Source organism: Lepisma saccharinum, chromosome 5 (genome assembly GCF_977018435.1).
Source record: "Lepisma saccharinum chromosome 5, izLepSacc3.1, whole genome shotgun sequence".
Lineage (NCBI taxonomy): Eukaryota > Metazoa > Arthropoda > Insecta > Zygentoma > Lepismatidae > Lepisma > Lepisma saccharinum.
Window position 1 is genome coordinate 52,048,647 of NC_139233.1, and position 121,896 is coordinate 52,170,542.

Consider the following 121,896-nt stretch of genomic DNA (forward strand, 5'->3'; position numbering starts at 1 on the left):
TGCTTGCGGGCAAACTATATTTCAGTTTGATATACTGAGTAATTGCAAGTAGTTACAGTAAAAATTTTGTAGTAAATACTTTAGATAAAGGGTTCATGTTTTGAACTAATAGAAATCTATTGTACTAAGTGGTAATTGAAATTTACCATTTTCTTATTGCAATTTTTGGGTTGTGTTTTGTAGATATTAGGATTAATACATATATTACTGACTTTTATTATATTATGAAGTATGCATTATTTATGCTACAATTGTTTTGATTTTTTTTCCTGTCTCTCCATTAGTCAATATGTGGCAACTCTTTCGTAAAAGCACACCCCCTGATACTGCTATCAGACATTCAATTTCTGTTCAGTTTCCCTTCTCATTTTTACTTTTAACATGTGAAGTGAGTACTTTAATAATATCAATATGTTTATTCATCATTAAGCATTACAATAATGCGATAGATGTTGTCATTGGTACAAATGTAAAACATAATATTTGGTCTAGGAATTAATTCGTCTGGTTGTTACGCACACATTGAAGCTGTAGTTCAAACACAAAATACATACATACCTTAAGAAAAATATTGTCCATCGCGAGCCACCACTTTCGCCCATCTGTCAGGCAAGTTACGGATTCCGTGGCGAAAGAAGTCCTCATCCTTTGAAGCGATCCAGTCGGAGACCCATTTTTCGATATCTTCTGAAGAAGTGAACCGCTGTCCAATTAAATCGTTTTTCATGCAATCGAACAAGTAGTAGTCCGAAGGAGCAACGTCTGGTGAATATGGCGGGTGGGGTAAAACTTCCCATCCGACATTTTCTAAATAGGTTTTGACCGGTTTTGCAACATGTGGGCGAGCATTATCATGTTGAAAAATAAGTTTATCATGTCTGTTCTCCCATTCTGGTCGTTTCCTGGCCAGAGCTTGCTTCAAACGCATTAATTGTCGTCGATAACGTTCTCCATTAATAGTTTCACCCGGTTGCAGCAGCTCATAGTACACCACACCTTTCATATCCCACCATATGCACAGCATAACCTTTGACAGTGAATATCTCGTTTCAGTTGTGATGGACCTGGTTCACCTGGCTTCACCCAGGCCTTTTTTCATTTCGGGTTCTCGTAATGGATCCACTTCTCATCACCAGTAACAATGCGATGCAAAAACCCCTTTCTTTTCTGTCTTTGAAGCAGCAATTTGCAAATGGTTTTTCGTCTTTCAATTCATGTGGAACTCAATGTGACATCTTTTGAATCATTCCCATGGCTTTGAGGCGTTTGGAAACTGTTGTTTGATCAATGCCTAATGCTTCTCTCAAGTTCTTCCTGCGTTTGACACGAATCCTGATCGAGCAATGCTCTCAATTCTTCGTCTTCAAATTTTTTTGGCTGTCCAGGTCGCTCTTGGTCTTCCACGTTGAAATCACCACTTCTAAACCATGCAAACCACTTTTGACATGTTCGCTCAGCTAGCGCATGGTCACCATACACTTCCACCAAAATACGATGACTTTCGGTAGCACTTTTCTGCATGTTAAAGTAATGAAGCAGAACACCCCACGAAAACACTTTATCTGGCACGAACTGCGCCATGTTCAGTTGACTACAAAATGCTGTTGTTGACGTGTCAATCAACTGCCCTATACTACGAACGATGCGTGCTGACAGGAGTTTTCAACGCATGTGTGGATACACGGAACTGTGGGACGATAAGCTCGTTACGCCATCTCTTGTCCAGGTGCACAAATTAATTCCTATACCAAATACAAGAATAGTATCAACATACAAATATAAAACATAATACAAGAATTGTATAAACATACAAATATTAGACATACCTAATACAAGAATAGTACAAACATACAAATATTAGTCATTCCTAATACAAGAATAGTATAAACATACAAATATAAGACATAATACAAGAATAACATATATATATCTAAATATAAAACTCAATACAAGAATAGCATAAACAAGGCTATATAAATAATAAATACATAGGGTGAGTATGGAGAGAATAGTATTGCACATATTAAGTGTGCTGTTTAGCTAAAGTATAATGACCTGTACATATTTAAATACAAGAATTGTCCTAATGATTTAGTCTGGAAGATTTTGATTCTCGCTCTGGAAAACCTGGAAAAGTTCTGGATTTTCTTTTTATGAAATGGTAAACACCCTGTTTAATGCTAAAAGCCCTAAATCTTACCCACCTCACTTAACAACAAATGCATTTAACAACACAATACCTCTTCACACCCGATGCACGTGAAGTAGGTGGTATCAGTTTGTATCCAAGATGACCATAAATGCAAGCAAATAATTATATAGTAGTATGTGGAAGGTAAAAATCTTTCTCCAGAAAATTTGCAGTAAGTAATCACTAAGACACTGAAATGTGTGTTAACAGACATAATAAGAGATCAAACGATGTAGAAAGTGTCTGTGCACCAAATTCGGAATTAAACAATCGGAACTTGGACCCATTAAAGTAATAACAAACAAGGTAAAGAAATCCCACCATGCAATTAAAAGAAAGTAGTGAATTTAGAAGCTATGGAAATATACTATAGTGTAATCTTTCACTTCTACAGAGTGTCCGAAAAGTCACACAACCCGGTGTTTACGACCGTCGAACAGAATAGCAAAACGGAATGAGAAGAAATGCTTTCTGCCAAGAGAATGCCCTGTATATTGGGAAAATTTAGAGAGACAAACATATGTAAGAACATGCATGTTTTAATAACAAATAAGCAAAGTGTTTCCAAAGGCAGATTATTATTATTTTTTTTTTTGCTAATCGTATGTATTGATGCACAGAACTCACTGAGGTAAATTATTGCAACATTTCACAATACTAACAAACAATTTGGATGACCATCTATTGAATTTAACAGAAAAAGAACTTTGACGAAGTTTCAAAAACGTTGCACTAGGGAATAAATGGGCTGTTCCAAAAATTGATGTTTTCACAATATTACGAGGAACACTGGCAAAAGTGTTGGTCATGTGTCACTAACAGACGTTTTTCACCTCAGGCTATCACACAAAGGCACTTTTAACGACAAAGGAGAAAGTTGGTTATTCTCGAACATATGCAATAAATTACATACACCTTGCAACCCTGAAATGTGGGTATCCCTACAAATTAAAGCAAATGTTCGAAGTGTCCACCATTTTCTTGGATACATAAGTTGGTTCACTTGATCATGTTCTCAGATACCTTCCTGAGGGTTGCATTACCGATATTATCAATTTCCTGTGTAATGTTTCGTTTCAGCTCCTCCAATGTTCTGGGTCTTGTTTGGTATACTTTCCCCACAGAAAAAACTCTGCAAATGTTAAATCGGGCGAGGGACTGGGCCATAAATCCTTGGATATAAAGACAATCACCAAAAAATTCTCTCAGCATATGAAGAGATTCATTAGATGTATGGCAAGTTGCTCCATCTTGTTGTAGCCAAGCATCACATTCGTCTTCTTCCATGACAGGAACGAATTGCATTATGAGATCCCCGTACACTGTTGTCTCAAAGAGTAACGGTCCCACAATACGACGTTGCAATATTATTATTATTTATTTATTTGTTCAGCACAGGATACATTTCCCAATTATGTTGAACATAATACACTGTGAATAAATAACAAGATAGAATAGATAAAAAAAGAATACATGAAAGTATGAACGTCTATGTACACAATATTTACATCAATTTATGAACTTATTGTTGTGATTATCTTTTTTTTCAGCACACTACGTGAGTCTGTGAACATATCAAAGTCTACAGTTTTTAATAGTTCATTCACCGTGTCCTGCATGCACACTGCAGGTGAAAACCTATGCGTGTTCACCCTTGACCTCTCCGTGTAAAATAATTTCCGGTTTCTTGCACTGTGTCGGCCTACATTAAAGTTTATACTTTCTAACAATGCAGAACACTCACAGCCGTGATTAATCAGTTTCTGTAAAAAAATGACATCACTGACGACTCTTCTGTTGAACAAAGTTTCCAGACCGAAATGCTTGCATAGAGATGTATAGTTATTTTTGTGATATTCAATGTTCTCCTTGAAGCACAGCCATTTCACAAACTGCCTTTGGACGCTCTCCACTTCCTCTTGCCATGTTTTGTACTGTGGATTCCATATGAGACTGCAGTATTCCAGTACTGGACTGCAGTATTCCACACCATACACCTATTTTTGGAGAGTGCAAGGGTAGTTCATGCAACTGATGTGGGTTTTCTGTCGCCCAATGCCTGGAATTTTGGCTGTTGACATACCCATCCAATTGAAACCAGGCTTTGTTGCAAAAAAAAACAACTTTATTCAGTACATTGAAACAATTTTGTTGAACGAATGATTGAAACCAATGGCAGTAACGCAACCGTGCTGGGGCATCCACCGCTTTCAATTCATGAACAACACGAACTCTATATGGGTAAAATTTCAATTTCCGTATAGCCTTGTGAGCAGTTGACGTGCATAAGTCCAATTCTGAGGCGAGCTTCCGAACAGACTTTTGTGGCGACGTCACCATTCTTTGTTCAGCATGCTGCAGAATATCAGCTCCTAAAGCAGAAGGTCACCCTGAACGTTGCCTGTCATGTACTGACCCAGTTTGGCGAAACCTTTGCACAAGACGAAAAATTGACTACTTTTCTGGGAGAGGGAGTAGTCGGAAACTTGGCACTAAATGCTTCTCTTATGCCAGAATGTGACGATGTTCAGATATATTCCTCGACAATAAACACTCTTTCCTGTGTAGAATATGGCATTTTGAAAACACACACACTGCGTCATCATAAGTAGACACAATCTGGAATGCTGTTCGCGGCAAACAGCAACCACCTAAGGCACAGATAACATAACAATTGATACAAGTTCTTCTGTACCTACATTTCAGGGTTGCAAGGTGTATGTAATTTATTGCATATGTTTGAGAATAACCAACTTTCTCCTTTGTCGTTAAAAGTGCCTTAGTGTGATAGCCTGAGGTGATACATGTCTGTTAGTGACACGTGACCAACAGTGTTGCCGGTGTTCCTCGTAATATTGTGAGAACATCGATTTTTGGAACAGCCCATTTATTCCCTTGTGCAACGTTTTTGAAACTTCGTCAAAGTTCTTTTTCTGTCAAATTCAATAGATGGCCATCCAAATTGTTCGTTGGTATTGTGAAATGTTGCAATAATTTACCTCAGTGAGTTCTGCGCATCAATAGACATGATTTGCAAAAAAAAAAAAAAAATGTCCGCCTTTGGCAACACTTTGCTTATTTGTTTTTAAAACATGCATGTTCTTACATATGTTTGTCTCTCTAAATTTTCCCAATATACAGGTCATTCTCTTGGCAGAAAGCGTTTCTTCTCATTCTGTTTCACTATTCTGTTATGCGGTCGTAAACACCGGGTCGCGTGACTTTTTTTGGACACTCGTGTACTATGGCTGTGTGCAACAGGTGCAAGACTGCACTTGAAGCTAACATGCTTCGAGAATGGTTGCTTGGTCAATCTAGAAGTCTTCTAAGTCTTAGACTGGAAGCGAAAATCTTTCAAATTGCACTTCGACTGCAGCACCTAATACAGTCAGTAGATAAATCTAAGAACATGTTTTTTCCCCCTGCATTGTAAGCACTTGTTTTTCACTATAGAAATCACATAGCATTTCAAAAAGTTCTTATATATACATTTCCACTCAATAATAATAATAATAATAATAATAATAAAATCCTCTTTATTAGAGTAGGCGTGTTTCATCCTCTAGGGCTGTTCTTACAAAATACCCTTGTCTGAAAGATTAATACAATACAATACAATGGAATAAAGAGTATACATTGAAAGAAAAAATAAACGGAAAGGATTACACATCAATACAAATATGAACAATTATATAGCTATATAGGTATATACGCGTCTTATATGTATATAGGTGTGTTTCACAAACTGTTGCATTGTGGGATCGAGCAGCCACGATTTAGGTCAGTTCTTGTAAACATGCCGACTTCTAGTGGCCGGGCAGGAGATTTGAACCTTGTTTACGATGGTTAATTCTGTAGTATTTGGTTGTTAAAACAAACTCACGTTTATCCTCGAATTTTCCAAGGAAGAACAGAAGGTGCGCTTCGAGAGCACGGGACTCTATAATTGTTGATCTATTCAGGGAACTCACAAAGAACCCACAAGCAGTTCCAGCCCAGGCTGGAATTTGAACCCGGACCCCTGACATCGTAAGTGTCTCAAAAATGGCACTTTTCCACTCAACCAATAAAATCGCCAGTCATAAATCCATCAGACATCTAATTATGGCCCTTTGATAATTTCTTATATATTTTTTTTCCACTCCAAAGTGCATTTCTGGAACAATTTTAAGGATACCTTCCGCCAGTTATTAATTTATCTGATTTTCTGTAGGGAGTAAGGTGATAATGTTAAGCATTAAAAATATCTCAATGCATGGTGTTAATGCTGAAAAGTTGATGTAAATATCTCTTACGGTTGTCATGATATAAAGTTTTAAATTTTCGAAGTTTTGGTTGGGCAACTTTTGAAACACTCTGTATAATAAAATTGGTTACATATAGAGACTTTAATACATAACATATCAAGATCACTTTCTAGTGCAACAACATCTGATGGTATTTTATTTTTAACTGCAATAAGAACACCACCACCTTTATGATTACCAGTTTTATCATGACATGCAAGAAAGACACCATGCATTCAATATGTATTTATGTTCACAAAACTGTAAGGGTACCCTTGACCCCCTCTCTCTACATCCTTGAGAATGTGAAATATTTGCATGGTTTATGAAGATTTTGTTGTTTATGAATGTTTTAAGTTATTTTTAGCTCTTTGAAATATGTTGTTGTGAAGTAAAGTACATCTGTTACTTTAACATGTTACTTTACTGTGAAGCAGAACAGCCCGAAAGCTTCACACAAGTGAATATTGATCCCAAAACGACATTGCACAACATCATCTATAATTTTATGTAGTTAGGTTATAATTGCTAGGTTTGGTATTGATAAGTTATTTTCAACATGTTCTTTTGGTATTTTGATGTGAATACAGTTTTTACTAACAAAAAAATGGTGAAAGTACTCCAAAATTGCATATTGTTACTTTCATGGGCAACACTTTGGGATCAAATATCTTTGTTATTTGTGCTTTCCTAAAGCTGGAACCACTTTCATATTACGTAAAACATTGAAATCTGTGTATTAAAAAAAATCTATGTAGTTCACTGTAAGTTTCAGTAAAAAAGTAAAATACTGCTTGAGATTATTAGATTAGAAGATTATTTTATCTGATACTATTTTTACTATATTTTCTACTTTCACAACCAATCTTCTATCGCTATAATCATTAAGAATGAACACAAGCAGTTCCATGGTACATGACATTCTACATGTAATACATGCCCTAACTGTAATTGGATTAATTTTATCCTACATACATCATATGATTATAGATTATCCAAAATTCATTAACCAAAAGCAACTTTTTAGTGTATAATGTACAATTGTGCAGTGCTTATTAATTATTTATTTTCAAACTTTTAGATGGAAGTAGAAAGCAGAGAAGATGAATTCATTATAAGCCCAAGAAACTATCAGGCAAGTGAAATATTAATTTGTCTCATTATTTAAAAAAGTTCACTAAGGAGAAGGATCTTTACCAGATTACTAGTAATTTGTTATTGAAAGCCCTGATTATTATTTTTTATCATGGACATAAAGCTTATCATGCATGTAAAAAATATAATTACTACACATAAGAGATTGGTGTGCAAATATTTGCAAGAATGTATCACTAAGTGTTGTAAAGAACCAGTGATGTTAGATGCAGATAGTAAGGATACATATATACAGTCTTTGAGGACTTGTATATTGACTTCAAATGGAGTGTTGTAAGGAAGATTTAGACAATGCATACTCTGCCTGGAATTTGATTAGCTGATTCACATTGTGGGATTCGTATAGGAAATTGACTTTATCAGGAATGTCTACTTATCAGAAGCTAATTGTAAATGGCAACATGTAAGTTGTCTGCATTTGTATTAGATAACAGTTTTCCCGTTAAATACAATAAATTTTGACACTGGAAGTGCATTTGTTAATATGTATTGTTTTGTGATTAATGTCATTGCCTCATATGTGTACAAATAAACAATTAAGACAGAACTGAAATAACTTGTGAAGTTTGATTTTGAAGAGAAGTGACACATTAATTACTGCCATGGGCCTGTGGTGTGTGTACACACACACACACACCATGCAGCCATTGCACAATACATGTGATGGTCTAGATTGAGACCACTCATCCTCTGAAGGTTATTAATGTATTGTACTTTGTTGTATAGTGCTTTTTTCTTCTTGCACTTCTGGCTAATAGCAACAATGACGATGAATGATAATTCAATGAAATGAATGAAGGGTACTTGAACATGGGGACTTTATGGTGTGTTTGGTGGTGAGATCGAAAGTCATCACTTCACGTGCTAGGCTTCTGAATTTTAAGCATATTGATAACAATTAACAAAGTAACTGCACAATTTCTATATTTATTTTTCATATTTTAGTTGTAGGCCTCTTTTATGTTAATTTTTTTTTCATTTTTTTCCCCAGGAAGAGCTCCTGAAAAAGGCAAAGGAACAGAATACAATTCTGTTTTTGCCTACTGGTTCTGGTAAAACTTTCGTTGCTGTGATGTTGATCAAAGCTATGTCTGATTCTGTGAAAGAGTGAGTACCATTGCAAACCAATTGAATTGATTTGTATATTTATTTTTATTTATTTACACTTGCTTTTACATAATGGGCATTTTCATTATCTGCATTGTTTCATGATGATAGTTGACAGTACAAGGCTCATTCAATATATAACCGGAAGTATGTTGTAACAAATGTTATTACAAACACCAAAAGAACTACAGTACTATGTTTCAACATAGCCCCCCCCCCCCAATCCCTCTAGTTCAATGCACCTACACCAACGCTTGATAAGGGTGCTGATTCTCTTGGACATGTGCGTAACCACTCATGCACTGCTGACTGGACTTTATTGTCATTCTGGAACCTCGATCCACTTAGTGCATCTTTCAGTGGGCCAAAGGTGTGGAAATCGGAAGGTGCTAGATTGGGCAAATATGGAGGGTGGAGTAAGCACTCAAACTTTAGGTCCTCGATGGTAGACAATGTGACATTGACAGTGAGTGGTCTTGCATTGTCATGGAGCAAAAGCACACCAGTGGACATCAGACCACGTTGTTTGTGCAGAATGACTGATTTCAGTTTTTCATGAAAAAGGTTGAAATAGGTGGTACTGTTTACATTATGATCTCTGGAAATTTAATGTTCAAGAATTGGCCCCTTGTTGTCCCAAAACAAAGTTAACATGACCTTTCCGGCAATCCTTCGGTCTGGGAGACGAAGGATGTCGCCATTCCATTGTTGTCCTCTTACGTTATGTTTAATAGAAATGAACCCAACTTCCATCTCCAGTGACAATACGATGAAGAAAATCCTCACCGTCAGTTTCATAACGGCGCAAAAGCTTCCTGCACACATCAACACGTATCTCCTTATTTTCCGGTGTCAAACATTTCAGAACCCACCTCACACACACTTTCCTGAACCTCAGTATATTGTGACTGATATGGTGGGCTGATCCTACACTTACTTCCATCTGGGAAGCAATATCACTAACAGTAATATGACGGTTTTCCTGTACCATCCTCTACTTGAGCAATGTTGCTTTCCGTGACTGCAGTGACAGAGCGACCTGGATGCAGAGAATCTTCAACACTGGTTATGCCCTGTTTGAACTTCTCAGCCCACTCATACATTTGTGATTGACTCATACAGTTGTCACTGTCCTGAACTGTCATGCGGCAGTGAATTTCTATCGGTTTCACGCCTTCACTCAACAAAAATTTCATGACATTTCACTACTCCAGCTTGGAGCATTCCTGTTAGGGTGCCGCCATCTTGTGTAACTGTTTCCCAGCGTCCCGTGTACAAGGCAGGTGTCCTAGCCCCAGCTATGAATAGCTTACAGATGCCTTCACAAAATAACAAATATATAACATTCAGGGTCGTATTTTAGATTTTTTATACTACTTTTCCGGTTATTTGTTGAATGCACCTTGTATATTTTTACCTGAGCAATCTATAATTGAACATATATTGATACGTTATATGTGCCTGATATGCAAGGTGTATCCAGAGAGTAAGTTTCATGCTGTAGGGAATTCTCAGATTAGTTTGGTGTTGAATTAAGAGAAAATTCATTACAGATCTTTCTGGAATAACCATATTAGACCTACCTTGCAACAGGTTACGTGGTAACAGCAGATGAAGGTTCAAGTTTGAACTTTCTGAAGGAAGGATATTACAGATGAATGAAGGTGAAAGGATTTCACTTAGTTGCTGGTCATAGACCAGGGTTCTCACACACCTGGAAAGATCTGGAAATCTCAGGGAATTTGAAAATATTAAAATTCTCGGGGAAAATCATCTAATTGCTCAAATTCTCTCAATGAAGTACATCTGATAGACTAGAATATGCTCCTGCCTTTTGATAATAACAATTACAATAGTACCAATTGTTAAAACTTCAGAAATTTACTTTACACAAGCTGCTTTGAAGACATAGGTTTTAGATATATGTTAATTTTGCATTGCAGATGAGTTACTTAATTTAATATTATGTCCATTTGTAAACTTCCGTTTCTCAAAGGTGTGAAAATATTTAACTCAAAGTTCAGATTGTTTAATTCAGAATTAATCATGGTACACAAGCATATTTTACCAGGTGCGTCAAAAAAATGTACACACACTTTGAACTGTCATAGAACATTTATTTTCCAACCTACAAGGTTAAATTTATGGGAAAAGAAAGGCTACAGTCCAATTTGAAAAATAAGTGTACTTTCTGGTCAAACTGAATGTATGTTCCAAATGGTAGTTAAAGTAAATGTTCAAAATGTTGCCCTTCAGCTTCGATACATTTCTGAGTAAGAGTCATGACTGTGCACCAAAGTGTCCAATGGGATTTCTGCACACACCGCTTGAAACTCATCCCAAAGTGTGTCCAGGTTACGTGGTTTACAACGGTACACCTCATTTACTGTGCCCCATAACAAAAAATCGAGCGGCATAAGGTCTGGAGAGCATGCAAGAAACTTGAATGGTCCCCTGCATACTATCTACTGGCCTGGTACATTTTGATCCAGGTATGCTCGCACATACCTATGATAGTGCGGCGGGGCACCATCTTGTTGGTAATAAAACCTGTCATTACTGTACATTGCACGAATGGCAGGGAAAATGGAATCCGCAAGCATTGTTAGGTACTTTTCTCCAGTTACAGTACCTTCAAAACGGAAAGGACCAATGAGTCCCCTAGGAGACAAACCACACCACACATTTACACCAGGCAAATTCACAGCCTTTTTATCAGTAATGTGGGGATTTTCTTCAGCCCAGTACACACAATTATGCCTATTGACAGTTCCATTAAGTTTGAATTGTGCTTCATCTGACCAAACAATGCTACCCATATATCCCGGTTCACGTGTAACCATCTCCTGAACCCATTCACAAAATTGTACCCTGCGATCTGGGTCATCGTCACTTAGCTGTTGCACCAGTCTTGGAATGTACACACGCAACTTGCCTTTCTTCAGAATGCGTAGCACACTACTAGCACTTACACCACTCACGTGACCCTTGCTCAGAAATGTATCGAAGCTGAAGGCCAACATTTTGAACATTTACTTTAACCAACATTTGGAACATTCAGTTTGACCAGAAAGTACACTTATTTTTCAAATTGGACTGTAGCCTTTCTTTTCCCAGAAATTTAACCTATGACAGTTCAAAGTGTGTGTGTACATTTTTTTGACATACTCTGTATTATGTCTGTTATCACACACTTCAGAGTTTTTGTGATTACTTACTGCATCTTGTCTTGACAATTATTTTTTCCTTCAATACACTCGTATATAATTTTTTGTTCTCGAGCAACCATTCATTCACTTTCGTCTTGGGTACGGGCTATTGCTGCCATTTACTTCATGTGCGTGGGATGCAAAAAGTATTATGTTACTAAATGCTTTTGATGTTAGGCTAGGCAGGCATTAACAAAAGATCCATAAATGTTAGGTGGGTCAGGTTTAGTGCTCTTAGCATCAAAATAATATACCTAAATGCTTCCAACACCTGATCATGTAATAAATCTGGTCCCAAGCCTAAAACCCCCTTCAAATCTCCCATAACATCCATTAAAACTCTGTGTCTGAGACAACTGGACACCAAGAGTGGCTGCTCAATGCAAAACGTGAATGCTCACATAAGCTACTTTTCAAATCATAATTTCTCCAGTACATACTACTTAGTGAAACTTTAACTGTGCTAATTAGCTTGTCCAACCTTGAAACTTCTCCCACAACTGTTTCTGGTATTCTAAAGTACTTCCAAATACTATGATGGTACTTTATTTTTTAAGTATCTGCAAAGCTGTTCATGATTTTGTTAATTTCTCATTCACCTTTATACTTTTGTCCACAATTATTTTTACTTAACATTCTTGGAAATACAAAATGTAGGGGTCCGAAGTGTCGCATCTGCAAGTTGATTTTCAAAAATTATTTTGCATTAAACTTTTTCTTTGCAAAAAATGATGCTTTCTTAATATTTGAATTGTAACGTATTTTTAAAATTATCAATTACATTTTAAATTGAAATTACAATTAAAAGGCATTACCTCCCTCTGTAATTAATTTTTATAATTCTTGATTTTCCTTGTATCAGTGGCCTCCCTGATGGCACAGTAGTAGTGTCGTCACCTTGTAATCAACGGGTCCAGGCTTCTATACCCGGTGGAGGCACATAGTGGTTCGAATCCCACTTTAAACATAGGTCCAGTCCCGATTAGCCTTACTGTGCATAAAGTGGACTTAAAACACCAAATCAATCAGTCAATCAAATCCTTGTATCGGCATTCAGACCTCCCCAATCATTATTGAATCATTGACTGATTTTGTTTATTTAGCATTGCTTTTCTTCCACATGTGACTAATTGTGACAAGGACAATCACAAACACATATGAACTCCACATAAGACAAACTACTCCAGAGGATTATACTGGCTGAGAGTCCTCGTTAGCCTAGTGCCTGGACCCGCAGCACTAAAAACAACATTAAGAAACTCCCGTAGATTGTAGGAGTAAAATATTCATAGTCACTATCCCCTCCTAAAATTGATGATGCCATCCCCAACAGCATGCGACAATTGCAACCTATCGGGATGGTAGCTCAGCATAGACTTTCTACGAAAATTTTGAAGGATCAAGAAAGGGCAGCGTGCAGGAAACTATGCTTTCTTTTAAACAGCAAGTTCTGACAATTGAGCTTGTAAAAATTGCAATGGGTTAGTGCTCTAGAGTTAATGAAGAACTGTGTCTTTAGAAATGTACTTTGGAAAACTGTTACATGCGAATTGTATGATAAGAAAATGGCAGAATATGAAAATGGCAGAATATTAATCTAAATTACAGACTACTTATAAATATATCATATTTGTAAAATCTTTGTAGTATTAGTGATACACTGATATGCCAATACATAGAGGCACATATTTTTGGTAAATAAAAAAGCAAAATTTTTGTACAAAAACAGAGTAGATTTCGGGTTCAAAAGCGGTAATAAAATAAAATTTCGGTGTTATAGTGGTGAATAATCACATCAAAAGTTCTATATAAAATGACATTTTGGTTTCAAAATTGTGAATAAAGGTAAAAAAAGTAAAGTGTTCCCCTGTGCATAGCACCACGCCATGAAGGCGTATAGGGGGTGTGGGGGTAACGCCCCACACTTTCTTGATCCGGTCGTGAGTGGGGGTGATGTGATCAGCATCACGCCCCTGACCGCCTTTACCCCCCAGGGTTTCCCCCAGGTACCCATGTTGTTCGACGCTGGGTAGGCGCCGGGGCCGCTTCCACCGTTAGAAAAGTTCCCGGATTTGAACCGGCCGGGGATCGAACCCGGGACCTTGAGCATGGTAGTCAGACGCGTTACCGACTGAGCCAATAATCCTAAATTTGATTTAAAAACTGCACTTATTACAGAAAGTAAACTTACCCCTTCTAATAGCACATTTATGTAGTTACCAGAGTATTAAGTTTATTCCTGTGTAAAGGGGTCCATTTTTGCTTCTCAAATATTTACAGCAGAATTAATCAATTTTCCGTGAATTGCATAACTCACAGGATACTTCAGAAAGTGTCGCGTCTGTATATAAACGGTAGATTTCGTGTTTAAGAGTAAATTTCGCATTTTGCAGTTCATTTCGCATTATTTCGTGACAAAACAGGGTAGAAAAATGCACCTCAGACCTTTCAGAAACATGAAAGATGAACATTACAGCATGTTATTTCATATTTTGTGTTTTCGTCAAAAACTAAATTTGCATGCCTCTACCAATACCATTATAGTAAAAATCTGGCCCATCTCTAATAATAATAGGCAGGAGTTTGAAACCTCACCTGGGTATGGGTGTTCTTTGTGAGTGTCACATCTCTTCATCAATTGCATCATATCATATCATTCGTCATCATCGTTGTGATTAGCCAAATGTGGCAGAAAATGGTGCTAAATAACAAATATTAAATGAAATTTAATAATAATAGAAGAAGGTGAGAGTGGAATGACTATGAGGGGAAATGGAAGCTATTGTAAAATAGTTTTTCTTGTATGTACGCATTGCTTGCATTGTAGAATTATTTTCCTGTAGTTTATGTTTATTACAAGCACAGTTAAGTTGCTATATTACAACAATGTAACATTGACAACATCCATTATATAACGGATTATTTGCGTTTAAAAAATTGCGAACCATCGTTATAACTGTATCTTTAGTCGAAATGAAAATAAAAATGTCTGATGAAAGGAGCGTGTGTTCTCCTGAAACGTCACAAAAAAAACTGTTTTCTTATGCTTGTAATAACCGTAAACTACTGGAAAGAAATGTAAAATATATTTAAAATAGTATTGCGCTGTATATAGACTACTCTGGAAAAAAAGATTCTGGAAAACTCAGTGAAAATACATTTCAAGTTCACGTGGGAACCCTGTAGACTGTGACATTGTTAAGATGTAATTTTTCATAAGACGATATATAGGGCATATAGTAAGTATTGTGGTCATGAGAAAGACTCACACAATATACCAGTGATATAATCCATCTCTGCCAGATTTATACAAAATCTGTGGTAGCAACATATGAATTTCTAATGTATTCCTGATGTCATAGTGAAATCCTCAAATTAATTAGAAAATTTATAGTTAGCATATCCAACGTGCTTTGACAATGTTGATATTAAGTGCAGGCTCAACCAGGACTCAAATCCAGGTCTTCTGCCATATCATGTCAGTGGCCCACCAACTGAGCTACTAAGCCAGCCCTGGTTTTGCCTGACTTTTTGCTTCTGCTGTTTTTTCTGTGCGGGATTGTCTCTTAAAATACTACAATGGATTCTGTTAAATCTGATGGCATTGATAGTGACTAGTATCTCACAGTGTGCATCTGTGGAACTGAAACCAGGGCTGGCATGGTATGTCAGGAGACCCAGGTTTGATCGCTGGTTAAGCTTGCATTTTCCGCCTAAATACAGTGGAACTTCGATTTTACGTTTTTCAGGGGATCAAGCTGGAAAAACTTAAAATGTAAAATTGATCTCGTAAATTTCATAAGATTGCTGTGTTGGGACCATCAAGATTGAATGTATTATGTGGGAAAATGTTAACCCAGCGATGTAAAATCGGGTTTCCACAGTATGTATGTAGTACATCTCCTATGTGTGCCAAATTATAATGCTTGTGCAATGTTTCTAAATACCATGATTATTTTTTTTGGCAAAATTTCATATTTCTTGAGGTGATTCCATTAGAAATGCAAATTTAAATCTGTAAAATGTATTTACTATTATAGTTTTGTTGTTATATGCCATGTAATGTTCTGGCATTGTATTCCAGAAAATTCAGTAATGGGGGTAAAAGGACATTTTTCCTGGTAAACACTATTCCTCTCGTGCATCAGAATGCAAGTTACATTCGTAACAATACATACCTCTCGGTTGGTCACTACAGTGGGGATATGAATGTTGATCTTTGGAATGAAAGCCGGTGGAGAGCTGAATTGGATGATCATCAGGTAAATATAACAAGAGGTACAAATTACTTTCTTAATGATGGTGTACTTACTGTGAGTATATCTGTTCTTCACCTAGAATGTTTTCAAGTTGACCTCTATTTTCTTTGCTCTCTAATTTTTCAGTTTGTATTACAGAAATTATAAATAGCATAATTTATTATAGATTGCGATTCAAGTGTGTTTTAAATAGAGTTGTAAATTGCAGTGTTAGTTACTAGTTTGGAGGTTCATAACGTCAAATTAAATAACTAATTTTACATGGTGTAGTAGCTAAAATACACATATTTGCCATTTCTTCTACAGTGTGTCCAAACAGTCATGCAACAGAGACTTTGAACATATCAGGCGCGGCTCGTGCATTATTTACCCGGGGGTTCACTGAAGTCATGTGACATATATTCAGTTTCCGCAAAATAGACTTCCTTCGCCTAACAAAAGGATGGGGGGAGGGCTTAAAAGATTTGTCCAGAATTTTTTTACCTGGGAGTATAAGGTTTTGTATTAGAGTTGTGCGAGTAAATTTAGGGCTGAAACTACAATAAATTGTGCCTTTATGAAAAAAGTTGAGTTTTCTTGGAATGTCATGGACGTCCTCAAGTAGGGGCAGGTAATATATTTTTTTCCCCCAGGAGGAGCAAAAAACACTCTTTCAGTCTGAAGTTGCTGCAACGCTTTTATAATAATTACCAAAAATTACTGTGACTGAAATTAAATTATATGCGTGTAATATATAATTTTTTGTTTACTTTCGATTTCCATGGGGGGTGGCCCCCTTTTCCCCTTCCGGACGTCCATGCCGATTAATCAGAACTGGTCCTACATTTATTAAAGGGAAATGGCAACTAATGGCATGTGCATTATAGAAATCAAACCTGAGACCCTTTTCATTGATACGCGACAGGTTTGTTCAAATTTGGGGCTGGTCGACCAGCACACGCTTTTTTTCAGTGGACAAGGAAGTTTATTTTAAGTTAATTATGTGCATTTCTATCGGTCATTTCTTACCTGCGCGGATAGCAACGCCTACAATGCATCAAATGACATAACCTAGGTAAAGTCCATCCCTCGCTTCACTCGCAGCATCACTTAATACTTTCCAACAAGTATCCAAGCACTTCAAAAACTAACAAACTTGAGACGATTGACACCGACCGACAACGAGTCACGTCTTCGCGCCATTCTTTCTCTTTCGCGAACCCGAAGTGTTTCCACCTTTAAGGAAAAACCTCTGAATGCATGCACGAGCTATTTTGGTAATGTATCTCCTTTATTTTAATTCATCGCATCTAATTCCAGCTTTTATTTGTTTCCACTCATCCATCTCTGCCACAATCTTGCATTTATTCCAAGAAGTTCGGTGCAAAAATGATACAAAGAGAATATTGAATATGTAATGTGTGCGCTTCAAACTTGAACCGCACACAGCAACACTGGAAGGGAGGAAGCAGCGAGATCGGAGCCTTGTCCCGCGCCTTCTGCGAGAGAACGAACTGCGCATGACCGTTGGGTGTCGACATAGGTTCTGCAATCTCATCTTCCATGTATTTTGTCCTATACCCTCCTCGAGCTTCTGCTCCTGCGCGAAGCTTTCACAATGGCAAGAGCTGTCCTGTGGGGGTTCAACTGAGGGTCTGTATCAGGGCGGCCGATTCGCGGTTTCTTCTTCTCAGCAAGAGAGTTCGCCGTATTACGGGCACAAATACATGACTTATTGTGTAGAATTTTTAGCGAAATAATGTGGAAATGTAAAGACATTGTTTATTGTTCATTCTCAAGGTGATTATCGTATATTACTGGGGGTTCACTGATCCTGTGCGCTATAGGGCCAACCGCGCCTGGAACATATATAACTTTTGTACAAAAAGTGATAGACATGAATTTTTCTCAGAGTATTAACTTTGTCCATGTGGATATTTTGTAAATAAACACGCTTCCAAAAGTTAAGCACGCGATGGTAAAATGAACAAAAATGGAAAAGTAAAGCTTTGATTAACACAAAATTGCACATGAAGGTAGCAAATATGTGTATGCATCAAAGAAAACAAGAATTGTGTACAAAGATGAAAAAAATATTTACTTTTCGTAAGTTATATGATGACGTCACATTTGGCTCATGAACATAATGATGTTTAAAGGCAAACAAACCAAACAAAAACTTACAGTAATATGGTATGTGACCAAAACAAAACTTAAATTAATATGTTATGTGACCACTCCGGACCTTCACACCAGCTTTACAACAATTTCCCATGCTTTCAATGAGGTGATCCACCATCGCAGATGCGTGCAATGGCCATTACTCCATTTGGGCAGTTTTCAATGGGATTAAGGTCGGAGGAATATGCTGGCCACTCCATACGAGAAATGCCCTCACTTTCCAGGTACTCGTCAACGATGTTGTTTCGACGGGGATGGACATTATCATCCATAAAGAGGAAATCAGGACCAACTGCAGGAGCATAATCTCACAATGGGATCTAGGACTTACCCCGATACTGCGCAGCTGTCACAGAACTGCCTTTTAAGATGTACAAGCTCGGTGCGATATCCCATTGAAATTCCAGGCCAGTTATGAATTCCATGTTGATGGAAGAAAGTTTGTATTTTCAATTTAGATAAGAGTGTCTTCACAGTAGAGAGATAAATGAAAGCTTTGGAACAAGAAGAAGGCAGTCAAGTAATGTATTTTCATTGAACACTTTGGTCAAAAATGACAAAATAAAGCTCAACCAAAAAAGCCACGGTAAAAACTTGTTTTAGAGGCTTCTCTTCTATGTAAATGTCGGTGGTTACGCCAAATTTTAACGAAGTTACACTGCCATTACTTAAGCTAGCCATTACCATAAGTTATGTTGTGTGCCAGTTGTAAAGTTTTACAGTGTTTCTTTGTCTTGTTTCAGGTTTTGGTGATGACAACACAGATTTTATTAAATATGATTCTTCATGACTACATACATCTGCCTCAGATCAATTTGCTGATTCTTGATGAGTGTCATCAAGCTGTCAAGAAGACTGCAATGAAACAAGTAAGTCCAGCAGCTCTGTAATTGTTGTGGTGGGATTGGTGTGTTTGCTCAAAATAAGGGAAGGGAGAGATTCTTTCATTAATTTACCTTTATTTCTGAAGTTGGAGTTTCACTATAAACATTTTAGATATCAACGTAATGTTGTCGGATTGTCAGTGGCAGTGGATATTCATCAGCATGCAATCTTGATTGAACACTGTGGGCCAAAGTCTTATTAATATACTATTTATAGTGCAAGAATGTATTATTCTCAAGTGAAATTGACATCAAGACTTGTCGTAGATTGAGAGGAATGTTTATCCTCCTCACATACGTTGTGTGATAATTCATTTGTTTTCTGATATCCGTGAATCACAATGCTAATAATGTGGTTAGGAGTCAATTTTTTCAATAGGTCTCTTGTAATGTTGTAGCTAAAGGTCACGTTGGGGCAGCATGTTTGGTTTTCCACCTTGTGTTTCCTAGGTGACTGTTTTGTGTGTTATAAACAATGGCTGATATAAGCTGATTCACTATTGAAGAATGTCTCGGTGCTTGTGTGCATGAAACATTGAAGAAATGAAAGAAAACTTTTTACATTGCTTCAATAAACCAGCTTCAACTGATGCAAATTTACAGGAACTTGAGAGGAACTGGTTCTGTGTTAGGTGCATAACTCAGTGGAAGACTGCAAAAATATGATGATGATGAAGTCTGTGGCTGCTTGCATGAATCCTTGATTTGTTCACCAATGAAATTTACAAGAAAGTGCTTGGTGGAAATAATAATATAACATAAATCAATATCCAATGATAATTTTTAGCCCACCCTGTACAGTCATGGAAAGAAATACTTTCCCCATAAGACCATTGATATTGATGGTGTATGGGGGAAGTACTTTTTTCCATGACTGTACATTATTGGTTCTAATGGAAGATGGAAAAACTTAAAATGCAGGAAATATATAACATCTCTGAAAATTTTATGACATAATGGACATTGAGGATTGCATGTATAATGCAGGAAAATGTAAAGTTTAGCGAATGTGCATTTGACTGCCATGTGGCAGAACCAGGCTCGATTCCCAGTGTGTGTGATCTAAAGGGGGAATTTTTCCAACCTTGACCCTGCATAAAATGCTCTTTGGTACACCCACACTGTAATAATGTGCATACCTTGGTGTTTGTTCGGGGGAGGGGGTGTGTGAAAGCAGGTGAGCTGATCCCATCCACTTCCAAAATGGTGGAGATTAAATGTGCAGCTCCCTATTCCACATATTATTCTCTATGTGTCTTCAACAAGCACAGCGTAACTTTCCCTTACCTTCATTGAACTGTAAGGATCCGCCCTAGATCGTACTTGGTTCGATGGGTCTATAGAGCCTCGGCTTCACACTCAGTATCGCTTCGGGGCTTGAGTCTCCTCGGCTCAAGGTTCGGGTTAATCCAGCTTCTTCAATCCTCGACGTAAGGTCCCTCGTAATTCTAGGTCAAAGGTTCTCAATGTACTTATAGATCTTGACCAAGATTCTATAAGCAATCGACAATCCTTTTCCCCACTAGGTTCTGTCGATATTCAGTTAAGCACCCAACTTCCTTTTCTCTTTTCAGTCTCTGACCAGAGAACTGAAAATTAATCCGTGACCACAGAATAAGAAAAGGTGTTCCCTGACCAGGGACACAAACGTTGACTACTAACAGTCTATCGACCGATCCCGAATTCTGGTGTATCCTACGACAATCACAATCCTCTCAATTATATCTCCTGACCAGAAGCGTAGAACCGAGAGAACATAAGCCTTCTGACCAGAAGAGCTAAGTAATTGTCCTAACGATAATCCAGAATAAACTAATTCCTAGTAGCGACGTGGAAGTAAGCGCAGAAATACGGGTGTGAAAAGAAAAGACTGTAATACGAGTTCCGTATTTATCTGGAGTTCGAATACAAAAGGCCACGGGCCACCGAGCTTTGCTGCTTATATAGGAATTCTCGGTGCCGTGAAGGATTTACCAACTTTTATCTTTACCTCAATTTTACATTACAATAAAATACATATTAATAAAATATCAAAGAGGAACATAATTAGCTACATACAGAAATTACTATTTTTAACCTTTTGTGAATATTAAATATGCAAGATAATTTTAATTGTTACACTCAGCATTTAACTTGACTAGGGAGTATTGCTTCTTCCAACTCCCCTCTCTCCCTGCAACGGCCACGCGAAAAGACAACAAAGAAAAGAAAGAAAGTTTACAACGTTGAAGTGTTAAGCAAAATTTCTTTAAATACAGGTTTTGTCTTGCGCGGGCATAACTTTCGTTTACCTTAACATAACTAAATTCTGATTACACCGTCTTGCAGTAAAAGAATCAGGGATTAATATGATATTAGTTAACTTATTGTCCGCCAAGGGACACGACAGATATAGCGTTGGGAAGACAGCCTAATCTTTCGTCTTTTCCCCGGTTTCAACGTTTACTTAAAGTTGAGTCTGCCTGGCTTCTACACAATAGCGATTGTTTTCTCGCATTGTTGTCACCGATAAAAAAAATTCCCAGCTCAGCTTGCTGGCAGAAAGAAACAAAATCTTTGAACTTTTATTTAACATCTGGATGTATAGTCTATATACGAGGTGGTTCCACTTTTCTTGGTAATTAACCATTACCACCCAAAAATTATAAATACCAAACAAAGGAAAATAATAAGTTTATATACTTCCTTGTAACGTGAACACTGCTACACGTTACAGAACATTGCTGGCATCAACTAAAAAGCTCATGTAGTAAGCTGACAAGAAGTGGACAAACAGCCCACTGGAAATTAATAACAACCCACTTCCTTTGCTATCGTGCAACTTTGAGGGCTTCATTTTGCATTTGTCAGTTTATTTAATCATTATTTACTTTTTAGGTTCTGGACTTGTTTACAGTGTGTGATCCACAACAAACTCCAAGAGTACTGGGCTTAACAGCAACATTGTTAAACAATGACTGTAAGCCCCAAGATGTAAAACAGGAAGTACAATTATTGGAAGAGGGCATGCACAGTAAAGTGGCCACAATCGAAGACCTAGTGAATGTTTTTTGGTGAGTAACTAAAGTTGTTTGGCTGTAGTCTGTGTTACCTATTCTCTCACAATAATAACATTTGCAAAACATACTTTTGGTGGTTATAAAATGTAAAAAGAATGTGCATTTCAACCTAGACCAAAGTTCAGGAAAGGTGAGGCAAGGTGATAATGCAAGCAGTATTTGAAGAAATGCGTAAACAATAGAGGTCTGCAAACTTGATCCATTGCCTGCCCATGACCTGCCCGGTCTAATGGTAAGAAATACCCTCCCACTCCCACCTTGCGCAACTGTTGTCTTAAATCAGTCCGACCGCCCTGCATAGAGGAGAGAGTTTACACGTCGGTCAGTACCCAGTCTGGTTCAAGAACTGGTGGGTTGTCGAAGACCCAATACAGTTCTTTACAAGAACATCTGCAATTGGAGTAAAGACAGTGTTTATGATGATGCTATTGATTGTTTTGGTCATTCAGTCTTATCACCTGTGAATGATCCAAGATGTAGCTCCTGCAAAAGGCAAGGTGTCGGTAAGATTGACTACGGGTTTTTGAAATGTATAACCCCAGAAATTCAACATGTAGTGTTGAATATATGGAAATTTTGATTTGAAATGAGTTATTATTTGTTTACATGTAAGGAGCATGTTAAAAATTAATTACTAGTGTAGAAGTCAGTTACTCCATTTTACTCGCCTGTTTGTGTTCTGGGTGGAAGAAGCTGAACAGGATGTGTATACTCCCTTCCTCATTTGGTGATGTTGCCGCTTATTTACATTACTGTAATCCGGTGTTTGAAAAGTTAGTTTTTTAAAAAAAATAATTGACTTACACATATTTCGCTAAACAGTAACTAAATTATATTTACAGTTACTCATATGAGAAAGTAACTCGCCATTAAGTTAGTATACAATAAGATGTAGATACTTAAAGGTACTTACGATAGTGAGTATTGATTTTAACGAAAACTACGTTTCAGGATTCCACTGATCCCTTCATCAGGTTACCAAACTAGGCCAGTGTAACTACACCTTAGCCACCTCAGATATGACAAGCACTTAGGATTTTATGGTGAGGTTGGGTAGAAAAGAATAAAAAGGAACGTATGGTCATCTGACTCCACGTACGTAAAACTGACATGTTCCCAACTGTAAAACACTGATCTAAAGAGCCATTTGAGCACAAGGCTTAACACACAAACACTTTAAAAGACTGATCTAAAAGGCCGTGTGAACACAGGTCTTGACACACAAACATGTTAAAAGTCTCATTTAGATGCGCACGATGGTGAGTTGTGCAACGAACTGGTGTGGCCTCTGGTAGAATGCCGGAAGTCCTTCAGTTGATGTCGCCGCCCCCTTCCTTTCCTCCTCTGTATTCGGTGAGCTACGTCATATCAAGTTCAAATTCTTTAATCTCTTGGGCCACACTAATCACGGTCGGAGTGACCCGGAAACCGACCTTTTCTTTAGTTTATCCCCATTGCTTAAGCATCTTGATCCACAGGTCGTCGACGTTCCCTTCTCTATTTAGCTTATTACTCCTATCTTTGCAGATAGTTGCTGCTTTGTAAACATTCCAACTTATCGGTTTGTTATCGATCCTGACAATCTCTAGTTTCTTAATTTCATGTTCTTCTTCAATTATATGTTCCGATAACCCAGTTCTTGGTATCCCTTCCTGAATGTCTTTATCGTGTTCACCCCATCGGGTTTTCATGCTTCTGCCGGTTTGCCCTATGTACTCTTTATTACTTTATTACAAACACACTTGATAATATAAACCCCTTTTTTATCCTCTTCTTCATTCTCCTTTTCCATACCATCTTTGTTATATTCCGTAAAATACTTCTGTACTGTACGTGGGGTACACCATTGCAGTTACCTCAAAAAATCACCACAATACTTTGCAGTTAATTTATTTTTATTAATTGAAGGGCTCAAGTGTAAAACATGGTGACATTTTCGTCATTTCTGGGTTCATTAAGAAAAAAAGGTTATTAGATGCTATACTGTAGATAAATTGTTTTTGTGTTGTGTTTACCAATTTCAGAAGGTTCACTGAGTCCAATGCAAATTGTACGACATGGAAATTTCACTCTAAAATTGAAGGATGGCACATTTTACTTTGTAACTCAAAAATGACCAAAATGTCACTTACAATGTTATACACACAAGCACTTCAATTAATTGCACTAAGGACCATAAAAATTAATTACTTTTCATTAAATTTCAATTATTCTTGTTAATTTTTAAACATTACATATAGAGTTAATAAAATTCAAATTATACTCCAAATATTAAAATTAAGGTTAGCAAAGATTGTCACATTTTGAGAAAAGACTGTCGCAAGCATGTAAACCTATTACAAATGGCAGGTCTGTGTACAGTGAACTGATTGTGTGCCCAAGGATGCCCACATTACAGATCCCCAATACACCACAAATACCTGCTCCTGCATGGACTTGCGATGCACGTGGATCCCGCCCAGCAAGCAACCATAGTGTGATGATGTTAGTCCGGTTTTATCCAAGCTGCGCTGGTGGCGATTGAATGGATCCTGGTTTACGGAGTGAGTCATGCCCACCCACGCAGAACTCTAGTAAGCAAGAGTACTTACTGCTGTGTGCCATTGATGAAATTTTCATACTGCCCTTGGGAGTTCTTTGTCAGCAGACTGAAAGAGTTCCTGGGGTTTAACTAAGCCTTGTGACGCCAATGCCTGCCAAGCAACGTTGGGAAGTTGCGACTGGCCATTCAGAACAAGCGGCGTGGGATGCTCAGTGCAGGTGTTGTCATGCTGCACGATAATGCTTGGCCATATTTGGCTCAGCGCAAAACAGATCATCTGCAGGAATTCTGCCTGGAGGTGTTTTCCATCTTTCCTTACACCTCAAGAAATTCCTGTCTGGTCAGAATTTACAAAATGACGAGGAGGTGAAGACGGCTGTCACACATTGGTTCCGATCCCAGGCAGCAGACTTCTACGACACAGGGTTACAAACATTGATCCCACGGTACGACAAATGTCTCAATTCCGGTGGGGAGTATGTTGAGAAAATAGCTGAACAATTGCTGTATCTGTTCCAATAAAAATTTCCATTGCAATTGTGTTTCTTTCTGTAGACGGCCCCAGGGAAACTTACTTTCTGGATGGGCCTCGTACTATTCGAAGTGGGTCTTCAAATATGCTCAAGGTACTGGGTCAACAATGAAATTTTGGAGCCCCAACCTGAGTTGAAACCTGGGACCACTACATTAAAGGCAAAAGTGCTAACCATTAAGCTGGGATAAGTGATAGACACATGCATACTAAGTTTTTGATGGATATCAGAGCTTTGAAATAACACACTGTAATTCTCATTTTTCATGTTTTTGAAAGGCATGATCTTAGTTTTCCTACCATGTTTTGTCACAAGACGATGAGAAATGAAATGCAAAATGTGAAATTAACTCTTAAACATGAAATTTAGAGTTTATTTATTAACACATCACTTTCTGAAATATCCTGTTAGTTATGAAAATCATGAAATATTTATTAATTGTACCGTAAATATGGGACAACCACAAATACAAAATACGCCCCTTTACACAGGATACATTCATACTTTGCTAACTACATAAATGCTGTTAGAAAGGAAACGCTTAGTATGTGCATTTTAGCACTGAAATGCCACTTTATATACCACTTTTGATCTCAAAATGTGCTTAATTTTTGTGTATCAAAATCTTGCAATAAATATTTGGCCCTAGTGATGCAGTGTTATCCATGATATGGAGTGTCTTATTATGAAGCATGAGTTTGCTGAAAATTTCTGCAATTCATGTACTACATAAATCAAACCCTGTAAATTTTGCTGATGAATTCACCTGACATCCTTCAGAGGGCAGTATAATGCCATTTCACTCTGGTGGTTTACCTGCTTCTTCAGGTGCTGCTTTCATTGTCACCTCCCCCCCCCCCCTTATGTATGCTGTCAGTTGAAGTTAAGCAGCAGTTCAATTTTGCACTTACGCACCAAACTGAAAACTGATTTCATTTCCCAACGGCTCAACATGTAGACCACTTGGTGAGACTGGTCTTATTTCAGTATTGTGGATTAAGTTAAGTGATTATGAAGCAGGAGGTCTTGTCCATTGAACCAATCAAGGAAGGTGCTTTTCCATGGCAGTATTCAATTTTTTATTCTCCATTGTATTGCCCCTGACTCAATGGGGAAGTGGGTTTCTGGAATACCTCTGCTCTTCCTGACTACCTTGGCGAGGGGAGAGTGGATATTGAGTAGTGAGTCATTAGACTGTAGGCAAAATAACAAAAAATGTTGAGTAAGACATTGGTGAACAGCCTTAAATCTTTTCTCCATCGTATGCATCCAGTTGGCAAAAGTGGCAGCTTGAAGAATCTACCTAGGTGCAAATCAAAAAATCATGTTGCATTTTGTGACTTTTGACTGCTCATTTCTTACTGTTTTGCACACTTCAAGCTGACTTTTGTCACTCCGAGTGAATCATTGAGTGAATTTCTTTCAAGTAAATGAGATAATACACACAAAAAATGTGAAGAAAGAAAATTGTACCAACAAGTGGTCAAACTCCAAACCTTTGAGTGTTTCGGAACTGTTCCCAGTGAGATTTTTTTTTTTAAAAAAAAAGAGGTTAAAAGGATATAACGAGAAGACAGGATTGTGGTGCCGAATGTAAAGGTCTGGCTTATGCACGAGTTGAAGTGCTTATCAATACTGTTTGGGTATCCTGCTGGAAAAGAAATGGTAACCTTTTTTTCATGCTGGTGATTCCTAAAGAAAGAACCGGAAACTCTTCAAAACATTGGAAGCAAGATTTGGAGTTCAACCACTTGTAAATACAACAGTTGTTTTTTTTTTTTTTGTGAGGGGGGAGGGGGAAGGTTTTAAACTATTTAACAGTACATTCAGTGGTAATACAAGAAACTCAAGGAAATGTATGTTATAAAATAGAAACAAATTGAAAAAGTTTGTCCGTAGTTCAAGAATGATTCAAACCACTCTCTTACATGTATGTTCCAATCTATATAAGATGTACTCTTCATTCCAGCTATTCGGCAAATCCAACAGAGAAGATTGTAACATATGAATCAGATGTACATGACCTTAGGGTTATTTTCTGCGGCAATGTTATTAGATACATAACTAGTATGATTGATAAAACTGTGCAAATCATTGATATTTGTCATTTGGAGAGTGAAATTCTGGACAATTCAGAAAGTCCACCAAATACTAAGCCACTCAATTCAAAGGGGCCCAAGTGGAAAAAGAAGTTAAAAAATGCTCTTGCAGATTTTGATGTTCATCTGCATATGTTAGGTTAGTACATTTCTTTTTAATTTTGTAATCAAAATAAAATATATTTGCTAGGGCCGAATCTTAGTTTCAACTATTGGTTAGTTTTGAGTCAGAATGGCTTTAGTGTCTTAGCATGTAATGAAGAACTTGAAATCTCACCTTCAAATGTTTCAAACCTAAGTGTGGACATTGGTGTTTATTTGTGGGTGTCATTTCATCAATTTCAACTTATCATTATAGTTAACCAAAAGAGATAGGAAAACAACATTAAATTGGCAAAATACAAATACAGTGATACTAGTACTGGTATGGTCATAAGGCTTGTATTATCACTAGGGAGCGGAAGTTGATGAAATGTTATCTTTTTCTGACATCTCGGACACGATGCCCATTAAATATACACAATATTACACTACTTATTTGGTTACTTCTTTTATTTTGGTAATCTTCTTGAGTCTTTTCACCAAGGTGAACATAGGCCTATATATATCTCGCAGGATTGCAGTTTACGAGCAAAAGAAATGCTGAAATGGTGACAGTCTTTGTTGTGTCTGGAGAAACCACCAGGTGCTCATCTGGGGCAAACTCTGATATTTCAAACAATTTCTGATGTTAAAAATTACTTTTTTTTCCGACGCACTTTTCTCTTGGGAAGGAAGGGGGTGCATGTCTATAAACCCTTTCCCGGATTCGTCCCTGATTTTGGTTTCCCTATTTTTTATACAATTTGTTAAATTTCTAAACAAAAATTGTCTTATGTGGATCGTGATAATTTATTTTCTTTATAGTGCCACAAAAACACACCACACTACATCACCAGGCAAAGATGCGGGAAATTAATGCATTTTACACCAATTCATTCGGCGTATACGACTCTTTCATTAAATTGTTTTTTACACCAATTCATTCGGTGTATACGACTCTTTCATTAAATTGTTTTAAAATTATTCAGTTGATTCCATTGGAAATCCTCGTTGCATATGTTAATTGAATTTGCATGTGGTATCATTTGGTGCCTTTTTTTAAAAGCAAGATTGCATTTTGTTTAATTTCCTTTTCATTTCAATTTTTAACCTGAAGCTAACAAATTTAATGGTCATTTTTTACGTCATTTTTCCCCATTTTTTTAGGACATTCTATAGGTCATATACCTATATTTTTTAGGTCATCAACTTCCGCTCCCTAATTACCACCAATAGCAGAGAGAGATGCTGCAAGAATTCTTCATTACATGAAATGTTGTCTGGTCACTACAAAGGTGCTAAACTTCCCTTGATGTAATATTGCTGGATCAGAATTTTTACCAGTCTGGAAATACTGGAAAAGTCAGGGAATTCACTTTTTCTGGAAAAGTCTGGAGAATTTACTTCCTTTCTGAAAAATCAATGGGTCATTCCATGTCAAATCAACCAATTTTTAAAAAAATGGTTGCATGACCATTTTAGAAAAATTTCATTTTTAGTACATAGGTTTCTACATGTTTCTAGATATCAAAACCAGTGTTCAAAAAAAAATATTGTCTTTAGTTCTCCTGGGGCAGCCATTTTTCCAACATGGCGCATGGCCTTTTTTGCTCATGTAGCAGTATACAGAAACCTTAATATCTCAAAAACCATTAAAGCTAGAGACCTGAAACAAAATTCATTTTGTAGCTAATGAAGTATACTTCCTATGATATTCAGGTATGTTTTGCTTGAAATTGCATCGTAAGTACGGAAATTATGGTGGAAAATGGGGTAACAATAGTTAAAAAATTGCATTTTTAAGCCCGATTTTTTTTGATGAAGGGGTTTAGTCTAAGGCTTGATTTTTTTTCATGTGTAGACCTACCTGCAGGGTGTCTGTAAATAAAATATCAGTGCTTAGAAATGCACCCCTTTTTTACAGCATGGGCTCAAACATGGCTGTTCATTGAATTTTGACAGTTTTCGGGGTTAAATATCTCAGATGGGTCCCCTTTAAAAATTCTGAAATTTGGCACATAGGAAGCCCTTCATGAACCTAACACAGTAAAAATCTCAACTTTTAGATTCAACTCATTTTGGTCAATATGAGGTAACGTATGTCACCTAATTTCTGATGTTGCAAAGTAAGGTTAAACTACATTCCATACTTAGAATAATGAAGTCTTTTCTTTTTCTTTTTAAATGTGGGTTAAATAAAGGCTCAGAAAATATAGTAACATAAGGTTTTAATACTTGACTTACCAGAAATTGAAATTTCTACTACTACTACTACTACTACTACTACTACTACTGGTAATAACAACAATTTGGTCCCGGCAGGCATGGATGTTTGTGACTGTTCATTCATCAATTTCATCATATCACTCATCCCCATCTTCGCAAATTAACCAAGCGTGGCACAAGAAGCGAAGTAAAATAAAACAAATCAATAATAATAATAATAATGTTATAATAACAACACTATTATTATTACGTTTATCCTGGCACTTGCACCTCAAGACAAAAATTCATTGTTGCGCCTCTGATTGTAAATAGAAACTCAGCACCTTAAATTAAATATTTTTTTTAAATTGTATTACGTATACAGTTTAGTTGAATTATAATTTTTGGGATGTTGGAATCACATAGACACTTTATATTATTAAGATATTTGTGTGTGGATGTTGAGAGCAGTAATACGTAAGGTTGAAATAGAGAAAACATCTACTTGAATTTTTGGAAAGTTCTCCTTGAAAACCAGGAATTACAGAAGGTCGTTCGGGATCTCTGAGGACAATGTTGGAAGGCTGATAAGTTCATGAAAACCCATGTCGCCACCAACGATCATGCTCAATTGGAAAACCAGCATTCCGCGCTATAGCCCGACAACGTAATTTCCATTACAACAGACTTTTCCGAAGAGTTATCATGTCAAACATTTCCCACTCCTCCTGACAGGCTTTCCAGAGGCCATTGAGAGTGCGTGGACGTCTCTTTCCTAAGGCCCGTTTTAGGAGTCCAAATGCACAGAAGTCCATGGGTGACCCATCTGGCACCTTGACTGGAATGTCGCTGTAAGGAATTGCACGGATGCCAGTTTCCACCTCCATTCGCTGTAAGAACAGACGAGTCGAACGGGAGGTATGGCTGGATTCTTTATCTTGGTGCACCCAGACCTGGTTTTTGCCCCCCCCCTTCCCCATGGCGAATTGCTAGCTTGCCATTATAGCAGTATCCAGCGATGATCATGAAACCCCGTGGAAAACTTTCCTGGCATTCTCGATACAATGTTTGATAATTGTTTTTGTTGCGAGGGCGGTAGTAAATCGCGCGGGGTTTGCGACAGTCACTAAGGTAGACATATGTTTCGTCTAATGTCACCACATTTTTCCATCTCTACCCTTCAAGATAGGTCTCATAGAGCTTTCTAGCGTTCGTGTGACGTTCCGCAATGTGACGAGGCAACAGCTTGTGAACTCGCCGCTTATGCCGCATTTCTAGTTGCAGGTCCTTCTTGATTGGTGTTCACTGTTGACACAGACATTCCCAACTTACGTGCGATACTCCTTTGGGGGGCAGGATTAACGCCTGACACAAGGGCCTTCACTTTTCTCACCATGTCTGGTGTACGACTCGTAGCTGCTCGTTGGTAGCGTCGTCGCCTTGTAATCAAGGGGTCCCGGGTTCGATACCCGGTGGAGGCACAAGTGGTTCGGATCCCACTTTAAACTGTAGGTCCAGTCCCGATTAGCCTTACTGTGCATAAAAGTGGACTTAAAACAGCAACTCAAATCAAATCGTAGCTGCTCGTGGATTTGCCTGTTTCTTTCCCTGTGGAATTAGGCCCAGTCGGCCTTTGCCATTTTTGTTCAATACCGCACCGATCCCGTTCTTCGATATCACAAAACCACACTTCTTGCACATTCCTTTGATTGCCGAATAGCTATATTTAGCATCGGAAAGGGCTGTTATGTAGCCCTTCCAGTATGGTTCAATTTTCTTCGGCATCGTTGTAGGTAAATGGCACAACACTCTGTACACGCGTTCTCGGTACTGACGTGACTCAGCATGCACCGTTTGGACGGACTGACGTTGATAACAGCGCCGCCAGCGGCTTTCAAAATCGTCACCAGAGATCCCGAACAACCTTCTGTATGCTTGAATTTTATCATGGTCCTAGAGTAGCCACCCTGTATCTACTTTTCATTGCCAAGTTGTGAAGAGGCAACCTACAAATAAGCTACATGGGATGCACAAATGTACATACAAGACACTAACCATTGCCATGATAGTTGTACAAAGTGAATTTCTTGAATGATGTAAAAAGAAAATAGAAGTAATAAAGTAGGATGTGGCAGCACCACATGCATAAGCACATCTTCTCTGCTTTCCATTCGCTCCTTGCTGTTCAGCAGACATTTTCCTCTTTTCTGATTGGCACAGAAACTGTTGAGCAATTGCTAGCATTGAGAAGGTAACAGGTTGGAACAAATGTGGTTTAATAACAGTTATATGTATGCCACTCCTCTGCTTACAAGATACCTGCACTACGGGAAAATGGCTAATAAGAATTTGTCAGCTCATCTCGACAAGGTGTCTGAAAAGTCCCACACCACAGTTCAAATCAATGTATTTGTTCAATATATCCTTTGAGTTCCAAGTTGTAGGTTGTTGAGCACATGGGGAACCGATCCCAGTCCGAAGGTGAGTCAGATTACAAATCTTCACACCATACATGAGATTTCAGATGCCCTCAGAATGCAGAGATCATTAGATTCAAACCTTGCAAGCCTAGGGCACATTCCATGGGTCCTATCAAATCTAGTGTTAGAACACAGCAACAACTTAACCAGTTGGTATATGGTGCAGGACCTTTTGGACACCAGTAGTTATTTGCACTTGTATATTTTATGTTGGTATTCATAAAAAAAATTTAGTCCATCCTGTGGAATCACAAACTTATGTAGTGTTATTTTGCAGGTTTGTATGGTGCCGATAAAGCAGCATTAGCACACATTATACAGATTGAGCGACTCAAACAGAAGTGTGACCATCCTTTAATTGCAGGCGTTATGTCAGTTGTGACAACAACATTTCTTCAAATCAGGTTATATATATATTTTTTTGGTATATATATATTTTTTTTATGACCTTTGATAAATGGTTGCAGTTTAATTGTGTTATACGAGAGCTATCCAGACATCATTATCCAGTAGGGTGCAAAAGAAAAGAAAAGGAAAAATCTTGTGATAGGTTTCATCTTGACATAGTCCTCTGGTTGTATTGTGAGATGAGTTTCTGTACCTTTTCACCTCAAAAAAAGTAGTCAACTGCTTGGAAGTGAGCCATTCAGGAAATTCATAAAACAAGAAAGCTCATGCCAACATTGTTTTAGAACACACAGGGGACGGTGTTGGTATAGTTTATGGAACTAGGAACTACAATAACAAATACAATATTGTTAAACTTTAGAAATACTGCATGGAAAAATCCAGAAATAAGAGATTACATGGGGAGTTTTGCATAACAAGATTTTTAATTTGTTCGTTTTATTTTATTTGCCAAGAAGCATATGTAGTTGAACTTTTAAAAGTTTAGCTCTCTGTACTACTCTGATCACAGTAGTTTTTTCAATATTTGCATTTTTATTTTGTCAAGTGTTTTTTTATCTTTATTTCTTGAAATTCCTAAAGTTCACTATTTTAGTGCAAATGAATAAATTGTTTTGTATATATTTTTCAACAGGAAATTGATAGATGATGTAATGAAAAGCTATTCTTCAAGTGAGAAGATGTATACATTTAGCTCTCTAAAGGCAATAGCACTATACAACCTTCTGAGAGAATTCAAGCCAGAAAGCTCTGCTAGTGCATTAGGTGATGCCCCTCAGGACAAAAAAATGTGTGGCATTATTTTTGTTGACAGAAGATTCACAGCAAAAATTTTGTACAATATGCTGAAGGTAAAGAACTATAATTTTATTATTAGTTATTGGTAGTAGGGCTGAACTGATATAACTTTGAAGCAGTGCCGACTCATGGCTCTTTTAGGGTGTAGGAAGAAGTTATGGTAGACGTGAAGGCCCATGCACAAGGTAGGGCAAGGGGCCATTGCCCCACTTGAATTATGAAATATTTTCATGTGAACCTATAAAAACGTTTGAAAATAGCATTGAGGATATTTTTGATTTTGTCCCCAGCTGTAGCAGGGTTGCCAACTTAGGGAAAAAGTGAAAAATTGGACACATGGTGCCGAAGAAAAAAAATCATAACTGTTATTGCAGGTAAGCTAGAATCTTCATGTTAGGCTCATTTTAAAACTTAGGCTCATTTTAAAACTAAAGGATAGTCCTTTTAATAAAAAATAAACTTCTTTACCTTCTATCAAATTTTTATGTCAAGGTCATATCATGTGACCTTTGACCTTAAAAATTTTCAAAACTGTCCTTTTGAAATTTTTGAAACTAATACTTATGAAGCATTAAGATGTTGTCTATAAGTGACAGAATATCATCTTGGGGTGTCATTGGGAACAGGAGCTACTGAAATTTATAAACTTAACGAAAAGTGTTACTGTGCATTGACTGAGATACAAACACTGGGAACGATGCACATTGTTAAATTTTATAAACGTACACAATAATAATAACATTACGTATAGTGCAGATTAGTGGCATTTCCTATTCCTCATCTTCTCTTCTGAGGTCTTAGTGTCTGAAGCTGGGTCTTATATGTCCATCCAGTTTCAGTTTTTGGATCTACACTAGTCATGGATGGGCATTCTTCTTATGTCTGGATGTTAGGGATATACATATGATGGAGAAGGACCATGTGGATGAAGAAAACTGATAACCACCTCATAAGAACTTTCACAAACATCGACAACACATTCCAACCATCATGCATGACGAACACACGTCACAAAACCATGAACTTCATCCAAAGGGTGTGGTGTTTTTCACTTTTTATGTCTGTAGAAAACCTTTTCATAACAAGTTCTTTTGGTGTCACAGGTATTCCTGGATTCAAACTTCTCCCAGGTTTACTATTTGGTGATGACATTAATCCACATTCCCTCACTAGCTTTTTTGAAGTTCGTATCGTGATTTGTTGCACTTGGGAATTCATTCTTAATTCGTCCAATAATCCCATCATTAGGTAGTATAGTCAAGATTTGCACTTTAGCACTTCTTTCTGTAATTTTTCAAACTTTTCTTTCAACTGCTCCAATATTTTTCCATCAGTACTTTTGTTCTCTGCAACCTGTTCTTCTGCTGCTGGTATTTGGAATATTTTGTTTTGTACTGCTTCTGTAATCTTCTTTATTTTGCTTTTGCTATAACCTGTTGATTTCATTTTTTTCTGTTTGATGGGTGATTCTCCAACACTTTGTAAGCTTTCATTTAATGCCTGAAGAGAGAGAGAGAGATCCCTATTGAACTTCTCCATTTCATCACTACCATTATCACTTTCTCTTTGTTCTCTTAACCATCGTGTCTTCACCACTCAATCTGTTGCTGGTTCTGATTGGAAATTGTTTTCTACAAGCATCACATATGTATCCAATCTGCAGGTGTGGCAGCTTTTCTACCATCCGTGGGAGAACATTTCTTAATTGTTTTCTGCTACTGGTATGTCCTTCAATTTCAAAGGGGTTACAGCACTGTGTTGGTATATAATAGTTCTTATCCATTGTAATCTACTGCAAACAGATCCACACACACACACACTTACAAGACGAAATGTTAATAAGCACACTGGCACAGGACACCTCTCACTGCTTAAAAGACTGTAGCTGCACTGAGAATAAAAGTGACTGAGCATGTCTGAACTTGCTTCTTGGATACCTTCAGTGCAACAACAGTGCACCAGTGGACAGTAACTATCATAGCTTCTGTTTCCAATGCCATCTTAAGATGTTATTTCTGTCACTTATAGACAACATCTTAATGCACCATATGTATTAGTTTCAAAAATGTCAAAAAGACAGTTTTGAAAATTTTTAAGGTCAAAAGTCATATTATATGACCTTGACATAAAAATTTGATTGAAGGTAAAGAAGTTTATTTTTTATTAAAAGGACTATCATTTAGCTTTAAAATGAGCCCAACATGAAGATTCTAGCTCACCTGCAACAACAGTTATGATATTTTTCTTCAGCACCGTGTGTCAATTGTTTCACTTTTTCCCTAAGTTGGCAACCCTGCTACATGAAAAGTATGCATCACTGTTGGCTGTTATTGTGCAAATATTCTTTGCTCCTCAAATACTACTAAATCTGAGAGTTTCATGAAATTCGGAAATGGTGAGGTCAAAAATTCCATTTTTTTGAGTGATTTGGCATGGAATGACCTGGTTCTAGGTGCCAACAAAGATCAAACTGTGCCAGGTTTAGTTCCATTTTACTTGGGTTGCCATCACTGATTGAGGAAAGGCTCGATGCTTCCTCGCTGGATGCTTTAAAACAGCAACCTAACCCCCTTGCCCCTTTTCCACTCCTCACCCATCTGTTTGTAGTGCTACCAGCGAGGTTCCTCAGGGGACAACAAAGCGTGTGTGTCCATTGTCTTTGGGCTGTGGCTGGAGCGAGCGACAGCAGTCAACTCTTGACAATAGCTAACCTAGTCAATTGTACATACATTACTCCCATAATTTTAAAATGTGCATTATTATTAAACTCCTAGACAGTAGAGAACTGGAAGCAAGTGTAAATGAACTGTAGGAAGTTCCTCACTTCCTACATGGAGGAATCGCTCGTGCTTTGAAGTGGTTTTGTTAACAGCTCTCAACCATAATGACAATATACAATAAAAGGAATGTCTTAATAGATACTGGGAGGATTCACCGTGCTGCTGTGTGTGCTTGTGACTCTGGTATACCTATTGCAATGTTGGTTGCCAACTCCCACATGGCCAACCATGTCTTATTGTTTGTTCCGCATCAAAATTGAAATTCAACTGGAGAAGTCACCTCGTAAAATTTCTTACTTGCTGACAAGGCCTGGTTTTATCTCCATGGACGCATTACTGGTATTGGTACTTCCAAGAAACCACAGGAAATCTATTTTGAAAGGGTGTCAGGTGTGTGGCTAAATGCCATCAAGGGTCATAAAGAATCTACTTTAATATAGGTCAGTCTTAAAGATACGTTCTTTTAACGTAAATGCCTGCGTGACATTGTGTTGGTGGTTGTTGATATAGGATATGCATGTTTGTATTTCAACTTTGTGGACATGCTAGAGGTCCACGAACTAAACGAGTTGTGTGGCTACCATTGGGCTTGCAGTAGCCCAGGCGTATGCATCTTTGGTGTACTTGTGCAGAGACTTGTGCACACTGTGCATTGTGATCTGCCTGTCTGCACAATGTACCTCAATGCTTTCTGCCTCGCTCTTATCTCTCTCCCAGCATTGCCAGGGTACATGTACAGTAAATACACAATATGTGTGTATTATCTGTGCCTGTGTGTAATTCTGTTTATAATGGAATGGTATGTGAATTGTTGAAAAACACTATATTCTTTACAATTTTATGAGCAATATTATTTTTTTATTTTACACATCTAAATGTTTTACACGTAATTTGAAATCTTTGACTAAACCTGTATTTCTTACTTCTCCCTATCTTAAGAGTGGATGTCTTTCTTTCACTTTTAAATAACTGCCTCAGCATGCTTAAAGAAACAGGTGTTGACAGACAGAAACATGGTCAACTTGAACAGGACAGGTGATCAAAAACAACTTGAGATGAAACCGATGTGTAAACTTTGCACAGCTAAACTTCATAACATTTCAGCATCCCAGACTTCAAAACGAACCATTTATCTTACAAAAATGAATAACAACCAATAAATCTAATCCACTCCAGAAAATAAATTTCTTATTGCTATTCCTATTTTTGTTATTTTTACTGTGCTTTTCTACCTCTTAGATTATTTTAAATGGTGAAATAAATGGAGTGTACAGTCATGGAAAAAAGTTCTTCCCCATAAGGCTTTAATAGGAGCAAGTAATGCAGGAGGGTAGGCAACACATATTGCACCCTTCGATGATCGGGGGATTTTACCTGTCTTAACACCGAGAAATGTGTTCCACGCGAAGGTCAACATGACAGGAAAGCAAAGAGGGTCACGTGACTATTGGTTACGTGGAGTGTTGTGCTTCTCCACGTCCCCAGTTTTTGATCCACATTGCAGAAAAAGTAGAGCTGCATGCAATATATGAAAATAGGTTGTTTTCAACTACACGCTTAATTATGATTTTCCCAATTGTAAATCTATCAGACGTGTCTCCCGATTTAGTCGGGACAGTCTTTTACTTTGAATTCCTGTTTGTCATAGGCGTAACTTGACGGGAGCAGAAAGGGCATTTGTAACCCCCCCAAAAAAATCAGGTTTCTTAAAGCTGCTAAAACAGGAATTAAATACTATGATTTGACGCGTCCAAAAAAAGTATTATATTGAAAGATTTTTCCCAAATACGTAGATAGAAATTTAATACTTTGAAAGTGTCTCAGATTTGTTTATTGTCACAACTTAGTGTGGCACAGGTCTACTACAAAAGTGGAATTTCGTAACAGAAATATGAACCCACTCCTTTTATTTCGTAGCCGATTTCATCTTGAAACTGAAATTAAGAATATTAGTTAATAATGTCATTGGTAAACAATAAAAAAATGTGTTAGACCCAATTCTTTAATACCTTATCATAATCTTTATCGCAAGTTGAAATTTTGTTGTAAGTCCACTGTATGCAAAAAAAAAAAAAGGTAAAGTTCTCACCTGTGCTTGGCGCTACGCCATGAAGGCGTATAGGGGGTGTGGGGGTAACGCCCCACACTTTCTTGATTCGTTCGTGAGTGGGGGTGATGTGATCAGCATCACGCCGCCCCACACTTTCTTGATTCGTTCGTGAGTGGGGGTGATGTGATCAGCATCACGCCGCCCCACACTTTCTTGATTCGTTCGTGAGTGGGGGTGATGTGATCAGCATCACACTCCTGACCGCCTTTACCACCAGGGTTTCCCCCAGGTACCCATGTCATTCGACGCTGGGTGGGCGCTGGGGCCGCTTCCAACGTTAGAAAAGTTCCCGGGCTTGAACCGGCCGGGAATCGAACCCGGGACCTATAGCATGGTAGTCAGACGCGTTACCGACTGAGTCACCGGCACAGATAGACTAATCTGAAGTGCATACAGTTTAAAGTGGGATCCGAACCACTATGTGCGATCACCTGGTATCGTACCCCAGACCCCTTGATTACAAGGCCTTACCACTACGCCATCAGTGAGGCGCACACAATCTTTGTATTTTGACCTTTTTAAACCTATATGTATCATATAAGAGGTTGTTTAACGTTGCTATGCCTCTATGGATTATATTTAGCCAGTATTCGAGCACATAGCGTCAGGTTTCATAGAATATAAGCTTCTCTTCCATGTTTATGGTTTCCTGTCTGCAGTAGAAAAACTGGCAGGTTCCCATAGCTTTTCTTTCAATAGTCTTCCAATGGTTGCATATCATATCACTCAAATTTGATTCATTCGTTTCGAACACAATCCCCGATGGCGCAGTGGGATCGTGGGCGCCTTGTAATTAAGGGATCCCGGGTTCGATACTCGGTGGAGGAACATAGTGGTTCGGATCCCCCTTTAAATTATAGGTCCATTCACGATTAGCCTAACAGGACATAAAGTGGACTTAAGACACCAAATCAAGCAACTAACACAATCCCGTTATTGTCCAGATTATCGAATCCAGAACCTTCGTCGCGAATAACATAAGCAGGAAGACAACGTGAAATAACCGAACAGAAACAGAACCTAAAACCTACATCGGATAGATTGGATTAAGTCGACGATACAGCACGGGTTCTGAAATGAAAAAGAATACGAAAGTTGAAGGACCTCTATACGCACCCACTTTTCCTCCACTCAATGGGGAAGATATCCTTCTAGCTGAGAAGCCTTTACGTAGGAGTGCCCTGAGGGAACTTCAAGGCCACGACGATAAAGTGCAATGACGGGACCAAAACATACGACAGATAGCTGTGTTCCTCCTTATTTCGTACGCCATTGATAACTGGAACACGTGACCTCGTCTTTGGTAGAGCAGAAGCCTGCTTGCTTGCCACCAACCTTTAGTTCAGTGACCTTCGCCCGTAGTCAGCAAGAGTGAATGACTCACCATATACTTGTTGTCTGTGAGGCTACACAAGAATAGATATTTCGTTAGTGGCTGTAAGTATTGTTTCATCTGCAGTTATATCAGTTAACATTTCAATAGTTTCCTTCCTAATGGTTACGTTAGTGATAAACATGTAAATTAGTTCTCGAGAGTGAACGTTTTATCTATTTGAACGGGGGATTTTTATACAGCCTGCATGTATTATTTTTTCCTGAAACAAGAAGAAATTCGAAGACGCAAAAAGAGTTGTATAAGAGTAGTTAACAAAAGGAAAAAAGAAGAAGAAATCGAAAATGTAAATGCTGAAATAAATTATGGTAGAGATCGAGTGAATAACATTTTGTCATGGGGCCTCCTCGATGGCGTAGTGATAACGTCGCCGCCTTGTAATCAGTGGATCCCGGGTTTGATACACGGTGGATGCACATAGTGGTTAGTATCCCACTTTAAACTGAAGGTCGAGTCCAGATTAGCATATCTGTGCACCAAACCAAAACTAAGAAAGAAATTGTCACAGTGTAAGAAAATTTCATGTTCAACCACATACGAAACACAAGGGAATAATATATTGCAGTTTGGAGTTCACATCTGTAGCATCTAACCAGCACAATTATGAATCGCAACATATCGTATCAGATCCATTTTTATTATACATGTATGATAATATAAGAGAAGTAGAGGAAAGAGAAAACCAAGCGAAACACGGACGCCTTCTCCAGAATTTCAAATCTCGTTACATAAGGTTCTGGGTTGGAGTCCCGAACAGGCATGACTTTCTTGTTCTTGCCCTTTTATCTGCTTCATTTCATCATAATTCATCGTTATGGTTTACCTGCAGGGGAAGAATACTGGCAATAATTGCCAATACAAAGCCAATGACAAACAGAACAACTCGATTACGGAGGTGCCAAGAAGAAACGAGACTTGACAGTTTCTCCGTCTCTCGGTTTGTCGAATTGAAAATTGCTCTTCCGTTCTCGGTCTCGATTAGTTAAATATAGAAATCGAAAATGTATGTGAATGAATATACATGTATTTTATATATTCCGGTTTTGTAGGAGATTTCGTGAGAGATGAAATAAGTACTTTTCCATCGTATTTATTTTTATAATTTTTATTCCCTGTTCGATGATCGCGACGATAAGGACGAGTGACCATTACATGAAATTGATGACGAAATAGTCAAACACCCCCGACAAGGACGGTACTCAAACCCGGGAAATTTGGCGACGATATCGAATGTCAATCACTTAATGAGCTTGACCACCGAGCCTGCTTAATGTTGTTTCTGTCAGGTAATTCGTAATAATATCCCATTCACTATCATTTGCTTCATAATTTATCTTATTGTTGTGATTAACCTGAATTCAAAGAATTAGTTGAAAGGCAAAAATGCAAGATTGAATGTCTCTGATGTTACTTCGTGCCGAATAATATGACGTGGTATTATGATATGAATTTATTAATCATATAATATGCCTATTCATTCCATTGATTGATCCCAATTGAGCACACAAAATATGCTATAATGTCCACTCCATGGAGGAGTGGTTAGCACAGCGCGCTACGATGCCATGGGTCCCTGGTTAGAATCTCGACTTGGGCTTGGGTGTCCTTGGTAAGTGTCCCTTCATCAATTTCATCATAGCATCACTCATCTTCATCGTCGCTATTTGCCAAAAGTGAAAGAATAGCAAATCTAAATAACAAACATCCAATCAAATCGAACATCTCTACCGATTTAATTCTATACGGTACCGAATTCCCACTTTATTACTGCATCTTAAGTCATTTTACAGCATCTCAATTGTTTTCCCGATTCGAAAACATTTGGAATGTTGTTTTGTGCAGTTGATTGTGCATTGTTTCGTTGTTTGGATTGTTTAATTAACGTCGCATTAGTTAATTTTAGACCAATCGTGACAGGGGGAAGCAAGAGCACAAAGAAAACGAAAAAGACGAGGAAGAGACCACGGCTTTCTTTAAAGATAGCATCCCGTGAATACAACTCAAGTGACTGCAGAATATTATGAATAAAATTTATTTCGCTTTTTCCTTTTATTTCTGTTTCAGTTATTTTACTTCGCTTTTCTTCTACCACTCGCGGTACTCGTGTCGGTGAGGAAGAATTATAAACTCGTGAAATGGACGATGGTACAAAAAAATATATGCCTCTCCCACGGTTCGAAACTGTCAGTACAAAATATTGTCTTATTTTTAAAATTTACGGGCAAATATGGTTTGTCACGTAGCAATTTTCGCTTATCTCTTTCTCAAGGGGTTCCATTGCCTCTCTGATGTCGTAGTGGTAACGTCTTCGCCATGTAATGAAAGGCTTCCGAATTCAATACCAAATAGAGAGGCATTTGGTTCGGATCCCATTTTAATCTGTAGGTCCAGTGCATGAACTGGACTTAAACAATTAACGTGTGGCATGTGGTCTGTGATGAGAACCATCATTTCAGCGAACCTCTTGACAATGACTCTAATATCACTTGAAAGAATAGTATTTCTTTACGAGTAGGTCTTGTCAAGAAACCAGTTCCTGAAATTTTCTTCTGGAGGCATCGTAGCACCCAGCTGTTTGTTGTGGCTGGGGCACGAGTCATGTGACTCATGCTATCAAAGCTCAATCCTTCCCGAGAACTCAGAATCACCAGGCAAACTTAAGCGAATATTTTGTTATTTGGGTTGCATAAACAACAGGCTTTAAGACGTTACGAAATTCTACGTCCCGTGGCCCAGGTATTTTTTTCTAAGACTGTACACAATGATACATCCACTGAGCTGAGTCATTTTAACCCCTTAAGCGGGGAGCCCGAGTTGTGCTCGGGCATTTGAATTTGGCGGCTTTTTGTGCATTTCAGATCCAGTCAATGTTCCCGTAGCGGGGAATTATTTTTCATTAAATGGATATACAGTAGTACATACATAGATTCATTTCGTTTTGTACAGTTTGCTTGAATGTTTGTGTGTTTATTCACTTTTCTCTAATTTACAAGACATGTAATGTTATAATGTTGTCCAGAGCCATGTGCCCTCTATGACAGGGGCGGACTAGGTGCTCGCTGAACTGGGGTCTAAGATTCAACATACAATTTACTTTAAATTCTCTCCTTGACAATGTAGTGAGAAAGTTTACTTTAAATTATGTGTGCAGTAATTTCAATTCCCATTTAGGTTTAAGTTACACACACACTCTCACTCTCTCTCACTCTCACTCTCTCTCACTCTCTCTCTCCTTGACAATGTAGTGAAACAGTTTACTTTAAATTATGTGTGCAGTAGTTTCAATTCCCATTTAGGTTTGAGCTACACACACACACTCTAACTCTTTCACTCTCTGTATCACTCCCTCTCTCTCACTCTAACTCACTCTTTCTCTCTCTATCTCTCTCTCCTTCCTTGACAATGTAGTCAGTCAGTTTACTTTAAATTATGTGTGCGGTAGTTTCAGTTCCCACTCTCACTCTCTCTCCCCCTCACTCTCTCTCTCTCTCTCTCTCTCTCTCTCTCTCTCTCTCTCTCTCTCTCTCCTCTCCCCCCCCCCTTGACAATGTAGTGAGACAGAGAAATTAGCGGACACAAACCAGAAAAAACTTCAAATATTGTTCAACGTTTAGAATAATACCATGGAAAATACATTTTCATTTAGGAATATATGCATATATTTATTCTTTTAACTTATTATTTGACATATTGACATAACAAAACTTCCATTGAATATTGTTCAAAGTTTTCATATTACATATTGGAATATATGTATATATTTATTCCTTTGAGTTATTATTTTATAATAAACAAAACTTCCATTTAATATTGTTCAAAGTTTTCATATTACATATTGGAATATATGTATATATTTATTCCTTTGAGTTATTATTTTATAAATTGACACAACAGAAAGAATTGTTGGAATTTATGTACATAATTATTCCTTTTACTAATTATTTTGCAAATTGACAAAACAGAAATATCATCAAATATTATTCAATATTTTGAATAGTAGCATTGGATAACACAATCTCATCTTGGAATTTATGTATATATTTGTTTCATCATTTAGTTCATCATTTTCAAAAAATCCGAAAAAAATAATGGATCAGAAGGATTAGTAAAGTTTACCTTTATACCAGAGTCACCTGTGAAAGGAATCTGATCTTTGACAATGAGGCATAACGGTCCAAGGTTCATATTCTTCTTCTTGTTGACCTTCAACTTCTTCACTTCCACTCTCCTCTGATGAAATATCATAGTTCGTATCTCCTTCGGTAACGCTAATTTCATCACTTAATCGAACTTTTATCACAACTGGAATCATCAAGAAGTCGAATTTGGTCCGTGCTTTGCATTTGCTCAGCTATTCTCTCACATGAAAGAAACGCAAGCTATTCCCGATCAGTTAATAATACCGTGCTGCCATTTACAAAACTAGAAAAGTACAAAATCAAACTGCGCATCGAATTCCGCATAATGTACACAACAATAACCGAGAACAATTCGCGTTACCTGATCTGAAGTTGTTATAAACTTTCCTGCCCGAACCTAGCTCGGGCAACCCGCTTAACGTTACACATTGCAACCCCAAACACAGCTCGGGTAACCTGCTTGTAACTCAATTTATAAAATCGAAACACCCACTTAAGGGGTTAAATGATAAGTGGAGAAATAAATGGAGTGAACATAATGATACATCCACTGAGCTGCCTCTGTAGGTAAGGGTGTTGAGAGGTTCTTGCCAATGAATATTCTGGAGTGCTAACCTGGCATCTGCTCAGCATTTGATATTGTTGTTAGCCACATGTGACAGAAAAGCAACATAAAATAATATATATACAAATATCCCAAAAATCCCAGAAGTCTTGCCCTGATTACAAACTTTATTCATATCCGCTATATGCAATGTAGAGATGTGAAAGTGGTGCCAGAATGTTGGAAAGCTAACCAAGTTTTTTTATTCCAGGTTTCAGTAACGTGGCTGTAGTGTAGCAGTGTCAGTGCCCAGAAAACCGGAAATGTTCACAAATCAGGAAAAAGCTAAGTTCCCCCCCTGGTATCATTAGGCAACAAAGCCTGTACAATTTGCACTTTGTATGCACGAAACAAACGTTTGTGTAAGATAACTTTTTGGCTGATGTTTTGCATTGTCTATGGTTGATGGTTGGCCACTTCTCGGTAAGTCAGCAACAGATTCTGTGGTTTTGAACTTGTCATACCACGAACTTAATGCTCTCGACATCGAGCAGCATCTTTCCATGCGTTGTTTGAAACTTCCTCTGCACTGTTATTGGTGACCAGGTCTCGTGATACCAGAGGACACACTGATCTTTTTCGTGATTTGTGAACATTTCCGGTTCCCTGGGCACTGACACTGCTATACTACAGCCACGTTACTGAAACCTGGAACAAAAAAACTTGGTTAGCTTTCCAACATTTTGGCACCACTTTCACATCTCTACCTTGCATATAGCGGATATGAATAATAAAGTTTGTAATCATGGAAATACTTCTGGGACACCCGGTATAACAATGCATGTTTTATCAAGGATACGAACTTGGAACCTTTGCGTTTGTAGTGCATTGCACTAACCACCCTGCCAGAGAGCCAAGTGAATATATATTTACAAGACACAGGTGAACTTGGAATTATTGGGAATAGCATCTCCTCTTTACCTTCTAGCCTTGTAAGACTCCCTGTAAAAACAAGGAAGAAGAAGATATGTAATACAAAAATTGTTCTCCAGATTTGAATTATTTTAAAGCCTTACCTTTCTTCTAATTTTAGTATGGGAAATTACTTTCTTTGCTCCTAAATATTATGGCCTGTGTTAACAGCCATCCATTAACCATAGTATGGTTGAACATGTTTAATAGTGTTTGTTTTTTTCCAATTTGAGCATGGGTGTTTGTCTTCATATCAGCTTCCAGGTATTTCTTCTGTAAGTCTCTGGTAATGCTATTCCTCCCTCTCTGCCCTTCTTACAACGCTACTGTAACCTTGCTCGCATACTGTAAAGTTGCATGCTTGCATGCATTCTCTTTTCACAAATAAAACAAGTTGTCCAGGGTTGCATTAGCCAAATGCAGAGCTGTGAGCACAGTCAGCTGCATGGCTAATTATCCTCCCTATAAAAATTGTAATATATAAGTAGAGATACGAACTTTGCGTTTAATGATAATGCAAAAATGTTGAGGAAAGCAAGATTAAGTCTTTAAATATGTTTGGGCAGGTTGAGGAAGCATGTGTTTTAATTGTTATGAAGGTGTAAAGTAATTCAAATTTAGTAATTTTGTCAGAGTAACACCAAATTTTATCATTAACATGAAAATTACGGAAGCGTAAGTCTAAAGACCTTGAAAGGCAGGAATATGTAGAAAATTGCTGTATTGTAGGGATGGAACATTACTTGGTACTCCATTAGTATGGTGACATATACATGTGTTGGTTTATTGGTAAAATTACCAATAATTTTGTAGTTTCATTTGTACATTGCAATTGGAATTGTTTTAACCATAGTTTTTTTTAAAAGTGGAATGCTGAACAGGCTACCTAGTTGGAAGTCTATAGGTATTCATATCAGTATATTGGTTTATCAGTAAAATTACTGATAATTTTACCAGTGTGATATATAATCTGCAAATAGCATGCAGTTTAGTACTAAATTCTACCATTTTGTTATTTTAAGCATAGAGACATATAAATCTTATGCCTTGGTTTTATATATGAGGCAAATGTCTAAATAGGAGTTATTTTTCAAAGGCAAAACTATGCGTACATGCATTGATTAATAGAACATACATGTTCTAATTTTTTTATTGGATTTGTAGAATATCAGTTACCAGCATTGGTAAAGTTTATGTATATGAGCAAAAATTTCATAAGTTCATCCCTAAAACATATACTGATGATAACTAATGTTATTTGTGTTTCGTGGCAGGATCTCAAGAAATATGTGGATGATTTCAAGTTTCTGGAACCTGATTTTATAGTAGGATTTCAGAATAATCCTAGCAATGATACTAGGGAAGGAATATTAGCAAAGAAATGGCAGAAGGAAGCATTGAAAAGGTATGTGTTGTTTGCTTTATTTTAATAAAGAGGCTTGGTTAAATAATTCAGTTCTTTTGCATCTTATAATACTTTGTCGTGTTGTTCTATTTTATTTTAACCTGATGTGCGTTGTTTTTACAATGTTATAGTTTTAGAAATACACAAATCATAATCACTCTTTACTACCTGTTTCTTATGGAAAGTATTAATGTATATTTTGCTTTTAGATTTAATGCACAAGTTAGTAATTTACTTGTTGCCTCTGATGTGATTGAAGAGGGGATTGATGTACCAAAGTGCAATCTAGTCGTGAAATTTGATGTGCCCAAATCATACAGATCATATGTGCAATCAAAAGGACGAGCACGTGACGTTGATGGGAGATTCTACTTGTTTGTTAAAAAGTCTGAAGAAGTTGAATACAGGGAGAAATGTGATTCTTTCAACAGAATTGAGGACATTCTGAAAACTGTGAGTGTATTTTAATGACTTTGTAATTTTTGTATAAGTTAGCGAATTACCCAAACAGGAAATCTTGTTTTGTTGTGGACCCAGATTTTGACCAGGTTTAAGTTATTGCTGAATTGGTTTCAGCCCGACACACTTGCATTCCACCTTTTGCAAAGAGTATATACACTCAACTAGGTTTTATAACGTTCTGGGTATGAAGGTATAAATTAGAAATTTGTAACTATATCTGAATCCCCGATGAACACAATAACATAACTTTTCTTTCAGAGTACACCATAAATATCATCAACATGCATAAGGATAGAAACTGCATTCACCAAAGCCTCAAATAATTCTTATTTGATAGCCTTGTGTTCTACTATGTCTGCGTTAGTTCCAATCATTGGTAGAACTACACATGCTCTAACAGGACAAGTCCAGTGACAGGGTTGATGGCTGAAAGTGCAATGAATATGAGATGCTGGTTCTTTGAAAATCATTTTCTGCTGAAACAGTATTGAAGTTTCACAGATAGTAATGTTACAGGCAAAAAAAATCATAAAGTTCTTATTTGTTGTAACAACCAACACAAATCATGAGCACAACAAAGCAAGAGATAATGAACAAAACAACTGAATGCATAAAAAACTAAATACTGTGCATGTTTCTCTCTACCTCCCTTTTCCCACATAGATTCATTTTCTTGCGTTAGCATCTTTTTCAGTTGAACAGTAGCTTACCTTCCCTAACTTTTCCAATCTTGAGGTCCATTTTTTAAGCATTGTGATGGAATAAATAAAACACTAAAATACAACACACTAGCTAAATAGTTGTTTTAATTGCTTTTCCCTTCACATCCATACCGTATAACAGCAAGAATCAAACTGAAAAAATAAGAAACATTGACAACAATACTGTATTTAAATTGCAACCTTACTATATTTAAAATATTTTCAGACGACCCTAGTGTGGATGTACAGTGTTAGAAATGCCAAACAGGAGCAGGCATCCACTAACAAACTGAAATGGGCACAAACAATGGAAATAAAACAAGTATGGTTGTGTCCAGTTAAAAAAGACTCATTATGGTTAGTAACATGTATGACCTCCTCATGCATTGTGCAGTTCCCTGATACTTTGAGACATCCCTGTGATGAGGGCATTGATGGCATCCTGGGGAATAAGATCCCATTCCATCTGGGCAGTGTGAATGAGGTCCTGCAGAGTTTCTGGATGCTGTGGAAGACTACAAATGGCAGTTTTCAACTTCTTCCACACATGTTCAGTACAGTCATACTGCTGACATAGGGGGCAGTCTATGCGGTGAATATCAGCCATACGTTTAGTACCGGTGCTCCATGATGTGGGTGTGCATGACCATCCACCAACAGAAATCCGTCACCATGCTAGTTGCGAAATGATTGGACAAAGTGCTGAAGGACATCATCCACATACCGTGGGGCTGTTAACCTCCCTCATACAGGTATATAAGCGGTGTCCGACATCCATACATGATGCCCGTTGAAAACAAAGACTCCACTTTCGCCAAATGCATGGACTTCTTGCACATGCTGGTACTTCCCGCCATGTTATTTTCATCGCCAAACCAATTGTTGTCGTGTATCACGCTGCAGTGTTACCCAGGTTTCATCAAAAACATAACATGTCATTCTTGCAAACCCCACCCAATGGCGAGCCTGTAAGGGGACACATCGCACAGGCCTGTAGGACCTAAATCGTACACTATGCAGCTGATTGTGGACTGTTTCGGCCAAGACACGGATGCCAGATGCCTACACCAGGTCACTTCGTAATTCACGAGCAGTTGCCTTGGGTTGCCTATGCAGCATTATGTGGACATACTGGTCTTGACATGGTGTTGTCACTCTTGGGCGACCACCCCTCCATTGGTCATACACACTGTTCGTCTCCCGGAACCATTTCCACGTTTTGGAAACTGCTCCCATACGTAACCCTAACTAGGCACACTACCTCCGTCTGTGTATTTCATCCTTGCAGCAAAGCCATTATTCTCGTTCGATCAAACTGCGAAATCAACATTGTGAACTGTTGTTTGTCATCTGATGCTTGCACTGCTCTGTAGACACCTCTCTTTACCTATTGAGTCAATGGCATGGTTGCAAGAATGTGAGAAACCGATCACAGGCAGGCAGGTAGTGGCATCTTGGAATGCAACAACACAAGGTATCTGTCTGTGTGCTGGACGTTCTCATGCTTTTGCCGATGTGTGCTGGATGTTCTCATGCTTTTGCCGACATATGCTGCCGTGTCAATCACATATCTTGCCTAATATAACAGTATTCCAAACTTTTTGTGAGAAGTGTATAATATGATTAATTTTAGCATTTTTTTTTTATTGTTCCTGTGACGTGTCGTTCAGGTTTCTCGGAACTTTTTTCAAGCTTACACCAAGATAATCACACTATGTTACATATTGATGAATAGCCATGTAAGGTTGTGTATATGTTTATCTTGGTGTAAGCTTGAAAAAGTTCTGTGAAACCAGGACAAGACATCGCAAGAAAAGAAAAAGAAAACCATTAAAAATAATATATTATTTTGCAGTTACAAAAAGGGTTATGCAAACCTTTAAAGAAAAAATTCCCTGATTGGGATCCCATGTAGGCAAATGGTTAGTGCTCTTGCCTTGGGCGCAAGTGATCCCAGATTCAATTTTGATGGTGACCCACCATCATGACAACAATTGGGGAGCTGCTTTGAAAGAAGTAGCAGTCACCAATTTAGAAAGCCAGAAAAGGTACAAGACAAAGAATAAAATAAATAAATGTCTGATGAAGGGAGCATGTGTTCTTCCAAAATGTTACATCAAAAGTATATGCTTGTAAGAACTGTCACACAATACTTGTGAAAAATAAATGAAAAATTTTAACTTTGCATACTTTTCAGGGTAATTACACTGCAAAATACCCAAACTGTGGAAAAATAGTGTTGAATAGGTTCCAATCGATACTTGCCAATACCAATACAAGAGAACCAGTATTGGCCCAGCCCTAATATATCTTTTTTCTTAACTTTAGTTATTGGAGCTCAAAAACACTTTGTTTTGTAACATTTGATTGCATTCATGATGGATGTGGTAAACACGGTTTTAAGAATTACTTAACGTGAAATTTCATATTTCTGCATTGCACAGTGTAATGGTTATTTCCGATTAAATTGTGCAACATGGAAATACAAAATTTCACTTAAGTAATTTGATTGCATGTTTCCTTTACCAGACACAATTGTACTTATTGTTAAATCATTGAGAAGAAAAAATAATATATAAATCTATCCTGTAGACCATTTATGATTCCTTGTATGTATGGTCTAAAATTTTAGTACATTTTCTTTCTAAATTAGTTTCATTATCATCATTGTTATCTTATTGCAGTTTCTCATTGAACCAAATAATTTAGAAAACAATAATGGAAATCGCAGTCCAGAAGCAAAATTTAATATTCCACCATATGCACCATTTGGTGAAAGTGGACCACATGTCACAATGTTATCTGCAATAGCTCTGATCAATAGGTAAGTTTTTACTATATCTAGGCTTGCATGGTATCGCTGTATCTGTGTTGAGATTTGTATCATTGTTGGACAAGTATTGAAAAGACTGTATCGTACCAACATATCAAATCCACTTAAAGCTCTTTTTGGTCCTAACATCAGGCAAATGAAAAATGATATCGATACCCTCAGTGTGGATGCATCCCCCCCTCCTTCTTAACCCTCAAAGGATGGGCCGTGACACAGGTGTCACAGCAGGTATTTCCCTTAAGGACTGCTTGTGACACCGGTGTCGCAAGCAGCCTTAAAACACACTTTTGGCCTTAGAAGTATGACCTTCCGACATTCCTGGTGCCAAAAGCATGGGTGGGGGTGGTGGGAAGGAGAAGGGGAAGGCAGCAGGGAAAGAAAGTCAAAAGCCTGCATGGGGGTCCGATAAATTTCAAATTTCATGTAAAAAAATACTTTCCCTTTTTTTTAAAAATTCTAACTGATTACAGATATTTTTTCCCATTGGGATTATAGCCCAAAGTATACTGACAAAACAAGGTATCATTTTTACCTCAACATTTTTTTTCCCGGAGATATAAAATTTCATTTAAAAGCATTCAGAAATTTCCTGCTGAAAACATGCTCGGCGTTAGAGCATTTACATTTTTTTTTCTCCGAAAGTGTTAGCAATAAGTGCGTAAATTTTTCCACATCAATAGTAAACATAAGAGGCATTATGAAGGTACCTTTTGGAGATTGACATCCTGGCGTAGCCTGCGTAGGGGTCCGATGAATTTTCTGTTAAAAAATAGTTACTTTCCCCTTTTTGCTTCTTCTGATTATGTATTCCCCCCCCCCCATCAGGATTATAGCCCAAAGTATACTGAACAAAACGAGGTATCATTTGTACCTCTAACGTTCTTAGTCCCAGAAATATGAAATTTCGCTTAGAAGCATGTAGAACTGATACTCATGTTTATAAACAGGTCAGGAGTTGAGGTTTCGCCCAGGTAAAAGCGACCACATATCTGGCAGATAAAAATACATATTAAGCAACTTCATGGCAGAGTGGTTAACACAATACACTATGATGCCATTGATCTGGGATTTGAATCCCTGCCTGGGCATAGATGTTCTTTGTGAGTGTCCCTTCATGAATTCAACATATCATCACTCATCCTCATCTTCATGTTGACTATACAGCGAAAAGTGGCAGAAAAGCAAATTTAAATAAATCAAATCAGGTCATTATAAAAATAATGTTGATCAGGTTCAAGGAATGTCTAATGCCTCTTGTTATCTTCCCCCATTGTTTGGCTTCACTGCAGTACTATGTTTCTCCAGTGAACATGAAGTCAAGCAGCAAAATATATTTTGTCTGGTAAGTGTTTACAGTTTCTTTCCATTAATATGTATGTCTTATGAAAAAGTAATTGAAAAGGAACCAAAAGGATGTATAAATCAAAACTGAAGGAAACCATATCCACAGTTACGACATGAAATGAAAGTTTGAAAGGTTTGCAGCCTTTCCGTGTATTCACTTCAGAAACAAAGATGGCATTGGCATCATACTGCAGTGTAGCCAGACCAGGGAAGATAGTAGACAACAGGTGTTGGACAAAAATGTACTTTTTGCAATGTTTGTGTGTTTGCTGGATGGTGGGTGGGTAGGATACAATAATTACTCTGTTATCCTGCTGTGTGCCTTGAAATACCATGTTTAAGAGCAAATAGAGCTTGGCTGATTGCACTAGTACTACTAGAGATAAACTGATACCAGCCAATATCTGGAGTTTAACAATATTCTGAAAAGTATGCAGCTGTTGCCTGACATGTTCGTAGAGTCTGAATACTCTGTGAGAATTATCCAAAATAGAGAATTTTTATTAATCTACGTCAAAAATCATATGTGTGAATTTTGTAATTAAAACTAATTACTTTATCTCTTGGGATAAAGACCACGTCCGTTCTAGGTAGACTTCTTTATCTAGTGAGAGCTGACCTCACTTTCATCTTCTGGGATTAAAAAAAGTGAACCTTGATGCTCTCCAATATCCGAAGAAAATTATATTGCTAGCTCTTCAGTCTCTGAAGAGGAGAGTGGTGCTAGTTCTTGAAAACTATCAGTAACTGAGCTGGCTTTTATCCCAAGTAAATCACTTCATAATTTACCACTAGTAAAGCTTCAAGAAGTATTTTAGTTATTTTACTATTCTGATCAGTATGTAAGCAAATATTGGAACATCTTCAAGCAAAAACTTTGGTATATTGATATGTGATAATTGCAATGTAGTACATTTACGAGGTCTGACAATTATAAGTTTGCGAACTTATCCTAGAAAATATTCTACATACCTTATTGCTGAATAGCGCTATGGTCACCTTGAAAGTACTCCCCTTGGGAAGCTATGCACCTAATGCATGCTCCTACTCCACCCTTCGAAGAGATATTAGAACTCTTGTTTTTGGAATGGCTTTCAGAGCTGCTGTTCTATTAGCTTTAATGTCCTCAATGTCTTCAAAATTTCTTCCTTTCAAAACTTGTTTGATCTTCGGGTAAAGAAAGAAGTCATTGGGTAAAGGTCAGGTGAGTATGGTGGGTGGTCTACCCAAGTTATTTGTTTCCTGGTCAAAAACTCCCATACAGACAGTGCTGTGTGCGCAGGTGCATTGTTGTGATCCACGAGCCATGAGTTGTTCCGCTCGTTTGCGTCTCACATTTTCATGCAACCTTTGCAGCACTCCCAAATACATAGTACACTTGGTTAACGGTTTGTTCTGGTGGTACAAATTCATAGTGAACAATCCCTCAGATATCAAGAAAAGTTATCAACAACTTTTTTATTTTGATCGATGGAACTTTTTCGGTCTTGGAAAATCAGGTGACTTCCATTGGACACTTTGTCGCTTTCTTTCAGAGTCATACGCGAAGACCCAGGTTCCATCACCTGTGATTATTCGGCCCAAAACATTGTCTCTCCAACAGGTCTTTGCACAGGTCAACCCTCCTTTGCTTGTGTTCATCAGTGAGCTCCTTTGGGACCATTTTGGCACATACCAAGGTCTTCAGTTAAAAATTTTCCACACAGTTTTCCTGTCAATGTTCACTTGGTCTGCTATGGATCCCACGATCAGTTGCCGATTTGCACGCACAATTTGACGTCAGTTCAGCTCGTTACATGCACAAACAACAATGCATGCCACTCAGCATAAATCCGCCATTTGTCAACGCGAACACTGCTGTGAGACATTGAAATACGAAGGCTACAAAATTTTAGAGCTGCTTGTATAGTGCTGCCCTCAGCACTAAACTGTGGCAAGTTTGCAGACTTAATTGTCATACCTCGTATAACCATTCTGGTAATTTTAAAATTGCCACAACCACTATTTTTATTTATTTTTTTTTTTTTTTTTGTTTCGCAGGTACTGCTGTACTTTACCTCAGGATAAGTTTACTGAATTAGCACCACATTGGTGGTTGAGTGAACCAAATGATCAAAAGTGCATCAAAGCTTATCTTCAGTTGCCTATCAATGCCGGACTGAAAGACATTATTGAGGTATGTAGTGTATTGTCATAATTGACATCTCTTGTATTGTCTACATGATAAATAAGTCTTAGAATAATTAATGCTTTTTAATTTAGCTGCCTTCTATGGTCTAGGTGTTACATAACATACTATAGTGCTGTAGTTGGTAGGGTCTAATCATGAGTAACAGAGAGGTGAGCCTGCCCCGGCATCTATTTTGTGATTCCTGGAGATGAAGAAAATAAATTTAATATAACTAAAATACGTAGAAATAGTTTAAAAGAAAATCAGTAATCTCAATTATTTGAAGAATAGATCAGTCCAACAGCAGACAATGGAATAAAATTACTTGTAGGTTTGACTGTTTTAATACTGACTGCATGAGGTATGCTGAAAATATTGAGTAATTAACCCTACCTTGGTCAAGTGCTATTGCATAACATTATTGGTTAAGGTCAGTGGCGTAGCAACATATCGTAAGGCCCTAGGCAAGATTAGAATGTGAGGCCTCCATCCGTTCTTTACATTTGAAATCTCAATGTGAATCGATACAATGTCTTCAGTTGTTTAAGGAGAAACGCAGGCTCCAGAAGTCTGCAGTCTGCCACACTGAGTAAGTTTTGTTTTATAACCATTGATGCAAGTCTAAAAGACATCCCCAATATAATCGGACAGTCCATTCTTTCTAATCCCTGTCGCGACTGTTTTCAAATTCCAGTCTTGTTGCGAAAATGTTTCATTTCTTTTGGTTAACTCGCATTTAGACATCCTCTTCATTTTAATAATCATTGTTAATACGTATCATTTAATATTAATATATTATTTTCTAACCGTAGAATTATCATGGCTGTTCAATGGTACTGGCATAAGAATTTATTTAAAAAATGAAAACATTGTTAATTTATGGAACATAATACTTTTTGATTACTGAGAATTGAATGTAAACAATAAACACCAAGCTTTACGCCATGTAACAACCTTTGTCTGTAAGTGACTATTCTTTTGATGGGAAGCTGATGTTGACATCTGCTTAGTGGCATTTTTATTTCAACCCTTTATCATCACAACACTGAAAAACAGAGTGAATGAAAATACAATGGACAAATTACTCTTCCGTTAGGTGTACACTTAGCACTAGCTGCAATACTACCATAATATTGACAGTCACATCTAATACTCGAACAGCATTTCTCCAACCACTGTGACTGAGTGGTTAGCACAGTGTGCTACATCACCATGTGTCGCGGGTTTGAATCCTGGGATGGGCATTCTTTGTTCTTTTGTTTTTTAATTTAATAATATCTCTCATCCACATCTTCGCGATAAGCCAAAAATGTCTGAAAATCGACATAAATTAATCTAACTCAAGCATTTAAGATCTTCCTTTGTTCCACATTTTTTGATATCTCCCCCAACCCACACACACAAAATCCTGGGTATGGGCCTGCTGTAGGAAGGAATGAAACAACGCCAGCATCTAAATGCGTCATACTTTCTTTGTGGCTGTTGGAGGTGGTTTATTGTTCACTTGTTAAAATTGGGAGTGCAAGTTCAAGAGAAAGTAGAAAAGAGAAGATGGAGTGTTTTTATTTTATTTAAAGTTTCGGATACAGTACTGAAAGACAATTTTATACTGAAACTGTAGCAACAAGGAGAAATAAAAATAACAACAACAAAACAAGACAATACAAGATGGCAGACAAGAAAATATCAAAATTTACAGGCAGGTTATTATATAATTGGGAGAGAGAGCCTTGTAGTGGGAATGTGAAAGAGCTTTACGTTGCGGGTTGGCTGTGCGGGTACTCGTAGATAAATTCGGTTGAAAAGGAATTCTGTTTTAATTTTTCCGTTAATGATTTTATGCAAAAATTTCATGTCTGCTAGTTCGTGACGAGTATGTGATGACTGGATGTTCAAAATAGACATATCTGTTTTATGGAGGTGTCTAAGAGAAGGTATTCTATGGCAAGCAATGGCGAGGAAAAAGCTGAGGACAGAATCAAGCCTGGAAACATTAGTTCTAGAAGCCATAGTCCAGATGGAAGATCAGTATTCAAGAATGGGAGAGATAATGGATTTGCAAAATATGTTAATGGCTGATTGGTTTTGGATTTCAAGGAACCTACGAGGTTTGTTCAAAAAAAGACCGAACTTTTTCAAGAGCCTGCCAACGGTTGCAGATGGCGTGATCCGGCTACCGTGCACACCTAGCAGCATACCTTGGTAAGAGATCGCCTTTTACTGGGTTCTGATCTATGCATTAGTTGTCAAGTAGCAGCAAATTGAGTGAGGTCATGCACAAGTGGCTCGTCAGATTAGTGAGAAAGCAACAATGAAAGAGTTGGAGGAACAACGCGCATGTGTGAAATTTTGCGTAAAACTTGGGAAAACTTTTACGGAAACATTTCAAATGCTTAACCAAGCATACTGGGGTGACTGCATGAGCCGAACGAAGTTCTATGATTGGTTCAAGTGCTTTAAGGAGGGCAGGAGTTCGATTCCCGAAGATCCAAGGGCTGGACGACCTTCCATGTCAACAGACGACCAAAATGTTGAGATTGTTCGCACTGTGATTCGTGAAAATCATCGTTCAATTGTCTGTGAGGTTGCTGAAGAAGTTGGCATAAGTGTAGGATCCTGCCATAAAATCCTGACTGAAAAACTTGACATGCATCGCATCAGTGCAAAATTCGTTCCGCGTTTGTTGACAGGTGACAAGAAGCAGAATAGAGTTCAAGTCTGTCAGGAATTGCTTTCAAATGCAAATGAAAACTTTCTCAGGGATGAAAACTTTCTCAAGAACATAGTAACAGGAGATGAGACATGGGTTTACGGATACGATGTGGAAACTAAGAGGCAGTCTTTGCAATGGATTGGGAAAAGGCCTCCTCGACCAAAGAAAGCGTGGATGAGTCAGTCAAAAGTCAAGGTGATGATGGTTGTGTTTTTCGACTGGAAAGGCGTTGTGCACCATGTATTTGTACCACCTGGTCAGACTGTAAAGAAGAAAGTCCACCAGAAAATTCTAACACGATTGAGAGATGCTGTGCGTAGAACGAGGTCTGAAGTGTGGGGGAATCAGTCGGGGATTTTGCATCATGACAACGCTCCACCTCACACATTGCTCCTTGTCACAAGTTATCTGGTAAAAAATCGAACTTCTGTTGTGCCCCAGGACTTGGCCACTGCAGACTTTTTTCTCTTTTCCAAACTGAAAACCACTTTGAAAGGACAGCATTTCCAGACCATCGAGGAAATTCAGGAAAATGCGACGAGACTACTGCGTGCCATCAAATAAAGTGCGTTCCAAAATTTTAAGAAATGATGGCAACAGTGTATTGACAGTGGGAGGGAGTACTTTAAAGGGGATAGTGGTTGAAAGTGTGTATCATGAGCAATAAAGCAAGAACAGCAAAAGTTCATGCCAAGGAGACGCATGGCTCATTTAGAAATATATGTAATGTGGTAATTGAAGTTTAGCTTTTCGTTGATGATAGAAGGTCAGACACCTTTAAACGACATATTTATTCATTGAAAAGAACACCGCTTTTGGCATAGCTGCCACCAAACATGAGCACTTCACTGTACAAGACACAAAAAAGATATACAAAAGATTTTGTACTTACATATCAGCCGTTTCCACACTATATCAATCATACCTGGGGCCTTACACACGCTATTTTACTCTTTATCGCCACATCCCGACACATGGACAAATTTGTGGTACACCACACTAAAAAATTAATATTATGTGCTTCCTTGGTGTAACAAAGGCTTTGGGGGGGGGGTGATGAATGAGTTTTCCTGGCTTTTCTTGGATGGATGGCTAAGAACAACTTGGATATTCTTTGATATCCTATGGATGCTTCTATGGCGTCAGTTCTGCCGACCATGTGGTCTGGATTTCCACATGGGATGAGGGACACAAAACTCGCTATTTTGCTGAATTTTCACTGGGATCCTTAAATGCACTTGTGGACACAATATCCCACTTGGTCACACACACTTAGGCCTGTGTTTACTGTAACAGGACCTTAGATCCCTTTTCCCTTTATGTATCCTTTGTTGCTGGCACAGGTGGCCAACACTGGATTTTACCAGCAACTTCCAAGCTGTCCTGCTCTCAGGTGGTCTGTAATACAAGTGAGCTTGACTAGCAAGCTCAGAACACAATAGGCCATCTGAAAGTCTCCTCTGTGACGTCACAGCATTGACGGCTTCTCATTGGCCAGCTGGAGTCTTTTGAGATCTTTCCTTGTCTTTGGGGGAATTGCCACTTTCTCCCACCAGATGGCAGAGTTATCAATTGCTTAAAAAGCATAAACAAAAGTGTTTTTTCAGCTTTTCTGGCTTAGTTATGCCAGATAATTGCAAATGAGTTTACTTTTAATAAATTAGGCATTATTTTACGTATGGGTGAGTGTTATCTCTGATTTTCAGTAAAGAATAAAAGATTTAGTAAACATGTGATTTGGAGCACATGGATTTTGTTCTCCAAAATGGCTACTGTTAGCCTAACAATGGTTGGTTCTTTATAAATAAAGCATTTCTACCCCTCCCATGAGTGACAACTGGTTGGTAAACATGACCCATGATTCTAATTGGGGGTGGGGGGTATAAGTTTCTGGGAAAATAGCTCTCACAAGCTTTCCCTGATGCCAACCTAATGGCCCTTGTACTTAGGTTGGCCTGTGGTTATTTGTGTGTGGGCATGTATGCCCAATGCTGATTGGTCATACACAAGTATGTAAAAATCATACAAAAACACAAACAGCACTTATACACATTTCACTATGAAGCCAAGGGTGTTATGTTTGAATCATGGGTAAAGACATGGACATTTCAGTTTTTCTCATCAATTCACCATTCATTCTAATCGCAATTCAATTCACAGTTAACCCTGATTTTACCTTTAATTTTCTAGGTTTCAATACAACCAAATATTAGGAAATATTTGCTTGGTTCATTTACAATTCTTTAACCACAGCCCCCCCCCCCCACTCCTGTAGAATGTATATTAGAAAGAAAACAATGGTATCATTAACGTGATTTCTATTCAAGGGTGATGTTGTTTACTTGATGCCTACTTGATTAAGTTAAAGTTAGTGCCACTTTTTTGAAGAAGCACGATAAACTACAATCTCTCGCCGCTACCTACTGTTGTGATTTGGACAGTTTAGAGTTATGGCACACTATGAGGCAGAATTGATCTAAAATAAGGACCCTTCAGCAGCTGCTTGCAATGGTTGAAACATTCAAAATGCATTTTATGAACTTTATAAGCTTCGTGTTATTGAAATGTGCATATCCCCCTCAACAACTGCTTGCCCCAAATCAAGTGTTACCTTTCGAATTGGTAACACAGGGCTGCAAATTAAATTCAATTTAATGTTGTTTTTTGTTTAATATGTGAACTTTATTATTTGTGCCATGCTGATCACGAATATGAAATTCGTTTTTCTCTATCACGCAAGATTTTCTTACAAATCAAATTTCAAAATTTGGGCTTTGTCCAATATTGCATACTGTTTTATTATAATTTTTCTTTTCTTCAATCAGAATAAGTAGCTTATCACACTAAACGCATCAACAAGTTTATTTTAAAATGAATATAAACAGACACAAAATACCCATATAATATAGAAAATGACATATAGCAGTATATAATATACATACAAGAAAATCATTACACAATACATATTTTTCAGTTCTGTTTAGCACGCTTTCTTCTGTAAACTTTCCTAACTTTCTTGTGATTTTCTTCTGGCGTTTCTCTGTACAATGCCCAACAGTAGTCAGCCACCAATCATGCTAACACTCCAATGTCCTTCATACATTTTCTCCATATCCCTCATGTCCTGCAATCAGTTGAAAGACAAGGAAAATTTAACTTAGTCAGCAAACCGGACACATCACAACAAAACACGAGAGAATCTTGTTTCGAGATATAAGGCACAAACTCTTTTTCTCGGTGTCTGTACCAGGAAAATGTTGTTCCACAAGCCAGCAAGTTCTTTTTGTTAAGTCTGGAACCAAGATGCTCGGCTGATTCTTTAGATAAATTTAGGTCTCTAACTAAATCATTGAGTTTGCTTTGAGTGAACGGTATAGGGTCACGAGATCCGTGAGGGAGTCATAAATGTCATATTTCATTTCACTTCCTTCCACTGAATCACTTAGTGAACCAGGATCACTTACACACTCAAGACTTGACACAGTACAGGCAAGTCTGGACAGTGCAACACAGGTCTCATTGCAGAGGGAATATTGGGATACGCTATCCTCTTCTTGTTTCTAATATTTCGACTTACAATTTCACAGGAACAGAAGTAACAATCATTGCTGTGATCCTGAGGCTCTCTCCACACCATGGGTATTGCAAATGGCATAGATGGCCACTTTCCTGTGCTCCAGTTTCATAAAGATTCCACACATGATCTACATCCTGTACCTTGTGTGGGGCCCACGATTTATCTTGATCTCCTAGTTTCATTTTAAAGTATGCGTAATATGCTCTTCTTACAAAATCTGTAATTTCCTGTCTCTGTACCCGGGGAACAAATTCACCGCAGATGTAGCAAAACACATCTGTGCTATTCAGACAACCACGAGATGCCATGGCCACACCACAGTAATGTACCACACTGAACAACCAAATGTTAATGTAGGAGATCAACGTATCATGGAAGCAAATTAGAACTTTTGACAGTTACATATAATACATAATTTCAAATGATATATCAATGTTTTATATAATATTATTTTCAGCAATTAGGCAAGAAACATATTAATTAATTTAAATAAAACAAAACTTCTCTGTATTTAAAGATTATTCGTCTTTATTAATTGTTGAATAATTTTGAAACGTACCAGTGACATCTAGTGACAATCACTTCAATTGCACTGAAACGTGCATACCACAACCCACATATATAAATCGTGAATTGTAAAAAATTCTTGCGTGATGTGAGGAAACTAATGCCAGTTTCAGCATCAGCAAGTTCAAATACATGTAAAACATCCAAAATTATAAAAACAACAGAACCCATGCAGCCCTGTGTAATGAGAGGTTGAGTGCTCTATCTAATCTGCCCTTTGTGAAAGAGCTAGCTTGTCTAGAGCCTCCCCAATGGCACAGTAGTTGCATCACCACCTTGTTATCAAGGGGTCACATAGTGTTTCAGATCCTAGTTTGAACTGTAGGTCCAGTACCGATTAGCCTATATGTGCATAAAGTGCACTTAAAACTCAATATAATAAAAATAACTTGCAAAATCTTTGGATTTAAACAAGGTTGTAAGGCTCATGAAAACAGATGCATCTTATCGTAGAGTTTTTCTTATTTGAACAAAAAATACACACATTTTTACAAAGAAAGAGTGTTACGTGTAGAATTTATACATATATCCAGCGACGTGATAATAAGTGTAATTTTGTGGTGTATTTTGTATACTGTTCATATGAATAGTAAGTCTGTGATATTATTCTCTCAATAATGGCTTACGAAAAGAAAACAATGCAATTATTGCATTTTATTTGACATAAAAGATTCGTTCGTGCCCATGGAACAAAATGCAACATAACATCTCATGGGATTTATCTTTGGATCTGATTGTAAAACATGTCACCATAGTAAAGTATTGCTTAAATACCTCTTAGCCGATATCAGTTAGCCCCCCGAGAATTTGACTCCAAAATCTGTAGCCCTCCACTTATTTTAGGCTGGCGCCATCCCTGATAGGGGGGGAGGGAGGATGTGAGACATGGTGTGATCAGCACCATGCTCTGGCCACCTTTACCCCACATATTCGGTGACATTCTTAGATTTTTGGCAAGTCGACGGTGATGTGATCAGCACCATGCTTGGGCAGCCCCCTTGCCCTTTTTGCCCAAATACGCATTTTAATGACATTTAGATGTGCACTAAATTTGGCTACTCTCAGAAAATTTTGCCACACCCCTCGTTTATTCACTCTTTTTTCCTGGCCCCATCACTTTACAACATATGAGTCACGCAATATGCATAGAGAAAACATTCTCTGCCTCATGTAGAAGAATCGTTTATCCCAACCTCGCCCCTCCCCCACACAATTGATTTGACATGAATATTTTTCAGTCAGTGAGTAAAATATCGCCCTATCTGCCCATAGAAAAAATGATCACTTTAGCTTGTGCGTTTACAGCTTCGTTCTGATAACTAAATGATATAGCGTTCGTGAAAAAACTTCAGATTTAAAATAATCTAACTACATCCAATCATATTTCCTGAGGAATCTAAACAAATTTCCAGTGAAGAAAATGTGCAGTTGTTATCCAGTGTGGCAAATCCTTAATTTTTTCCATTTTCAACGTTGCAAACAAGGAGAAAGGAAACGTTTTTACAAACAAGCCTCCTCTTTTTTTCGTTCCCTTCAACTAGGAAGGATTCAGTAAATGTGTGGGCAAAGAAGCGAATGGTGCTTGAGGCCCGTTGTCAATTTTCCACTTGAGTTTTTGTGGAGGGGAAGGGCGAACATGTGTCCACACTATAGGGTAGGCAGCATTTAGAGAGAATTGGTTTGGCAACAGTGCGCTTGTTGTCTGAATCTGCTGCAGAAGGACCGGCCAATTTCATCTTCACGGGGAATGCAAGAAGTACAGTTTTCCCTTCCTGTCACTCAAGGGAGGTATGACAAATACAAGTTGTAACCTGCTTCTCCCCCTCCCCTGGCCTTCCACTGACCATGCCTCTTCACACCTTCCTCTCGCAGGAAAGCCTAACATCTGGAAGTTCAAGGTCGCGTGGTGAATGAAACAGTGCAAGAACAAGAAAAAGGAGGGAGAAGTCACGTAGTCAACAGAACATGTTTCTGGCAAATTTTAAGACATCGTCATGGCGCGGAAAATTTATAAAGCTGGGAAACTGGAGTTAGAGCGAACGTAAAATCGAGGTGAACGTCCTGTTATTTAACATGGCGTTCTGCTGGGGCCTGACTGGATGAACGTATTAAGCGGGAAATCCGTATAATCCGGGAACGTAAAATCGGGGTTTCGCTGTAATAACCTCCACTGTACCCCATCAAAATCAAAGCCAGGGCACCTCCATTCACCAGCTGTTTTTCCTTTCAAAACATAGAATTTAATTGTAGATTAGGCACACACAGGAGTTGTACTACGTAGAAATTTTCAGTGAAAAATGCAGAGTCGACCAGGACTCGAACACGGGTCTCTGGCAGTGGTTAGAGCAATGGTACGGTATGCCAGAGACCCGTGTTCGAGTCCTGGTCGACTCTGCATTTTTCACTGAAAATTTCTACGTAGTACAACTCCTGTGTGTGCCTAACCTACAATAATTAACATCTCTACGCTGGGAGGAACCCGGCAACGTCGAAGTCTACTGTGTTTCAAAGGCAACAGATCCCGTTGTGGTAGCACTGGCAGAGATGATTCCACGCAGGTGAAACAACGATAGCGAAAGATCAGGTGAGGCCAGGCTGGCTCGGTAGCTCAGTGGTTAGAGCAATGGCACGGTATGCCAGAGACCAGGGTTCGAGTCCTGGTCGAGCCTGCATTTTTCGCTGAAAATTTCTACATAAATGTTAATGCTAGCTTGAGGTTCAATTTTCCCATGTTTGCAAAAATCATGCAGTTGGTACAATACTGATATATTGACATCACTAGCTCTGAAGATACAGAATGTTTTTCTAGTAATTCCATCATGGATTTAAATTGTCGTATCTTGATAAAACTTGCATCCAGGTAACATCATAACTTGTAAACCTCTTAACCTCTGTTAACTGTTTAGATAAATAGCTTCATAATAAATCAAAACAATAAAATAAGAAAATATGGCTGCATAGTGATACAGGGCCTGTTGTCATTATCACTCAGTTGTGTGTGGCTTGGGTGATTGTATTTTCCAAATAGCAAATAACAGACATGGCTGAGGTTATGCCACTTCCCTGTTCGATAAGAAAGCAGAAAGTGTCATGATTATGCTGTTCTTGTTTTTTTAACATTTTAATATTAGTTTTTGTACAATAATAAGAATATTAATGTCTGAGTTTTGGAAAGTTTATTTTTATGTGCTTTTGGTATACAATTATTCGTTTTGATCCAAACTACACCAGCTTGTATTTACAATAAAATTGGAGTCATTACTTTCATATTTGTTCTCAAAGAATATGCTGTAGATTTAAATTAAATGAAAACAATACCGAATGGTCTTGAGATTTATTAGAAAGTACCTGAACAATTCAGGGAATTAGTTTTCATGCTGTGTAGATATTACATGATATTGCTACTCAAATTGATGGAATTTTTAAAATTTTTTAGTGGTTTGCAAACTATCTTATTTCATCAATTATTTAAATATTTTTTTAATTATTATTTCAGGGAGACTATGTGCCCAACAAGAAGCTTGCCAAAAAGTCTGTAGCCCTCAAAGCATGTAAGCTGTTGCATATTGCTAATGAGCTGAATGACAAACTCTTGCCAAAAGGGAAAGAAACTGAAGAAATGACTGATCAAAGTTTGTTCATGCACTGGGAGGAGGAAGAGGCTGACTCTTTGATCATGGCAGGCACAAAAAAGATGAAAAGAACATATGATAAGAAGGTAAATAAGCCACACCAGATGAGCATTTGTGTGGCAGTTTGTGGTTGTACTATCACCATAAATGGATTTAAATATTGTAGACTTAATATTTATTAAGGATAGGACAGATTAATAAATATCCTATGGGTATTGGCAGATATAATCATATTGGTTTATCGGTAAAATTACTGATATTTATTATCATGTATTTCTAAAAATAGCCTGTAATTTAGAACAAAAGTCTACAATTTTGTTATTGATCTTATCGTATATACCTAAATATATTTGCCAGCATTAAGACTTATTTGTACACATTTTTGAGGAAAAAGCTTTATCACTGAATATTACTTGTATAATTACTTTGCAGTATTTCAAATGTAAAGTAATATGTAGGTCTACTTGCAATAAATAACTTACCTAATCTAACTAGGAAAGAATACAGTTTAATCTTTTTTGAAGATTTTTTTTTAGTACACATACATATTCGTCGTCTCATAAATCTTAAACACCAAGATTTTGATCCAGTAAAATCAGCGATATCTCTGTCACTTTTGCTTGATTAATTATCATTTTTGTAGACACTGAAAGTCCTGCTTTTCCGTGGTCAAAAATCCAAGTATTCATGCACTGGGTGATTGTATTTTTCAAATACCAAATAACATACATGGCTGAAGTTATGCCACTTCTGCTGTGCACAGCTCTGTCCCAAGTTCTGGCCATTTTGCAGTTCCACTCCGTAGGTTATGTTTACTGTGAGATGCTCTCTTCTTGATTTTGCCAAGTTCTTATAATTTTCTAATTTGGATATGACCCGAAATGCCTCTATGCAGCCCTGTTCCCATTTTCTTTATCATACTTTATCAGACATAGCTTGTATTCTATGTTGTAGCAATGCTGGCACTGTTTTTGAACCATAACTTGGCCAACACACTTAAAAAATTCATTACCAACAATTCGAAAGTTTAAACAAACACACCTGTGATCGTTCCTGGCAGTCTATCCGCATCCAGCTGCATGAACTCTTCGTGACTGGAATCTTGGACTCACCGCTAGAAAGAAATTGTCTAACTCAGAACAGAGAACATTTCCAGAAATGAAGGTAATAAGAAACTGAGTATTGGTGTATGAAATGCACCTTGTTTTTCAGATCTATTTTTGAAGGAATAAAGTGCATCTTGTATGTCAGCAAATATGGTAATTCATATATTATTTTTAAGTGATCAGTGGTTATTAATTTATACTGTATTACAGTCACTAGTTCTGTCTTATCTTTAGGGATTCGGTGTTAATTAGTTTGCAGTCATCTAGATGTGCATTTCCAATCAACCCATCCTAAAAGCAGTGACAGAATTAGTCTCAGAAACCTAGGAGTTAAGAAAAAAGGCATTGGTTGAAATTCCAAATAATTCATATGTCCTGCTTTTGTAAAGTAGGTTATTTTTTAAAGATTTCCAATTAAAATTACCAAAATGCACCATTTAACTTAACCTGTATGTTTTCATGTTATGGCGTATCAGATTTTTATAGTTTTCATTTTGAAAATAAACTAATGAAATTAGGAGTTTGCTAAAACTGTGGGATAACTTTCAGGCATTTATTCGAAAACTATGGACAACAAAGAAAATAAAAAGATGGTTTGAAATTAAGATACCTATCAAATAAAGCATCAATCCACTTTACCATTTGAGATTTTGATCCCTCCCCAGGTATCTGCTAGAAGTAACAGATACTTACAAACCATAATGATACTAGTGCCAATGATTTCTGAAATGTCTGAAACCTCCCGTGTCATTCTCCCTTTGTTTCCATTTTAAAAAGTAAGGTGTTAAAGGTTGGAAGACAGGCTGGTTCGAGTGAAACAGAGGGAAGTACACAAATATTTGTTTACTTGTCAGATGAAATCTGACACCAATATCATCACAATTATGGATAGCGGACTGATTCAGCAATCTGTCAGTGTTTTAGCAAAAAATGTAATAGCTTAAGGAAGAACCACAATTATGGTATAACTTCCATACAAGATGGTAACCATCGAAGTGAATAATGCATATATGTCAGCACTTCTTCAACTACTTCTGTCATTTTTTTCTACCTGGAGCATAGTTCTTAAATTACACATGACCAGAATCAGTGTTGCAATTAGTTTTCGAGTCTGTCATCAGTGTATCTCCCATTCCGAGTCTCCTTTGTGGGTTTTGTAACAATTCTTTCCCCCTGCAGTGTTGGGTTTTTGACCAGCACAGAACCCTTAACCTGGAGAACCAGATTTGTATACATCCCTAGGTAGGCTGACATTACATTGCCTTCAGGCAGCAGTGGCAGTGCACATTTGATGGTGACACTGTCTCGTCATGTTACAGTTGGTCATAGGGCTTTCCTGGAGTTTTTGCAAGTGTGGCTCTGTCAAATCCACCCTCTTCAGACCATGTTGACAACGCCACCGTGGTCCAGGTGTGCTTATTTGGCATTGTCTTATTTGCAGTAGCCAACATACATAATAGAATGCACTATCTGCCACCTGCAACCCATCAAGTTGCTGAGGGGCTTTCCCCTCCCCAGGGAGGCCGTAACTTGAAAAAGTATGGCACCTAGTAATTCAAATCCTCATAATTTTAAACATTATTATAGATTCAGATGTGCGTGTATTTATTACTGTTGCTTTCCTTTTACTTCTGTTTTTGAAACTGACAATATTGTAAAATTTTAGTTTGCCAAATTACTTCTAGATAACTGTCCATGGTACCCATTCTATTTATACACTGGTCATGATTCATGAAAGGTTAATATCTTATTTAGTGCAAAATGCATTCTTGTATTTTGTATGAAACATGCCAATACAAAAAAATAATGATTTATATAACTTTACACTCATTCATGCAATTTTACATGTCCATAAATTAATCACCTATGTTGTATCATGTACAGTGAACTAATCATATTCTTTAGTGTAAAATATTAATTTCAATTATTATTAATTATTATTTTTATATCTTTATTTTTATAATTATATAAAAAAACTTAATTTAATTAATAAATTTAATTAAAAGTAAAGTGCTCCCGTGTGCTATGCATCACACCATGAAGGCGTATAGGAGGTGTGGGGCCTCACACTTTCTTCATTACTGCCTAAGATGGGGGTGATGTGATCAGCACCACTCCCCTGGCTGCCTTTACCCCCCAGAGTTTCCTCCAGGTACCCACTTTATAAGATGCTGGGTGGGTGCCAGAGCCGCTTGAACAGGTGGAAAAAATCCCAGTTCTCCCCCGTGATTTAATTAACAATTAAAAATATTAAAGATTGATTGTTCTTAGCTTTGAATTTTTTTGGTAATTTTACCTTGAAAATCTGTAATTCTGCTTGAATGTTATCCAGATCTAGAGTAGCTATCCTGTTATTCCTTGACATTTGTGTCTTATGATTTTTTTTTTTTTTAACTTCGCAGGTCCCAGAAGTCCTATGTGAATGCCTTCCTCAACCAGAGCGAACATCTTTTCTGCATGTCATTGTCCAGGTACCAAATTACAAGACTCCTCCTCAGGAGGAAAGCAGGAATTCTGGGCTCTTTCAGGTGCTGTCGGGAAGTGATTCTTATGCAATTTTGTCTTCAAAGGAAATTCCATTGGTAAGTCTTTTGTACTGGATCAGTACATAAACTAGAGCTGAAACTATACCAGATCAGAAAGTATCTGACTGTATAAAAACTTCAATGTCTGATGCCCGGTTCGCTCAACGTGCGTTAAATTTTAAAGAAGCGTTAAATCAAGTTAACACTACATTAGCACATCGAGGCATTTCTCCAACCTTCGTTAAGGCTGACAGACCTCTAATGTCGTCGTTAAATCTAAAGACACTTTTTTGCTTCATTAAAGTGCTTAACAGCATGTTGTGTTGTGTCTGAAATAAGATGGTGAAATTGCGTATGCCAGCTGTTGTGTTGAAAGGTTATCCCAAACTGATTTGAACACATTATTTGCATACCATCGCAAAACGTACACTAGTTCGATATCTTTCTACAGCAAAAATAATTTTCCCATTTCGTATTTCATATTATAAATTCGTACTGCAAATCAGAAATCACATGTAAGTTAAATGAGAAATATTGTATCAATGTACTTTTTAAAGTTTTGTCAATAATGGCTTCGTGATCATCACACATTATTCAAATTTTATTAATTTTGCCTGCTGAGCCAAAAATATATGCTTATAGTTAATTATACGAACTTCATGTTTTTAAAATGCATATTGGGCTTCCACCTTCAATGCACTGTAACCATAAACACAAAATATCGCATGTCTTTTTAAAACAATGTAACCTCCTTTTACATATTTCAATTTGTATAAGGTAAAGTTATTCACCAAAATATTCTGTGTCGTCGTCCTCGCCGTTTTCCAGTGGATCGTACAGAAATTGGAGAAAGTCGTTGTTTCTTGTGTTTATGCTTATGTCTGCTTATAACTAGCATTCCAATTTTATGTTGTTTTTTAAACTGAAAAATGTCAGAAAACGTAAGAGATAGAATTAAAATGAAGCAACTGTCCTAGAAATAGGCAATACACGTCCTGTACTCTCATTTAATGTAAAATAAATCTGACATTACACAATGTAGCCTGCAATCTTTCAAAGTAGTAGGGAATTGTTCTTTTGAACTTTTCAAATTATTATCCACCTACTCCAATTAACATAATCGAAAAAAAAAATGATTTTGCAGTGACGAGAATGCTCGACACAAATGTTCATCATTCTATATTCTGAATCACAAGTGGCTAGGGACAGCTGTAGCAAACTGGAGATGCTAAAAGCAACAAACCTGACCTGCCTAACCTAACAAAGTACAGAAGTAAAGAAAATCTACCTAACCTACTTACTTATTTAGCTCGTAGCTGTACGTAAGTACTTTAGAATAAAACATGTTATTTAATATAACGTGAGTCTTAATATAATCACAAAATCAAAACAATTATTATGCAGTATATTGAAAATGGGCTGACACATAACGGTGCAAATGGAAATTAAATCGTATTCATAACAAACTGAAAGAGCACTTAAAAATTGAAAAAAAAATAATCAACCGTTACATGTACAAGGTACATTTACGAATGACTACCATCTCATCACGTAATATAGATTACGTATGTTGTTTCATTAAGAAAAAAAGCTTGAGGTCCTAAGCAGTTTCAGGTATATAGTTTCGTGCATGGACATTGTAACATTTTGACATTGTGCAGTGACATAAAAAACACTACCATCCATTCGGAAATTATTCCTTGTACATACGTACAAGTGGTAATGATATTGTCTGAGTGCACTTTTTTTACCAGTTGTGATAAATTAAATTGATTGATTGATATGTTGTTTTAAGTCCACTTTATGCACAGTAAGGCTAATCGGGACTGGACCTACAGTTTAAAGTGGGATCCGAACCACTTGTGCCTCCACCGGGTATCGAACCCGGGACCCCTTGATTACAAGGCGACGACGGATAAATTAAATGTAAAATATCATATTAATCAACCGTTCCATGTACAAGGTACATTTTCTGAATGACTACAATGTCATCACATAATGAATAACCAAACATAATGTAAAGAACCATACTACACATGTATGTTTCATTAAGGAAACAGCTTAATCCTAAGCTGTTTCTGGTAGTGTTTCCTGCATGGACATTGTAAAAGTATGCATATTTGTTTGTAAAGCACACTACCACATATTCGGAAATTATTCTTTGCACGGTACGTTTGTACAAGTGGTGAGGATTCTGTCTAACAGTACTTGTCCTTCTTGTTACCATTTATGATAAATCAAATATAAAATATCATATTGTATATATATTTTTTTCTTTAAAAAATATTTGTACGAAACAAAAACACAACCATTCAGAAACGTCCCTTGTACATACGCATGAACGGTAAGCATCCTAGTAAACATTTTACGTGCCTTCTTTTTTTGTCAGTGATTATTTGGAAACAGTAGATTTCTTGTTTGCAATGCCACATTCACATCAGTGCCAAAATAAGTTACTTTATGATAGTTGCGGTAAACGCAGTTTAAAATTACTTATGGAAAATTTAGAAGATTTCGCACTTCCGCATTGCACAATTTAATGGTTAAATCCTATTAATTTCGAAGATCCACTGTCTTCATTCACATTTGAAGCGCCGTACTCTTTTGTGAATGAGGACAGTGGATCTTCGAAATTAATAGAATTTAACCATCAAATTGTGCAATGCGGAAGTGCGAAATCTTCTAAATTTCACGTAAGTAACGTAAGTTAAGTTATGCATGGTATACATTTCGTGAAATGTTCTCTATTGTTGAGGAAAATTATTATAGCAAACACAATTTCATTTCCACCTTTAGGCCTCTTTTTCAATGCCATTTTAATATAATTAAATTTATCAAACTTCAAACAGATTACCCTAACCTAGAGCAGTAGTTTTTATTTATATGTTTATGATCTTGTATTGGTCATAGGCACTCATTTAAATCTAACTTATGAAATTACAATGTAACTGTTAATCCTAATACATAACATTTTCGGTGTGCGGACTTAAATACCTAACTAACATTCATTTCTTAAACATATATTTATGTGTTACACATTACTTTATTTATTGTTGTTCCTGGGATTTCATACAAAAAGTCCAAATCTGCTTACGCACAGTCTACTGTTCACGGTGCAACTAATGAAAACGTTGCATTTCTCGTATCAAAGTATGAGAATATCAAGGCATCAAAGCAAAACGTCTAACATGTCGTTAGTTAACGGGCCTATAAAATCGCTTGAGCGAACATTAAAAGTTTAACAGGCTGCTAAGATTTTAGTGATGCGTTAACTATCAACTCGTTAAGAACGTTTTAAAGATGGTTGAGCGAACCGGGCACAAGTATTCTAAAAATTATGCTAAATGTGCTAAATTTGGATGGGACAAGGGTTACCTGTCTGATGATGATCCCATCTTTTAAATTGCTCTGATTTTTTAATTGTTATTTTGCTCCAAATTTAATTTTAAGAAACTGTTAAATACAAGTATACAATAGTGGAATGTAAAAAAAGTCAGAAATGCTTTTTTTTTGGGTACTGCATATGTTTGCAATACTGGAATACTGCATCCTGTAAGCTGACTGCAAGAGGATTGACTACTGAGACAGCTAAAGACTACTGTACAACTCGTGACAAGTACTGTACAGATGAGTGTTCCATATTGCAGTCATCTGGGTTACTACATGAGGAGGATATTACATTGAAGCTAGGTAGTCTGTGTGTAAAGACTAAAGTAAAAGTCCCATAATGCTCTACCAATTTAAAACTAAAAGCAAACACACCCCAGTTTGCAGTGCTTAATGCTCAATTTCTCAGAATTGCTAAAGTACAAAGAAATCTTGATTCTTACCAATGCTGTCTGGCTATTATATATTATTAAAAAAAAATAGAGATAGAGATGATAGGTCTCCATTTGAATGTGTATACCATTTTATAGGTTTGTCGCGTGTTACTCACAAATCCAGAATATAAAAAAGGAAAGTTAAAAATTGTACTTACGTATGTGAGTATAGTGCTCTTATTGTAGAACGACGTTTCAGAGATTGACTATCTCTTTCCTCAGGTTCATATAAAAACTAAGTACTTGGCATAGTACTGCGTCAAAAATGTAATATGAGGATTGTGGTTAAGGGTTGGTTAGGGTACATAGCTTTAGGGTACATAGCAAGATAGCTTTAAAGGTAACGATTTTGAGAAAATAGAGAAAGACCCTATTAATATGATTAGAAGAGAGATCAAAAAAGGGGTAGAGACAAGCATTACATTGGGCACAAGCGAAAAGAAAATCCTTATTAAGGAAATTAAAGTTGGCAACATACCAATTGCTTTTGGAATACCTAAGACACACAAACAAGGCATACCACTTAGGCCAATTATACCAACATACGAACATCCGGGATATGGACTAGCAAAAATGCTGGTAAAAAGAATAAGGAAGGTAAATGAGAACACCCAATATAGTGTTAGGAATGCCGTAGAAGTTAAAGAATGTATAGAAAATCTGGAAATTGATGACGAGGATACAATAAGTAGTTTTGATGTTGTTAACTTATACCCAAGTGTACCGAGGGGGCGGGCGGGAGATTGTTTACTAAGGTGGCTGTTAGAAAAAGGAATAGACATCCTAACTGCTTGGGAATATGTACGATGGTATAACCTTGTAACGGAATATAACTTTTTCTATGTCAATGACAGTATTTATAGACAAAAAGAAGGCTTGGCGATGGGAAACCCCATTTCGGGTATAGTAGCGAGCATTTTTATGCACTTCATTGAGAAGGCAGCTTTGGAAAAAACAGGAATGGGTATTAAATATTATGGGAGATACGTTGATGATATCTTGATTATAGGAAAGGGGGTAGCACTGAACAAGGTTTCTGAAGAATTAGAAAAACGAGACGAAAGAATAAACTTCACTAGGGAAAACTTAAGCGATGGAAAAATCAATTTCCTGGATCTTAGTATCTTGCAAGAAGGGAATAGGATTAGAACAGGAGTACATCATAAACCCCTATCGGGGAACTTATATATTAACAAGGAATCGGCGCACCCTGAAATAACAAAGAAAAACGTATTCCTTAACTTTTTTATTAGGGCCGGTAGACTATGCAATAATGGAAAACAAAAGGACAACGAAATTCGGTGGATAAGAAAAACAGGATTAAAAAACGGATACACAAATAGAGAAATGGATAAGATAGCGGAGAGAGCACGGAAAATTATTAGGAAAGAAGGGGATCAAAAAGAAGGGGAAAAAATCGAAAATAGGAGGGTAAAGTACGTTGGCATCCCTTACCATCAATCCGTATCGGAAAAAATCGGAAAAATAACGAGAGATTTTGGAATCGTTTGCGGGATGAAAGCACCAAAGAATTTAGAAAAATACTTCACTGATTATAAGAAAGGAAAGACAACTAGGGAAATACCGGAAAAACAGAAGGGGGTTTATCGAATAGAATGCCAATGCGGGAAGGAGTACATAGGACAGACGGGCCGAAATATGGGTAAAAGATGGAGCGAGCATGAAAAGGACATAAGGGAAAAAAGTTCCCAAAACGGGTCTCTTGGAACACATTTTGGAAAGTGGGCATAGAATCGCAAAAAATGAGATAATCAGAAAAGAGGGGAGGAAATTAGGAAGAAACGTGTATGAAACAGGGAGTATTTGTAGGGGGGGGGAGAATAATCTTAATAGGGACGAAGGAAATTTGGAAGAAGAGTGGATCAATTTCCTCAAAAAATGGGATAAAGCCTGGAAGATTGAACCCAATATCGGTTTCCACGTCACTCCGGAAGTTATGCAAGCTGCAAGAGAGGAACGTGAATTCACGTTGGATTTGTGACGTAATAAGGGGAAACGAGAAAATTAAGGGGAGGGGAAATATTCGTTGAGAATTGACCTTCATGTGGATAGATAAGCACAGTTGGGTAGGAAAGGCCAAACCTGCAGGTTGCATTGTGATTTATGCAGGTTTTTTAGATTTTTAACTTTTTTAACTTTTTTACCTGTGAATAGGTCTACTGTACAAGTTTTTTTAGGGAACGGCTTGGTTTTTACGTACTTCTAATAGCAAAAACTTAATATTTTAAATGTACCCTAACCAACCCTTAACCACAATCCTCATATTACATTTTTGACGCAGTACTATGCCAAGTACTTAGTTTTTATATGAACCTGAGGAAAGAGATAGTCAATCTCTGAAACGTCGTTCTACAATAAGAGCACTATACTCACATACGTAAGTACAATTTTTAACTTTCCTTTTTTATATTTTGAATGTGTATTTGATTCCAAATCACCTGCTGGAATTCCATTTTCAATATGATTCTTCTTAATTGCAGAAATCTTCCTTATTTTTGATGTAGGAATTATTCTACTACTCCCAATAACGATCATCATCTTAAATTCTAAAATATTATATTGATCATACATAAGATTTTCCTTATTATTAAACCTTTTACTAGGGCTATATTATGAATGAACCCAAGTTGAATCAATAGTTTGGAATTTCACCATGAAAGTCAAGTATACCTGCTTCAATTGGAATACCTGGCTACCCTGGATGGGACCAATTAATTGATACTCTATTGGTATCAGCCAATATAGATATGTAGGCTTTGTGTGGCATATAGCACAAAAAGCATTTCAAACAACAGCAAACACTCATTAACAAAACAAGCGTAACAAATTTCAATTCCTGGAAAAATGGTGTTCTGCTCACAAATATATGATTTTGTTTTATATCCATGCTATAGGTTAAGTTATGTATGTGAACTTGAAAGTAGTAATAAGGGTTTTTCTTTTTCCTAGTTGTGTTCATTCCCAGTTTTTATGCAAATGGGAGAAATAAGTGTGTCACTGTTGGAAGCTCTAAAAATTAAGTTATCAGAGAAGGAAATAGGGACTCTTACAGGATTCCACAGAATGCTTTTCAGAGATCTTCTGCGCTTCAATAAGGATTTTTTGACTGTTGACAGTGAGAACAAGGAGCATTCATACCTCATTGTTCCAGTCAAGTTAGGTAAGAACCAAAATTACACAATACACATGCTTTGCTTTAGATTAAGGCAGGAAAAACGTGTTAAATTTTCTCTTAAGTATACACCTTCACAACATATAATGTAGCTGTGAAAAACAGTACATTGAACAAACAAAATATGCATAAAAATTCTGTGCAACATTTAGATATTATGTCATGTATCGCTATGTGAGAATCAGAGGAACCTAACTCCAAGAATGTAGTTTTCTTCATGTTTATTAGAAGTGCATCAATTAAATTATGAATATAATAATGTAAGATGTTTTTGTCTTTGCACAAACACATTGTTGTTGTGTATCATCAAAAGTGCTTTGTTGTATTAAACTCTATTTTGGGCTTTCCAAAAAGTGAGTGAAGTTCCAGTTGAATTGACCTTGCCAGACCTTGAAAAAGGCAGGCAAGGATCAACGGATTAGGATGGATGCCTAACAAGAGGTGGAAATTCGTTGAATGTAATTTGGTTGGATTTCAGGTCGACAAATGGTGAATTCGGCCTGAAGTCTTGTGTTCCCTCTGAATGTCGAGAATACATTCAAGTTGTGCATGGTAAAAATCCAACGAGGAAGGTGACTGATATCGAGATATATCAAGGAAAAGTGAGACCCGGTGAATTACCTCATCTTACCTCATCTTCAGTGCATTCCCATATACGTAGGTCAGAAATCAGATTCTACCCATCTAGTGACATGGAACATAGTAACCATCTCCCGTTGTGAATCAGTTTGCAGATTGAATTGCTATTTAAGTTCAAGTGCATTGGATGATAAGTTTTTGTGACTAGAAACAAAATATGGGTTCTTCCTGCGTACGTGTACACTGGGTTGTCGAAGTAACGCCATCTTGCGGACAATGGATTTATGGAACAGATTTGAGCAAAATAAGAATCTTTGAGACTTAAACAAGGCTTAGGAGATAAATGCTTGTATATTTTGCGTCGGCTATAGAATGTAAGAACAGTGTAATAAGAAAGTATAACTTCACATGAACGTTCACCGTAACGCGATACTCAGCCTTGTTTGTTTACTTTTGCACATAGAAAGTGATTTGCCAACCTAAAGTTATGTGATTGTTCTGCAGAAATTTTAACAGTATGAAAGGCACTCTTTTTCTGCGGAAACTTTTTTAACAGTTTGATAGGCACTCCTTTTTTTCTTATTGTTTTGATATTATTCACATTGCCTCAGAAAGAGAAATTTTCGTAAGATTTGTAAAAGAACATTTGTAATAATACAATATCAACATATTATTTATACAGAAAGTTACTGTAGTTTGGCCAGAATGTGTAAGACCTATCTGAGTAAAAAAAACTCAAGAGTAATTGTTTGTTTGTACACTGCAGTACATAAGTTTGATCAAGAATATTGAATGAAAAATCTGTGATTGATAGTTATGTAATGATTATTGGTTCTGACCCAGATTTTGTCAGAAGATATGGTAGTATGGCTGGCAGGTAGTTTACATTTTCAAATGATCATAAATAAGGTGATAACGTGATTGTACAAAGCTATTCCTTTGGGCTAAATATTTCTTTTTTGTCACTTGTTTATCTCTCAGGAATGTTGCTGTGACTTTAAGAGGAATACAATAAAATGTAAATAACGAAGAATCAACTAAGCTGCTCGTCAAGTCAACCTTGCAGCAGGTTTTCGCATATGTAGTTCCAAACGTGCGCGCAAGAACATAGTTCCACTGAGACGGGTTCTATTCCGACACAACTGCATACTTGCAAGAAAACAGTTATTTAATTTGTAATATACAGACAAAATAGTACATCCATTAGCAGGTATGGACTTAATTGGTTGCAATCACTGTGCAGACGAACTTAGAACCGTAGATTCGCCAACTGCAATGTGTAGTGCGTTGAAGAGACACTGAAACTTTAGAGAGAGTCGAGCGAGACTGAATGCGTTGCAGAATGCGTGGAATCGGCGATACCAGTGTTGCACATCCCACTATTTAAACCCTATGTTTATTGTAGAGCGGCGAGAATGGCTGAATCTACTGTTCAGCGTGCGGTTTTACCCGAATGCTATTTTGGACTTCGTCCGAAGGGAAATTTTCTTCAAAGACAAGCAAGTTGTTTTGAATGCATAATCCTCCTTGCGGCAACAAGATCAAAGTAAAACAGGGCGTGAGGTGATTTGCCGTCAATGTGCGCACGAATTGTATCACGGGTGTTGAATGATTTGCTGTTTGAGTTTAGCAAGAGGAAACGATTGTTTGTTTTTTGACGACAAAAGAATCTCCGCGGTATTAAAAGATATCGCAGTGAGAAGAAACATGTTTATTATTTGGACGAGACGTCCTTCAACTCGGTGGGTGGGGGAAGGGGGAATAAAACATGGAAGGATACCAGCATGCAAAACCACGCCAGGGCTGAAGAAACCAACGATGAGGGGAAGGGGGAGGCTTATTGTTTCACCCACTGGCGGCAATGAAAGCTTTGTTGAAGGTGCATATTTACTGTTCCGCGCAAAGAAAGGGAAGGGTGATTATCCGCAAGAAATGGACAGACCAAGATTTGAATCCTGGTTTAGTGAAGTGATTCATAAATTGAAACCAGAGTAATAGCGACAGACAATGCACCTGATTGTATATATCACCAATAACAAATCATGCTTTTTTGGTGGTATAACTTGAATTGCGTGTGTCTTACAGGAACGGATGTATTGCGGACGAAGCAACCACGTTTTTCATAAATGTATTTCTTTCTAAACAAAAAAAAAAAAAAAATTGTCATTAAATTCAAGAGGGCCTATCGTTGTTTACTTTTATCTTTGTTCATTTTTATTTTTGCGTGCTCGAAATATACACACACGCTCTCATGTTTCGAAGATATTTCGCATTTATATTAAGTAATGACACATTTATTAAATAATCTATGCGCAGAAAGTACTTTTAAAATTTTATGGTTCAGGAGAAAAAGAGAAGCAAAAATACATTCCACTTGACATGCATGCGGGTTTTGATGTATTGTGCTGTTGGCAATACTGTGGATTTTCTCAGTGTCTGCGATGTAAGCAGTTCGGCGGTTGAGGAAAGACTGGCACGGAAGATTCTGAGCTCAGTTCTCGCGCGGATTGATACATAAAACCTGCTGCAAGGTTGACTTGACGAGCAGCTTAGTACATTCCTGTTCATAAATAACTTTCCACAAATTCCTGCAAATTCAGTATTCACATTATATATTTATGTATTAATCTTGTTACACTTTTACAGGAAGTGATTTCAGAATGTCTTAGTGTATGATAATTACTTTTGAGAAATAGCATGCTTGCTTATCATGTTGCATAACCTTTGGGAGGAAAGGGGAAATTTAAGAGCAAAGTAAATTGTTGTGTACTCTATCGAGGTGTCAACAAACAATTCACAATGTATGCTATGCAAGCATAATAAGTGACAATGATGAATAATTCTTATCCTTTTGCATAACTCCCAAGGGGATATACAGGGACCGGCTGAAAAAGCGGACTGTTTTGAAATGTGTATATAAATAAAACAATTACTGTAATGCAAGGTTTAATAATCAAAATTGCTACAAAAGTAATTGCCATTTTCAGTGCTAACATTATTATTATTTTTTTTGTGTTCGATAAATGATGACCTCCATTCCTTACACATTCATGCCTTTAAGTTGGACGTCTCCCTCACGAGCATTTCATTCGGAATTGCCGCTATTTTCTTGCAAATACCTAACTTGAGATCACCAATTGTTGTTCAAATGTTTAAAAATGGTGTTTACCTTTGACACAATTGGATTGTTGTGTGAGGTCTTTCAACGGAGTGGGGGGGGAGTGCTCATTGACTTCGTCGCTCAATGCCATTTAAGTTAAGATGGAGCAGTGGACTGGGCGACACCGTGCTTTTGTGTTAGAAGCATATTTTAAAAATAGTGAGTTCGTTGTCCAAACCCAACGATGGTTTCGAAGGGAGTTCCATGTCGATTTTCACGGCTGTGTACCCAGTCGGAATACGATACTGCTTTGGATCAGAACTCTTTGAGACAGGGTCAAGTCTGAAAAAGAATCCCACAGGCTGCCCGCGTACTGTTCGTACACCAGAAAATGTGGATGCTTTGCGTTGGTCAGTTATCAGCAGTCCACGTTGCCCTGCCTCACAACATTCCGCTGCTTTGGGCATGTCAGACCATAGTGTTAGAAGGATGTTGCACTTGGATCGTCATTTCCACCCATACAAAATGATAACGGTGCAAAAGTTGAGTGAACGTGACTTCCAAACACAAAGGGAGTGTGCACAGTCCAATTTGACCATCCTGAATGATGACACAATCATCCTAATGTCCGTCATTTATCAGACACAAATTTTCAAAACAAAGAAAAGTTGATGTAAGCACTGAAAATGGCAATTATTTTTGTAGCAATTTAGATTACTAAACCTTGCATTACATTAATTGTTTTATTTATATACACAAAACAGTCAACTTTTTCTGCCGGTCCCTGTACAAAAGCTTGTTAGCAAGTTGATTTCTATTATGCTCGTCTATTCAGTATCATATTGTAGAACCTTCTCTCATTCGAATTTAATAGAGAGCATGATGCTTTGTGGATCTTTTACTGAAAAATAAGAGAAAAGGGGGAAGAATTTTCGTTGATTTTGAATCTGTCTTCTGTGGCTAAATTTCCCTATGATTGTGATAACTGTGTACTAGAGCACATTTGAAGAGTATTCTGCATATTGCTTTAGTACAGGGTGACCAAAAAAATCAATTGACAAATTTCAAATTAACCTTTTAATGCATTATTATTATTTTTTGTATTGTAATTTTTTAAGGGGTTTATTTTCTTCCGTTAGCAAAATTAGTTTTTACGAGTCTCCAAATTAGCATCCTGCAATGCCGTACGGTGGTTGTATGAAAATTAGTTGGAGTTTGAAAAAGATTTGAGCTTAGGAAGTTTTGTTGATATGGACAGGATTTTCGTATAACCTGAAGGGGTGGGCTCCCACGCTAGGGGCGGACCATTATAAAATCCCATTGTTTTTATACATATTTATTGATGTCATGAGGTAAGTTTTTTCAGTTTAGCTTTTATTTTTATCGAGGAAGGAAAAAAGAGCTGCGTGGAAAATAAAATAGAATTCTCTCATTCTTTGGCAGACAGATGGAAGATTATTGCAAGATATGTTGAAGTTGATTAGGTAAATTTTAAATTCTTATACAATTAATAATTTTTCATAGATTATTATATCCTGTAACATTTGTGACTTGTGTTTGTAGATGTATTTCTATAGTCTGAGTATGTGAAATGGCAAATGTAAACTCCACACCTTAAATTAAATATATAACCGTTCAATTGAATTAGAATTTTTGGATGCATTGGAATCGCACAGACCCTTTATATTCTTAATATATTTGTGCGTGTGCATGTATGGGTGTTGAGAAGCGGTAATATGTAAGATGGAAATAGAGAAAACATCTTCTTGTATCCTTGAATTTTTGGAAAGTTCACCTTGAAAACCGGGAATGATGCTTGAATTTTATCATAGTCCTACAGTGGCCACCCTGTACGACCAGCAAAAATACATTTCTTTACCCGAAGACTGGAAGAGATACTCTCGGAGTGTATATAGTAGGTAAAAAGATAATCAACAACAGTGGCTAATTAAGAATGAATGCTAACATTTTCACTAACATTCACACAAATTTAAATAATGCCAATTGATGTATTTTCTTTACACAGATGGTGATCATAATTATATAATTAACTGGGACATTGCATCTAATCATCAAGAGCTTCCACCAATTGATTATATACCAGATAATCAAAGGACAAACATGGTTATTACTGATGAATACAAGCATGCAATCGTTACACCATGGTATCGTAGCTGGACTGCCGGTTATGAACAGGTAAGAAAGGATAATATGAATTGCCAGTCAGTGTGTTAAGACTGAGGTGTAGGTTTTAGGGATGGGAATGATTAATCAATGTTGTGTTAGTGTTTGCTGATGCAGGCATATTGGCTGATGAGTAAAGTAGTTGATAATTGCACTGATCTGATGTTTCTAGAAATAGCCAGTAATGTTGTTCAAATACTGACATGGGTAACAGTTTGTTATATTGGAGACACATTAAAATCGGATATTTTGTTATATCGGAGACACATTAAAATCGGATATTTTGTGTTTTGCATGGTTCGTACTTACCAATTGTGTATTGCGGAACATAGTTCAAGGTGCCAATATGCTTTATGCACAAAACAAACACAATTTTTTTCTTATTCCTTTTTTCGCTTCCGTAACGCACAATATGGCGAGCAGAGGTTGACTAAGTTTTAGGTATGCAGTGTTTCCAACCTTCTTCACTGAAAAATACCTACTATCGTGTTCGTCATGTGTGCAAATTGTACATTATGCACGGGTAGCTGAAGGATAGCCCCACGAACCATTAACGGAGCCCCACGAACCATTTCCGATAAGGTTAGGTTAGGCAAGCATAGTTTAAAAAAAGGGGTTGGAAACACTGACAGGGGGTTACGTAATCAAACGTATGCAGCATCCGGTTCACGTAGCGAAAGCAATGACACTTGTGCATCGATGAGATATTTCTCTTGAAAAATACATGATTACCCAGTCAAAGAGATTCCACGATGAAAGAAAATACCTCGACGAACATAGGAAACCTTAGAGAAACTCATTTTCATAAGTAGTTTCTCCTGTAAAAATGAAGAAATGTGTCTCCGATATAACGAACTGTTACCCTGACATGGGTATGAGGCATTCCATTGCCACAGCTGGGACATTTTTGATGTTAAAGTAACTATTCTACTGATAATTAAGCAACATCGTATAGTTTTTCTGTGCAATGAAATATGAAACTTAACTCTTGTAGGTTAAACATAACTACCCTCAAAATATTTTCCCAGATAAGTGAACAATTTTGTGTCACGGGTGGGACAGACAAAATAATGCCTCCTCACTTAATAAAATATTTTAATTTCTGTAAATTATTAAAATAAATTATTTAAGACAAAGAGAGAAGGTAATTGACCTTTGAATATAGTAGTGGAGTTGAGGGGGGGGGGGGGAATATAATAGTAAATAGAAAATTTAAGAAAATAAAGTTCTCCCCTGTGCTTTAACACCATGCCATGAAGGCATATAGGGGGTGTGGAGTTAGGGACCCACACTTTCTTGATCACGGCCAAAGGTGGGGGTGATGTGATCAGCACTATGCCCCTGGCTGCCTTTACTCCACAGTGTTTCCTCCAGGTACCCACTTTATACGACACTGGGTGGGTGCCGGAGCTGCTTAAAAGAGGTGGCAAAAATCCCGGTTCTCCCCCACCAAGGATCAAACCTGGGTCTCTCGCATGGTAGTCAGACACCCTAAGACTGAGCTACCGCAGCTTGTCGAAATATAATAGTTAAAGGATAAATTAATTGTTTTTTGATGTCACTGGTGGGACACAATACAAAACAAGCGTAAATCAAAAGTTAAAATAAATTAACAATATGTAAAATACCTTCTAACTTAATTATGTATAATTATGCAAATGACAATTTTAGATTGTTCACTCACAAGATAGGATAAAGTTACAACATTGCATTTAATTGTAAAAATTGAGGCTCAGGGACACTTTCACATGGAGTGACCATATAAATGAGAAGGAAATAGGGAACACTCCCCAGACAATGGAAATATTTAAATTTTTCGCAGCAGCTAAATCTTCAGATGTAGGTAAGAGACTGGAATGGGAGGTAGTGTGTTCTGATGACATTACACACTCCACTCCACTGTGGCCATTATATCGAAAGATTGTGTTATGTGTAAGGGTGACCACCTTCTGGTAAAGCACTCGAATGTCACCCTCTCTTCCACAGAATACATCCTGGAACTTCAGTTTTGCAGGTCAACGAGTCTCTGGCATCTGGATGCACAGTCATGATAATCCTCTGTGGGGTTGTGTTTGTCCTCACATGTGCTCCCGTAGAATCTCAACTTCTATGAAAGGGGGTGGGGGGAGGTAAACTGATTTAATTTTTTCACTGTTTTGTAAGGAGTTCATCCCCATAAGTTTGTTCTTTTAATCCATGACTGCAATGGGTATTAAACTGTGTAGTTACACTAACTTTACAAAACAAGGCATGTGAATTTTATATTTGTATTCAGAAAAATTACAAAATAGAATTTTGTAATTGTACAAAATTACAGGCTTTGTGTAGATATATTGGATCCTTAAAAGTATTCCATACTTTTAATATTGTTGATGCCAATGAAGTTACTTGGCATTTTTTTTATACTTAAGAGAATCATTAAGAGAATCATTAAGAGAACTGTATAATTGATTTGTTCTATATATATATGTTGCCAGCCTTCCATGGCAGTGTGTTTAGCACAGCACTCTATGATGCCAGGGCCTCCAGGTTCAAATCCTGATCTGGGCATGGTTTTTCTTTGTGAATTTAGTATCCCTTCATCAATTTCATCGTATCATCACTTATCCTCATTGTCGTGATTAGCCAAAAGTGGCAGAAAAGCGACATTAATAACAAAATATCTAATTGAATGAAATTATACTTTACTTGTTCCATTTATTGTATCAATTATGCATTATCAGTTTTTTTTCTACAGGATTATGTGGTAACAAGGATTTGCAATGAAATGAGTCCTCAAAGTAAATTTCCAGCAGAGGAAGTAGAGACATTCAAAGACTACTTCAAGAAGAAGTACGACATTGAAATACAAAACACAGATCAACCACTGCTGGAAGTAAAAGCTGTACGCATGTCACTGGACTGCTTGAAACCAAGGTATTTAATTGTTGATAGTTATTATAACTAGCATAGTAAGTATGGCTGTTAGCTGATACTGATTGCAATGTAACGTGTTGGTTAAAATTTAGTCAGCAATACTGACTGATGTACCCAGAGTTCAAGTATCTTGCAGGTTCTGCTGAAATGCCACATAACACTGCAGTGTCTGATTATGCTGGAAATTATGCAAAATTCATACTTCTATTTGATTTTGCAGCAATATTGTGTGACAAAGTGAATTTCGTGGTTGCAGCTGTTGCAATATTTTAATCTTACGTAATTCATCATACATTTAAAAATCAAAATTCTTTTAGATTGATGTGGTATAATTGCTATGGAATTATTATATATGCATATTTATAAATATTATGAACCAAATGTTCAATTGTTGCAATGTAAAGGGTGATCCATAAAGAACGCCGGATTTGAAGTTGCTATAAATGAAATTTATTTTTGGAAAAGAAGCACAAAACACATACCATTCTCTTCAGGAGATATTAAGGTTTAAACATGGAAAACAATATCAGGCATATGACCCCCCTAGTAGCCCTACATGCAATCACTCGGACCATGAAATTCACCATGAGCCGATCACACATTTCCCCATCAAGTGTGTCGAGGACACGTCGAATTTCTTGCTTAAGTTCCAACAAATTTCGGGGTTTGTTCTGGTAAACTAGTGACTTGGTGTACTCCCACAAGAAAAAGTCACATGGTGTCAAGTCACAAGATCGAGGTGGGAAGGTTTGGTCTCCTCGCAAAGAGATTATTCTGTCCGGGAACTTCTCACGCAGCAGATTGATTGTTTCTTCTGAAGTGTTGGAACCATACATTTTCGATGTTCATTTGATCCAAACGAGGCCAAAGAAAATCAGTTAGCATTGCACGGTAATGAATTCCATTCACTGTCAGAGCATTTCCTTCTTCGTCTTCAAAAAAGTAAGGACCGACCAAACCCCCCAATCCAAATCCCACACCAAACCGTAACTCTCTGAGGATGCATTTCCTTTTCCTGAATCACTCTTGGGTTCTCAGATCCCCATATTCGGCTATTCTGCTTGTTTACGAACCCGTTTAAATGGATATGAGCTTCATCGTTGAAAATGATGCGCTTTGCTAAACCCTCGTTCTCTCGTTCCCTTTCAAGGATCCAGTCAACAAATTGCCGTCGTTTTCCATGATCCGCTGGTTTCAGTTCCTGCGTTAACTGCACTTTGTACGCGTGCAAGTGCAGATCTTTAATCAAGATTCTTTGCATTGTTGTTGGCGCCATATGCAGTTCTTGAGCACGACGGCGATACAATTTTGCAGGACTCACAGCAACAGAATCATTCACAACAGCAACGTTTGCTTCACTCCGGCGACTTCGAGGGCATCCAGGGCTTTTGATGTCTTGTGTTGATCCAGTTTCTTCAAATTTCTTGATCAATCTACGAACAGTTGATTCGTTCGGTGCATGAAGATGACCAAGTATCGTACGGAGTATCCGAACAGTCACCGCGAAACTTTCACCATTCTTGTAGTGCGTTTTGACAATCTAAACTCGCTGTTCCTTACTGTACCTTTCCATGGCGTTAGCAACACACACACAAACAGTAGAACAACTGAAACGCTTCTCAACACAAAACCTCAATGATAACTGATAACAACAATCGCACCAACAATGCTGCCAACCAAACAAAAAAAATATGGCATCCTTTTCAAATCCAGCGTTCTTTATGGATCACCCTTTACAAGCATTGGTATTGGTAGGAAACTGTAACTATTGGCATCAGCGTGGGAATCTGTTAAAACTATTTATTAGCACAGGCCTGGTAATGATGTTTTATAGATATATGCTCTTACTTACACAAGGATCCCAATCATTAGAAGTACATGTGTTTATTTGTGTCAGTGGCAGATATACTAGATTCAGATTTAGTCACCAATATGCTAACCAATTCCCAGTGATACTGGTTGATTGATTGATTGATTGAGTTGGTGTTTTAAGATTTAAGTTGGTGTTTTTTTAATGTATGGAATCTTAATAATATTTAAGTTCTGCATTACAACATTAATAATTTGGTTGGTTGATTTGGTGTTTTAAGTTCACTTTATGCACAGAAAGGCTAATCGGGACTGGACCTACAGTTTAAAGTGGGATCTGAACCACTATGTGCCTCCACTGGGAATCAAACCTGGGACACCTTGATTACAAGTCTATGTCACTACTACTGCGCCATCTGGGAGGCCCCAGTGGATAACCAATTCTTGAACACTATAGCAATTTAAAGTTTTTCAAGATACAGTGGAACCTTGATTTTACGTGTTCCAGTGGACCAAGCTGAAAGAACTTAAAATGTGGGGAAACGTAAAATTGAGGAAAATTTTGCAATTTTGCAAATTGAATGTATAATGTGGGAAAATGTAAAATTGAGGAACGTAAAATCGGAGTTCCACTGTAGTTATAAATCTATTAATAAGTACACTATCACATTGCAACTATAAATCTTCATATATTCTACCATATTAATGAATCATGTTAAAACATTTGAAGAGCTTCTCTTGGAATATCAGACAGGTCAGTTCCAGATATGCTTTTGAGAGCTAACATCACTCTCATCTTCAGGTATTGAAGTGCAGAGATGCATATGCAACCAGTTTTTATTTGTTTGGTGTGATTTTTCCCACATTTTACATTTTTTAACCTTCTCCCTTAAAAAGTTAAAACCAAGATGTGTAATTACACCTTAATTGAACGCTGATGTATTGGATTTGCAAAGAGTACAATACAAAGAAATTATATGAATACAGGAAAACCTTGTTAATACGAAGTTCAAGGGACCAAAAAATGTCAACTTCGTATTAAACGACTTCGAGTTATCCAAACTTTTCAAGATGGCGCCTGTTTTTAGGTGTAAATAAAGTAGAGTATAAATTCCCCCACAAAGGATGTTTTATACTTGGTGGTAGCTCATAAAATAAGCTTTATATGTACAATATAATAATGTTGTACGTTTTAAAGAAAGTGTAAAAAATGTTACACAAAATGAGAACACGGAGCTTAACGTGGACACAAGATTCCAAGGAGACCGTTAACACCATTTATCCTGCCTAGTTATACAACCGGTTATGCACGGGATGCATGTTGTGGCAAAAAGTCTTTTAAAAAACGGTATTTTCTTTTAATTGTGCAAAGTCGTTGCTCTTCCACGAAATTCTTACAATTTTAGTTCATAAGAAACCCGTTTGCACGGAGACCTACGGAAAAGAAAACAATCTCGTTTATTGCAAGAAGTGAAACTCGGAAGAATCTTGACGGTAGTCACAGTGGTGAAAGGAAGAGACGGGAGATAATCGGACAGAATGAATATTGGATTTTATGTGAGTTCACTAGAACATCGTCCGTTACAGGATTAACTGGTAAGAGAAGATTCTGTTGGGAGAGAACACAACCTTTCCCTGGCAAAAAACCAAACAAAAAAATCGGGGCTGTAAATTTCGTTCTGGTTCGGCTGTCTAAAACACATCGTAAAAAATGTCACGTATTCTTTGCTTGAGTTAACTTCATATTCGCCCCCCCCCCTCCTCCCCCTTTGCAGGGATCAGTTCAAACTCTTCCTCAACTTGCATTGTAATCCACTCTGAAAGAATAAACACACAACTTGCGATCTGTTTGCACCGAATGACACATTAAACAGTGCCGCACTCGATAATCACTCTGGTTTGGATCCCACTTTAAACTGTATATTTAATCCCGCTTAGCTCATCAGCATAAAATGAACTAAAAACAAGTTTTACGAAACTTGCGTATTTTCAGATTAATAGACAATTTCTTGTAGATTTCAGGAGTATTCTGGAGGTCAAACAATCTCTCCGCCAAAACTTTTCCTCTCGTATTCCTACATTGAGCATTGCGTTTTTTTTTTTCTTCCCCAGCACGCTAATGGTTCTGAAGAAAATTGGGGATTATATGGCTTTGGGAGATTCAAAACAATGAGGCTTATTCCTTCGAACTGGATGAGTCATTGCAGTTACCGGCAAGCGAGAGCTTACCAGACGCTAGACTAAACACTGGCGCCAGCTGCAGCGTAAACACAATGAGACCGGCTGGAAGTTAGAGCAGCAGGTGGCAGAAGGGAAATCATTGGCATTTTAAAGATAACAGACTGAACTTTTATCAGCAGTGAGAAAAAAATTAATCCTTGCATTACCTTTTACCATGCAACAGACAATAATACGGGCAATATTTCCTATCCAGACAGCTGCATTCAAACAAGAAAGAGGGACCTGAAGTCTGCAATTATCGCATTACCATGCTCACCAGTGGCGGATAATGAGCTGTTGTAGGAGAAGGAAGGGGGTCACTTTTCTTTTACTTATCATGCGGTTTTTGTTCGTTTTAAAGAAGGTATTCAGAACTGTTTGCTTTTTTTTAGACGCAAAAGCAAAAGGAAAGGAGCCCGTGTGCCCGAAACAATTAGCAATGGATCCCCCCCGTTTGCTGATAGCAAAAGGGAGAAGTCACTCAGACAAAAAAACACTGTTTTGGCAAATTTTATGACCGGCACAGTTGGGAAACGTATGAAACGGGAAACTGGAGTTGCAACATACAACGTCAACTTTTGCGGGAAACCTAGATGACAACGTATTAAGCAGGTTGACGATCTTTAGTTGGCCTATGCGGCTTTGATTATCTGTAACAGTTTCCCTATTTTTTAATGAAGTTCTACAGGGCACAAAGAACACGCTTTTAATGAAAGTGGTTACCGGAAGTTGTCGGCTACCAGGCCAAAAGTTGCTCGCTCACGGGAAATTGCTTTATCTCGAGCTCAGAGCCAGACAGATGGGTGAGACTTCCAGGCGCCACGCATCTTGTCTTTTGGAACATTCATGCGATCTTATCTCGCATTTCTCATCTAGCACCGGTGAATATTTCCAAGGTGGCGCATTCAGCGGGGAAAGAGCTTGACCTCCCATGCAGATTGACAAAGAATGTCAATGTCCAGCGGGCATTTCCGGCTGCTTCCCTCGAGTTGTCAGCAGCTCTTAGGACAAGGAAACATGTCAAGTTAAAATAACGTCCAAGCTCTCTCCACATTCGATCTTCTCTTGTCAACTTACGCAGGTGTCTACTTCGAATTAAGCGAAACCAGTTTTGGGGAAGGGTCTTGTAAGCAACTTCGTATTAAAAATTATCCGTATTTCAATTTATCCGTACTGAAATACATTATAAATCCTATCTTATCGGCTGGGGAATGGGAAGAACTTCGGATTAAAGGGTACTTCGTATTAACCAATATCGTATTAACGAGGTTTTCCTGTAATCTGAACACCCACTTTACTTGTATATTCTACACATTACTTTGGGGCGATCAGCAAAGAAGCCAATAAGCCATTCAGTTCTGCAGTCTGTGTAGACTAAAATTAAACCAGTTTTGTTTAGTCATTTTCTCACCATGGAAGGCACTGTGTGAAAATACACTTTCAGATCCAAGGTTTTCGGGATGGAGGAAAGAGTCTGTCTCATTTTGATCAACAGGTGTCAAGATCAGTAGGGCCTTGGTCTTTTCTTTTGAAGAACCTTGTGGGTGGCTGTTGATTTGGCTTTGTCCTTTCTACCAAATAGGGCACATTAGAGAAATCAATATATTGTAGGATGACGTCTGGTTTTGGGACTTACTGGCTATCTCTGTCGTGATTAGGTAGGGCCAAGAAGAAAGTTGGGGAATGTTGTTGCCAACGTTAAGTTACTCATCTCTTGCTGTATGTGATCTCTTGCCTCACACTGCAGTGATCGGTGCCTTCTGATGGTAAACTGTTACCTCAGGGTGGGACCTGAAGCTAACTGGAGGCACTGAAGAGATTTGTGTCACTTTGGTGGCAGGCAGTGCATGGCAAGGGAGGCTATGATGAAGTCGACTGGTCTACTCTCTCTGGGACATTGTGCTTCCATAGTGCAAGCTATGTGTGTCCCAACATTTTTATGAACTACTGCTCATTTAAAACTGGTCCCAAAAACAAATCTATATGTCACTTCATATTTGAAGTGTCACCTGACCATAGCAAAATTCTTCCCAAAACAGGCAAGATATATATTGCATTCCTCTTGTTGTCCATTAAGGACTACTTGGTATCCCCAGGTACCACCGTTGCTCCGATATTGGGCACATAAGTAAAAATTGCCATGGAAAGGATGGCAATTTACGTGAAAACTACGATAGAAAAAGCGAACCAAGGAAATGTATTCCCTGTCTGAGGAGAAAAAAAAACTGCGATGTTAAAGACTGTTCAACTTTCAATCTTCAGCTCCAACGTCTCATTGAAAAAAATGACTATGGGCAATAAGGTTGTAACACTGCCCACGAAAAGGAATAAAATAAGAAATACACCTAGCTGTCGATGCTGAAATGCTGGCAGAACGGTGGCCTACAAAGAAGAAATAATGAGTGAAATGAAGTTAAAAATAAAACGGAAAATAATTAAGTTGAGTTTAGTCTAATTATAATAATAATAACAACCCTTAGAGAAAGTGTTCACTAACTTTTATCCAAGAATATCTAAGAGTGATCCTCAATTGACCTTAAATCTTACAGCTCGAAAAAGTAAATAAATAGACCAAATCCCAGGGACTTAACTAACCCCAAAGTAAAATACCGTCAATGGAGGGCAGAATTAAGTTATATTTCAAGTATCTCATATAACTGTTTATTACCCACTGGACTCCAGTGGAATCTCAAGGGGTTAAAGTTCCATATTAAGATACTTTTAATTGCTTGAAAATTTCATTTAAATTTTACTTTTGTTCTATATTTATATAATTGTAACATTAATATTTAAAAGTTAAGAAGTTTCGATTAAACCTCCACTGGTGTTGGTATACATATTAATTACTCTTGTCATCTTGATACTTATTAATTAAACTATTTAATATTAAAGGAATTTTATTGCATCATTCGTGTTGTGCCTTGTAATCAAGGGGTCCCAGGTTCGATTCCCGGTGGAGGCACATAGTGGTTCGGATCCCACTTTAAACTGTAGGTCCAGTCCCGATTAGCCTTACTGTGCATAAAGTAGACTTAAAACACCAAATCATTCGTGTTGTAATGCAGAACTTAAATATTATTAAGATTCCATACATTACATTTTTTCATTACTTTATCTATTCCTTAAACTAGCAAACTAATATTAAATTAATACTAGTATTGCAATTTTAATTTTAATGTTGTTCATATTTTGTTTAAATTCATGCTCGTAACCCCAATGCACTTACTCTGCTAATAACTATATAACCCACAGACCTAACACAACTACCTATTACACATTTTAGTTAATGGTATTAAAATTTAATTAGGAACACAGTTTGTATATGCAATGGCGTCTCAGTAATAAACAGAAAAACGAAAAGCGTGTTTCCATCTCGGCAGGGATATGAAAACTCCAATGGCATTGTACTTAGCTGGGCCTTGCACTTCACTCAGTCAGTGTTCCGACAAAAATGCCAGCCAAGCTATCTTAAAGGCACATGCAAGATAAGCAGATTACATGTCTCGTGGTGGAGGTCGAAGGAAAGCTGTTTTCTTTTCTGCACCTAAGGTAACCGCGAGGAATGAGACATGTACGTTCACCAAGCACCTCCCCTGCATAATACAAGGACCAGGGTATGATTGCAACAAAGTACTGGGGCCACGTTCTGGGATACTGGAACAGACTGAAGATGCTAGCGCAATCGATGCCATTGCACTTCATAAATAATCTAAGGAACACAATTTCTATACCCTGCTGGTTCTGGTTTCCAGAATTGACCTTAATGGGCTCCGGTTTTCCAGCTCTAAATTGAACACACAACAAAATTTGCCGTCACATAAACAGGCTGAACAAATGACAAACAAGTTAATAACTTTGTTTTGGTCCCCAGAATAGTGAGATCAACCACAATTAATTATGTAAAAACTAACAATGTTTGTATTATTCTTTATATATATTTTACCATGTATTGTACTATATTATGTTATATATTGTAAAATTGAACCAATAAATAAGAATTCATGCAACTGACATCCTGGTATATTTTAAGGAACCAGGACAATAAGCACATACCCTCGAATGTATACGGGAGGAGGCAGGCTTACTTGGGGGGTCCCCCACCCCTTTATCAACTCCTCCTCATCCATGTCGAACTGCTGATGCCTAATGGTAACACGATTAAGCCTTGTTTCTATGACAGAAAAAAAACACTACATATGCTGACCAAGGCAGTCTATATTTCAGTAAAAACAATTAACAACATGGCGTTAGGGTCTTCTCAAACTTGAAACCAACTAAAGTCGAACTAATGATGTATTGATATTTCCACATTGCCGTTTTTGTTGATTGCCCAATTAATTTCAAGGAACACTGCAGTGGTCCTTCAGAATTAATTGAACATTGAAAAAAATGGTAACATAGAAATAGGAAACTTTACCCGTACAGAATATGGAGATTGCTTGGTCTGGTACTTCTAAGAACTAAGATTGCAGACCGGAAGTGCCAGTTTTAATAAAGGCACGGTGAGTGAGTGACAGAGTTTTTTTTTTCCGCCTGCAACTCTGTTAAATAAATGCTAATGCAGAGTGAGTATTGGTCATTGTAATTCCTAGGATATCATCCAATCTAACATAGTCTTGATTCTTCTCTGCAATATAACACATAAACAAAAGTAAGGAATGCAATGCCAAGTCATCTAATTCCCTAGTAGGTGCTAATCAGATGGGAAGAAGAAAGCCTAAAATAAGTTTTTGTTTTTCCCGGTAAAAATGCATATTGCACTAGATTTTGTCAAATCATTGTACATACCAAAATTGTTACTTTTTTAAGTGTCTGTGTTTCAGGAACATTGCTCCAGGCACCTCACGGAAGAGCAGGCGTACTGATAATGATTTTGATGAACATCTTGTCCCAGAGCTTTGTACCTTAAGGACTTTGCCAGGCACACTGTGGATGAAAGCCATCACAATTCCATCCATTTTACATAGAATCCACCATCTTCTGAATGCTGAAGAGCTTAGAGTGCGGATACAGAGGGAGACCAATTTGCCTTGTAACCTAGAAGGTATGGAATGGCAACCAGAATGTTGTTTGATTGGAAATGGTTGTTTTTTTTTTAAGTACCTAGGTATAACAACTTTGAAGTAAGTGAATCACCTGTATAATATATCAACTTATTAACAGTCTAGTTAGGGCCTGGATTTCTGACCTGAAACTGAAAAGATAAACTAAAGGTTATTGCTAAAATTTATTTTATTTTCCAGTAAAGTTCAACATATTGTTGAACCTGTACATAGAAAATGTAAACTGAATTATATTTTTGGGGTGAGAAAAAAGGAAGACAAAACATTTTACCCTTTGTTTCACAGAGTGTTCCTGGTAAATTCAGTGATCTCTTCAGGATTGAAAAGTCAATGAAACTTCTTTGCATTACTGGCAAAAGCACAATTTTATGACAAATATCTGATGACAAGTTAAACACCAAAATAGGCCTAAAGATTTATGATCAGTACAGCAGAGTCACCATGTTTATTTTAACCGAGGAACACAAAAATAAGTAAAAAAATGACATTCCATCATTATTTATTAATTCTTGTAAAACAGGGAGAAGGTTTTACAGAGGTTGTTTCCGATCTATGGTGACGATTTCAAACTGATCTTACCTTAAGAGAAACCATGTCACCACCATCGAGAGTGCTCTATTTTGGTGGCCCTGCATCTTGGCAATTGCCCGACAGCGAAGTTTCCACTATAGGAGACTGGCACAAAGTGTAGTCATGTCCAGCCTCAACCACTCCTCCTGACAGGCTTTCCATAGCCCTTCAATTGTACGGGGTCTTCTCTGAGACAAGGCTCGTTTCAGTAGGCTGAAGGTGACTTCCCTGGAATGTCTGTGAAAGGAATGACACGAATTCCAGTTTCTTCTGCCATTTGTTGGAGGAAGAGGCAGGTTGAGCGAGATGTGTGACTTGATGCCTTGTCTTGATGCACCCACACACAATTCTGATCCCTCCCATGGAGATGGGGAATGTCATGGCGATAAACTGGTGTCAGGACGTTAGCCTGATAATAATCGGAATTAACCTTCGTATTTTTGGCAACGCAATGTATGGTCAGCTTGCCATTGTACCAGTATCCAGCAATGATCATGAAACCTGTGCCAAAACTTTCCTTACATTCGGTGAACCATCTTTGAAAGCCCCTCGAACCTGTCGATCGATAAAAAATTGCATGTGGCTTGTGACAGTCATGAAGATAAATATATGCCTCGTCCAATGTCACAAGGAACTTCCATTTTTCACCTGACAGGTGCCGCTCATAAAGCTTTCGACAGTTGGTGCAACGTTCCTGGATGTGTTTTGGCAAGAGCTTATGAACACGCCCCTTGCGTCACTTTTCCAAACCCAAATCGTGGTCAATGATGGTGTGCACACTTCAGTGATGTTTGTAGCCGGTTTGCGATACTTCTCTGTGTAGCTGGATTCTCCCTGGTGACCAGCACCCTGACATCCCGAATTGTAGCTGGTGTGCGGCTAGTGGCAGTCCAGGAGTTGGCCTGTTTCTGCCCCACAGGAATCATCCCACGCCTCATCATACCTGCCCCTTTCAACACCTATGATATGCCATTTCTGGACAGAGTGAATCCACACTCCTTGCTCAGTTTTATAATTGCACCATAACTGTAGTTTACGTCGAAAAGTGCAGTTATGTAACCCCCCCAATATGCACTGATTTTCGGCTGCATTCTTTCCGATACGCAATGACCACACCTGTCATGCACAGTCAATGGTCTAACGTGCCCACACGACTGGCAGCTTCGTTCTCTTCACGCTTGGTGGTGCTGCAAAAGGTGTGCAATTTCGTCACCATAGAGCGGAAACAACCTCTGTATTAGTGCTTAACCAATGCTGATGTACTCGGTGATCAATCTGTATCTGCATTAATAAATACCTACTTCAGTGGTGAGCATGTGTTCATATTTTGATATGAATGGAAAACATGTTCTTAGAAATAGATCACGAGCACACAAGCATGTGTATTTTGTATTATGTTTATTGGGAGATCATAAAATTGTGACAAATATGTGGGAAGTTGCTAGGTAAGAAACTATGTGAGGGAAGGCTTTATTCAGACATAAATGGAGCACATGCTCATGTGTTGAGTACCTACTGCTGTCACTGGAGTCAGTCGCAGCGATTGGGTTCCAAAAACTTGGGGGGGGGGGTGCAAAGACAGTTTATTTCCATTTGTAGATAAGTTTTTGCATAGTACGGGGGCAAAAGTGCAAAAAGTGGGGGGAGGGCAGTTGCCCTCCCTAATCGCTGCCACTGATTGGAGTACTTGGTCATAAATACCTTCTCATATGTATTAATATAGCCCATTATAAATACAGAGAAACTAGTATTCAGTATTTCCGCGAAACTGTTATTTTCATAGTTCTATTAATTTCAGTGGCCCACTGCTACCACCCTCTTTGGAACTTGTTGCACTGTTGCTTGGCGTGCTTCTGTTGTTCTTATTTCTCTGGCTGCTGCTAGGTGCGCTGTTGTGAACTGTCCGTCTGTGTCCGTGTCATCTGCTATTGCCCTGCATAACTGTTGTTAGTAGGGGAATCCAAGTGTTGTCTGCCTGTGTGGTCTGCTAGCAATGTTTAGCTCATGGGGGAAGTGCATTATGGTATGAGTTTCCTTGATTTTGGTGTCTACGGGTGTGTGGGCTGTGCGCTCGACGTGTACTTTTTGGATTGTATGGCTATTGTATTTGATGTGCTTAGCAAGACCAGTAGTGGGTTGGGCTTTTTTTTGTATCCATTAAGGTGTTGTTGAATTCTTTCATTGATAGATCTGATTGACCTGCCAATGTAATGTGCCTTGCACTCGCACAACCCACTATTGGTCTTGCTAAGCACATCAAATACAATAGCCATGAAATCCAAATAGTACGTGTCGAGCACACAGCCCACACACTTGTAGACACCAAAATCAAAGAAACTCATGCCATAATGCACTTCCCGCATGAGCTAATCATCGATAGCAGACAAGTACACCACACTTGGATTCCCCTACTAACAACAGTTAATGTCAGGCAGTAGCACATGACACGGACACAGACGGACAGTTCACAACAGTGCACCTAGCAGCAGCCAGAGAACTAAGAACAATAGAAGCATGCCAAGCAACAGTGCAATAAGTTCCAAAGAGGGTGGTGGCAGTGGGCCACTGAAATTAATAGAACTATGAAAAAAACAGTTTCAAGGAAAAAGTGACTACTAGTTTCTCTATTTATCTACTGTCATGTCTCTTATTTCCAAATTATGAATAATGTTAATAATTATGTTATGTGGTATATGTGGTATAACACAACTGTGCTCAGGAATAGCATATTTATAACTGAATATTTTTTTCTTGTATTAAAAAAGCAGAATATAGTAATTCATACTTGTATTCTTCTGTTTGCAGGTGTTAGATGGAAGTCACTGGAATGTGATGACCGAATAGATGGTAGCAGCCAGAACCCTTCCAGCATCCAAAATTACTTGCATTTACGAGAAAGCCACAGCGTACAACCATGTGAGAGTCAATCCAACTCTTCATCCCCATGGACCGTGGATGAAGAACCAGTTGACATTTATAGGGAAATGGATGAAATTTGCATAGTAGACATTCTGTATTTTGATGACTTTATTGCTAAGGAGATTGGTAACAGAATAACCAAGCATGTGACACCTCCTGGTAATTCTGGGGAAGCTCTTACAGATGTGGGATTTCAGCCAAGTGGGAAAGACACTGGGCCGCAGCAGCATGAGGTATTGCAAGCCTTAACGCCAGCTTGTGCTGGCGATATAGTAAATCTCGAACGACTGGAAACACTTGGAGATTCGTTCCTGAAATTTAGCGTGTCTGTGTACCTTTTCTTGGCATACACGACGCTAAATGAAGGAAAGTTGACAAACCTCAAAGCAAAGATAGTTGGGAACCGCAATCTCTGCTATTGTGGAAGGGCTATGGGACTACCTGAAATCATTAAGGTGTACAACTTCTCGGTGTCTGATTACATTCCTCCAGGATTCTGTATTCCACGTTGCATTCAGAAAGTTCTTAGGGATGCAAACGTCAGACCGAACATTTTGTATAAGTTTTTAATCCCTCCTGATGAACGCGAAACTGGCATCATCACGCATGCAACGTGGGATGATTTTTCAAGACTGATTATAGAGGAATCTGAAGATTCGAAGACATTCCCTCCATCGTCAATTGAAAACTTTGTGTCTCAGCAGACTGTTAGTGACAAGTGTGTGGCAGACTGTGTCGAAGCCCTCATAGGGGCATATTACAATGCATATGGTGTAAGAGGAACTTTAAGGTTTCTAGGTTGGTTTGGCATTCTTCCAGCTGATGGTGTCGAAGCCATGCTCCAGAGTGCTCCACCAACCGCGCTGATCTGTGAGAGTGCAAGGGACAATATTAATTTCCATCTCAAGGGCATACATGAACTGGAAGAGGTTCTGCAGTACACTTTCAAGGATAGGAGCTTTTTGCTTCAGGCATTGACGCATGCCTCTTATAACACAAACAGAATAACAGACTGTTATCAGCGGCTGGAATTTATTGGTGATGCAATTATAGGTAATCTTAATTTCTACTTTTTTAAATTTTACATTTTCAGGGAACTGGCTAAAAACTTAAGTGGGGGGAAATTTAATCCAAGAATGTAAAATCTGGATTACACTGTACTAGTTCTTTATTGTTGATGTAATACAGTGGAACTCCGATTTTACGTTCCTCAGTTTTACATGTTCCCGCATTATACATTCAATATTCATGGTCCCAATTGAGCAAATTGCTTTAAAAATTTCCCTGATTTTAAATTTTCCAGCATTTTAAGTTTTTTCAGCTTGGTTCCCTGCAAAACGTAAAATCGAGGTTTTAATGTAGTTGTTTAATACAGGCTGCCCCTACATTGTTTAGAAAACGTTTAATTTGCCACAGATACCCATACTCATGTGTCCATGAGTATGCAAAGACTTCTACTGCAGTCCATTGCAACTCCATATAACCCCCATCCATGTCAAGCACACACTAATGTCCAATGATGGCTCAAAACTTAGACTGTTGTTGTGTGCTGTATGTCATACATTTTATATAATTTCATATGGAAGGTATAGGCTTGAATTTAGTCACTGATAATGGACTATTCTTTTCTGTGGTTCAGAAATCTGTTTAATAAGCAAAATTCATACAGAGGATTATGTGCACAACTTGCATTAATTTGCACTAGTATTACAAGGCAAAAGTTCCCATTTGTGAGCTGATTATGTGGTATAACAGCAGTGAAATATCAACATCCTAAATTTACAACTATTGTAATCTTAACATTTTTAAATTGCTGAAATATTTTTATATTCAAGAAGCATGTGGGACTATTGTAAATTTTTCTACATACTAGTAAATAAATATAAAATCTGTTGATTGAGAGAAGAGCGACTTTACAAATCTGATATTAGGTGGCACATTTTCTCTAAAGAAACTGAATAGGTAAATAACCTTCATGTATGCAATCAGATGACTACAGTGGGTTTTGCCCTTTAAAGGAAAAAAAAAAAAAAAAGAAACTCCAGATTTAGCCATTATCAACCAAGGTACATGATTTTACTTTTTTATTCATAAAGATTATAACGAAATGGCAGAATTGTTCACTGAGTTCCAGACTACTTATAGAAATCAGATTGTTAAAAATATCAGTGATATGCCTGTAGTGGCCAGTAGCAGAGAGCACCTATTAATCTGTCCAATCTCTAGTGTCATACGTGTGTAGTGCGAGCAGGTGCTAACTTTTTCTGTGATGCTGATCTTTATTGTTAGATTGATTTCAGCAATTATTGCCATCACCTACTTGTGAACTTTTGTTTTAGTGTTTTTGCAATATTTATGCATGAATCACCACTTTTTCATTCCCTCCAAATATATACCGTAGTATGTATAATGTTATTTTTTATTATTAAGAAATTAACAAGTATTTTTCTTTTGTGTAGATTTTGTCGTCACTCGGCATATCTTCAATCACTGTCGTACAAAACTCACTCCAGGTCAACTCACAGACCTTAGGTCATCCCTTGTGAATAATATAACCTTCGCATCTCTGACTGTGAGGTATGAGTTCCACAAGTACATACTGCATCATTCGCCGAAACTTGGAGAGTTGATTGACCAGTTTGTGAGGTTCCAAGAAGAGAGGAATCATGCTATTACTGATGAGGTAAGCATGTTTGCATTCTTTAGTAATAGCTATAGACTGTTATTACTGCATGGAAGTGGGTTTTTCATATAAGCTCACTTGATAAAAATTAGGCACCTCTAACTAAAACATACCTAATAGGGGTGTGCAAAAAAATCAGGCACTGTGACTGAAACTTATATAATAGTGTATAATCCCTGTGAGACTGAAGAACAGCTACAGTTCAGTTTGGCGTGGATACCATGAGGTTCTTGATGTGGCCAATTCATCAACTCATCTGTCATTTAATCTTGAAGTTTGACTAGATGTAGATTATGTGCTGGAATCTTATTGGTTGTTCCAAGACATCCCAAAGATGTTCAGTCTAGTTTAAATCTGGAGATGCGGGCTAGTCAGGATGTGTGTATGTTCCAGAATGTTCATCAAACCATTCACATACTGTTTGAGCACTGTGATCACACAAATGTTTATTTCTGGTGCATTAGTTTAACCATGTTGTGTTCCTTCTGCAGATGTAGCTGAAAAGGTAACATCTGGTCTTCCAGCAGTTCATTGTGGTCTTTCTGGTTGAAATGCATTGTTGCTTCTACCATTAGACCCATTTCTGTGTAATTAAAACATTTCCAGAACATTGCGAGCTGTCTCCAGCTTGAACACCTTCATTGAAGGCTTGTAAGATTTATGATGCATGTGTCACCTACCAACAATAGCATGCAAAGGAAAATGATTCATCTGATCAGATAACAGATTACCAGCTGTCAACAGTCCATGTTTTATCTCTCCCACTGGAAGCACACAGTTTTGTGTGTAGCTGTCAGCCAAAACCTTTTCCAATGTACCCTACTACAGATGTTCATGGAATGCAGTTCTCTTCAGTGTGTTTTTCCAGACATTAGTTGTAAAACACCTACAGTAATGACCGGCACAAATTCTTACCTGGTTGTGAAAGAGTTGGCAGTCATACTATATGGCACATTGCATTGGTCCCTATCTGCAAGGGCCTTCTTTTGACTGAAATTCTGGCAAACATTACCAATTGAGTGTGATGTTCACTTCTGGGGAACCTGTCTCATTATGCTATTATTTTTTTGGCAAGGCCAAATGCAATTACTCCTTTTTGTCACACCTTCACATCTGTTGTTCGACCCATTTTCTAGGGTCCTGGTCTGCAACCAACACACATGTTGCACACTGCAACTGCTAGTTGATCTAGGAACCTCATAGCACATCTGCCAACTATTATCAGCTGATGTTCCTTGTGCAATGTCATGTCTCCAAAATTCATCATATCTAAGGTGCCTTATTTTTTTGTCAGGTGAGCATATTTTATTGTTATACATCTGTTTCTGTTGGTATTTTTCTGCTTCTGAATTTTCATAAATTTGGATGTATTACAGGGTGATTCAAAAATGATTGAAAAAAGTAATGTCAATTTATTCATAACTGCTTGAACCTAACACATTGAAGAAAATACACATTAAATACGGATGGTTTTACCTGTACATCAATGTAATGTTGAGACAGCATTCAGTTCTGCCCAGATGTGTCCCAGCATATTCTAGAATATGGGCTTTACTGCTATGGAGGTGCGTTGTTTCAGCTCATAGAAATGCTGTGGCATGGAGGGCAGTTACACTATACCCTTGATGTTCTTTCACAAAAAGAAGTCTCAGGGTATATACTAGGGATGGGACCGATTAATCGGTACTCTATCGGTATCGGCCAATATAGGCATATTGGTGTATTGGTAAAATTACCGATTATTTTACCGATCCGATATATCGATAAATATCTGATAATTTAGTGCAAAATTCTGCCATTTTGTTGTAATTTTTATGGATAATCTCCATGCCCTAATTTCTAAAAAAGTAAATGTCTAAATATGCAATTTCTTTTTCACTGCAGTCACCTCAAAACACACATTTATTAAGGAGGTCAATGAACCTTTCAGGTTCTTCAAGGACCATTTCTAATTTTATATCAGATCGGTAGAATATCGGTTATCGGTATCGTTAAATTTTACATCGTTACTTTATCGGTATCGGCCAAAATTTCATATCGGCCCATCCCTAGTATATACAGTACAATGGTGGCCAGAGCAGCATTGGCAAATTGATGTTCCTGGCACAGTCAACCAATGTCCCAGTGGGGTAGCATTCAAGTATCAGTGAATATCCAAGTGGAAATGTGGAGTACCATCCATTTGAAAAATTACAATGGAAAGATCCTCCTAAATCTGAGGCATAATCTATTTGTTTATCCAGGCAGCAGTGGTCAGTCACGGTGGCCTTCGTAAAAAGGAACAGGCCAAAAACTTTGTGTCTGTTCATTGCACAAAATACCTTTGCTTTTAGTAAGTCCCTCAAGTGTTCGACAATGACATACATGTTTTCTGCATCCCGCATGCTGATATTTTGGCAACTGAGATTTACTCTGAGGTGGAAGTATCTCAGATATAATAATAATAAAACTTAATGTTTAAGTTAAAGTAATAAAATTACAATTACATGGAATTAAAATATGTAAATTAAGTAATCTTGCAATGTTATTATTACCTGAATAGGTAACAGTCAGCATAAGAATAGATATATAACTGCATGTGTTCATGATCTAACTTACGAATACTTATGATCACCAACATTTGTATAAAACAAATGCCCTGGCAAGGAAATATCAAATAGATAAAGAATTGAATATATATTGAATAACCAAAAATAATGTTAGAACCCATGACTGAAAATAAAGTCCTGATTAGCATTTTATGTATATTATAATAAGTAGTAAAAAAAATTCTTTGGTACTGTCCTTCAAAGCCATACAATCCAAACATAATCCTTGCCTTCCAATAAGTTCAGAGGAAATAAATAACCATAGATTATTTATACAACAAGTACACTTTCTTCATGTTAGAGGGAGTAAAAAATGTGGTTCATAAGTAGAAGACTTAATTAAGTACTAAAATGATTTCCGCGAAACTTACTTGCAAATATTCTATTAATTTCGATGGCCTCTACCACCATCCACTTGGTAAACTTGATGATTCACTGTTGGGTTGACTTCCAGTTCCTGTTGTTTCCTCCCTTACCACTAGGGGCTTTGGTGTAACCAGTTCGTCTTCTGCGTTTGATAAGTTTAACTTATTGCAAAAGTGGGAGCCAAACATAATATGCCTGACCAGTCGATATTCAGCTCGTGCGGAAAAAGCATAACTGCGGACGTCTCTTTGATTTTTGTGTCAATCATTGTGTGTGCTGTATGCCTAACTGAAACTTTTTGGATCCTGTGTTTGTTAAACTTGAGGTGCTTTGTTAGTCCGGTAGTGGGTTGGGATTTTTTTTTACATCGGATAAGTGCTGTTGTATACATTCGTTGATGGATCTGCCAATGTAATGCGAGTTGCACTCGCATATACTCCCAGGTTGTCAAGTGGTGAAAGGAAATATCTGTTGTGTTTGCTTAGGACCTGGCTATTTTGTTCACTAGTTTGTGTGCGAGTTTGATGTCATACTGTTTCAGGGTCTTGGCTAGGTGGTTGTATGTAGTCTGGTGGTAAGGGAAGGTAATCCATTTTGTTTTATTGCTGCTGTCTGGGTGGTGCTGGTTAGCTTGTTGCACCTGCATTTCAGCTTTGCTACACCATGTAGAGAGTTGATGTACCGTGTATCCATTTTGAAGTCCTATGTCTGTAACCATGGTAACTTCTTCCTTCAAATCCTCTTCACTTGAGCAGTGCGAGAGAGCTCTTCTGTAGAAGTTAAGCCATACATTAGCTTTATGTTTGAGTGGGTGGTTTTCTTCTAAAGTACACTTTCATTATTTAATTTTAGTACTTGCCTTGGACACTCCTCTCCTCTCCAGATACATCATTGCCTGGAAAGTATGCTCAATTTGAAATTTGGAATTAATTTTGCTCCTGTATTGTATGAAAAATGTAATGGTGAAATCTCACTTACATTAGTGTCCTGAGATTTTAAAAAGGTTTTTGTGATGAAATGACAGCTCTATATAATGTTTCATATTCAAAATATGTTTTCTTCTCTTGCAGTGCCTTATCCTCATGGAGGAAGAAGAGTGCAACATAGCTGGAGATGTTGAGGTTCCTAAAATTTTGGGTGATATTTTTGAGTCAATTGCAGGTGCTATTTTTCTGGATAGTGGATTCTCGCTGGATCAAGTTTGGAAAGTGTACTATCGGCTAATGCAACGAGAGATAGGTAAGTTATGAATTTCTTTTAGTTTAATGTAATATTTTAATATACACAATGTGTATGAAGAGAAAAGAGGTCAGAGGAGCAGGTAAATACAAAAAAAACAAAACAACAGGATATGCATCCCACCCCCAAAAAAGGATTAATCTTTTGAAGCCCAGCTACATGATCAGGATGATGTTTTTGATACTAATTCGTTCCTTTTTTCCCCAGCATATACTGCAGTTGGAATGGGCTCCTGTGGAGCCAAATTGTACATTTGGTTTGGTCCCTCATTTAATTCCCAGTCTGAGTCCCAAAATTTTTGGTATTGACTTCAAAGGACCTGGAAAAGTCAGGAAATTTGGTTGGGAAAAAAATTTAGCATAACATCAGCTTAAGGCCTCCCCGATCACGCAGTGGGAGCATCGTCGCTTCGTAATCAAGGGGCCCAGGTTCGATACCCGGTGGAGGCTCATAGTGGTTCGGATCCCACTTTAAAGTGTAGGTCCAGTCTTGATTAGCCTTACTGTGCGTAAAGTGGACTTAAAACACCAATTCAATCAATCAATCAACATTGGCTTAACACATTGACTGCAACAATAGGAAAAACATCCCTGGGGCAACGATGTTTTATGAGAATATCATAAAAATGTTGAAAGCAATATGTTTCTTGATGATTAAATGAAAAATTGTTATTTTTAATTATTTTATGTGCATGAGTCATATGCGACTCTCATGGCTCCAGAATCAATAATTCGCTGCATACAATGCGAGTTATATTTGGCTCACAGCATATTTATTGTTGTTTTTTCAAGCATTATTATTATTTTTTCTGAGTATTTTTATTGTTTTTTTTTTTCGAGCATTGAGTCTTTTATTATTTGTAACACGACTCTGCTGTATACTATTGTATTGATATTGTTCAAGGAGCTGGCCAGCAATAATTCAAAGGGGAGAGCTGCCGTGTCATGGCTCTACCCTCAGAAAAAGAACTTGCTTCGCCAAAATATAGTTAAATTAATACATTTACGAACAAGGAGATTCGAATCTCATAAGCATTCTAGTTTACGATCGCCTTAATTCCTGCGCCGCATCCCCAGCTATTCGCTCACTTGCTCCGGGCCAGCATAGTGTGGCTCTTGCACAGAGGCATGTGCGGAGGCATGAAAAAGTCTCCGCAGGAAACAAGCAAGGAGATGGTAGCCATAAGACAAACAGCCATGCCCATTTTCGACTGGCACGATGAGAGAGCTTTCGCATTGTGTTGACATAGTTGCAAACTTCATAAAGAAGTGACTAATCCTGACCGATTTGTTATACTCGTTGGAGAAGTAATTCGCGAGAAAGATACTTTCCTGCCTACTTAGTAAGAATGAAGATAATATCTTCCCAAATTTATATAACCATTTAGATGCGACTAAAGAGCCATCCAAACTTTTTTGTTATCTATTTCTTCCTTAAGAAAAGATATATCGCTTGCTCTCACGCACACAGACACTCAAGTGTTGCAACTGACGTTGACATTTTCTGTAAAAAAGAATTATCTAAATATCAAAGGGAATTCGCATCACCAGGGGGTTTTTTACATTAATATTTGTAAAAAATCACATGGAGAATCTATCAGTATAAGAATTTCGCCTGGAGATATAATTCAGTTTCTTGCATTAAATTTTAAAAATTTTAGATCCACAGTTCATTTAATAACATATTGTGATGTGCGTATTACTCACAGCTAATTAACAGAAACGTTAAAAAGATCAAAGATCAATTACTTACATGTGTGAGTACGAAATGTCAATCAAAATGTTTCAGAGGTCATGACTGCCTTCTTTTTCAGGTTAATATGTATTCCTAGACACCTGACATGGTGTCATGTTAAAAAATTGTTAGTTGAGGATACAGGTAAAAGGTTATGGTAAAAAACACTTATGGAAAAAAACCTGCATTGTAGCTGTATCCTTCACACTAATAAAACTCAATCTAAAACCGGGCATTTCCTATTCTAAAAACGCATAAAAGAAACGTCCTAAGCGGCTGTTAAGAGGCCACCTGGCCAGTGCTTGGGAGAAGCGATTGTGCAGCTTATGCTCAAAATGGTGAAGGAAGCTACCTTCCCCTCCATAGTTTTCCCCTCTTGAAACTGGTGCGTCACCAGTCCAAGGTGAACTCAATTTCCACCTCGGCGGCCCTCTTGAATTGGAAAGGAATATCATTTTCTTCTGTAGCCCCCAACAGTCTACGGATATATTCTCGCGAAATACACAGCCATTATTTGGGAAACTAAATGCAGAGTGAACTCATTAGCTTAATGGCTTATACACCAAGAACAATGTTATTAGTAAAATTGCTGGAAAAAATTGAGAGTTCAAGCTAGGCATCTCATGTATAAAGTTCATACCGGAATCGAATCCGGTATCTCTTAGTTCAAGGGTGGGCCCAAGTCTTCTATGGCATCTGATTGTTCACTTGAGAAATGATGACGATAAGAAATTATATTCACACATCTAATTTCTTAAAATTAATCTTATTTGTGTGTGGAAAACTGAATATATGATGGCACTGGATAAAACAAAGTTCCCACACACTCAAATAGTTACGCTCTCGTCTTTGGTTCGGCAGGTTTAACAACCTGCCTGGGTTCGATTCCCGATGGAGGCACATAGTTGTTCGGATGTCACTTTAAACTATAGGTCTAGTCCCGATTAGCCTTACGTGCATAAAGTGGACTTAAAACACCAGTTCAATTAATCAATCAATCGAAAGGTTCAAGGTTCGATCACTGGTGGTCAGGCCGGTAGCCAGAATTTGATTTCGGAAGGGACTTATTTATCCCTTATCGGCACCTGCCATCTAAAGATTAAAAGATTGGGGGAGAAGTAAATGCGCTGAAGATGAATTTCTTGGTATATTGCAACTTACCATATACAAGATGTTTAATCATGTTAGTGAAGTAAATTTAATTACTACTACACATTATTATAATCAGATATTTGTAAGATTTCGGGAAAGGACTGCAGCCCCCGAGCCCCTTCCCTGGGTATGTGCCTGCTTGTATTAATTCCAAAATTTCTGTGCTGTTCCAACATCGTGAGGACAATTTGGGAAATACTTGAAAGCGATATATATGGGAGCAAATTCTGCTCTCAAAACTATGGGACTCGATGTGATGACCACGCGCAACCGAATGAAAGAACTCTTCGCAGGCCTCGTCCCTCAATATTAATTTTACTGACTAATTGTAAGTTTTTCTCTGCCTCCTTGATGATGCAGTGGTAGCGTCGATGCCTTGCAATCAAGGGGTCCCAGGTTCGATACCCGGTGGAGGCACATAGTGGTTCGGATCCCCGATTAGCCTTACTGTGCATACAGTGGACTTAAAACACGAACTCGATAATTGGAAGGTTTTAGAAGTTTTATGCATTGTACAACTTTGCTTCTTTTCACCCTACTTTTACAGTTTTTCTTCCTAAGAATTCCACTGAGTATAACACGCTAAGAAATTAGAGGTCCAAGATTCGGACATTGGACAGGTATGGTTGTATCATGTTTGTCCCTTCGCCATTCCTTCGGCTCATCATTCATCCTCATCGTCGCATTTAACCCAAGAGGTAGAAAAGTGGCATAATATAGAAATATATAAATGATTGATTTGGTTTATTTTACTTTGCTTTTCTGACACTTTGTGGCTAATCGTGAAGATGAAAATGACTCATGTCAAATCGATGAGAGGACCATCATAAAGAATACACACGCCCAGTCTGGGATTCGCACCCAGGACCCTTGGTATCATAATGCACCTTGTTAACCACTGCACAACAAATAGAAACAGAAAATGCTTGATAAGTTATTTGCTTCTCCATAACTCATGATTATATTATAAGTATTATTCGCTGTATGACTAGGGATTAATTATATTTGTATGTCTAGCCAACCTAGCCACCTAAGCAGCAGCAGCTTCCACATTTGCAGGTGGAGGCTAAATGAAGAAAATCACAAAGTCAGAAATATATACAAATTTTGTAACATAATACTTATAGAGCATGCAGACTGCTGTAATTGCTACATACCTAGTTTCCTTCCTTAATTAAAACTTGGTTTATTCTTCATTATACATGAGATCAACCACCCTGGGAATCGAACCCAGGATCTTGTGTGGTAGTCACTCTCTCTCTTAGAATGCCAATATGTTGGATATTTGGTCGATCAGTCGATCCTGATCCATTGTTTCCAGAGGAAGACAATCTCGCAGCTTCTCATTCGACATTTTAGTCGCGATGTAGGAAAGCAAGATCAAAAACACTTTGTGATGATGCTATCTTCTCACGTTTACAGAAGTTTACCACCGCTCAGACAACAAATCCTACTTCAAACTGACAGATATCAACTGTCCACCAAATCAACAGACGAACCTACCGCTTCGATGTTTCTCCTAATGTTCAGAAAGTGGCCTTTCCTTCCTTGCAGGGCAGGTCATTTGCAGGAGGGTTGAGTGTAGGGATGTGCCGAAGCCAATTACAGATGCATGAAAATTGGCAGAAATTGACATATCGGAATCTGCAAAAATCCGATATTTAAACCGGTACAGATTATACTAGAGTTTTACCTTCTAACAAGTTTTATATTCTAGTTTTGTAAGATTTATTGAAAATTTGGTTATGATTCGTCATTATTGTAGAGTTTTTGTAATAAAACTATTGCAAACTCTCATTCAGAGGATCAACCTAACTATAAATCGGAAATAAAACAGTACATTGCTGAACCAGGATCTGCTGTGTTCAGTGTTGCTGAACAGATTTGCGATAAGAAGTAGGTTACTTCCTGAAGTGCTTCCAAATCATATCTTGAGAATATATATGTATATACATATGATATGCAATAGAAATGTACATACCAAATTTATTTTTGTCATGCAGAAAATAACATCCCATTTCTGTTTAATAATCTTATGTATCGGAATCGGTTAAATATCGGCATCGGTATCGGTTCCAAAAATTATCGGTGAGTTCATCGGCATCGGTAAATTTTCAACTTTGTCACATCCCTAGTTGAGTGCATGTGAGAAGAACCGCTATGTCATTTATTCCCGCGCCAAAAAAGGGACAAGCAATAGAATTCTGTTCTTGGAATTTGAAACGCATGGGGATGGATATCTTTTCTAGCTAAATCTTCCTGTTTGTGTCGTCCTTTCGGCGCCCATGGAGCCAGTGCAGGGCCAGATGAAGAGAAAGTGCAGGTTTTGGGGGGATCCTGTATCTGGTGTGTAGCAGGGAGGAAAAGTGCATTTTCAATAGGTCTCAGACTTCCCTGACCGGGGCGGATCACAAAACCATTAACTGCATCCCCTCCCAATACATCTGTTTGTGTTCAACAAGCAAGAAACAGGGAAATAAGAAAGAAATGCCTTGCTTGGGTACGTGCCACTGAAAATTGAAGAAGTGTTTCAAACTGCAAGCAAAATTTACTGAAGATTTATTTTACAATATTTGTCATCAAAGTAAAATTTCCAGGAAATATAGGAACAGTTTCCCGGGGCCACGTGGATGTTTGCCAGTGCCAGTTCCAGTGCCCCCATGCCCCCCCCCCCCCAACGATGTTACCATGCAAGGGGTCCTGGGTTCAAATCCAAGTCTGGACATGGATATTCTTTGTGAATGTCCCTTCATCAATTTCCTCGTATTGTCCGTCATGCTCGTGGTCGCAATTAGCTAAAGTGGCAGAAAAGCTATGCTAAATAGCAAACTAAATCAAATCCATTCTGATCTTCTTTGTTTTGTCACTTATGTCACTCATGTTCATTCACTACACTACGCAGCACAGATCGTTCAAAACGTATAGGCCTATGTCACTCACTCAATATACTAAATAAAATCCGCACAGTGAGGTACGTAATTTTCTTCAACTTCCTTCAGTGTGGTCAGCCACTCTCCCCCATTCATAAATAAAACAGTCGAGAGGTTCAAAACTTGGTCACCATTGTAAAGCATGGTTGTTTGAAGGTCAGCGCTCTCGCTTCTGGATGTGTTCAATGGGACAGTGTTGGCCCAGAGAGGAAAAAAATCCCTGTTACTTCGCCAGCTTTTCCCATTCCTGTAATTGTGGTTCTGTTTAAAAATGTCCCTTTTCTGAGAATAATCCCATGCTGGTTAGCGAATTGGCATTGCTGTAAGGTGTTGCCTTCGTTATAAAATGAAGAGTTCCCTGTCCAAGGCTTTGGGTTTGGAACCCACTACAAATACGTCACTGATCACCTCCAGGTGCTGGTCGGGGAAGAATTCAACCGATGAAGCCTGGTGGTAGCTTTAAAGGAAAGGAGCCCAACCCATATACTATAGTTTTCTCCCGTGGTCGTTATTTGAGAGTGAAACATCAGTCCCATTTACTAGTCGATTATTTTCTGTATTTACTCTGGGCTTCAGAGATAGCCTAGCTAGCCTAGAATATATCCGTCTGGTCTATGAGTAATTTCTGATGAAGGGAAATTTGTTTAGAATAATTTCAAAGCAAAACTTGATAGAATGGCATGGTAAGGTTATAATGAAATATTCCTTACTTTGCTACCTTTTTTATGATAATTTCTCTCTCTGACTGTAACTTACTGAAATATGATAAGTGTGGCGCAACCAGAGATCAAATTGTAGTTTTTGTCATTTAGTGTGTTGCCCTACCTCACAGCTAGTGTGTAAGCTTGTACAGCCATCCAGGTATTTGACACTTTTGAATGTATGATAATAATGCCATCCTATTGAACTAATTCAACTGAACTGGCTATACAGGGTAAGTCAAAATGATGGACCCGATTTCAGACATTTATTCTGTGAAATATAATAAACAAATGTTAATGTGAGACATGTGCTAAGAAAGGTAAACTGTCAAAGTTTTTTTTCAAACAAATCACAAGTGTTCTATGTGAGCACCCCGCGTAACACAGCACACATCAAGCCGATAGTCTATCTCCTGCCAAACCTTGTGTAGCATGTTGCAGTCAATATCAACAATGGGTGCTGTGATGCAGGCACGCAGGTCATCCAATGTTGTTGGAAGTGGTGGTATGTAAACTAGATCCTTGACAAAACCCCACATGAAGAAATCACATGGGGTCAAGTCGGGGGAATGAGGTGGCCAATGAAGGAGAGGTTGATCCTCCGGAGATGCACGGCCTATCCAATGTTGTTCCAATGCCCCATTGAGATGGTCCCGAATGCTGCCATGGTAATGCCCAGGGGCACCATCCAATTGGAGAATGAAATCTGCCCTATCCTCTGCAAGCTGTGGAAGGAGCCATAGTAGCAGCATATCAAGGAAAACAAGTCCTGTCACAGTACGTTCATGGAAGAAAAAGGGCCCATAAATCTTTTCATGGGAAATGGCACAAAAGGCATTCACTTTGGGAGAATCGCGTTCGTGTTCCACAAATTCATGGGGGTTAGCAGTTCCCAAATCCTTAAGTTGTGTCTATTCACTTTCCCTGAAAGGGGAAAAGTTGCTTCATCACTGTAAATTAACCTCTCAGAGAAGCCATCCGTTTCCATTAATGCGAGGAAATCAGCACAGAAGGACGCGCGCAAAGCATAATCAGTGTCTTTTAAGGCTTGAACTAGTTGCAAACGGTAGGGTTTCATTTGTAAATGTTTCCGCAGAACCTGCCAGACAGTTTTCTGTGGAAGTTGAAGTTCTCTCGCTGCCCGGTAGGTGGACTTCTGTGGACTTCGCACGAAACATGTGCGCACTCGTTCAACTGTCTCTTCCTCAGTCGACGGACGGCCAGTCGATTTTCTTTTACAGATGCAGCCCGAATCTTTGAAATGTTCATACCACTTACGAATGGCCTTCCCCATAGGTGGTTTTCTCTCCGATATTTGGTACGGAAATGCCCTTGCACACTAATCACAGACTTGTTCACATGATAATCAAGCACACAGAAAGATCTCTGTTCTCCGGTCAACGCCATTTTCCTGCTCGCTGCTGACTCCTAGCGGTAGAAAGTGGAAACACTGCATGGAAACTAAACTTCGAAAGTTAATCTTTCAAAGCGCATGTCTCACAATAAAATATGTTTATTAGATTTCACAGAATAAATTTCTGTAATCGGGTCCATCATTTTGACTTACCCTGTATGAAATGGCTCATTGCACAGACACATATAAACAAACATGGAAATAAATATCTTAAATGGAAATCATACATTCAGTGGTAGAGTACTAAAGTTCAATCATTTCAGCCACAATTTTCACATAACTTTTCAGTACATTGTAATTTATAAAAATAACTATACTAAACTTCATGGCACACCAACCCTCTGAGGGCTAAGGTCTGCCAGTTGGCCTTTCATTGAGTGACATGTAGTAAGCACATAGTGTCATCACCACTGGTTTCTGGCTTTCTAGACTTGCTGATAAGTAGCTTCCAAATAGTTCTCACGATGTTGGGACAACACTAAAATTTTGAACCTCCCACCAGAGACTGAATCTGGTATCACTCACAGCAAAGGCAAGAGTGCTAACCATTTTGCTATGTGGGAGCTCATCATTTATATAACTATTCAGAGTAACTTTAAAAACCTTGAAATGTTAAAATGTTGCAATTATTATAAGAAAAATGTGTAGCAGCTCAGCTATAATTGTTAATGTCTTAAAGTTTTTAATGCAATGCATTTTTTTTCAGCTACTTTCAGTGAAAATGTACCAATTTTACCAGTGAGAAAGATCCATGAGACAGTCTCTGGAGCAAAATTCCTGTAAGTAATTATTGGTTATTTTAAGACATGTGGTTTATAAATATTTGGGATTGTATTTTTGTTCCATTCTCTATTAATGCAAAACCAGTAAGTAGATAGAAACTACCAATTCTGTGTACAATGATTTAGTTGTATGAACTGTTAGAAATAATTTAAAGTGTGTGAGTATGCAACATTTATAAGTGAAAACTCTGCATTTTATTTGAGTGTAGTGTTTCTATTCGAGCAATTATTGAATTACTTTTGCACTAGAGCAACTTTTGTGGACTCTCAGAGTTAGTTACTCGTTACATCCTGCATGTTCGATATACACGGCAGAACTCTAGACAGTCCTAAAGGCCCTGCACTTTGCCAACTTTCAGGCTTTTCACATAATCCTTATAAGTACTGATTCGGTCAGTGTGCTCCAGAGTTTTGCCAACTTTCAGGCTTTTCACATAATCCTTATAAGTACTGATTCGACCAGTGTGCTCCAGAGTCTGGAATCTCGGACTTTCAGGCATCCTGTAGTGCAGCGCATCCTTTGATGGCTCATGTCCTTATCTGCCAGTGCTGAAGTCTGCTTCTGCTGGGTCCCCAGTCCTCTAGGCATCAACGGAAATGAAGCAGCTGATGCTGCCACCAAGTCCGCTGATGCAGGCCGTGATGTTTTCGCCACCTTCTGCCAGCTAAGGACATGCAGAGATTTTTTCCTTGTTTTTTTTTTCTTTCCTACTTCTCTTGACACATGGCAGGACAGTGGAATGAGGGAACAGAGAACAAGCTTCATACTATCAAGCCGACGACTGGTCCCGTTTCTCCCACTGAGAAGTCATCTTAACTCTGCTTTGAATCGGGTTAAGCCATCTCACACATTGTCATTTGCTGCAAGGCCTGGACCCTCCACTGTGATTTACCTGTAACGTTATTTTACATGTTTGGCAGTTTCTTCTCAAATGTTTGGTTTTAATTTCCTCAGAGTTTTAACCTTCCCAGTGATCACATCACATAAAAATGTATGCAATTACAGTTATTAAAATAATGCTCATCTGGCCAGTTGTGTTGCTATCCTGTCCATCATTCTTTGTCACCTGCAGTATTGGCTGATACCAACAGTCACATAAGACTTACTCAGAAGGGAAGAGTACAACAAGAAATTGTCAAATCCACAACGTTCCCTCCCTCCCTGCTCGAATGTAGATAAAACAAAACTAATTCCACAGTTCTTTCCCAAGAACTCCACAATCATTCGGTGCAGAAACAGCCCAGCATGATAGTAATGCTGGTTTTAAAAATGTCCATCATTTTTACCCCACAAGTTTGTGAGCAGAAATTGGCAGAAATTGGAAGTGAATTATTTCTTTTATTTCCACACAGCCTTTAGAGGGTAATTACATGCCTTCAAGAAGTTTGGTCGCAGCTTTTACTTTGTCCATGTGTTTGATCTTGTCAATCATTTACTTCCCAGGAGTGTGGATGTTTGTCCAGCTTTTCTTGGAAAAACTACATACGGAACTTCTTGTGCTGGCCTTCCAACCTGTCACAAGGAAGGGTAAACAAACTTTTGAAAAGGACATATGGTACCGCGTCACTGCTTTATTTCTTCCCGGCCAGCGGTAGTTTAAATTTCTCCCGTTCGGCGGCGCTGACGTGTGTATCCTGGTTTGCGTCATCTGCTTTCTGTTGTCAGGTGGCGCTGCCGGGAACAAACAAAGCAGTGACACGGTACAATCTCTGCTCCAGACGCCGTACCCTTAGTGAATGAAGACAGAGGATCTTCGAAATTAATAGGATTTAACCATTAAATTGTGCAACATGGATATACGGAATTTCTAAATTTCACGTAAGTAATTGTTTAGTCTTGTACTACGGATCGTGTGTAGGTGTTTGGTGCTGAATAGTACTGTTGTGTGATAGAAGATTTTAAAGTGAAGTGTGTGTATAATACCACCCTCAACAATGTTCACGCATGAAGAACAGCAAATATTCATGAAATTTCAGGTTGCACGTGGAAGGAATGCACAACAAATTCACACGGGCTTACGCGAGGCATGTGGGGACCACACTTTACCGTATCGTACCTTTGCCAAATGGGCTAAGATATTTGAAAGTGGTCGTGAATCAGCCACTAAAGAACATGGTGGCGTGCATTCTCGCACGGCAACAGATTCACACACAGATGTCATACAGTACAAGTGGTGCAGAATGTACTTCAACAATGGGGTTGGGAGATGTTATTCTCCTTCAACAATGGGGTTGGGAGGTGTTATTCTCCTGACATGAGTCCTTGCGACTTTGATTTGTTTCTCAAGATGAAGGAACAGCTGATGGGGAAACACTTGCCAGACGTCCCGAGCATCATTTCAGGCACAGGGTGGTCTCTGCGCACACTGGCACAAACGGGAGCTATCAATGGTATCCAACGACTGCCAGATGTTTGGAAACGTGTTCACGCAGCTGCAGGTTATTGCATTGAAGGATTGTAAATGATCCCAGGTATGTATCTTCCGTAATGTCTCTTTCTCATACATGTTGCCACTACAAGAAAAATGGCCCTCATATATGGTTCGGATAACAGAAAACTTGCATTTAGCGCAATTGGAGGGTATAAAAAAGGTCATAAACTTTCCTTTGTTTAACGTTGCTTTGGACTTTGTCAGTTATTCGGTTATTCACAAGAACTTCACCCAACTCTTTCGGTCACACGGGGACATGTAGTTATTGCCCGAATATGGAGTATATGTTGAGAAATGTTCTGGAATATGGAAAAATATGTAAAAATAACTGAAATATGTTAAATATGAGCCAAAACCTAATATATCTACAAATGTGGAAAATAAGAACTGAATTTTTCGAGTCTACATGCCATCCATAATTGGGAAAAGAGAGACGCGGTAGTATATAAATACGGAGAAACTAGTACTCACTTTATCTGCGAAACTGTTTTTCCTTCTTCGTTCTTCCTCGTTGGATGGTGGCAGTGGCCACTGAAATTAATAGAACGAAGAAGAAACAGTTTTGCAGATAAAGTGAGTACTAGTTCCTCCGTATTTCTACTGCCATGATGTGCAAAGATAATACAAAACATATCTGATTTTAACTTCATACATAAATATGTATTTACATATAAATCCTTTCCCTGCTTATGACTATTCATCATCATTGCGATTAGCAGAAAAGCAACGTAAAATAAAACAAATCAATCGATTGACAATCTCCACATGCTAGGCTTCCAGCTTGGAAAATAAAATAGCAGCTAGTGTGAGTGACAGCCAAGTGAAGTGACATCACTCAGAATTTGGGCATCATGTCGCATGCCACTTTGGTGTGAAGTTCTCTTAAACATGCTGCAAGTTTTCATTGCCTATGGTTGCCCATTCCTAATGTATTTTCTCTTTTATGCAGAGATCCTGAGCTCATCGAGGGAAATGGGGTTGTGGCTGTACCTCTAGAAATCAGACGCCAAAATGAAGTGAAGCAATTTTATGGTTTTGGCTTGAATAAGAAACAAGCAAAGCGAGCAGCTGCAAAATGTGCATTGAAGTACCTCTCAAGTTAAGGCTCAAATGATGTGATGTTTTGTATATAATTAGAAGTCAGAATATGTGATTTTTTGTATATTATTTTGTTAAAGAAATGCAAGCATGTCCTGTTATCACACACACACAACATATTTTCATGCAGTTTATTACAAATCTTTTTTTCTTTCTATGCCAGTTGGTGAAAATCTGCTTGCCTGATACACACTTTTTATTTGTATTTTTATGTTTAATTTCCTTGTTTTTATATTTTGTTAATTTTTATTTATTTCTAATGTAATGCAGGAAATAATCCAATTATCTTTAATTTTACACATACTTATGATTTAAGAAGAATTATATTTTATTTAACAAGGTGTTTTCTTGTTTGGAAATTCATATTGAAATGAAAATGAAACTATGTTTTTTTATATATGTGTGTGTACAATTTTTTTTATTTCTTTATTGAGGATTATGAAAAAATGTAATTGAGAGAAAAGTTTGGAATGAACTGTTGTAGATTGTTGAATATAAAAAATATCTAATTTGAAAAAGCTGAATGAAATAAAATGCATATTGACATAGTTACTGAAATTCAATTAATAAATGTTTAATTTCTATGATTGGTGTTTTATAATTATATTGTTCTTTTTGTTGTTTTGATTGTACATGCATAACTACACTTGATTTTAAGAATGTGTGATTTTTAATTTTTTTGTCACTATTTTCATTTTTTTTTTTCAAATTAAAGACGAAGGCTGTGTGTTCAGAATTAGTTAATTATGTTGTACAGGAACAGCAATTGCATTTTAATCTTCTACAACATAATAATTTCAATAATATTATTCTTTACTATTTGGTTCCTGTGCACCTGAGCAATTTAAATATTGAGTGCATGGATTTATGGGTATCACCAGAAATTGGTGGACTTAATCTCCCCCCCCCCCCAAAATGTGAAGCAGGCAGATTGAGAAAACAACTTCATCAAACTGTACATTTTTGTGAAAACCACTGAATTTTGAACATGATAAAATTGAGAAAAGCTGGAAGAAAATTTTAAAGTAAAATAATTGTTAAAAAAAAGTTATGCAATTACTAATTTCATTAATTAGTTTAATCGGTGAACAGGAAGGGCAGGATGCAATGTTGGATCCAAGGGAAGATTCCATATATGTTTCTTCCAATTTTAAGAAGTAACATAACACTCAGAGTTTACATTTATTATTGTCCATTGTCACCATCTGAGTGTGAAAACATTAGCACACACCACAACTGACAAATGTAAAAGTAATGGACTATACTACAATGTATACAAACACAGCCATGGCATCAGGAACAACTTCCTTCTTGTTGTTGTTTATTGCATCTCAGTTGCAGCTCATCATGCACAATCTGTTAGTTGTTTTTCACACATGGTCAACCTTAACCAAGTATTTTTGTATTGTCGTGTTCTGAAGCTTTTCCCACCGCAGGTTGTCACAGGCATTGTTACAGAAATATGTATAGCTTCAACAGGGTAAAAGTTTGCATGATTAAGCAAATCAAAAAGTGAAATTTTCTTCAGTTCAACTGTTACATTTTTTCCACTCCATATTTTATACCAACATTGTACTTCTGAAATGAAATTTTCAATTTTTGTAGCCTTCATTGATTTGTCGCATGTTTTTTTGCAAATGAAGTTGCAGACGGATGTTTCATGCTAAGTGTGTGTGTAGATTAAACAACATCAAACCGGAATTATTGTTATTTGAAAATCTTGTTTTGAAGCACATGACAAGAGAATCCATCTAAGTTATAAACATTGCTTTCCTAAAATAACCTTCTTTATTATAGAAAGAGGATTGGCATGGTGAATGTGTCATAAAAATGTTCTAGGAACTGATATGTAGATACTCAGCTCTGTGGCTACATAGCTGCAATTTTTCAAATATTGCATGAAAAGTGCCTTCAGCAGTTGTTTTTTTTTGTGGCCAAGCTTGCAACAAATCATGCTGTACATGCAGCAGACAATAGCTAGTATGCTCTGGTTTGTGTCAGAACTATTGTATTCCTTCGACAATTGTTCAAAAGATTGCACTATTTCTAGAAAATGCTCAAAAAAAATCTTATGCTGTTGTATTTGGATGTCCATGTTTCTGAAAGGGGAAGCAAATTAACAGTTTGTCTTCTCCTGAGACTGTCACAAATGAACTGAATAGTGTGTTTTGTATTGTTTTGTATTTAGCTTGTTGATAAGATTTAGCTTAGGGGAACCACAGAGATAGAATGAGGCTCATGGCTGTTTCTCTCTAATAATGTACTGCACTCCATTATTGCATCCTGCCATTGTGGAATATCTTCCTTAGCCTTGTCCAACAATCCACACTTTGACAGTCCATTTTCCTCCACAAACTTAATGATTTCTGTAGAAATGTGGTCAGCATTACACTCCCATCAGTGCCTACCTACAAAATCATGTTGCATTTGATCTAAATCAACATCACAAAAGCAAATTCCAACTATTCAGTTCCCACAATATCAGCCGTTTTGTCTGCTAGCATGCTGTAATAATGCGAGGTAACAGCTTGAGGTAGGATGCAATTTTTTAACATTACACATTCACCAATATGAATGAGTTAATTTTGAATTTAAACCGATGCATACTTGGTATTTTGAGAACAGTGAAAATGTTGCTTGACCAAACTGTCTCCAGAATCTGTAACCTTTCCTCTCAAAGGCAAATCCTGCATTGCACAAAACGTGAAAACTTCTGCAACTGATGACTTTTTCCTTTCTTTCTTCAACTTGTTGTCTGAGCATTTTCATCCTCTAGCAGCTTAACAGACAGAGATTTCTTGTACAGAACATCCATAAAATTTTGTTGCCTTTCTGTACTATTTGTGTGAACAGTAGGAGAAAACCTCTTAAATTGTGTTACTACAAATGAACTTTGTCCTCTTCTTGTAGGTGGTTGAAATAATACACAATGCTTATACAGCCCTCCTTTTTAGTTTTTTTTTAAATATGCCAGCCAAGGAAATTCTATGAACCACTCATGCAAAATATACTTTTTTTCTCACTTAGTTGTCTTGCTTGAAATCATAACCTGGATTGAGTTTCCATGGTGATGTTACCAGTCTTCTCAGATTCTGTATCAGTAACGTTCTTGCCTTGTAATTAAGGGGCCCTATGTTTGATACCCAGTGGAGGCACACAGTTGTCCGGATTGCACTTAAAACTGTAAATCCAGTCCTGATTCGCCCATCTGCACATAAAATCTACTTAAAACAAGAACTCAAACTCCATGGCGATGTTAATAGTTCATATCTTCCATTGTCAGGTAAAATTTCTTCACAATTTAAGTGTACATAATTATTAGTCTTTTTTAATGCATTTCCCATGATGAGAAGTAGTATCAACTTTGAGAAGCTTTTCCAAACACCACTTGCTTGTTCACTGTTCCCACTTTGGGGTGCAAACTTTGATGGATTGTCCAGAAACAAAAACAGAAGATTTTGTGTGTGTGTGTTTGATGGCTTCAAGACTAAAGATGAACTTTCCACCTGGTGGATGGTGCCCTTTTTCTTGTGGGAAGTTGGTGGTCAGGTCAGTCAGTTTCTTTCTGTCCTTTTGACTTTGCAGATTGACAACGAATTTCATCCTTGATTTTCCTCACAAATAGTCTGAATGTAGGTGAAGTGTTGCAACTTATGAAAGTTTCTTACCGAATTAAGTATCTGTAGAGGATTCTTAAACAAAAGTGCTTCGTTTATCAGGGCTCCTACATAACCAATTGGCTAATGCTTTTGCTTTTGGTGCAAGTGGTCCCAGGTTTGATTTGTAATCGGAGCCCAAAAAATTTCAGTATTGACTCATCATCCTGAGGACAATAGTAGCAAGGTCCAGTCTTGACAAGACATAAAAAAATGGGGATAGGACTTGATACACTGACTATGCATCACCCAATGAAAATGCCAATCTGGTAGGCCCTGACCTTTAGAGGACTTGGGCTATTGCACTGTGGAGTTAATATATTAATTATCATAAATACGATAGATTATTTTGTTCTGAATTTCATCAAGTAGAAAAGACAAGTAGTTTACCAATTTATTGAGATTATTTTTTCCTACCAAGATTCATGTGGCCGTGGTGGCTCAGTCGGTAACGCGTCTGACTACCATGCTAAAGGTCCCGGGTTCGATCCCCGGCCGGTTCAAATCCGGGAACTTTTCTAACGGTGGAAGCGGCCCCGGCGCACACCCAGCGTCGAATAACATGGGTACCTGGGGGAAACCCTGGGGGGTAAAGGCGGTCAGAGGCGTGATGCTGATCACATCATCCCCACTCACGACCGGATCAAGAAAGTGTGGGGCGTTACCCCCACACCCCCTATACGCCTTCATGGCGTGGTGCTATGCACAGGGGAACACTTTACTTCTTTTTTACTTTTAGATTCATGTGGTATATTTTTATTTTGATGTGCAGTTGTAATTATGAAAGAGTATTGAAAAAAATATATTTCAAAAATGAAATAAGGTGAAGTTCCATGAAAAATGAAGTTTGTATTACAGTGATGCATGAACTTTGCACTCTGCAATTCTAAATCTTTGTTCAAATCATGTGATAATGATTGTTTGATACAGTTGAAATATTGTGAAAAGTAATAATTTACTAAAACCTGTACATATAGAATAAAATGATTTGCCCATAATATTTGTGTATATTTCTAGATCCTGTATTATAGTGATGCTACTCGTATACCGAGAGATTTTATTGCATCTACTTGACATTTTGACACACAAGAATTGTGGTAAAGAATTCATAAAGGCAAACAATTCAGCAGGAGTTTGTCTTCCTTATTGCACAATGTGATAACAACCTTGCATTCTAACGTCACTGTGGAATGATTTTGTTGTTAGACTAAATGCCGAAGTTGTTAGGTTTAGTCGTCTTAGCATAAATACACTGCAAATTAATTATTTAAGAGAACCTACGCGTTCCGAGTCTAATGTCAGAATGAAAGATCAGCATCGCATTGCGCGATAAGGGAGACCTGAAGTTTATCCAGAATTTTCAATCATGGGAGTGTAGATTTGCATTTAGTGGGGTGTAATGATAAGTTACTCATGCTGGAGGAATGGGGCACAAGAATAAGAAAGTAGGTTCTTTACCTACAGCATCTATTAGTAGATTTTTATAAGGAAATGTTGTGAGGGTAAAAAGGTCATATTAAGGCTATGTACTGTGTTTTTGCAATTTTGTCTCTTGATTACAAATTTGTCCCTTGTTTTCATCATGACCACGAGGCAAACCTCGTGTGGAAGGGAATGGCAAACAGCCACCTGTACATAAGTTGGTGTTTGCTTACAACACTGAATTGGATTCATCTTTAAAGTTAAGTGGCCAAAACACTAAAATCCAATAGTCTGGATCTAATGAAAGTTGAATTTTGCACGCACACAAATCTCCATTCCTTGAGATTTGAATCCTGGGTAAAGCATGGATATTTGTGTTAGTTCCTTCATCATTTCGTCAATCATCCAGTCACCATCATCATGCCCTGCCTAGACCCACATCCCTTTAAAATTGTTACCGTTTTCACATCTTCAAAGAAAAATTTATTCTTATATTCACTTTGTAATTATGTGATCGAAACAAGGAAGTTTCCCATCAAATTTATATATTTTTTTATTTGTCCATTTAATTTTTTATCATAAAATTTGCATGTTAAGGCAACATAATAGGCATCGGGAAGGGGAATTGAATTGGTACATTGCCCCCCCCCCCCCCCTTTCCATCGTCATTCATTTCAAGTTCAGAAAGTTTGTTATTTATATTGTTAATAACTGAAATAAAGTTCAATTGAAAAATTGAGTAAAATACAGGAACCAGATTCTGTTTTCATACTCTACCATTTAGGTAAAATTGTTTTACAGTTTTTCAGAATTCCAAAAATTAATTTTATGAGAGATGTCGCACAACATAAACAGTATGACTAAAATTTCACCCTAACTTTTAAAGCTTTTTCTTG

The 121,896-nt window shown here is 37.7% G+C and overlaps 1 protein-coding gene and 1 non-coding gene across 2 annotated transcripts; both read left to right on the forward strand.

The window, feature by feature from the left end:
• The first annotated feature begins 8,626 nt into the window (after window positions 1-8,626).
• On the forward strand, window positions 8,627-120,566 carry LOC145987818 (endoribonuclease Dicer-S-like). Its single transcript, XM_083122541.1, has 22 exons — window positions 8,627-8,739; window positions 16,033-16,210; window positions 19,111-19,236; window positions 22,129-22,304; window positions 27,355-27,623; window positions 32,528-32,654; window positions 33,293-33,509; window positions 46,669-46,799; window positions 47,009-47,252; window positions 50,647-50,786; window positions 54,180-54,315; window positions 64,663-64,884; window positions 68,307-68,486; window positions 75,221-75,431; window positions 81,149-81,318; window positions 84,044-84,222; window positions 93,075-93,295; window positions 96,690-97,856; window positions 99,263-99,486; window positions 103,511-103,679; window positions 112,317-112,389; window positions 115,774-120,566. The coding sequence occupies exons 1-22, from the start codon at window positions 8,705-8,707 to the stop codon at window positions 115,925-115,927; spliced, it is 4,749 nt and encodes a 1,582-aa protein (XP_082978667.1). The 5' UTR covers window positions 8,627-8,704; the 3' UTR covers window positions 115,928-120,566.
• Window positions 63,764-63,835, forward strand: TRNAT-GGU (transfer RNA threonine (anticodon GGU)). Its single transcript has one exon. It is a non-coding gene; the product is annotated as a tRNA-Thr (tRNA).
• Window positions 120,567-121,896: the final 1,330 nt, after the last annotated feature.

Bases quoted from the DNA above. Each gene is read 5' to 3' on its own strand.
- LOC145987818 (XM_083122541.1), top strand. From the start codon at position 8,705: ATGTTGATCAAAGCTATGTCTGATTCTGTGAAAGA. The intron at 8,740-16,032 runs GTGAGTACCATT...ATTGTATTCCAG, and splicing joins ATGTCTGATTCTGTGAAAGA to AAAATTCAGTAATGGGGGTA. The intron at 54,316-64,662 runs GTATGTAGTGTA...TTATTATTTCAG, and splicing joins GACTGAAAGACATTATTGAG to GGAGACTATGTGCCCAACAA.